Source organism: Ctenopharyngodon idella, chromosome 11 (assembly GCF_019924925.1).
Source record: "Ctenopharyngodon idella isolate HZGC_01 chromosome 11, HZGC01, whole genome shotgun sequence".
In the NCBI taxonomy this organism is placed as follows: domain Eukaryota; kingdom Metazoa; phylum Chordata; class Actinopteri; order Cypriniformes; family Xenocyprididae; genus Ctenopharyngodon; species Ctenopharyngodon idella.
Window position 1 is genome coordinate 25,655,583 of NC_067230.1, and position 129,744 is coordinate 25,785,326.

At 36.2% G+C, this 129,744-nt stretch overlaps 5 protein-coding genes across 11 annotated transcripts; 1 reads left to right on the forward strand and 4 right to left on the reverse strand.

Annotated features, from left to right (window-relative positions):
- Nucleotides 1-423: 423 nt before the first annotated feature.
- On the reverse strand, nt 424-23,254 carry pik3ca (phosphatidylinositol-4,5-bisphosphate 3-kinase, catalytic subunit alpha). 3 transcript variants are annotated; one of them, XM_051911998.1, is made up of 22 exons: nt 23,186-23,254; nt 22,005-22,276; nt 21,039-21,139; nt 18,171-18,592; nt 17,212-17,421; nt 15,493-15,743; nt 14,796-15,041; nt 14,495-14,580; nt 13,491-13,596; nt 11,910-12,062; nt 11,450-11,584; nt 10,302-10,426; nt 9,966-10,212; nt 9,768-9,871; nt 9,478-9,649; nt 8,953-9,059; nt 8,250-8,371; nt 8,077-8,155; nt 7,657-7,827; nt 7,448-7,565; nt 7,216-7,370; nt 424-4,969 (listed from the first exon to the last, which is right to left on the reverse strand). In XM_051911998.1, the coding sequence occupies exons 4-22, from the start codon at nt 18,520-18,522 to the stop codon at nt 4,699-4,701; spliced, it is 3,210 nt and encodes a 1,069-aa protein (XP_051767958.1). In that variant the 5' UTR covers nt 18,523-18,592; nt 21,039-21,139; nt 22,005-22,276; nt 23,186-23,254; the 3' UTR covers nt 424-4,698. The 3 variants fall into 3 exon arrangements, with proteins under 3 accessions (XP_051767958.1, XP_051767957.1, XP_051767960.1); XM_051911997.1 differs by lacking the exon at nt 23,186-23,254 and having other exon boundaries at nt 22,005-22,390; XM_051912000.1 differs by lacking the exons at nt 21,039-21,139; nt 23,186-23,254 and having other exon boundaries at nt 22,005-22,390.
- A 259-nt stretch (nt 23,255-23,513) lies between these two features.
- zmat3 (zinc finger, matrin-type 3) lies at nt 23,514-37,550 on the forward strand. The gene is made up of 6 exons (XM_051913306.1): nt 23,514-23,681; nt 28,247-28,602; nt 28,900-29,046; nt 30,782-30,948; nt 32,338-32,432; nt 34,683-37,550. Exons 1-6 carry the CDS (start codon nt 23,564-23,566, stop codon nt 34,889-34,891), a joined length of 1,092 nt encoding a protein of 363 aa, XP_051769266.1. The 5' UTR covers nt 23,514-23,563; the 3' UTR covers nt 34,892-37,550.
- A 5,821-nt stretch (nt 37,551-43,371) lies between these two features.
- pfkfb4a (6-phosphofructo-2-kinase/fructose-2,6-biphosphatase 4a) lies at nt 43,372-57,971 on the reverse strand. Of its 5 annotated transcripts, none has more exons than XM_051912745.1 (14): nt 57,814-57,971; nt 53,680-53,796; nt 53,431-53,527; nt 53,252-53,318; nt 52,395-52,469; nt 52,249-52,305; nt 52,044-52,165; nt 51,751-51,958; nt 50,409-50,555; nt 50,213-50,317; nt 48,386-48,515; nt 48,191-48,253; nt 48,035-48,099; nt 43,372-44,837 (listed from the first exon to the last, which is right to left on the reverse strand). In XM_051912745.1, the coding sequence occupies exons 1-14, from the start codon at nt 57,860-57,862 to the stop codon at nt 44,778-44,780; spliced, it is 1,362 nt and encodes a 453-aa protein (XP_051768705.1). In that variant the 5' UTR covers nt 57,863-57,971; the 3' UTR covers nt 43,372-44,777. The 5 variants fall into 5 exon arrangements, with proteins under 5 accessions (XP_051768705.1, XP_051768708.1, XP_051768704.1 ...); XM_051912748.1 differs by lacking the exon at nt 57,814-57,971 and adding an exon at nt 54,769-55,015; XM_051912744.1 differs by lacking the exon at nt 43,372-44,837 and adding an exon at nt 45,296-46,027.
- Nucleotides 57,972-61,443: 3,472 nt separating this feature from the next.
- mapkapk3 (MAPK activated protein kinase 3) lies at nt 61,444-76,943 on the reverse strand. The gene is made up of 10 exons (XM_051912797.1): nt 76,219-76,943; nt 67,301-67,440; nt 66,284-66,348; nt 64,609-64,688; nt 64,372-64,498; nt 64,156-64,231; nt 63,918-64,042; nt 63,599-63,684; nt 63,429-63,509; nt 61,444-62,093 (listed from the first exon to the last, which is right to left on the reverse strand). Exons 1-10 carry the CDS (start codon nt 76,516-76,518, stop codon nt 61,938-61,940), a joined length of 1,236 nt encoding a protein of 411 aa, XP_051768757.1. The 5' UTR covers nt 76,519-76,943; the 3' UTR covers nt 61,444-61,937.
- A 166-nt stretch (nt 76,944-77,109) lies between these two features.
- dnah1 (dynein, axonemal, heavy chain 1) lies at nt 77,110-115,035 on the reverse strand. The gene is made up of 76 exons (XM_051912798.1): nt 114,886-115,035; nt 114,331-114,403; nt 114,072-114,246; nt 113,021-113,153; nt 112,761-112,893; nt 112,426-112,584; nt 111,852-112,104; nt 110,900-111,057; nt 110,571-110,782; nt 110,193-110,491; nt 109,289-109,439; nt 108,893-109,083; nt 108,538-108,763; nt 108,333-108,452; nt 107,659-107,741; nt 107,425-107,566; nt 107,077-107,232; nt 106,724-106,922; nt 106,230-106,483; nt 105,375-105,587; nt 105,028-105,192; nt 104,820-104,941; nt 104,507-104,612; nt 104,155-104,334; nt 103,808-103,948; nt 103,514-103,677; nt 102,862-102,972; nt 102,459-102,753; nt 100,494-100,607; nt 100,246-100,395; nt 100,008-100,094; nt 99,703-99,889; nt 99,324-99,415; nt 99,058-99,212; nt 98,799-98,976; nt 98,496-98,690; nt 97,788-97,907; nt 97,538-97,696; nt 97,243-97,347; nt 96,972-97,112; nt 96,722-96,882; nt 96,447-96,604; nt 95,656-95,829; nt 95,024-95,202; nt 94,708-94,935; nt 94,251-94,447; nt 93,399-93,534; nt 92,710-92,918; nt 92,318-92,489; nt 92,053-92,244; nt 91,851-91,961; nt 91,565-91,750; nt 91,281-91,472; nt 89,005-89,172; nt 88,534-88,725; nt 88,187-88,318; nt 87,789-87,914; nt 87,506-87,625; nt 86,807-86,956; nt 86,483-86,643; nt 86,161-86,386; nt 85,833-86,028; nt 85,021-85,172; nt 84,415-84,611; nt 84,159-84,303; nt 83,711-83,869; nt 83,035-83,166; nt 82,741-82,911; nt 82,086-82,265; nt 81,661-81,837; nt 81,311-81,481; nt 80,795-80,925; nt 79,231-79,375; nt 78,817-79,023; nt 78,311-78,545; nt 77,110-78,153 (listed from the first exon to the last, which is right to left on the reverse strand). The coding sequence occupies exons 1-76, from the start codon at nt 115,018-115,020 to the stop codon at nt 78,032-78,034; spliced, it is 12,522 nt and encodes a 4,173-aa protein (XP_051768758.1). The 5' UTR covers nt 115,021-115,035; the 3' UTR covers nt 77,110-78,031.
- Nucleotides 115,036-129,744: the final 14,709 nt, after the last annotated feature.

The following is a 129,744-nucleotide window of genomic DNA, read 5'->3' on the forward strand; positions in this document are numbered from 1 at the left end:
TTAATTATATATTATTGCTATAATTTAACAAAGATTTTTCATTGTTATTAAAACAAAACCATTATCAAATCCTGAGACCACACTGGAAAATCAAGGTTTTAATGTCTAATTTAAACATGGAAAAGTTTTCAAATTATTTTTAAATATATTCTATGTAACTTTTTAAAATGTTTTAAAATATTGTTTAAAAGGTTTGTTTAATAAGTATTTGTAGGTCACTAATGAAATAAGTCATATGTGTGACAATGACTGTTGACTCACTGTCACCATCAGGTTTTTCACAAGCATTTGTCACATGATCTACACAAAGTTGGTCACAAAATGTTCTAGTCAAGCTACTGTTACTCTGAGAGTGTAAACTGTGAATGTTAATGCCATTCAGATACACAAACATATACATATGAAGTAAAACAGTAAGGAAAATTCTTGAAATACGTTTATTTGTACATAGTCACATAACACTCAAAATATTGAAGACAGACTGGATACAAAGCTACTTTTGAACTGAGGTGCACAATGAAACTGAATAGAAATGAAGATGAGGCTTTGTAACTGATGGCAGTTTATAGATGGTTTCTACTGAGTGCAGTCGTAGGCCAAAAATCCCTTACATCTACAAATAATCAAAAATACCAGGGCAAATTTTTCAGCTTTTATCTTTTTTCCATTTTTTTTCTTTTTTTTTTTTTAATCCCATGCAAGGAAGGAAGGAGGTAAAGAAAGTATTTGGCCCGCTATATATGATTTCATAATAGTGATAGTAAAGAAAATTATATCTTTATGACATCATAATTCAACACGTAAATAAGTAAAATGCAACAGCAATACCGAAAGAAATGTAACCAAAGCATTCTTTAAAAAAAAAAAAAAAAAAATGCTTTGACCTTCCATTAAATAGAATTCTCGATATCCTCCATCTGACAAACTTCACATAATAGCAAACAAACTTACATTTTATTTTCCTTTGAATTCAAATAGTAATTTTTCCTCTTTTTATTGGTGTAGTAGAGTTTCTAACAGTAAAGAGACTCCAGACCAAACCACTGAAACATTCACAATCGGTATTAAATTGCCTATGCAAGTAAACCTTCAGTGCTATGCAACATTGACGGCTTTGTTGTCGACACACAAAGACGATTCTGAGCGATGATTTTCAAGTACAACAACTGAAACTTATTAAACATTTTGTAACTTAACTCTTTTTTTTTTTTTTTCTCCTTATTTTCATTTGTCATACAAAAGAGTCCAGAATTTCTGCATCTCAATAGTTTGTTAGCAAGTCATTAAAATGAAAAAAAATTTTTAAGTTAGGTAAATTAGAAAGCAACTGATCACATTAGACATTTGTAAATGGGCTTTTTAGCGGGTCCGGCCCAAGAAGATCTGTAACCTGTACAGACAAAAACACACATAGTGAATAGAACCATGCAATAAATGGCTTTAAGAGAGCTAACATAAGGCTGCTTACCATAACTAAGCTTTAATGTAGCTGATCTCAGTTTCAGGCAGTAAATGAGCAGGTAGGGTTAAAAACACATGCAGGAGACTAAAGTGCCCCAATCGGGACCGAAGGCAAAGAGAGAAAGAACAAAGAACGAAAGAATACAAAGTGCAAGAACCACCTGCATACATCAGTCTGACGCCAAGTGTACATCTGTTCATTTGTTTACTGCATATAATAGTTACAACAACGTTTACAAAAAAATGTATAGCAAATGAATGCATAAGTGTGGAATACTACAATAGTAAGTACTCAGGACACCCTTTTAAACTTAAAAACAGTAGAAAAACGAACTGTCATTATAATTTGCATTGTTAAATGTTGCCCAGTATTTAAGCTGAATTTCAGCTTCGCAAAGAACCTCATCAGACTGTGGAAACGTGCACGTGTCACTTCCTTCAGTTGTTCCTACATCGAGCGATCAGATCTTCATCTGATCGTTTATATCTCAGGTGGTTATGAAAGTACTTTCATTGACTTTCCTTTTGAGGAAAATACATCATACATAAAACAGTGTGAGAGGAAAATAGTACTCAGGGGTTTCCTGCCTAGTAGCCATTTATCCATTTAAATAGCACGATTACACCTCATTTGTAATTGTACATTTTCACAGCTTTAAAGTAATGCAGAAACACAACAGGGGCTTGAATGAACTGACAAGAGCCGAGGAGGGAAAGAAAGCGAAAATGCGAATCTTAAAAGAACAGTCCACCCTAAAAAGAAAACTCATTTACTTGCACTCACGTCCTTCCAAAACTTTAAGACACAAAATATATTGTCAAAAATATCTGTTTTTCTTTGTCTACATAATAAAAGTCAATGAGGTCCAATGTTTGGACATTCTTCAAAAGATCTTCTTTTGTGTTCCTTGGAAAGAAAGTCATACAGGTTTGGAACGACATGAGGGTGAGTCATTTTTTTTGGGATGTGCTAACCCTTTAAACATGTTTGAATACGACCTGTTCTGGAATATCTCACATTTCGATACGTAGCTTAGAGGTTTGAGACGCCAAAGTGAAAGTGTTGTTGTGATCCAGAAAGCTGGTAAATCAACAGGAGAAGGGAGCAGCTCAAATGTAACACTGCCATTACGGCCCCAAGCAAGGCACTTAACCTGACTCAAGAGGCGCTCAGTTAATTAACCAAAGATAACTGCCTTTTTTCCCCTCTTCTCTAGTTTGCTCAGCCCTGTAATGTCACATCAGATAAATCCTGCACCATGAAACATTCACTGTACATTGTCTGCAGTAATGAAAAAGAAAACAATGAGGGGGAACAGAGTGCGTATATATACACATATATATGCATGTATGTATATAAATGTATTTGTAGTTATAATGCACTGTACTGTAGTGTCATCGGTAAACAATATATTACCAGCGTCATCCACTTGAAACATCTAAAAGCCATTTTACCATCTAAAAAAACATCCATTTCGTCCATAGAATCTTTCAATATGATGTGTAACTAACTACATAGCACCATCTTTCTTAATGCTTCTTGCACAAACTACAACCTGTTTCTGTAAAAAAAAAATTAATAAATAAAGTGTCAGGCTAACAGAAAAGGTCTTGCCAGCTTTAGTGTAGTGGAATAAAGTACCCAGAGATACGGCGAAAAGCTGTTTTGTTCCTTCGTAGCTGCTTAGCGTCAAAGCACCAACAAGCGTTTGCTTTCCTGTGGCATGCAAGGGCACATGGAGGAGATGAATATCCATTCATACTAAGTGAGTGTATTAAGGCTTCATATCTGCACGCTGCCAGGGCATCTAGTAGGACAAACGTTACTCTGCGCTGCTCAATCGCACAGAACAGCCAAGAAAAAACACAGAGAGCCGATAACCTGGATTCCTGTGATGTTTCGCACACTGGAACTGGAAAAACATCATTGATCTGTGAGTAAAAATGAAAATATATGTCCTGATCGGTAACCGATATATATCAGCAAGACTGATTAGTTTGCTAATATTTGGCCATTTTAAAAACATCAGTATTGACCGACAGCCTTGTTGAGGGAAATTAACTCAATATTCGGAGTAAATGTTGTGTAAAGTAAGGGAAATAATTAATCTGCATTGATTTGCTAACATATCACCGTCAGTACTGGCCATCGAAAAAACCCACATCGTAGTCCTAAAAATGAATACTTCCTTCCATGGAGGATCTGAACTGTTATTTGTAGTGCGTTACATGCATATTGAGAACACAAACCATGTTTTTACCAATGTCTCTAAAAAGTCTGTATAAGGACTCATGTAGTGCTACTGTGAGGCCAAAATGTGAGTTTGTAATAAAAATGAAATAAAAATATTCACGTCCAGTGCATAATAAGGTATTCAGGCTATCATTTTAGCTCGCTGTGCATATAAGGAAGAAAGGAGAACAAAACCTTATCATCCATCTATAGTAAAGGCCAGTGCGGCCAACTGAACTCAAAGGACAAGAGCGCAATTCGGAAATCAGCACCATCAGATTCGTACTGCTACTCCTCGGCTGTCTTTCGGGAGGGGTTAGTGTTGGTTTAGAGAGGAAAGGCCAGGTAGCAGACCAGAAAGTTTCATACCCTGTTTTTTTAGAGTGTTCTCAGAGGTTCCGTGCATATTAGAAGGCATTTGTAGTTTTAAACAGGAAGACATGAACATCCCCACAAAAGCTCCTGAAGAGTGCAGAACGTGATTTTTCCCGAAGGTTTGTTTTCTGTAGAAAAAAAAAAATTAAAAAAATAAAAAATAATATATATATATATATATATATATATATATATATATATTTTTTTTATATATATATATATATATATATATATATATATATATATATATATACTAATAATAATAATAATAATAATAAGTAGTATTGACTCTCCAGGAAAAGAGCAGCACAAGGGGGAAGAGGAAAAAAAAAAACAAAAAAAAACATTGGGACAAAACTACAGCTATAATGTAAAACCACTCTGGACAATGGTGGGCAAGAGACGCCTCGTTTGGGGGAAAAAAAAAAAAAAAATGAAAAAAATAAAATAAACAAGAAGAGGACAAAAAAAACTCTGTCCTTCCAGGTTGTTTTAGTGCTCTGAAGGTCATTTGTACATGAGGTTTGGGTGCCATGTTTCTCCATGGCATAAAGCAGGCAGTGCGTCCGACAAAAAGGGTCTCGTTTCTGCCTGTTATCGGGCCCCAAGTTCTGCCTGTGGGCATCGGCTCAGTTTTGGGCATGGTGTCGGATGGTGTGGAAGATCCAGTCCATCTTGGTGGTCCATCCACCATGGTGAGCGTCATTCATCTGCTTCATGAAATAGTCCAGGGCCTCCTGCTCGGTTTTGTCCAGCGCCAGGGTCTTGCGGATGTAAGCGATGTCATCAAAGGACTGCAGCTCTGGCATGCCTGAGCCCAGCATCATGGAGAAGAGGTTTATGAAAAGGTTGGCATGCTGTCTGATGGCCAAGTAAGCCTTGTAACACATCTCCTGGAACCTGCAGGGGGAGACAGTGAGACATTCAGCTTCTCTGCAGCATCTATGGAGAGTCCCAAAAACTAGTAATGGGTTAAATGCCTGAAATAAGGTCTGAGCAGAAAACTCATCAACTAACTAGTCCACTTATATAGCCTCGTGTTTATACTCATGCACTTGCGAACCATTCTAACTCAAACTTTTCAACTTGCAGATTTTAAATGAAGATGGAAAGAGTTGACGGAAGCTGAATTGTGGTGACATTGAAGTCATGCGTCTGTGGTATAGTTTGTTTATAGCCAAACTTCAGCTTCTTCTGCCGACTGTGCTTAGGGTTCAAAATTCATTAAAGTTGTATTAATTTGTGAAAATTATCTTGATGAACAAAACATGCAAGTCAAATTTTTGTTGGTCACAGAGCTTATTTTCTGCAATAATCCAAAAGCCAATGGAAAAATGCTATTTGCTTGTTGTCGAGGGAATCAGCTTGATGCTAACTTCTGAGTTGGCCTGTAAGGCCCAAAGTATACTTCAAGGGTCAGTGTACAGTGCGCGTGATGTGAATTTCGTCACCAGAAGAGTATGTGCATACTGTATGCGCAGGTCGCACATGCGCATTTATTTTGCAGTAATTAGTTTATCCACAAGAGGGCTTTTCACACTGCGCTTAACCCTGGGTTATCGTCACTCTAAACACCACTTTTAACCTCGGGTAGAGGAGCGTTTCACACTTGTATTTTAGATGCGGTGTTAGCACCACTTTTTACCTGGGGTTATGAAACCCTGCTCTGGAGCAGGGTTAGCACCACTTTTGCGGTGTTAACTCCGCATTGCGGTGCCAAACTTGTACAGTGTGAAACAATGCGGTGTTAGAATGTTACAACTAGATGCTTAGCTTTATCCCGGGGTTTAGGAATGTGCAGTTTGAAACGGCATCTTATGAATACCAAGGATTAACTGTTAACCCCGGGCATAGTATGAGCAGTGTGAAACGTGAATAAAGATAACCCAGGATTTTGTTTACCAGGGGTTTAGAATAACCCAGGGTTAAGTTTGAAAAGCCCTAAGGTGGCAACTGTGCCCAGGGGGTGTTGATTTACAAGGTAGTCTAAGAAAAACTGCATAAACAGATCAAAAGTGTGGTGAGAAATCGAGTCCCCCAGGAATCGAGTGATCCCATTGGTTCAACGGACTTTTAAAGGGATGTATTTTTAGCACCTGATTATAATTCCTGCAAAATCACATTATGATTTATATTGTTTAAAATGCATTATAATGACCATTAATGTCTTTTAAATGACATGGTTCATATACTAGTATATAACTGAAGTTATAGGTTGTGAAATAAAGCATTCCTCTTTCTTACTGTTTTTTAGTTTGCTTATGTACTGCATAGCATACATCTACCTGATTAGCCTGCTAGCTTAGCTTATATTATATTAGGTATGTTTTTTGCTTCCAATTTCTGTTTCCAATTTGTTTTATTATGCAATACATAGGCATTAATTTTATATTTCAAGCATGTTGTATGTATAATTAGTATAGACATCACGATTAACTTTTAAATAGGCATTACTGCCTGGGTCCTAAAGGAGACCTGATTCCTGGGGGGGGATTCAATTTCTCAATTTGTGGCAAGAGATTGCTTAAAACTATGCATGCGTCGAACCCCTTGTGTATGCGTGCAAGTCAAATGAAGTATACTTTGCAAGGCTGTGTATACCCGGGCCTTCTACCCGGGCACTCTATAGATAAAGCTAATACAATAAAGACAAAAAAAAAAAATCTATGCAAATTTGTGCTTTTTACAAAAAACAGTGTTTGGATGAAACATTTTTGAATGTGTACTCAAAGTCTGTCCTTCCACAAGAGACCATTTCCTCACTGGTTTAGTTTTCCTTAAGCAAGTGCAGACATCGATGTCTACTCCTCTGAGACACACTGATAGAGAGCAAATCCAGCTTTTTTGAAGCCTCCTTTGAGTCACGACTGAAGCAGAGATTTGTTAGAAAGCGGAAGTCTGGAGGAGAAGCAGGAAACTTGGCAGCCAGCTGGCTGTCAGAGTATTGTTGGAAAAGGAAAGGCTGCTGGGATGGAGGCCCGAGAGGCCCATTTTGAAAGACTCTATTGTTCGGCTCAATCTCTAATTGTTTCGGATAGTTAGCTGTCTGCCAATTACTATGTTAATGTTGAAACAACAAAGGATTTGTTTTGGTTAAGCTCACACTGGAAAACAATTAGCAATGCTTTCAACGTGAACATACGCACCTCTCAAACTCTCTGGTTTTAGTGCACTCTTGGGTTCCTCCTTTGCTGATCACAATTAGGAAGTCTTGAGTTAAGACGAACGGAACTCGTTCTCGCTTGTAGCCAAACTTCTTCTTCTTGTGGTCCAAAAAGTGACCAAAATCTATATGAAACAGCTGCAGGAACATAAGTAGAAGGTCAATATGAGAATACTGACTACGACTGAATGTTTCAGTGGCATTAAAGTTCACACCTGCCCGTCATCCTTCACCATGATGTTACTGTTGTGTCTGTCACCAATGCCCAGAATAAAAGTAGCCACACAATAGCCAGCGCAGGATCGTGTAAACAAGTCGATGGCCATGTCATACCTATAAATACAGATGATTTTGTTACTAGATCTTTGAACTGCCCACTGAAAAACATCTAATTTTGATTTTAAAATTAAAATTTGTTACTCACATCTCGCCCTTGTTTTTGTCCTTTAGCCACTGATGCAGCGTTGAACTGTTAAACTGCAGCGCCCCCTTCAGACCTCCTTTACACTGAATCTGCATGATGGTGTGAGAACTTCTCACCACCTCTATGAGACCCACGCAATCTCCAATAGACAAGCAGCCATAAGGGAGCATTCTATGATACGAAAAAAATAAGAGAAATAATATTTTTTGAAGTAAATTATACTTAAACTCACTCAAGGCTCAAGAATTATGGACAACTTAACATCAGTACCTGATTAACTACTAGTTATTTGGCAGATGCTTTTAACTAGTGTGACTTACAGTGCACTTATGAAGTCAAGGAAACAATGATGATGGCTCATGCATTACCCTTTTGGGGTTTAAACCTACAACAAGATCTTTAACCACTGCACCCACATACCTCAGATCCAGCCCCTGATTCTGCCAAATGTTCTCCATTATCCTGATGATCTGAAGTGTCAACATGTCTTGCCTCAAATCTAAAGAAAAGGTAGAAAAACTTGTCACTTTTGTTTCTTACCATAAAAAATAAGGGCATTCATACTAAAATAGTAGTATTAAAGATGATCTGACCATCCCCGTTCTTGAAGATGATCTCATTGTTTTGGAACAGAAGTTCGGACATGATGTCAGGATTTTCCCAGTTCAGCCAGAGCGGCCTCTTGGCAGAGGACATGATTCTGCAGTCTTCAAGTCTGCCATGCAAACAGAAAAACAAGTGACAAATCAAACATGCACTAGTGTTCAAAGTTTAACATCAAGACTGCATTTATTTGATCAAAAATACAGTAAAAACAGTAATATTGTGAAATATTATTAAAATTTATTATAACTCTTTCTATTTTAATACATGTTAAAATGTAATTTATTCCTGTGATGGCAAAGCTGAATTTTCAGCAGCCATTACTTCAATAGATGTTGAAAACAGATGTTACAATATTTTTGTGGAAACCACAAAACATTTTTAGGGGAATTCTTTTATGAATAGAAGGTAAAAAAAAAAAAACTGCATTTATTTCAAAATGAAATATTTTGTAACATTATGACTGTCACGTTTGATCAATTTAATGTGTTCTTGCTGAATTAAAAGCACTGATTTCTGAAAAACTGTAAGTGACCACACACTATTGAGTGGTGGTTTAAGTGGGAAACACATTAGCCCACATTAGCTCATGCTAGTGCACAATTGTGTCCTTTTACGTCTGCCTTCTGTGTCGTCCCTGCTAAGTGATAATACATTCTCTCAGCTGTAAATACGGCACAGTGTGGTACTCACCGTAGGTTACCCAGCTGGTGGGCAGGGTTGAGTGGAGAGGTGAAATTTTGGAGGGCATCCATGTAGTCCGGTCGCCTCATCTGCTCCACCAGGAACTTCATTTGCACCTAAAAAAACCAAAATAAATACAAAATATTCCTTTTTCGTACTGCCTGAAAAACCACCTCATGTGAGCGTAAAAACTTTGTGATACATGGGAGTTTTTAAATAATTAAATAATTCTGAGTATCACATTTGGGCCCCCATAATGAGGAGCTTCTCACATCATCAAACGTAATTTGAACTTAATTGACCAATAAACTTTAAGTTTAACTTCTTTACGTTAACAACATTGAGTGGGACGTTTTGGTAATTCAAGGTAATGCCTGAAAGCTATTGAGGATCACCTCACAGAGTTGATGGCGTATCCTCCGTAAATCTAATCTAACAGCTAAGGTTTCACTTGCAGTGTACGTAAAGACTCTCCTAATATAACCTCACATGCCTACTTTTAGGTGGGGTGAGAAGGTCAAAGGCTGAGTTTACCTTCTGAGTTTCATCCTTCTTCTCCTGTTTGAGAATGTCTGTGAGGTTGATGAGCTTCTCCATGGCTTCCACCTGTCTGCTCAGGTGCTTCAGGTACATGCCACATGCCCGACAGTACGACTCCAGCAGCAGACCAAACCGCTGACTCACGGTTTTATTGTGCATCTCTGACCTGCAACACCACAAGATATTATTGCAATTTAACTAGAACTTCAAAAACGTCACCATGATATTTAAGTCAGTGTGTGTAAAACCCTGACAGAAAGCAGAACAAAGAGGAAATCACTTACTTCAAATGCCAAAAGAAGAAGTGCCCAATCCTCTGGTTGGTAAGAGCTTTTTTCAGCAGAAATCGTACCAGTGGGTTATCAAGATACTGCTCATACTTCAGAACCTTAAACAAATGAAAAGTAAAAAATTAAAAAAAATTAACAAGTAAACATGAAAGGGCATTTATAATTAATAATAACCGAATATATCAGTCTTACCTGAACCAACTGAATGAGGTACTGTGAGAGTTTGTCATCAGTCAGATACTTCTCAAGGCATCGAACTGCGAAGTCTCGGATCATTGGATCAGGATAGTTACAGTCAAGCAACTCCATGGCTTGTTCCGGCTTTATTGCGGGCCAATCTTTAAGAAGGCAATACATCTGTGCAACTTCATCTCTGGAATTCCACTTCACCGCCAGCAGAATCTTGGGCAGGATTTCTGGTATATTTACACAATACTGCCTACAGAAGAAAACGCAAACACAGTTCTACATAAACGTTTCTGCCGACAGACACTAAAATGACTAGAGCTAATGGGGGCGTTAGACTACCTGTGCCTCCATAAGAAGTCTTTTTCCTGCTCAGTGATCTCAGAAAGCGGGTCCCTGTTGCCCAGCTGACGAAGTTGCTCTATATCTGCCTCCGTCATGGCGTGGTCTCGTGCCAGTCTGCTGCTCTGTAAATCGCAAGAAAATATTATTATTTAATAATCTGATTAATAAACATCAATCTTTTAGTCCATTTTTGCTGACTTTATTTTATATACACTACCGCTCAAGAGTTTGGGGTAAGTAAGACTTTTTTGGAAAGCAATGAATACTTTTATTCAGCAAAAAAACAATGAATTGATCAAAAGTGACAGTAAAACATTTATAATGTTACATAAAAATATACATGTTTCATATAAATACTGTTCTTTCTATTCATCAAAGAATCCTGAAAAAAAATGTATCATGGTTTCCACAAAAATATTAAGCAACAACACTGATAATAAGAAATGATTCTTGAGCACTAAACCAGCATATTAAAACGATTTCTGAAGGATCATGTGACACTGAAAACTGGAGTAATGATGAAATCACATGTATTTAAAATGTAAATTCCTGTGATGCAAATGTACCAATCACAGAAAATTACATTTTATCACACATTAAAATGGAATATTTTACAATATTATTGTTTTTGCTATATTTTTGATCAAATAAATGCAGACTTGGTGAGCTTAAGAGATTACTTTCAAAAATATTATAACTCTCAACCTGGTAGTATACTTTTAGTTTGAATAAGCTTCAATCACAGTTTAGAAAGTTTGAGAGCAATAATCTTTACAAGACAGACCTAAAATGACCTCTGCCATTGTTAAACAATGATGTTTGCTTCTGTAGAAGTCACACACACTTGATTTTTTCAACAAGAAAAACCTTGATAAAGTTCAAAGCCTTGATGAACCAGAGATGTTTTGAGGAAGAGAATGGGCATCCGGGACCCATGCTACTAAAAAAGTGTTACTACATCTATTACAAAATCAAATGAATGAACACTGTACTTTTTAATAATTGGAAACAATGACACTCGTGAGGTGACTACACAGAATGACAAGAGATGTTTCTCATGCTCCTCTGGCTTGTAAAGGGTATTAATAGCAGCAGTAAGTGTGTCACTATAATTAATTAAGTAGGATGTGTGTCTGTAAGCTCACCTGTCCAGACTGGCAGTAATTGTATCCCATCTCCCTGGATATTATCCAGTTAGCGTGATCCTCAATCGTGGCCATGTCAGGAAACTTAACGGGTGAGCTGAAATAGTCAAACTCCAACTCTAGACATGGGGTTTCCTAGAGCAAAAAAAAACAAAAAAAAACAACAAAGGCAAAAAACATTAACAAACCAAATAACTAAATAACACTTCACTAGGAACTTACACACTTTCAGCATCTATGCAGTTACAAATTTGTATTTTGTATTAAGTGTCAATACACATAAATTTTCTTGTAATAAAACAAAAAAACAAAACAAATGCATAATAAATAAACAGCTTTAGAACATATGCTCTTGATTAACCATGTCAACCTCTGATTAGACAACACAGAGCAATCGTATTAAACCTTATTAAAGCATAAAACGGCTCAGTGCTGAAAGAGGTTATGCAGGAGGAGAAACCTTGTTAGGGTTGGAGCCCGTGACCCCAATGGGGTTGAGAAGGTCTTCTAGGCCGTGTGGTACTGGCCACAGATTCAGTGCCATCTTTCCTGAGACCAGTGTGTGTGTGTAGTCGAACAGGTTGACGTTTCCCCAGGCCAGTGGACAATGCTCCTGTAGCAGATCATTTAACGGTTCATTTCAAAGACTTTTGAAGCAATCACCACTAAAACACTGTAAATAACCTGAACAGTGTTCTCACAAGGGTGAGGTAAGTTTTAATACAATGTTAATTTAGTATTTTTGTTTATTTTTAATGTATTTATATAATAATAATAATAATAATAATAATGAGTCGGCATTTTCAGTATTCCCGTTACTTCATAACATTAAGGTTGAACCACTGTAGTCATATGAGGGGCTTTCGCACCGAATAGTTCTAGGAACTCAGTTATAGGAACTAGCCACTAGGATAGTTCCCCGACAACTAATTTCTGCCCCAGGCCATGTTCCTGGTTGCATTCGCACCGACAATAGGAACTATGAAGCGGCCGACATTGGCGTCTTTAAGCACGGCATTGACAAACGCTAAAAAACGGTGAATGGGGGATGCCGTGATCGGAGCTGTGTTTGTTGTGTGTTGTGGGTTTCGTGATAACGGAGATGGAATGTAAATGCATAATTTACGCGACTGAAAGAGCAAAAGTAGGGCTAAGAGATATAATCTCCTATGACATCTTTCAGTATTGCACATCATCGAGGCTGAGAAAAGAACACAACCCTGCAGGAAAAAAAAGGTAAATGCCGTTATCACTGTCTTCCATGTTCGTGAAATAAATATGTTTACACGTTTTTTTAAAAATGCCAGGTGCCAGTGTTTGACCAATCAGTGTACACTTACGTCACTGATAGTTCCTATAATGCTGGTTTAGACCCTACTCTGAAGTAGGAGCTTTTTTAGTTTCCCCAAAAGGAGTTCCTAGAACTAAAATCGTTTCTAGTTCCTGCAGTGCGAACACGGCAAAATCTGGGTACTTTTGCCAATAGTTCTAGGAACTGTTCTAGGTTCCTTTGGTGTGAAAGCCCCTATGGACTATTTTAACGATGTCTTTACTACCTTTCTGGGACTTGAAAGGTGCAAAGACATTGCTGCCTATGTATGGTTCAGAAACAATTGGATTTCATATCTATTTGTGTTCCGAAGAAAAATGAAGGTCTTACGGGTTTTGGAACGACATGAGGGTGAGTAATTAATGACAGAAATTTCTCTTTTTTTTTTTTTTTCCTTCATTTAATTATTTGTGGGGGGATCTATTCTATTTAGCTTTAATTTATTTTTAGTTCAGTATGTTTTAGTAATTTTTGTACTTCAACTTAAACAAAAATGACAAATGTTGCCTAACTAGCTAAAATAAAAAAGTTTAAGTTCTTGTAAGTATATGTTTTCATCTAATATTTATATTTTATTTTATTTTATTTCAGCTTTATTTCAATTGACGAAAACTATTTAAATAATTTGTAATAGTTTTAGTTTACAATAACAACACTGTTATAACTATGTAATATGCACTACAAAAAAAACAAAACAAAAAAACAAGTCACCTCCTTTGCCCCCTTCCTTCCTTTCACAGAGCAGATGGAGAGACAGAGACGAGCCGCCCGGGGGATGTCAGGAATGTACATGTCATAAGTCAGCCACTCGTTCCACCTGGAGACAGAGAGAATCAGCACACAATAAATCTTTAAGATGTTTTCATTTGCATTTCAAATGTCTTACTGAAGTGAATCAATTTACAGTGCTACCCATTGACAGCATTGCCCTAGTGCTTGAGTTGGGTGGGTGGTGCAATGCCACTCACAAACTCTGTGGTGAACTTTGTATAAATGAGGGGGATATTTTGAAATTAGAGTTTCTTTAGAAAGAGACAGGATGGGCTTTTTATGTCACAGTTATTAACAAGAAAAATTACACATTTACATTTACACAATTAATTGCACTAGATGAAATGCCTTTTCTCCTTTGACATTTAAAGTCCACACATCACATCTGCATACTTTGGTTCTTACTACATTACAGATAAGTATGAAAGTCCGTTTCTGCCACGGAATTAAAAAAAAGCGACTTTTCATTTCACAACTCACAACTTTATTTCTCACAATTCTGAGTTTATATCTTGAGATTGAGTAACCATCTTGCAATTCTCTTTTTTCTCAGAATTGCAAATTTATAGGTGATTTTGTGCATTAACATTAATATAAAATGGAAAGTACCAAAAACAATTAAATCAACCATATATATATGAATTTCGTAACACACATAGACACTTTCGTCCATGAAATTAGGCTCCTGTTAAAACAGATATAAACTCAGAATTCAGAGAAAAAAGTCAGAATTGCAAAATGTTAACTCAAAATCGTGAGATATAAACTCGTAATTGTGAGATACAAAGCCAAAATTGCAAGATAAAAAGTAACAATTACCTTTTCATTTTATTTCGTGGCAGAAATGGGTTTTCATTGTATTTTTGTAGATATATTCACTCACAATCACTCAGTAATGAATCAGTTAAAGTATCAGTATCAGGGGACCAGTGTTTGTACAGTACCTTGGATTTGAACATGGGACACGCTGTGTGTTGACATTATCACACAACTGTTCTCCACCATGGTAGATCCCTGTCCGCACATAAATCTGAAACAAAAGGTAACAGCCTATCAGAAAACAGCCTCTTAGATCAAGAAAATGGCAGTGTAGAAAGGTCATGCAATTTTAAATACAAACACACAAACAGCTTACTGTTCTTTCACAAACAATGTAAAACTTCTGCTTTCTCTCTAAACACATCCCACATTTTGTACAATTAAACTGACATTCAGAATCCACAAAGACAGATTTCAGCTAAGCACCTTGTCAATGTCCCGAATATTCACATTAACGTATGTGGCGCAGAGGACACGTATCCTTAGAGTGCTGTTAATGGTCCAGAGGGATTTGGTGGAGGCCTCTCCGTTCATGTAAGGCGTGGCAGTGGAGATGCGACGGGCGTAGGAGGGCATGGTGAAGTTGTCCATAGGCAGCTGAGAGTAAAGACTGTCCTTGGACATAAGCATGAGGTTTGGCAACCGACCCAGCATAATGCAACTCCGTACATACTGAGAGAAAGAGAGAAATGGAGTGAGACTTCATACATAAAGCCACATAATCAGCACATCTCATGAGCCGTTAAGTCATCCAAAATGTGCAGAGCTATTTTTAGTGTCCTAAACACTAATTCTGGCAGGACTTTTTGTGGGATGATATAAAACTTCAAATGCAGCAGGATACAGAGACTACTCATTTGCTTTCTGTGTACTGACTGGTTTCGGGAAAATGAAAGCCTGGAACACATGATCAATGCCATAAACTTGAAAAATCTGACTAGAAATTTCAGATCAATGCCCAGTATAAAAGCACAAATCTTGTACAGAAAAAAACAAAGCAGCATGTGAACTAAAAACATTACATAAGGACTGCATTCATACACAGAATAAAAGATAACCGGTTATTCAAGAACATATGTATGAATTGTGAATTGTTTGTGTGATACCTAATGGGCTTAGATACCTTGTACTGACTGATGGGGTACTTTTCCAAAAGATACTCGTCACAGCCGCAGACTTTCAGGATGTATTTGCCCTGATATTCCTGCACGCACATCTTTAGCTGCTCAGCTGACAGCAGCATGCTCCTGGTTTTCTTCCTGATGGCTTCGGCGATCACCTGCTCAGGTACGCAGTCGTGATTGATTTTAAGCGTGTACTTTTGCTTGTCATTGTTGGGAGAGACGATCACCCAGATAACTACAATGATTTGACCTAGCACACAAAGAAAAAGATCAGAGCGTTAACAGAAACAGCACTATTAAATTGATTCCTTCAGGCATCAAGCATGTGAGAACAAACAATTAATCCCACATGGCAACTGTGTGTTAAACAAAAAGACTGGATGTAGCCGAATGAAGCTGTCAGGGAATGAATGTAATGGTTGTTGTGCATTTATTCCTCCAGGCTATAAGGAAACAGAGAGCAAAAGCATAAAAACAAACATCATATGCTTCATGACTACTACTATTACAACACAGGCCCATTCACATAAGAAAGAAAACAGCATTGCTGCAAATACAAAAATTCCAGGAATTAATTAATACTATGAAGATTACTACTGGCTTCAGGCTATAAAGACATAAAGAAACATTCCATGCTGTTTTTCAGCCTCTGATTAATGTGCCGCATCTGTGGTATGCTGTCGATTACCACAGCCAATAATGTTGACTGGAACGTCAGTGTGTATTAGCAAAACACAATGAAAGCGTAGCAGGCAGCTGGGCCGCACCATTAATAAATGTTTAAAACATGCAAATATCACATAGTTTAGAAAGTATGTGTTAAATAATGTGCTTGCATAAGACTAGTGTGGTCAAAAAAAAGAGCTGGACGGTATAACTAAAATAAATTCTTTATATAAAATAAATCATAATTTAAATAAAATATAAAAATCATCATTTTCAGTCATTTTAAGTAAACTAACTTAAGTTACTATTTGAATTTTTTACCCTCAGCATTTCCTCTAAAATTATTGAAAATAATATTTAATGATTTTTAACCATTAAACGGTTCAAAATAACTCAAGTTTAAATTAGGTGTTAAATTAAAATGTCTCTGACTTTTGACACTCACATACTTAAGTCATGACTTATGTACAACGTTATCGGCACTAAGAAAATAGAGAATTTTGTATATGTTTCATATTCTATATGATTATTCATGTGTCAACTCATGTTAGGACCACCTAAAAACCTAACCTCAGTTCATATCTGCCAAGTATAACAGGAAGGGATTGGGACATAGAACCAAAAAGTAGTGTTCTTCAGTTCTGCAAACTCTGCCCACAGAAATTACACTAGTAACGCATAAGCAGAAGTTCCTAGAAAAGTAGTCTAATTTCGAAAGGACTACTATAGAACAACATAGCTCAAGAAAGTCTTTCTCGGGAACTTAGAGAGGTCACATCTATAAATGCTTTTAAATCTGATGTTAAAAACTACTTCTTGTCTTTAGTCTTTGAGAAGGTAGGTTAGTATCTGTTGTTTTAGTAGGATATGTGTTGTTTTAGGCTGTGTCTTGTTTTTATGAAGTGTCTCTTGATTGTACAGCACTTGCCTGCAGGTGCAGTTGTAAAGTGCTTTATAAATAAAGTGAATACATGAAGAAAGACTTTATCTCCTGAAGAAAGTCCATAAACATGAAAATAACATAGAATATTCCTGTAAAAGAACAAACCTACCTTTGTCTAATTTGCCATATATATGCTTTGGAAGCTCTGGTGAAGACTCCACATTAGGAGGATAAACGTATAGTGCTCGACTGTGTGACCCACTGGCATCCCGCAGCTCTACTGAGTCTTTGCAGACATTAAGTATATTTCTCCTGAAGTCCTGCACCTCCGGATCCTTCACTAGATCAAACTCACACACTGGCATGCCGATGGCAAAACCTGAAACACATTTAAAAAACAAAAACAAAAAAAAAACAACAAGGTCAGGAGAGAAAAGAAATAAAACTTCTGAATCAAATGCACTACTGTTCAAAAGTTTATTAGGATCAGAAAGATTTATTAAAGTTTTTGAAAGAAGTCTCTTATGCTCAATAAGGCTGCATTTGTTTGATAAAAAAAACACAGTAAAACCCATAATATTTTGAAAATATAAATTATAATATTTTTTATAAATATAATTATATATGAAATTATAAAGTGTTCTATTTTAATATTTTTTAATGGCAAAGTCTTTAGTGTCACATGATCCTTCTGAAATCATTCTAATATGTGGATTTAATGTTCAAGAAACATTATTATTATCAATGTTGAAAACAGTTGTGCTGCTTAATATTTTTTTTGTGTGTGTGGAAACCATGATACTTTTTAGCAGGATTCTTTGATGAATAAAAAGTTAAAGTTTATTTGATAAAAGAATTTTTTTACTGTCACTTTTGTTCAATTTAATGTGTCCTTGCTGAATAAAAGTAGTAATTTTAAAAAATAAATAAATAAATATCTTAGTGATGAACCTTAGTTTGAATTATGGTACTGTATGTTTTTCAGATGTGAATTTTGAATATTCTGTGAACTGGAGACATTCATTTTTGGTTGTTGATGAAATTCTATTCTTGAAGTTGTTTGAAGTCATGCAAATATGCATATAGTAAATAAAGGAAAAATCAGCTCATGTGTGACTGACATCTTACCGATTTCTCTGTTGAGGATTTTTTCCTCTCTGTTTCCTACAGGTTCAATGACCTTTAGGAAGGGCTGGAATAGCCGAAGGTCGCAAAGTCTTCTCGTCTCATCGTAGAACTCCTCACGCTCTGCCTCTTGCGTTACGCTGACGAAAATATAGGAGGTCTCCTCCTGCAGCAGATGGTGGAGGGGATACTTCCTTGCCTCCTTAAACAGTTCATGTTTGATTGTGATGAGGGTAGCCTCCCGGAGGCACTCTAGTGTCAGGATCATGCCATTGGGCAGTAGACAGTCCACCAGAATCCTGGGGGGCATCAAATGGATGCCCCATAGCTCTCCCGAGGAGGGTCTTGGAGGCATGATTTGTAGTCCTCACAATCTTCAACAGGGAAAAAAAAAAAAAAAAAAAAATCACCAACCTCTTTTTCTCCTGAAAGGGAACATGACAAATAAAGAGGGTTATGGCAACATGTTTGACATCATCCTCTGTTTTCAATAACAATAAGATCAACGGATAAGACAAAATGTTCAGTATTGTAAACTACACCTAGATAAACAAGTCACAATGTCCCAGAACAAGCAAATTAGGTCTTAAGACTCCACGTCAGTAACAAACAGGAACACAGACAACAAACAAGCATAATTACCCTGGATGTAACAACAGTGATGCTTCTCATTAACCTGGTCTGAATTAAAGCATTATATACTGTAGGGCTGTGCGATTAATCGTAGTTGATTTTTCGTTTTCAATTTTGGCTTCCAACGATTATGAAAACAAGATAATCCACATAAAACGGTTATTGTGCCGCTGCCGCATTCCGTCCAGCGCACCACCCTTTCCTTCACAGCGGTGCGCTTTGGTTCCTTCCTATGCCAAATTTAACATCCAAATCAGTGGAATAAGTGAGTGTTGTAAAACACAGTCTTAAGGTTACTAAACTGCAAGATGTGCTGGATAGTAAACAGTATTATTAAAAGCGCATTAATCTGCGAAAGAGATACTGCTCCCTAGGCGGCTTTCTGTGCGCGTACTCTGAAATGGGGCGGAAAGTGCATAAGCAAAGTTTACTGTAGGCTTTGGATATGTGCCTAAACGGTCAAAGAGCCTACACACAAAAATGACGAAATGCCATTTTGCCGAGTATCCTCGTAAACACATTCAGTTATGTCTTAATTGAATGTAAACAGTTGAGTAAGAAAACACATGCGTAACAGTATGTTGGATCCATGCAGCTCTTAAAGTGACAGCAGCCTAATAAACCTGCTGCAGTCTGTCATTAATTTTAATCAAACAACAAAAGACAAAGATAAAATCAATCACTGCTCTTGAATGAATAACTTTTGTAGTTGTAATAAGGATTAGTCTATATTTAATGTATACAGCAGTGTTATTTTACATTTATTAAATTTATGTTCTAGGCTATTTTGTGCACTTTTGTTCTGTTGTATTTATTTGTTGCTTTTGTTTGTAATTCGCTTCTTTGTTTTGTATTGCTGACTCTTCTGTAACTGTTTTGAGGACCTTTTTTACTTACATTAGTTAACCTAATATTAGTTTTTGCTTAAGTATCGATAATTGTGAAATTTCATTATCTAAAATTACACATATCATGAAATAAGACACTGATCTGAGCCGGCGTTCGGACGTAAACACAGAAGCATTGCACTGCATTCACTACGTCAACTGCGTAGCAGACAGAGAAGAGAAAAAATTGTTAAATGAAGTCATTATTTTTGTTTTGTTTTTGCGCACAAAAAGTATTCTCGTCATTTCATAACATTAAGGTTGAACCACTGTAGTCACGTTGACTATTTTAACAATGTTTTTACTACTTCTCTGGACCTTGAATGTGGTAATTTCGTTGCTTTTTATGGGAAATAAAAAACCTCTCGGATTTCATCAAAAAAATCTTCATTTGTGTTCTGAAGATGAACGAAGGTCTTACGGGTTTGGAACGGCATGACATTCTAATGTCATGAAACCATGACATTAGAATGATTTCTGAAGCATCATGTGACACTGAGGACTGGAGTAATGATGCTGAAAATTCAGCTTTGAATCACAGGAATAAATGGAATTTTAAAATATATTAAAATAGTTCAAATAAATTTAAATGTTATAAAACATAGTTATAAATAATTATAAATGTTAAAATAGTTATGTTAAAGTGTAATGATATTTCTCAATATTACTTTTATAAAATAAATGCAGCCTTCGTGAGAATGATACTTTTCAAAACATTAAATCCCAAACTTCTGAGGTGTACCTAAAAGACACACACCCCCTTAACAAACACACTAATAAGAACTAATCCATGAGATCCGATAGTCATTTAATGCATCACTGACATCAGTCTTAATAAAAAAAACATGTTTACAGTAGTTCAGCACAACCCAACATCTGAGTCACTGAGCAATGACAGGAATGTATCACTCTGTGAGACAGGAGAGATATTTCCACTCAACATAGAGCCAAAAACATTTGGCACTTCATACTAAAGTGGATGACTTGTTTTTCCCTGCTAACGTGAGCCAACAAAAAAGAGAGCCGTATACCTCTCCTGGGTGTAAGGCTGCTGAAAGCGATTCACTAATCTGACAAACAGCATCTTTCACCATGTTAAGACACATGTGATGTGTTATTTTAAATTATTGGATTTTAAAACTAGGCCACGTCAGATCTTTTGTCCTGACTATCCTCTTCAGGTTCATTCATGTAAAACACCATGCAAATGTTTAACACAGTGCTTTGCGAATTGTGGTAAGTTGTAACCACTCCACCCTTTCACACTTTTTATTGCTAGCCATCTCTTCTCAGTAAACAAAAAGCAAGCGATGAATCAATATTTGCATAAGCTGGTGGTATTTGAGCTTACCTCAGTCTGATGTTAGGGCCACTTGTAAATGTAAATGTCCGTCATAGTTCAGACCTTTATCTGATCTGTTTGCTTTATAACTTCAGGTCCACTGAATTATACTGTAACAACAGCAAGGAGAACAGACATTCAGTGTCTAGCTGGAAGTGGAACATCTCGCTCAGTTTACCCAAAACAGCTAAACCAATGCCAACAGTACAAACCACAACAAACTTCTACAGCAGTGTTTAGAGTGACAGAGATGGGAAGATAATAAGATTAAGCGGGTTATCATTCTTGCATATGAATAGACTGATCCACAATGACACTTGCTAAAACGAACTGTTTATAGACAATAACTTAATGTTATACCCATGTTTATCAGATTTAACCACAGACTGGTTAAAACAAACAAACCTGAATCATGACAGAGCAGAAACATAAACTAATTTGACTTTAAACCGGCATAATACTACACCGCCAAACAAATGTATCAAATAAACAAGATGAATTTTATAATGAGCACGCATTTAAATACATTAAAAACAAGAAAGACATAATATTAAAGTAAAAGTATATTTTGAGGCTCGTATCTATGACATAATTAGCCAGATAGCCAAGCAGTAATCCCATACAAAACATACTAATTAAGCGGAAATTGACATATATTCTTATTAGAGAGTTGAAATACTCCAAAATTAAAATAATTCTTAGTTAGCGTGTAAATATGTTATTAAAGACTGATTAGCTTTGTCTTAAAAACAAGATATTGATTCCTTTAGCCACCTAGCCGCTAGGCTAATCCGCTACAGCTAACCCGATAACTTTCATATAAAATATGCAGTAATATCCCGCCAACGACGTTTTAACAGTCATCAGTCTAAAACAACACATCAAACTTTAAAAGACCACTAGCGTTGTTAATTGAGCAATAAAGGAATAAACACATATCTCACATTTGTGAGTATAGCTAATATGGGTATGTACCGGAGAGTTGTTGTGAGGTAATCCGCTGTTGGTTTTCAGTCGCTCGTTCAGGGCTATAAATCCAGCGCGGGGCTTTGCTGGGCCTCTATCCGCCTTGCTCTGACACGCACCGCCTCTCCATCATCACAGCAGCGGCGGCGGCGGATCGCGAGCAATGTTTTCACACGAATCATTCATCATCGATATAGAAAGACGAAATACATGTTGTCCAGTATCCAATGGATTGGATGAAAATCGTCAGAAAAGCTGTCACGGTGGAATAAGGGAGGATCCTGTGAATAAATAAGCACCAAAGTGGCCGGATAGGTAAGAGGGAGGGTGACTGCTAAGAGGGAGAGGGACAGAGAGAGAGCGAGGATGACAAACCCAATGAACTCTTTTTTCAATCGATGATCCCACTACAGTATGGGACAGCCATATGTTCAGCAAACACACCCAAAACAAGCGAAATAAAATGTGAATTGTTAATCGTGTCATAATATTTCTTATGCAATATTCACTGCAAATATATGCATTTAAAACTGCAGATATACCACGAAAATGTTTTTTATACAGAGGCACACAGGAATAATAAATGTTGAATGGTAATGGCAATGGAGAAACGTTAGTTTAAAATATTACATTATGAATAAATTCATAATTACGAATAAATTCTCTTCGTCTTTCTCTCTACAGTTTTCTCTATGTACTAATATAGCGCTGAATATATTTGCATAGGTCTGTAATAATATGTCGTTTGATTATTTATTTTATTAATTTAGGCGTAAAAATTCTGGGGGGGAAATATAGCGTACTCAGTATTTTTTTATTATTATAATCGACTCAATTAAAAGTCAGAGTATTTCTAAAACATACTTAAACGAAAGTATAGACGTTTCCACAATTAACTGTTAGAAGTATTTTAAAATTTAATTTTAATTTACTCAATGTCCCCCATTCTTTGTTGATTACTGCAAATTGTTAAATTTATAATATATAGTTTTACGGCATTTGCTACATCTTTAGCTTTGAATAGGCTAAAATTATTTAATGTTTAGTTTCAACGTCTAAATCAAATATTAAGGAGCAAAAAAATGCCTTTTAAATGCAATTAAGTACAATACAAGTATTCGGTTTCAATACTACTCGCGGAAAGTACAAAATACACCTAAATAATATATAATAGTAATGAAGTGCACTACCTCAAGTACTTCACACCCGTTTGTCAGGTCACAGCACAGGATCGCGCATCCTTCTCATTGCTCGTGCTGAATCGTCAATCAGATTCTCGCATCGATAGGAAATGGACTGTACCAACTCAGGTGAGGGAGAGGTTAACATAAATTACACAATATTTCCGCCAATTAGAATTATGTGTATGAATACAAACTTCCAATATATCTATTGGTAAAATGTAAATATCCCTCTATCTCGTGTATATAACGTTTTTTACGTATTTCTAGGGTTTTTGAAACCGTGTGCGATTGAAAACACCCCTCTGTTGGACGTTTGAAGCATGTGGCGCACGTCTGGCTGGGAGAAGTTGAGCAGCAGAGAGAGCTTGGAAGGATGCAGGGAAGATGGCGATGAATGTAAAGAACAGAGATGCTTTTTATTCAAGTGCTGACTATTGCAATATCTACAGCTCTCAGCCTGTAAACTATGGAGATTGCAGTCATTATTTCGCTCGGATGACAGGTAGGAAAAGACAAAAATGGTTTTCAATGCATTGCGTTATAAGTGATGCTCTGCATCATATTTGCCTTGCACTGCAATGGTTTAAAATAGGAGTTTATTAGGAACTGCTCGTTGTTTTTTTGAATAGTGGTAAGGTTTATTAGAAGAAAGGTTTTGATGTCAGCCTAACCACTGACAGATTGAGAATGCACATCCTTATCTGCATTGCTAAGGGATCATGGCATATCAAATGTTAATGGTACACTATGTACATGACTAACATATTTAACATCTCACTGAAATTTTGTATTCTATGCCACTCTATTTCCATTATATGAGGATATGTTAATTGAGCTCTGCATGGAATTTGTGTTTGTATTAGTCACAAAAATCATGTATGCAAGCTTTTTCAATATATTCTTTTACACACAGAGTGGACTAATTATTTATTTATTCCTTATATACTGTAGGAACTTGAGCAGATTTATTGTCACGCCTGAGATACTTAAGTCTGGATCACATATGAATCCAATGACTGCTGATATGGAGGGACAGACGAGATCAGTTATGATTTTTGGCTTATCACTGTTCAGCTCTAAACGTCTGAGAGTCCATAACATAAGTCCATGTCTTCACAAAACTCAAGGTTACTACTGTGGATTTTATTTAAGAAGACTCCTTGTCAGTCGTTTCATGCAGCATCTAATTGGCCAGACCATACGGTGCATAAAAATGCTTCATTTTTATTTATTGTATGTGATTGCACTCTGTTCTGTGCAAATCGTGGTTGAAGTGTGGTTCTTATTTATGGTGAGATGCCATACAGTTCTGATCAAATCCATACGCCCGAACAGAAGAATTAAATGTTTGATGATCTTAATAAACACTGAAAAAAATGTCCCTTAAGCACAGAGAGCAACCATGCATGAAATGCATTTATTCTGCTTTCAATAATTGATGCTGTCAAACAACAACTGTACAATGCACGAACAGCTTAGAAGTGTTTTGCAGCACTGAGTGGTGTAAAACAACCTGCAGCATCAAGTGATAGTACTGCTTTACCTTCTCATGTGCCCTGCATACCTTGCATTATAGATGCTCAACGGGAACAATCCTCTCTAAATCTAAAAATATTTGATCCCAGTCCTGATGAAAGAGCAGATGTTTGTCGCCATGCTCCAACTAAACTTTGCATTGCTGCTGAATAAACAGTGGATTTAATCTGGATGGAGAGAGCAGGTATGTGTCCCCGACCTTGAGTTGGGACTGTATTCTACTTAGACCTATTTCTGGGCTTGTATTCTCTGATGACCAAAAGATATCAGGTTTGTTTTCAGGTCAAAAGGAGAAGAATGTGAATTGGTAGGGCATTGTTAATTTTTGTAACATTGCAAATGATCATAGAATTTAAAGGGATCGTTTACCCCAAAATTTTGTCATCATTTACTCACCCTTATGTACCTGTATGAGTTTCTTTCTTCTGTTGGAAACAAAAGAAGATCATTTTGAAGACGTTTGGTAACCAGACAGTTTACGGTAGCCATTGACTTCTATAGTATTTTTTTCCTACTGTGGAAGTCAATGGCTACCGTCAATTGTTTGATCACCACCATTCTTTAAAATATCTTCTTTTGTGTTCAACAGAAGAAAGAAACTCATACAGGTTTAGAACAACTTGAGGGTGAGTAAATGATGGCAACATTTTCATTTTTGGGTAAACTATCCCTTTAAAGGGTAAGTGTGCAAAAGCTGTGCATGGGTTATTCACAGGTTATTCTTTCATAACCAAACTTTTGACTATCGGTGTAGCAAGTTGCAAGCTTTGCAACTTATCCATGCCAGGAACTTCGTCTTTGACAGGAAAATCTGCATGACCAACATGAAAAGCAACCAATCACAGTTAATGTCGGCATGCAATGGAAATTATGGTCGAATTTTCATTCCCTAATTAAAGTGAAATGGCTTCTCAAATGAGAACAAATATAGGACATGATTTGATTTTGTCCATTGGGAACTGATTGGATTGTTCTCATGTGAGTGACAGGTTAATAAATGCTGCAATATTTCATACAAAATTAAGAATTGTCCATTTTGATTTAAATGTTAACTTTATAGCACAATAGTACACTTGGGAAAAAAATAACAGTTTGTTTATTTGAGCAACCTGACTTTGACTCAACCAATTGAGGTAGTTTGGGGATAGGACTAGCTGTTTGATCAAAGAATTGGGGACAGGTGGAGCAGTTGAGAAAATTATTTGGAATTTTTTTATTGAAAATCAAAAATAAACATTAAAAATGAAAATAGAAATGTTAACAGCTCCATTTAAGGATATAAACATTGAGGTATTTAAGAGTTCCAAGAAGTGCCTTTCTAACTATCTAGGCGACCGGAAACAGAACCATTTGGTGCATTCTTATGTCTATTTTGGTCAGCTGAATCATTGTTGTCATGATCCCGTCAGAACTGATACACTAGAAATATCACACAGCCACAAAACAGCTGACTGTCCATCCCCCCACTCGCCCGGCCTCAGATCTTCTGAAGCGCAAACACTTGCTGAGTTCAGGAGGCAGGAGTCAGTCCTAATCACATCTACAGGAGGCCATACTGCAAATATTCACTCTTGCTACAGGAAGTGTGATAAACAAGACATGGCACTTACATACATCCGCTCTATTATTAGAATGGCTCATTTGCTGCACTAAAATGTATGTACAGGAGTCTTGTTATGTTATGTTTCATCAGATGTTTCTCCTAAAGATGTAGTATCATTTAGTTCCTGCTCGGTGAAATACCGTGGGCGAAATCTAGTCATTCCAATTGGAATCTCCGCAATATAAAGTTTCGCATGAGGGTGAAAAAGTTCCCAATGTAGATTTCCCCCATGTTCAAGTTAGTCATGCAAATTCGCCAGCTGCTTGTTTTGAGTGTGACTGCACTTAAGGATAAATATATAAGAATATAGAGGTATAGAATTAATGTGGACAGTATAGCGCTGATCATTTGGAGGATTTGATGGATAAATGTTTGAGTTCATATTGGAATATTTTGAAACATTTGAAACATTGAGATCTCTTTTGAAACACTAGAGGAGACATGTAAGAGTACTGGAGTTTTTTTCTCAGAAGAAACACCTTAGAAGCAGGAGACAAAAACCTTTTGTTTTCTCTACATTTAATCTCACTACTGTCTACAAGTTGAGATACTAGGAAGATCTCTTAAAAATAAACCTTTAACATCCATGGAAACTTTCCATTGCACAAAAGGTTCTTTAAAAGGTTCTTTAGATTATTAAAGTCTACGTGAACTTTATAATGAAGTTGTGACCGACTTTACATGATTATTGTGACGTATTTTAAAGTGAAATTGAATATTTAATGAGAAAAAATAGAGGGTGGGGCTTAACCTTAGCACACCTCTTTACCATCTCTAGCTCACAGCAGACTGACAGTCGGAGGGCAGTGGTTAAGGATGTTCTGGAAGTTCCCCATGCAGATTTCACTCGTATTCAATTCAAGTTGGTCACGCAAATTCACTGCGCTGACCAACTGAAAACTGTTTGGTTTGAAAGTGGCTTCAGTGCATGTGAACAGTGCTTCATACATGTCTATGCTATTGACAATGGACCTTTTTTTTGCTCATCAAATTCCACTAATGAAAGTGAAAGTGACATGTGAAGGTCAATACTCGGAATTTATCCTCTGCATTTAACCCATCCAGTTAGTGCACACACAATAGGAGTAGTGAGTAGTGAACACAAACGCTGCACACTGTGGACACACACACCTGGAGCAGTGGGCAGCCATTTTTGCTGTGGCGCCCGGGGAGCGATTGGGGGTTAGGTGCCTTGCTCAAGGGCACCTCAGTCATTTGTGACCACACATTAAGAAAAATATGGTAAAAGAAATGTTCACTGAAAGGTTCTTTGGGGTACCCAAAATGGTTTTTCTATGGGTCTTTTATTGGAACCTCAATTTTTAAAGGATTAGTTCACTTCAGAATTGAATTCAAATTTCCTGATAATTTACTCACCCCCATGTCATCCAAGATGTTTATGTCTCTCTTTCTTCAGTCAAAAATAAATTAAGGTTTTTGAGGAAAACATTCCAGGATTTTTCTCCATATAGTGGACTTCAACGAGTACCAACAGGTTGAAGGTACAAATTGCAGTTTCAGTGCAGCTTAAAAGGGTTCTGCACGATCCCAAATGCAGAATAAGAATCGTATCTAGCAAAACCATTGGTCATTTTCTAAAAAAATTAAACATTTATATACTTTAGTTTTTAGCCACAAATACTCGTCTTGCACTAGCTCTGTGATGCTCCACGCATTACGTAATCACGTTGGGAAGGTCACAGGTGACGTAGGCGGAAGTACCGAGCAAGTGTTTACAAAGCAAACGTGCAAAGACTAAGTCAAATGGCCTTTACAAAAAAACAAAACAAAGGTAAAACAAGGATGTTGGTCTCCTACGTGACCTTTCCAATGTGATTGGGGGTGAAATTTTAATTCTGAAGTGAACTAATCCTTTAAGAGTGTATATTCTCATTCTTACACCTACATTTTGTCATTTGGCTTTCCAGGTCCAGACCCGGTTCTGAAGCCGCCTCTTAGTTTGATGTGTCAGCAGCCGCCTCAGCCCTTCCAGGCCATGACCCCGACTCAGAACCTCAGACCTCCACCCGTGATGATGTCTCCGGACCCCTTGCAATTCCCGCACTGCACTCCTCTAGCCGTAAAGCCGCCCCCTCACCTCCAGATGCCGCCCAACCCACCCATCCCAGCACCTCCCGTCCTCAGTCCAAAGCCCCCTGAGGAAGATGGTCAGGCAGTGGGCGCTGACCAGGAAGCAACTCTGGAAGAGCTTTGCAAGCCTTTGTACTGTAAACTTTGTAACGTCACTCTCAACTCTGCCCAACAGGCTCAGGCACATTATCAGGTAATCTAAAACTCATGTTATGGTCCACGAGGAATGAAAATACGTATATAGAGATAAGAGAATATTAAATTAATTCACACACTGTGTTTATATCAACAAAATGGTTTTGGATTGCACAATGTCTGATGACACCAAAATAATGGTTAGCCTTGATTGTTTTACTGTATGTTCACAAATAAGGAGTTTTTACTTTCAGTTTTGGTTTCTTTCAGTGAGATGTTGTTCTTAAGATACTGATGACCAGTTTTAGTCTTAGCCGTGATAAAGCACGTAATCAATCCATTGTTTTGTCTACAGGGGAAAAACCACAGTAAGAAGCTGCGCAATTTTTATGCTGGTAGCCAGCAGCCACCTCCCATTAGAATACCAGAGGTAGTAGAGCCTGTTTCCCAGCAACCCTCAGCCACTCCACCCACAGATTCTGCAAATGTGACTGCCAACCAGGTGCTTATGACTCTTAGCTGGTGCATTCTGTCCGAACAAGTGTGTTTTTTCAGGCTGTCTGGGAACTGTCTAAGGCTGGACGATATATATTAACATTTTTTACAATTTATTTGCAATGATTTTGGTAGCTATGTAAAACGAAAGTACATTGTGAATGCCCGTCAATTGACTAGTTTTGTGATACTTCCTTGTCTTGCGAGAGCATTTAAATGTGTGATTTATGTGTAATTAGCTAACTTTTGGAATGCCCAACTGGGCTGGGCTAAACTTGGGAGAAGGGTATAGCTGCAGCCTGGAAATTTCCAAATGGGGGTGGGAACTCCAAAACGGGGCATGGCTTCCTCCCGTTGACAAACAGACACATGACACGCATGCGTGATTCAGCACAAACTCCCCCACAGCCGATTCTAAAGAATTAATTTGTCATGTCAAGGCTTTCACACTTAAATCTCAATGAGGGAGGGAGACCCGGAGCTTTAAGCTCAGAAAGATGAGAGTCCCCCCTCAGCCGCATCCGAACGCCACCGGCTACGAGTTCTACGGGTTCCCCCCACTCACGGAGCTATCGCCCCACCAAAGATGAATGGTTATATCTCAATAATATGGCTATATCTCAATAATAAATAAATATATATTTATTTATATAGGCATATGTATTTAAATTGCATGTTTTATAACTTTAACATATGCCTAAATTTTATGTAAGATTAATTCATTTTTCAATGAGAAATGGTGTTTAATTGACAAACTTTTTTTTTTAAATGTAATTCAACAACATTTGGCGAAGCGAAAGTGTTTACGTGTAGACACTCCGCACCTTCTTGGAGGCACTGCCCACTTTTGGAGTTCATGCCCCATTTTGGAGTTCTCCAGTCTGCAGCTATATCTACTTGAAATTTGGGGTGGAACTACCTTTTTGTCCGTCAAATGGCAGCAAGGGGGAAACTGTCAAACTGTCCATTTTAGTGAACTGATTCAACGATTCATTTGGTTATCTCATTTGTGGTCTGTTAGATTTTTTAATATTTTTAAAATAAGTCTCTTATACTCACCAAGACTTCATTTATTTGATCAAAAATACAGTCAAAACAGTAATACTGTGAAATATTATTACAATTTAAAATATTTTAATATATTTTAAAATGTAGTTTATTCCTGTAATCAAAGCTGAATTTTCAGCATCATTACTCCAGTCTTCAGTGTCACATGATCCTTCAGAAATCATACTAATATGCTGATTTGCTGCTCAAAAAAAAAAAAAAAAATTCTTGTTATTATCAATGTTGAAAACAGTTGTGCTGCTTTATATTTTTGTGGAAACTGTGATACTTGGATTCTTGATGAATAGAATGGAAACCTTTTGTAACATTATAAATGCCTTTACTGTCACTTTTGATCAATGTAATGTGTCCTTGCTGAATAAAATAATTGATTCATTTCTTTAAAAAATGTTATTGATCCCAAACTTTCCCAAACTTTCCCAAACTGATCTCAACATTTGAGATATATAAATCATCAAAAAGCTGAAAATGGTCAAGATATATATTCTGAAGCTTTATCGTCCAGCCTTATCTGTGAATATCTTTAAGTGCAGTTTGATCATGCGGTGTCACTCTGCAAGCATCTATTCACTAAGCTCAGCGTGATAGTAATCAGAGACGTCTCTGCCTTTCATCGCACACCTTTCATCGCTCTACTGTTTCTAAAAGCTCTCCTGTTATTGTCCCGTCTGCAGCCACTCTCTAAGGGCGCTAGCAGAGTCATACTGGCCACGGAAAATGACTACTGCAAGCTGTGTGACGCTTCCTTCAGCTCCCCTGCTGTGGCCCAGGCGCACTATCAGGGCAAAAACCACGCCAAAAGACTGCGGCTGGCTGAGGCGCAGCAGAGCGCCACGTCCTCGTAAGTCTGTCACACCCACACGCTCCCAGATAAAACAACCCTTAAACACGGAAAATCCTTCCATATTAGTGGGCGGTGTGTGTTTTTTTTTTTTTTTTTTTTTTTTACATTTTTTTACATTTTTTTAATTGAGATATCAGTTAATACAGTTCATCCTGCAAGATTAGACTCTGAGAGGTGATGTCAGATCCAAAACGGCAGGGTCATTGCCCCTTTTGTTGCTCCGATTGAGAGGGGTTTATGGGTAGTTGACATGAGAGTTAAAATATATCTAGGATCTTCATACACCCATATGATGGAAAGCAAAAAACATGTACACGTTATGCATCAGCTAGTAGGACGTTTTGCATGGAGGAAAAAAGTTTTTCCTGGTGGCTTTATCTTCAGGCTGTTTTGCATTGATAAGTGGGGCACTCATTTAAATGCTACTGTGGCCAAAGTTGGGCGGTCCTGATAACAAACCCAGGAAGATACATCCTGTTGCACTCCAAACGTCTGATTCTATCTGAGCAAACATGTTTATGACGACTAGTTACGATAGGTTTGAATCCTGTTATTCAAAACAAATTGAGTGATTTTGCTGATGATATAAAATTTTTAATTGGAGATCTTAAAGATTTAAATTTTAACTTTTTATTTGACTACTAAAATATTTTTATATTTTTTATTTGAGTGTGTTATTAAAATGAATATTATTTGAGATTATTATTATTAGGGCGTATTATTTTATGATATTTTTTGTCATTTTTAATAATTTCACGATCCGCTCTTGCCTTGTTACTTGCGAGAGTGTTTTAATATTGTTTCTGATTTAAATTTCAGTTAGTAAGAGTTAGTAAATTTGATTGATTTCTGTGAATCAGTTCAAACTGTCCGTTTGAATGAACTGATTCAAAATGAAATGATTCAACATTTCATCCCCATCATCACTAAAATGTTCACAGCAGACTTTGTGTAGCATTTTCCGTATATTAAAATGTTTTTGAAAACATTTTGTTGGTAAATAATGTTATTTTGCTTTGCAACAATATTGTTATATTGTATTTTTATATTTGTTGATATACATGAAAATGATTCTTCTTTGTGTTTAGTAAAATATCCAGTAATTTTGCGAACTATTATTACAATTTGTACTGTTATCTATTTTAATATATATTAAATGTGCCTTGATTGTTTTTGGTTTGAATTGTATTTCACTTAAGCACTTTGAAAACACTTTATATTCAGCTTAGAAACAATTGTTTGGTTGAAATGAAAGAAAATTTAAGATGTTTGATAGCAATTACATAAATATCAAGGTATATAAAATCATCAAAAGGCTGTATCAAGATATGACTTGCTCAACCATATTAAGTGATAAATCTGTTTTTCTTATAATGTGTTTTCTAGAGACTTGTCCGACGCTCAGAGACGGCCCCGAAAAGAAGGGTACGAGTATAGATTAATGAAGAACCGCAGGGCTTATATCAACACTGCCATGCCAGGTACTGTCTACACAGATTTACCTCAACAAATAGTTTAGGAGAGACAGATTTTTCTCATCATGTGATCTTGCCCAGAGACTGTCCCGTGGGTTCAGTTTTCTGCTCAGTGGTCTAAGCTGTGGTGCAAAACCTCCATTTGTGATCAGTGCTTTGGCAGCAGAGCGCTTGGCAGCTGCGCGTGTTAGTTTGCCAGCCTGTGCTAATGTAGCGCAATGCGCTAGTCTCGCTAAATGCAGGCTAGATGCCAATGCTTTGGTCTATGTAAGCCGATACTCCACCCCACGTCAACCCGGGCTCATGAACGTCACCCACACGATGGCAGATCTCAATCACACACATGCCCCCATTGCCCCATGGTCCTGTCCTCACATATGCACAAAAACACACGGCAGAGCATTCAATAGCCGCACTACCCCGGTTAAAGCAGTTAGATTTTGCATATGATTTAAACTTCCTAAATTCTACTAACTTAAATTCAAATTCTACAATTTGCATTCTGTTTACTTCAGTTTAAATTTAAGACAAATTCAGGGAGTGAACTGGAATTTAAAAAGCATTCTCAGTTCAATTCTGAATGGCACACAGCTGAGTATGCATGTATCTGAACTGTTCTAATATGCTGATTTGCTGCTTTAAGAAACATTTCTTATTATTATCAATGTTGTGCTGCTTTATATTTTTGTGGAGACTGTGATACATTATTTAGGATTCTTTGATTAATAGAAAGTTCAAAAGAACAGAATTTATTTTTAAAAGAAATCTTTTGTAACATCATAAATGTCTTAAAGGCACAATATGTAAGATTTTTGGTTTAAAATATCCAAAAACCACTAGAACAGTGTTATATATTTTGTTGACTTGTGTACCTACATTATCCCAAATGTTTCCAAGAATGTTTAAATCAGAGAAATAAGCAATTTTAACCAGGACACGGACCACACCTATCAATGACATCTTACCTGCGTTATAAATAAAACCTTCCTGTTTTATTTTGTAGAAACCATGGAAACACCAAAGACACTTTAATATATTACCCTATATGTTTTATTGGACAAGGGAACAACTGTTTGGATACATTTATAGACAGAAAACTAATCATTGTTATATAGCTCAACACATTTAGTCTTATTGTTTGAATCTCATTTTCTTGATTATATTATATGATATTCTAATATCGATCTAGCTTACTGCAGTGTGCAACAAGTGTCTCAGCAGCTGCCGAGCGAATGCACAGAGTAACATTATAAAATAATTTTCAGCTGTGAGGTGAAGACAACATCTCCCATGATTCCGCGCTCAATCTCGGCGTCATCAAGCTATGCCTTTGTTTTGAATGGGCGACCTCTAGTGGCAAAAAAATTACATATTGTGCCTTTAACTGTCACTTTTGATCAATTTAATGCTTTTTGTCTAAATAAAAGTGTTATTTTTTTTTCCAAAAAAAGCTTAAACTGCCTACCAAAATTTTTAAAAGTAGTATAAACCTGAAAATTTACACATAAACCCAAGTCAGAGCTTGGCTTTCCATTCCAGCATGTATTTCATCAGTGTTGGGGAAAGTTACTTTTAAATGTAATGCATTACAATATTGTGTTACTCCCTAAAAAAGTAACTAATTGCGTTACTTAGTTACTTTTTATGGAAAGTAATGCGTTACGTTACTTTCTCGTTACTTTTTCTCATCAGGATGGCTTGTTTGTTTGTTTGTTTTTATAACAACAAAAAAGTTCTATTTTTGGCAAATATAAAGGCCCATTCACAACAAAAGAGAAATGAATAAGCCTGCGGCTAAAGGAAATGCAAATTCACGCCTGTACACTAGAGGGCGCAGCTCAAACAAACCTTTCAGCTGTGCTGCCATTCTGGAATACAGAAGAATAGGACAGAAGAAGTAAAACAGTGAATGTATGCTCATATTTAGTCTAGATGTTCTCACAGAGCACACGCCTCTGCACTTACTCCCGATTTCTCTCAACATGGGGACAGGAGAGCTGTCAGTCAATAAATTGGAAATCAAAGTAACTTGCGTTACTTATTTGAAAAAGTAACTCAAATATTTTGCTGCAAATTCAAAAGTAATGCATTACTTTACTAGTTACTTGAAAAAGTAATCTGATTACATAACTTGAGTTACTTGTAATGCATTACCCCCAACACTGTATTTCATCATCTTATATATCTGCTTATTCATGTAGCCATTTATTTGAAATTTCATTTTATTCACATGACCTGTTTCCTGTGCTGTTTCAGGCCCTTACTACAACCCACGGCCGAGGCAGCGTATCCCACGAGACCTTGCGATGTGCGTCACACCCAGCGGCCAGTTCTACTGCTCAATGTGTAACTCGGGTGCCAGCGAGGAAGCCGAGTTTCGTCTTCACCTGGAGAGCAAGCAGCACAAAAGCCGAGTGTCCGAGCAACGTTACCGTAGTGAGATGGAGAATCTGGGATACACTTAAGAGGCATCCAATGCGTGATTCACAGATCCTGAAGAAATAATCTTGCAATTCTGCAAGTAGCCACTTTTGTTTTAAAATGGAAAATGGCATTTTTTATGTTTAATTTTTTCTAATCTAGAAGCAATTTATGAGCTTAAATTCGCACACACTGCAGAGCAAAAGTAGCTTTTGTGCCAGACTGAGAGGACCATTAATTGGTGGCATTGGAAGTTTGAGGAAGCTTTATTTAATAAGGGATATCTAAAGTTTGAAATGCTCATAATTATTATAATAATTATTATTTCTAATTAGCATGAAAGTAGTAAATTCTTATCCTAGATCACCTTATGAGCAAGTATACAAATACAGTATTAGTGTATACTGCAGCGTTGTGGATTAGACACTTTCAATATGGACTTATGTATAAGTCTATCATTTTTATTATAATTTATTTACTTCTAATTACTAAAATGACCTCCAACATTCTTTGGAGAGGTTCATCTAAAAAAAAAAAAAAAAAAACAGGTTGTTTTTTTTTTCTCAGCTATTTTTTGCGTGCAATTGATGCCTCAATAAGGGACAAATCTATCAGTTTCCTAAACAAACAGAAGTGGCAATCCTACTCACTCTGAGCCGTAGATTCACTGTGTTTCTTCAGGAGCTACAGAACGCACACGTTCAGTTTAGAGACTTGCATTACCAGGAGAATCCATACCGCGGGTCTCCGGCGTGCCTGCTGAATGTACTGTGAAAGCGATGACAATAGATCTACCCCCGTCTGGCTTTGCACACCACACGTTTACTAGATGTAGTGGGAGATTTTCAATCTAATAAGCATCATTTGGTCTGTTTTGGGGTGTACATCTGATACTGTTAACTAGCTTGCGTCCGTATGAAATTATTTGGGTGATTGTTGTTTATTTTCATCTTGGATTATCCCCAGGGAATCTCTCCCCACACTAAAGGAAGAAATGGAAAACATGGCTATTTTTAATAAGGTCTGTGCCGCCCATGCCCCTACCTCACAACCCTCTGACTTGTTAGTATTCAAGTTGGCCTACCAAAGCTTATCTGACAAAAATAATCAATGAACCCCTTAGCTTTATATCAGTATAAACTAAAATCTATTAGAATCTTTTGCTTCCAATATTTACTGAGGAAAACGAGGAGAAGTAGGAGCTGTTAAAGTTGCCATGAAATCGGAAGTAGCGATAGTCTTCTCTTCTCTATTGTGACGTATATCCGAGGGAAAATGGCTTCTTGAACAAGAAAAAAATGTTGGGTGGAACGTGATTTTGTCCATTGGGAATTGATTGGATGGTTGTGGTTTGCTATTGGTCAATTCTATGTGAGTGACAGGTTGCCCTGCCCTCACTCTAGTAAACACATCATTAGAGAAGAGAAGAGATGTTGCTGACGTTATTTAGATTAAAGATTATGAGGGCACATGAATTTAAAAAAAAAAAATTATGTGCACGGATAAATCATTTATTTATAATAAATACTGCATTCCATAAAAAATAAGAATTGTTCATTTTGATTTTATGGTGACTTTAAAAATTTTACATGCGTCATGTTTTTTGTTCATGGATGCATGATTTAATGCATAAACCGTCCCCTTTCCCTATTGTATCACTTAAAATGCTATACATATTTTATCAAAGACAATATTATAAACAGAAGAAGTGACCCAGTTTTACCTTTGCTGTCTGTTTTGTTCACTTTTCAGAGTTGCAGTCCATCGTCACTAAATGTTTGCGATTGTAATACTTCTCTGATTTAGTATTAGTTCTGCATGAAATTATTGCTGCTTGTACATATTAAGAGGATGATTTCACTGCAAGAAAAGGACCATTTCAGAACTGAATTGCACTTGCTAAGAGATGGAAAAGACTGTATTGAGATAAGAAGTTCATGACATGCTATAAATAATTACGCAGACATCATCTACATTCATTCAAATCAAATGTTTACAGTGGGAATCATCACAGGGGACTTATGGGAGAGAAATGGACTCAGTGGAGCCGTGAAGACATCTTAAATGTGCCTCGGAGTATAAAGCCTACTCTACTGTGATGTTGAACATTTCATGTTGTTCTGCTTTGAATATGTTTCCAGTAGAAGGGGCTTACAGTCCTTCATAATGAGTAATGTTTTGCGTATTCAAGTACTGAACATTTACGACAAGCTCTTTTTATATAAATGTGATTTGTTTCATATGTATATATTGATATAAAAATCACTTTGCATTTTAAACATGTTAAATGCTAATTTAACATGTTCATAGTGCAGATTAATCCATAATATGCACCACTGATCATCAATTTGATGATTTGATGGTAAAAATGATTTTGTGGTTTTGCAGTGCATAAACACAGCAGAAAGGCAACAGGAAATGGTTAGAAAGGGAATGGGATCAGAACATGTCGCAAGTTTGACTAGAACCTGCATTATCCATATGAGCACTACAGCTGTAAAACTATGCTGGTGTTCTCTACTGGCAGTCATTGTATTTTCTCCCAGAGGTTCACCAGAGGCAAGCCATATCCTGTTTTGTGTTTTGTGCGGTCAGGAAGTTGTGACCCTGGTCTGGAAACAGACCTTCCCAAAGGACCTCAGCAGGGACACTATAGGTTCTCCCCCAATGGAGAATCCCAACAGTCTTTTTCCTTCAAGCCAATCACGATTTATTCCCATCCATTAATACCTCTGTTTTAATTTGCACTGGTTTTTTTGTTGTTGTTGTTGTTGTTTATATTGAGTCGTATTAATGTTTTATAAAGGACTAGCAGACACATTTTATTTTGAGGTGCATCAAAATAAAATCTAGCTGTAGTGCCTTTTGAAGACATGTTCTTATACAGTATAATGGTTGCCTTTTCATGTCCATTACCGGTCTGAGTGCAATACAGATGATGTGATGATATTTATCTAACCTTTTCCTTTTTTCCCTCGAGATGTATTAAACAGTGGTTCAGTGTCTTGAATGTACAGTACAGATGAAAGAACATTTTAACTTTATTGTAAAGAGTCCTGGAACTCTTAATTTTGAACGCAATATAATGTATTAATAAAATATTTCATTAAAAAAATTCTTTCAGTACTTTGTCAGCATATTTTGTTTATACTCAGATCAAAAAGAAGAAATTAAGTTTTAATTTTTTTTTTTAAAGGGGTCCTTAATTATGATTACACTTTTTTAACTTTAGCTAGTGTGTAATGTTGCTGTTTGTGCATAAAAAACATCTGCAAAGTTACAACGCTCAAAGTTCAATGCAAAGGGAGATATTTTCTTTTACAGAAATCGCTTTTTAAGGACTACAAGGCGGCTGGTACAACAAGCTTCTTCCCAGGTAGGTGACATCACAAACCCCAAAATTTACATAAACCCTGCCCCTGGGAACACGCAACAAAGGGGGTAAGGCCATGTTGGACTGCTTTAGAGAAGAGGAAGAGTTGTAGTAAAGTGTTGTTTCCATGCCGTCATTTTACTCCGGACTGCTTCACAAACGAGGGTCAATTCAACACTGGATTTGCACAAAAGAAACATGACGGCACATGCTAGTCGATGAGCTGAATCAACTCCACAGCAACTACATAAATTTATCCACTAACCATTCAGAAACGTCCAGTTGCATTCTGAAAGTTGTAACTTCTTCCTGAGTCTCTCCATCAGTGTCCGACTCCGGTTTGAACAATGTAAGGTCGAACGCCGTTACTGACAATCCTCATTTTGGCTGCGTGAGATTCTCCAGCTTTGTTGTTGTTGAGCAACCGAAGCGTGAGCTGTTAAAGCTCCGCCCTCTTCTGGAAAGGGGGCCCGGGAGCAGCAGCTCATTTGCATTTAAAGGGACACACACAAAAATTGTGTGTTTTTGCTCACACCCAAATAGGGGCAAATTTTGACAAGCTATAATATATAATCTGTGGGGTATTCTGAGCTGAAACTTCACAGATGCATTCTGGGACACCAGAGACTTATATTACATCTTGTAAAAGGGGCATTATAGGTCCCCTTTAAAGTTTTTTCTTTTTCTTTCTCATGGAAATTTTAGCCATGCCCTGTCTTGATATGGGTCCATGAAACTGGCTTTTTTATAATAGATTTTCCAAGGCACTGTATTTATATTAATATCAAAGCCGATAAATGGCATCAAAACAAGAATGAAAATAAATGTGCAAATATTTAGATTATAAACTTGGCATTAATAATAATAACAACAATTATTATTATTATTAAAATATGTTTTATATATATTTTTTGTATTCATTGTACTTTTGAAAAGATTAAAGCATCTTCCATTGACTTCCATTGCTAGAATATTCAGCAACCAACAATGATGTTATTATAATATTTGCATACTGATTACAATTGGTCTCCTTTACTATATCTATTTGCATACAAAATTGTGATTTGCATTTTTTTTCTATTGTATCTATTTAACCATAAGACAGTGTAATGACGTGTGGCATTTCATTTATGCAGAACCAAAGCCATAAAACCTCACCTTACGAAACTATTGTTTTTGCTGCATTGTAACCAACTGGCATTTGAATTTTGAAATGCAAATGTAGATATGACTTATCATCAAACAAGCTCTCATAACATATCCTTCACTCCAATGGTTTGTTTCAATGCTACAAGGTTTCTGCCCTTCGGAGCGTTATGAATCAGCATATCGCGGATCGCATGTCAAACTGCTGAAATCACGTGACTTTGGCGCTCCGAACCGCTGATTCGACACGCTGATTCATAACGCTCCGAAGCTTAATGAAGCAGTGTTTTGAAATCGGCCATCACTATATAAGTCGTTATTTTGTTTTTTTGGCGCACCAAAAATATTCTCGTCGCTTTATAATATTAATATTGAACCACTGTACTCACATGAACTGATTTAAATATGTTTTTAGTACATTAATGGATCTTGAGAGAGGAAATGTCATTTCTGGCTATGGAGGCCTCACTGAGCCATCGGATTTCAACAAAAATATCTTAATTTGCGTTCCGAAGATTAATGAAGGTCTTACGGGTGTGAAAGGGCATGAGGGTGAGTAATAAATGACAGAATTTCCATTTTTGGGTGAACTAACCCTTTAAGCACTCTGTTGTTTGCTCACCCCACCCATAAGTCTGTGCATTGCAGTCACGTTGAAATGAGTGGGATGCATTGTACAGGGCCAAGTCAACTGACAAACTTGTGTCCTGTTTTTTTATGGACTGCATGGCTGAGGCCCTGCGGGATAAATGACAGCTGGAGCAGGGAACAGTAAGGCTGGGAATTCCAGTGGCATCAGCTGAGATGAACAGATGTGCTGGGCTTTGATTCTAATGAATGTGTTTTTTCTTCATGATCACTGTTATCAACTGTTAAAGCTGATGTGCATAATTTTTTAATGTAAAAATTATTTCTATTTAAGCTTAATATACATAAGCTCATTCTAACCTCATTCAATTCTTCAATCACATTTAATTCTTCATTCATTCCTCAATTACAAATAAAAATATCTTTTACAAACCTAGTTTAAAACATTTATATTAATCATCTTTATATTAATCAAAGAATCCTGAAAAGTATCAGTTTCCACAAATATATTAAGCAGAACAATGTTTTTAACATTGATAATAATCAGAAATGTTTCTTGAGCACATATATCAGCATATTAAAATGATTTTTTCTGAAGGATAATGTGACTGGAGTAATACATTTTAAAATATATTAAACAGTAAAATTGTAATAATATTTCACAATATTACTGTTATTACTTTCATTTTTGATTGAACAAATGCAGCCAAGTAAGACATGCAACAAAAGATGTTGATCCTGGAACAATATTCTTATCCGAAAACATTAGGTCCCTCATCCTGTCTGTTACTGTATCCATGATTTCCTAACCCATAGGAAACTGTGTGTTCTCTCTCATGCTCTGTTGACAGTCTACATCGAGAGGAAGCGAGCCGTCTGCTGTCATGGTGTGCAGTCGACGACTTGGAACTAAACATACAAACAATTGTGGAGATGGTTATTGATTTCAAGAAGGAGAACGCCCGTCTCCTTCCTTTACAAATCCAGTGTTCCATTATCAGCACAGAGGGAACAGGAATATCACAACAAGTATACAAAAAGGCCCACTTTGCTTTGAAATATGTGTCCTATTATAGCAAAGGTGTGTAGTAAATATTTGTATGTAGTAAGTACAAATATTTAAGCATACATTCATTCTACTTTAATCTGAAATACAAAAAAGACACATTTAAATTTTCTGTTTTACTGAACATTAAACTTGCAGCTAAAAGATTATTTGTATTCAAGTGATACATGTTAAAAAGATCATAATTAATGTCTACATAAGGCAGGGATTGTCAATCTTTTAGATGCCATGGACCCCCAATTATATATATATATATATATATATATATATATATATTAGAGATGCACCGATATATCGGCCAATAATCAAATCGGTATCAGCCGATAAAAGCAAATTTTCACACTATCGGCTATAGCCGATAGTCAGGGACCATATATCAAAAGAGGGCACAAAAATGCACTGAATTTGAGGTTTGTTTAAAGAAAACGCTAAGAAACCAGTTTGATGTTCAATATTAATAGTAATTATATGACAATAACATTCAGAAAGTTAAGAAATCTAAAATGAATCTTTAGAATTTAGTTAATGTGTATTAATATTAATTTGAGTAATGTGTTTGTTTATAACTGATACTAGTTACTCTGAAACAAGTGGATGAATCGGAGAGAATAAAGTTTTTATTTGCATTTCTTTCAAAATAATAATTAAAATATCATGATTAATTATATAAAACGGCCGAATCACAGCCGTGCTGATATACAGCCAATATCGCACAGCTACTCGTGTGATATTGCTTATATATATATATATATATATATACACACACACACACACACACACACACACATATATATATATATATATATATTTTTTTTTTTTTTTTTTTTTTTTTGTATTAAGACCAAATTTTATAATGTGAAAAAATATATTTTAAATATGTGTAAAGTATTATTTGGAAAATATTATGTTTCTACATTATTAAGGGTTTTACTTACTATATTACTGTACTATGTATTATTTATGTTTGTTTTAATATTTAATCATTTATATTATTTTCATTTAATATTTATTTATTTTAAAAACCTTTTATTTTTAATTTTTTCAATATTTTGTATTATTTATTTTAATAAACTTTTTAATTATTTTATTTTTTACACTGTTTTTCTCTAAACATTTCCTAGTACTCCCTTACTAAACCTCAAACACACACACCCCAAACAGCATGAGGCCAATAGAGTCACTTATTGCAGAAACATCTCTCATGAGATCAGTCTTAATAAGTCAACATGCTGTCACACAACAGCTTACTTTAAGTTCACTATACCCAACAACTGAGTCACTGAGCAATGACAGGAATGTATCTCTGTGAGAGACGAGAGATATTTTCTCTCAACACAGAGCCAAAAACATTTGGCACTTCATACTAAAATGTATGACTTGTTTTGTTCTGCAAACAGTAAACAACACGGTCCAAAACAAAAACAAAAAAACATATTTCTCTTGGGTGTTTGCTGGTTTAGTCAAGTAATATGCAAGGAGTTTGCAAACCATTATAACATCACTTCTGAATAAAATATATGCCTATTCTAGGTTTACAGATTTACAGTGCAACAGCATCTCTTCAAAACAGCCAAGTAACATAATCAAGGCATTTTGTAGAAAAGGAATATTTTACTCAAACACACACACACCAGCAACTGATCTCAGTCAAGATTCTGAGGCAATAGCGCCATCTAGTAACATTACTTTGCCATTATCACTGCCTGAACATTTAATAGAAATATTCTTTCTGTCTTTCAGGTGTGCTGTCTTTGTAAGTATGTGAAGCACGTGTTGTAGGGATTTCCCCCCAGTATAATTACTAGAAAAATATACGAATAATTAGGTATAAAGGATTAAACATTATAACCATAGCTACATGTAAACAATTAAGCAATATCACACATCTGTGATTTTTTCTATAGGCACGAGGCCCTGTTAAAATTTAGTTCTACAGCACTATTGCGAGTGTGTTGTTGATTGTTTGTTTGGGGTGTGTGTCTGTGATATACAAGTTCTTGAAATAAGTAATTAATATTGAGTAACTTACGTTGCCGCCAACTAAAATCGTTCCTTCCAAAGAAGCCAAAAGCAATTCGAAGATGAAAAACCGGTCTGGAACACCGAATAAAAGTGGAGCGAAAGAGATTCCCCTCCGCCGCTCAAAGCGTTCTGGAATTACTCCTCTCCAGATCCATTCCATGTTTTCTATTTTTTGTAGTCAAACACCCAGTGGTGTTTTTTGACTAAAAAAGGACTGTTATTATCCTTTGAGACGGAATATATAAGACAAAACATCCTTATCGGTCAAACACATGGCCTTGCTTTTTAAGGTTTTTACTGTATCAGTGTCATGAAAACATTACAACATATAAAATCACCACAAAAAGTTTATTCAAGGAGGAGATACAGTTCAAACACACACAAACACAGATTCAATGGCTCCAAAAAAAAATCCATGTAATTTGACATCAATTATTATTATTATTTATTTACCCATAATGCTGTTGTAGCTATACAATATTTGTCTCTTTGTTATCTCAAGTCAACATAGTGTAGCAATATGAAAAATTATTTGGATACACAGACATTCCATTCAATTAATTCAAATCTGTGATGTTTACTACTGATCCACATTACATCAAAACATATCTTTATATATTTAGTGTGATACTGGCACCAAATAATCATAATACAACCAATAATACTCCAGAAAATCTCATTTATATAGTCAAGATCTGTTTCAAATGTACAGTAATTATCATAGCACTCTTTGGATGTGGTTTGAGGCAACAATTCAGTGGATCTAAACTTGTTTTACTGAACTAAAAGAATTACAGAAAACATCAGACAGACTCAGATAAACTTAGTTTATCGTTTTGTACTATATTTTAATCCTTATATGGAAATTTATATTAATGAATCATTGCAGAACGTTTAATATCGTAAATACAAATACTAAGATTTTAATCTTGTTCCCAAATTTGTTAATGTAACAAACAGCTTGTTTTTTTTTCTTCTCACAAGCACTTCAATTTCTCAGAAACATGCAGTTAAAATATTCTGCACAATTACTCTGAATAAAATTTACAGGATATAAAAATACCTGCCTGAGCAACTGTCAGTGTTGATTTAAAACAACTAGCACTTGAATCAATAAGTCTGATTTAATTGTCAGATGAAAGCACATAAAAATAAGATAAATAAAGATGCTCTATCATTATAGGGAGTTTAACTTAATACAATTCTTTGACACAGTGAGTGTTTTTCTCTGATTTGTATGTACACACACACAAACAAAAAAATTTTTTGTCATCCATCTCTCAAAATAACAGAGAGATTACCTTTTTGATTTGACAAAATGAGAGCACAAATATTGGAGCAGCAGCAAAATAACATACCTGCATTTCCCATAGGTATAATCGACATATCTGTAAATATATGTATATTACATATACATATAAGCGCCATAGTATTTAAAGTAACATCCATCTGGAACACATATTTCCCAAACCCCATAAGTACAAATAAGTGCTCCCGGGCTCCGAGTATCTCATGCCATGTAAACTGATAATGGCTGTTTCAAAACATTGAGTGAGAAACCACATACTATATACAACCAGTAGATATCTTACACATCAACTGATTCCAGGTTTACAAGACAGACCAGAACTTCAACAGGAGTCTATCTGAAGGCAGGGTTGACCTTTTTAATTGTAATCCGAGGCTCAGATCAGAGACACAGGTGTAGTGATTGGTGCGAAGGCGTGGTTGTAGGTCAGAGGTGAGGCGGGACAGTCTGTAAAGCGTCCTCGGCAGTACGGTGCACATTAACGTTCTAGAAAAAGAACAGAAAATGATATTATATAGTTGATTTTTCAAAATCTACCTGTTGAAACTAAAGACTATAACTAAAGACTTTTTAACTGGTACTGGTAAACTTCAAAAATAGAGAAATATATATAAATAATTGTTTAAGCGTGTAATCACAGGGGTCAAGAGTCATGGGACAAAAAGTGAGGCGATATAAAACATTTGATATGATCAGCTCAATATCTCTATCCTTACACTGCCCTTTGACTTCAGGTCAAAGTCCACTGATATAAACCACATTTGCTGCCCTTTACCACTGTAATATGGTAAACCTCTGGTTTATCTGCCATGTTCATGTTATCATTTTATGGTAGTTTATTTGTAAGACATTTTGCAGTGTAGTGCAGTTTTGTGTCAGAAGCGGTTCTGTCTTTGTTCTTTAACGACAGACAGAATTGTGAGTGAATGTAAAGAGAGACAGGATTTCACTATTCAAATACATTTTATTAGCATCGCAAATAAACATTACAGTAGAGATTTTTCCTCCTTCTCAGTTACCAGAAGAGGACAGTTTCACATCATAACATTCCTTAGTGTTTCAAATAATTGCTATAAATTAGTATGTAAAATCTAAAACGATGTATCTAAAATGTCTTTCTTCCAAGAGAACACAATAAGGCTCTGCTAGCAACAAAACTTCACCATTCTTATATACACAATACACATTCCTAAATTATGAAGTGTTGAATAATTACTAATAAGACAATAATGTAAAATTAACCAGCCAAAACCCAACTTAATTTACAAATGCATTCATTTACATGTGCACAATAAATAAATTTCACAAGCTACTGGAGTGACTGGTGTTTTTTCATTGCAGCAGTTACATTCATGTGCAACTTCAGTGTGCATTTATGATAAAGTGCAGTTTAGTATTAACACGTCAATGAACAAAGAAACACAAATTGTATTCATTCTGTACATAATTATCTCAGAGTTCATCGCTTCCGAGTTGTAATTCCTAAGGCATTTACAGTGCTGTAAATATTGCCTCTGATTTTAGGAAATGCAGTAGATGCATTTTAAAATGTAAGAATGTCTACAATCCTAAAGAAAATGGGAATGGGACAATGGTGTGTGAGGAACAAGGAACTGTCAGTGATGATCTGGCACTGTTAACAAAGCCTCTTCCGCCTGCCGTGACACATCTACGTTCTGTTTGAAGCAAACACAGGGAATGACGTCACGTTAATAGAGGAGGTGAGTGGGTGGCGACGATGTATTAGAAGCGAGAAAAACTTGCATCAGTCCACACACATATCACGATGAAAACAAGACCAAATCAATGAGCTTTTGCTTATAACTCAAGACAAAAAACAAATAAACAAACAAAACAAAAAAACAGCAGTATAGAGTATAGAAGCTTGTTTCTGCCACGAAATACAAAAATAAAAAAGGTAAGCTTTTACCTCACAAATTGAACTTTTTCTCACAATTGCAGGTATATATCTCACAGTTCTGAGAAAAAAAAAAGGCAGAGGTGTGAGATAATTGCGAATAAAGTCAGAACTGTGAGTTATAAAGCCTAAATTGCAAGATATAAACTCAGAAAAAAAATCTGAATTTTGAGCTAACTTTTTTGTCGCAATAGCGAGTTTATATCTCATAATTCTGAGAGAAAAGTCAGAATTGTGGGATATAAACTAGCAAATTCTGAGAGAAAAAAATCTGAATTGTGAGATGTAAACTTGCAACTATGAGGAAAAAGTCATAAATTCTGAGATAATTGCGAAAATTGAGAACTGCGAGTTATAAAGTCAGAACAGCAAGACAAACTCACAAATCCGAGAGAAAAAAAAAAACAGAATTTTGAGCTAACTTTTTGTAAATTTATATCTCAGTTCTGAGAAAAAAGTCAGAATTCTGAGATAATTGTGAATAAAGTCAGAACTGTGAGTGAGAAAGTCTAAATTGCAAGATATAAACTCATAATTGCGAGAAAAAAATCTGAATTTTGTGCGAACTTTTTTGTCGCAATAGCGAGTTTATATCTCACAATTCTGAGAGAAAAGTCAGAATTGTAGGATACAAACTAGCAAATTCTGAGGGAAAAAAAATCAGAATTGTTAGATTTAAACTTGCAACTATGAGGAAAAAGTCATAAATTCTGAAATAATTGTGAATAAAGTCAGAACTGTGAGTTATAAAGTTTAAATTGCAAGATATAAGCTCAAAATTGCGTGGGGAAAAAAATCTGAGGTAATTCTGAGATAATTGTGAAAAAAAATAAAAAAATAAAAAAATAAAACTGAGAACTGCAAATTATAAAGTCAGAATTGCAAGATATTAACTCCACATTAACTCCAATTTGAATTTTGAGCTCCAATTTTTTCCCCATCGGAATTGTTTATATCTCAGTTCTGAGAAAAAAGTCAGAATTGTGAGATAATTGTAAATAAAGTGACAACTGCGAGTTATTAAGTCTAAATCGCAAAATATAAACTCAGAAAAAAATCTGGATTTTGAGCGAACGTTTTTGTCATAATTTTCTCTCACAATTCTGAGAAAAAAGTCAGAATTGCGGTATATAAACTAGCAAATTCTGAGTAAAAGTCAGAGTTGCAAGATATAAACTTACAACAATGAACTAATTGTGAAAAAGCTGAGAACCGTGAGTGATAAAGTCAGAACTGCAAGATATAAACTCACAATTGCGAGAGAGAAAAAAAAAAAAAAAAATCAGAATTGCGGGACATTAACTCAACTATGAGAAAAAAAAACTCAGAATTGTGAGTTTATATCTTGCAATTCTGACTTTTTTTTTTTTTTTTTTTTTTTTTTAGTATTGAGAGATATAAAATCTGAATTACAAGAAAAAAAAAAAAAATCAGAATTACCTTTTCTATATTTTATTTCATGGCAGAAAAAAACTTCCATAATAGAGAGAGAAGATGTGAACCCCCAAAATTGTGATACGTTTCATAAACTGGCATGCTACAGTACAACCTAATAACGTGTTTCATCCTGGGTAAATTCATCAATGAGCCCAACACCACATCTATCATGCAACGGCTGAAGCTCAGGGGACCACAAATCTTAATCACTTTATTATTCAGAAGAGCTCTCAAGCGTAACTACAGACTGACTGCACATTTTCCCTTAAGCCATAAAAGATGGAGAGGCTTTTTTAACCACCTAAGTGATTGCAATTATGAGTCTTACCGTCGGTCTGTCTCTGTGTGTATTCACAGCCTCTACTTTCAAACAGACTGACTCCACCTTACAACCTGAGGACCCAGAATGATTCACAATCAAGACCTGAAAAGCATTATTTAAAGAATAATGTCCAGGTTAGCTGAGAATGGGTTCCTGTCTTACCATAGGCCACTGGTGTTAACTTCAATACTGTGTGTAGAGGGCATTTCAGATAAGGCAGTTCCTCTGCAGGAGACGAAAAACACAGCAAACAAGTAGACTTTAGATGCATTTTACTCATCAGTGCAACTCTGTGCAAGTGAACTGTGATTTAACAAGAGGTAAGATCTTCATGAGTGGTGCCGTGGTGGTCATCACCTGCAGTCTTGTCCAGAAAGTAGGCCAGCAGGCATCTCATGACGGCTTGATGACAGATAACCAGAACATTTTCCTGCCGCTCCAACTCCATGATCACTGGTTCCAGACGCTGGACCAAGTCTTCATAGGACTGTGAGAAGAGATCTGGATTAGAACCCGGTTGCACTCATGATGTAATGATCACACACATGCAAACACATATGGCTGGACAGAATCGGGAGTTGACAGGAAGTCTTGCAGTGTGATGTGCTATACTCGACTCAAATTGTATTAACTTATAATATTAATTTAGATACTAAATGAAGTATTTGAACTTTTAAAAGTTAATTTGTCACACAGCAGAACTCTTGAAATGAACTGCAAAAAGGTGATTAAAAATGGTGAAACTTAAATATACATAATATATCATTATATAATAGAAACAAATAGAACAAAAAATAAAATAAAATTAGATGAAAATATTAGATGAAACACTTAAAAATATGAAATGAAAATTAGAAATGTTGCATTGACAACAAACTGAAATAAAGTTGAATGAATAATACTAAAATTACTAAATCTAAAACAAAAATAAAAATAAACTGAAGCTAAATAGAAATCCAAAAAACAAGATGACAAAAGCACATGAAAATAAAAAAAGCTACTTCAAAATATTAATAAATATTACAACAGTACATAAATAATCCTAAACACTAAATAACACTGATATATACAAGTATACACTTTTTAAAGATTCTATTATTACATTTATTGTATTCTTAAAAATATTTAAAGAAAAAAAAATGTGTTAATAGAATCTTTTTTATTTAAAAATATTTATATATATATTTATATATATATATATATAAATAAAAATTAATATATGTTAATATATATATTATATATATTAATGTAATTATATTAATATAATTATTTATAATATATACTTTTTTTTATTATATATTTTATATATATAAATATATATATAACTAAAATATCGGATACAATCTGATATAAATTCTTAAGATCAATCTCTTTATTAATCTATGCATTTTTCAATCGATGTGAGATGATAAAATCATTAAATCCACAAAAACTAATTATATTAAATAGCTTGAGAGGCCTATTATTAAACATGAATGTTTTGGTAATGCACAGTTAAAGAGTTCCCTATAGTTCAAATCATACATTCACAGAAACCTTTCTCATATCTAACAGCAAATAACATGCAACTGAAATATTTCAAACTCAGCAGATATTGAATGATGTGCAGTCCTTGTGTACAGCACTGAAATAAATGCACATGTAAACTTAAAACACATGTGACGAGGACCTTGCACTCAGTCTTTATCTAATAAAGTGAGAACAGTGTGGTGCTTTAACACTCTGAGTAAACAGGTTAGAGATATTGATCTAAATGAGAACTGCTTGCTCTGAAGAACAAACACTCACAACCTGGCAGATGAGAAGAGCAAATGGAAGCGTGTATGTGTGGGCTCGGGGTAATTGTGTGTGATGTGCTCAGTCAGAGAAATAACAGCTCATAAAAACACATGAAATAACGTTAGGCACTTTGAGAACAACGTCAATACAGCCTAAAAAAACAGACTTGTTTACTCCATTTGGGAGTATTTGGTCATGAGTAACAGAGAGCCTAGCAACCAGCAACATTTATTTGATGAGTGTTTTCGCCAAACTGACATAAAAGAGCAATACAAACACTGAATGATAAAATTGCTATCTTGCTATGATATATACGGTCATTAACCCCCTGTGATTCAAGTTAAAATGAAATGCACATGTACAAAATGCACTGATTACAAGAAAACAGATTTCATGTAAACTGACCTCTCCTTTGGGATAGCGATAACGATATTTGTCCTGGTCCCGTAATGCAAACTCCAGGGGATACTTCTGCTGGATCTCCTCATACATGAGCTCCTCACAAACACCCTAAACACACACACAGATTGAACAGTTAATGAACACAATATCCCGAAAATAAGGGCAAATATTGTTTAACATTTATAAACAAGATACTTACAGCATCTATCTCATTGAGAGATTTCCACTGTTCATATGGTACACCCACAGCTTCTGCTGTCTGTATGGTCCTCTTCATCTGACTCGTCCACACCTTCAAATCACGGATATTCTGCGACTGGATAAACTGGCCCAAAGCATCAGCAAACTGAGAGGGAATGTGAAAAAAACAGAGGTTTTAATTGAAACAGTCATTTTTTGAAAAGATTTAAGATACCTGAATTAATTGTTTAGCAACTGATTAATTAAAACAGAGAAGAGGACTTTGTCTTTCCACCAGTTTAACTTGTCCAAAAGCTTAAGTCACTTGTCTAAACCCATTTTTAACAGTATAACTGTTATTCCTTTAACAGGACTGATAATTACTTGCATGTTATGGCCAATAACTGATAAATGGATGATATTAAAATTCTATACTGTCAAGTAAAGTCACCTTTATTTTTATAGCACTTTATACAATGCAGATTGTTTATACAAAAGCAGCTTTACAGGCATAGACAGGAAAATAATAATTCAATGATGCAAACAATGAGTTCAATTCAGCTGTGAAGCAGCCCCAAAAAGACAGTAGTGTCATTGTTCAGCTGAGGTCAGTTTTGTCTAAATAAAAAATAAAAATCAACCATTTGAACTTAAAATTCACACTGTTGGTTTCTAGGTCTAGTGCATTTGAATATTAGGTTATTATAATGTCTAATGATTATTAATATATCCATTTATCTACACTACTGTTCAAAAGTTTGAGGTCAGTAAATTGTTTTTGAAAGAAGTCTCTTCCAACGCTGCATTTGTTTCATAAAAAATACAGTAAAAGCAGTAATATTGTGAAATATTATTACAATTTAAAATAGCAGTTTTTTATTTTAATATATTTTAAAATTTAATTTATTTCTGTGATGCAAAGCTGAATTTTCAGCATCATTACTCCAGTCTTCAGGTCACATGATCCTTTAGAAATCATTCTAATATACTGATTTGCTGCTCAAAAAACATTTCTTATTATTATCAATGTTGAAAACAGTTGTGCTGTTTAATATTTTTGTGGAAACCTTGATACATTTTTCTTCATTTTTCTCTTATTCTTTGATGAATTAAAAGATAAAAAAAATAGCATTTATCGGACATAGAAATCTTTTCTAACATTATAATTGATCGATTTAATGTATCCTTACTGAATCAAAGTATTCATTTCTTTAAAATAAAAAACTCACTGGCCCCAAACTTCTGAATGATATGTTTGTCCTGATTTCATCACTTTCACGTGGTATTTCAAGACCGTCAAGCCTCAAGCTATTTTTGTGCTCGTTAGCACAAAATGATGACAATGTAAATTTACAGCTTACCTGCTTTCCCCTTGCCGAAAGACCTGAATCTCCTCCGATACGACCTTTGACATTCAGATCACTCTCTCCATGCCGGCACAAGTAGATGGAGCGGGGTGTGATGTGTATGTTCATGAGGTAGTAAACTATTCGGCTCTGTATGTGGTCCTGGACCCGGTTCACCAGGTACCGCCGCCCCACATCAATGATCTTTATGAACGAAAGGTCCCTGAACACACCAAAAAAACAAAATGGTAAATTCATGGATTCAAGATAGACTGGATTCATTTCAACAGCACCAAAATGGCATTTACCTGTCCAGTTCCTCATCCAGTGGCTGATAGGAGTTTTCATAACATTTTATCCTCTTCATAAAGTCTGCGACAGCTTCTTCTGTGTTACAGTGTGTGTAGTCTGGACTGCCCAACTTCACTTGCTGAAAACCAAAACCACAATTTTAGCCCCAAAACAGTCAAAATCAGGGCAGATAAAGATATATTCTGCATTTCTGAGACTTACCACAATGTTCTCTGCAATAACATCAGGGTCTTCACACACAGATTCTACAAAGAAAACCTGAGTGATGTGAAAAGAGTGTTTTAAAACAGCTGAAGTGAGAAACGCATTAGATAAATATCGTAGATGAATTATCCCATAGCCAGCACCTTGAAACCATTCTGCTCTGCAAATCTGATGATCGTCTCTCTCCTTTCTCGTGTTGTGTTTGTGGCATCAAAGACCTGAATATTGTAAAGCAAAAAGGGTAAATGCATAAAACAAAAACAAAGAAATAATGTTCTAAAATTCATTCTAAATATAAAAGAATAGCAGTGTCCACACCACAACTATAACGATAATGGCACAAAGAAACTATACCATTGAAATCAATTGGATTTTTTTCCAGCTGATGAATGATAGTTATTGTTATAGTTATCTTTATAGTTATCGTTCTTGATGTGAACTGGTCTTTAGTATGGATAAAGGGCTTAACTTACAAAAATAGATGTACATAACTTGTACTTGAGCACAGTATTTATTAGGGCTGGTACAATACATCGATGCATCGCGAATCATGAAATGATTCTGGATCGATTCTGATATTTTCAGTATGTATCGTGATTCTCTCTCGAATCGATTCTGAGCTTTTCTTGAATCCAATTCCTTACACACCACTTGAAACTTCTATAAAATAATCATTCATACAGTTCGAAAAGGTTGAAGCGAATTACAGGGGTGTTTGCAGTGGGCTGTTTACATTAATCTTACGTCATAAATGCATTCTGAGGTGCAAATACATTCTCAGAATCAGCCAAATGCACGAGCGCTCTTCTTCATGAGCATGTGGTTAAAAAATAGCCTAGAGCGCCATCTGCTGTTAAAAATTAAGCTCAGAATCAATTTGCAATGCATTTAGAACATATCAGAAATCCACGAATCGCAATGCATCAATAGTATTGTCCCAGCCCTGGTATTTAGACTGAAATTCTCTATTCAATTCAGTGTCTTCAAATGTTTTCCTTACCGCCACCTGGCCACCTTCATCTGTGAGGAACTGCCGTACGTCATTGAGAGCTGCCAAAGCACACTGCCTAAAAAAACAAACAAGAAATCACATGAGCTTCAAAATATTCTTGGCATTTTTAAACCAGTGGTTTTAATTCATATTTTGAATAGTCACCATTGATAAAATCCATGTCTTACTTCCTGATTTTAAGCCCCTCTTCATTATCTGGCCTGAAGAACTCAAAGGATTTGTAGATCTTCACACATTCACGTCTGTACTGCCCAACGTTAAACTCTAGGGAAAGTAAAAACCAAGACAAACCAATTTAAGGATCAGCAAAGCCACTAATATTCAACACATCTGAAACAACAAACTCTTGGCCAGCATTTCAACAGCTGTCATTAACCATCATTTTATATGAGAATCACATTGCACGTGCTTTGTACCCTTTGTCGGAACATCAATCCAGTTGAGGTAGCGTGTCAGTTTCTTGGAGATGTAGGTCTTTCCTCTGGCTGGTAGACCCACAGTTACTATAAGTGTGGGGCAGTTGGTCATGCATACTGGAAGACAAAAAAACAGCAGCTCATAAAACACTTAGGAGATATGTTTAAAAATAATATTCTCCACACATACTACAGGTGAACTGTCTATCATCACACCATACGGTGTAAAGAACAGAAATGTTAAAATCTACGTGCAGTTTAGGTGATCTTTTTATTGCTTTAATAAAATCTGTGAGTTGTCATTGTAGAGCATAAGTCATTTCAGTATCTCCACATCAAACTGCATAATATCATATTGATGTCAACATAGTCCTGCAATCTAAAATGGGTCATAATTATATGTTGTCTTGGTCTGTACATTTTAAATGATATACTATTTTTTTTTTTAAATACACCAATATTGATATAAGTATAGCTTTTGAGGCAGTTCTTTAACAAATCAAGAACAGAGCAGTTTTACAAGAGCAATATGTAGCCGTTGAAATAATTTAGATCAGAGTATATCTGATAATTTAGAGATGAAAAAAATGTAACTTTATTTCCATGAATTTTAAGATTTTATTAATTTACATGACTTTCCCATGCGTAAATTTTTATTTTATTTTAAATTCCTTCATATTTCACATACGGGAAATAATGGCACTGTAATTATTTTATTCACAATTACTATTATTATTATTATTAGGTTATTATTATTATAATTAATATAGATTTATAGTTTATTTGAAAATGCATTTACTAGTGACCTACGGAGTATTATGTAACAATTTATATTGTTATTAATGAACGTTATACACAAATATACATAAATAACTTATAATCATTCATTTCAATACATATAATCAATCTTCTTAAAGCTTATTTATTGTTTAATTTAAAAAAAAAATGCAATCAAACAAAAAGCATGTAGATTTGTTTCACACACTGTTAAACTGTATCCCCATAGAAGTATTGCATCAGAAAGCCCCTTTAACCCTCATCCCGACTCCAGCATCAGTGTCCGGCTCACATCCTTTCATCCATACTTACCCTTTCTTTGACTAATATGTCTCTCTGGAAGGCCGTTTTTGGAGGATGGCACCCATATTTTCTTTAAGGGATTCTGTGTGAGCTCTCGAGTTAGACTATTACCGCATTGCTCCGTGTTGTTCTCTATTAAACTCATTATATTCGTCGTCTCAACGCACGAGCGTCCATTACCATTAGTGCGCACTAAAGACAGCTGTGAAGAATGTCATGAGACTGGTACAGAATGGACCTACCGTAACGGCACGAAAGGATGCGCACAAGAAACCTTACCGTAGTGCCAGGTGTATTTTTACATAGTGATTAAGCGTAGGACAAATAAAATGTTTCCTAAAATAGGTGGCTTACCGGTCTGCTCTGTATACGAGTCTAGATATTAATATTTATATTCTATTTTCATCTCAACTGTTATTAAAGTTCGTCTGCAGACCAGTGTTGCGTGATGGCGTGCTATCTGTTACTTTTCTCAGCGCTGTCCTTGATAGACTAGTCATCAGTCGTTTGTGGTTGGTTACTGGCCAAGGCATTGTTGCCACGTGTTTCCCTTTGTTTGTAATATACCATTATTCGGATTTTATTTAAATCATTATCATTTTTAGTTTACAATTTTCTCCAATTATTTAAATGCGTAGTTTTAAAGCTCTGTGGTTTTAATTGTGGGAGGCAAAATATATATAATGCAATCCAATGATTTAGAGTTGAACATAAACATTAACATTCCTCAAAAGCCTGTTGTATCATTTTTGATACATACATTTTAACATGATGTATGGATAATTAAGTAAACCTAAGTAGCTTCAATCCAGTAAATGTTCATCTTGTAAGAATAACGTTTATGTTGTTATTAATATTCAATATTTACTTTAAACAAATATTTAACGATTTCACAGCAAAAAGAAAGACACGTGTACCACTATAGGATTATACTAAATACATTTTACTTGCTAAAAAATTATAAGCTATCGTTCAGATTGTAAAACAGATTTTTCAGCCAAGTTTTGATCATGTTGATAATTTAGAGGTCCAGTACCGAGCGCCCCCGTGTGGTACTGGACATTTTTATTATTCTTTTTTATTATTTGAATGTTTCAGTGTTCATTTACAAAATTAATAAACATGTTTGAGATTTACATTTATAAATTAAATTAAATTAAATGCACAATAAAAAACGTTCAAACAGTACTGGTTTACACTGATCATGGACATTTTCAATGGCCTTTCCAGGTTGGTGGCAAGTTGTTACTTGGAAAGTCCGATTTTACTAGATGTGCTCGTAAAACCTGTTTTCCCAGTTAAATTAGGATATAAAGAGGATGCTTGTAATAAACACAGTTACATTAAATACAAAAGAATGTAAATTAGGTCAAAGTTCACCTTCAAAATTAGCAGTGTGAAAGATCATAGACACAGCTTAAACTTAAAACATCAAATCACTACACTCCAAAATGGCAGCCAATTACAATAATATATATTTTAAGGCTAAAAAAAAGGTCAGAATCTTCTTTTTCTTACATTTTGGAAGTTGACGTAAAGTCAAAGACACACAATTTAACCACTAGATGGCAAGAAAGAGACATTTTCATGGCTACGCACCCTATGGATTGTGGGTAGGGGATTTGACTTGAGCTGTGAGCATAGCTTGATAATAACAGTCATTTGTGAGAAATAGCATGTATTTATATCAGTGCACAATGTCTTGGCACTGAAATTGGTTAACGGATCATCTAAGGTAGAAAAACAATGAGGCTACACAATGTTAGACTGCTTTTTTCAGCAAACACATCAATAGATCAGCTTAAGTTAAAGGACAGTTTCATATTTGCAAAATATTCTACTTAACAACACATATGCATATTAGTAACAGCTTTTTCTCCTGGTACCATAAACATTTCCTCATGAAATGGGAATGATTTGCAACAGATCCTTCAACTGAGACCAAGCTGTTCTGAATAAGGAACTAGCAAACCACAAAAACTCTACAATCATACATTCACTTCCAATTCTAGATTTCATTATACAATAGAGTATACTGTCAAACTATGAATCATATTTTCTAGTTAGTAAATCAGACACATACATCAGCATTCATATTTCCAAGGAAGACTAGATCTAGTGTGGCTAAACAAGCAAAAGTGGGTGTGGAATAAGTCATTCTGCAAACAACAAATCATAAATTATCCATATCATATCATAACCATATCTCCCAAAAACTGCTTATCTTGTCTCCTACTGGTATACCACATATGATAAACTGTCATAGCTTGAAATCCCTGATACCATGTGCTTCCATTGGCTTCTTATGTGTGCTTGTTTGGAATCTGACTGTCATTCCCATCACAATGGATTCAGTGATACTTCATGTATACAAACCTACAACCATTTAATTACAAACCCAAATTGTTATGCATTACTGCACCAACCTCCTCATTTCCCTGTCATTTGAACAAATCTGGAAGAAATACAACAGCAGCATTTGCTAATAACCTTAATTATAAAATCCTGCTGATTTTTGTCATCTCTCTAGGTCATAGTATTTTATTTTTTACAACCGGACAAGCTGCAGTTTACCTCCATGTCAGTCATCTAGCAAACATGGCCATGATTTGACCTCAACTCCTCCACAATCCTTGCACAGTATGAATGACATGCCCAACAAAAAAATTAAAAAAAAAAAAAACACTACTGAGAACTGACACAATACGCTTTACAACCTAAATGAAATCGACCTTAGTTGCACATAAAACCTCACTGCAATTCAGTGCATGCAGCACATGACCTAAACACTATGTGCTTATCTTCATTCATACAATGCATTACACAGAACACAGCGTCAGTTTATTTTTAGACCTCATGCATCTATAACCATAGGATATGTGAGTATATTAATAATAGGCCATATATATTATTACTGCTCAAATAAATGGATCGTGGACTCTTAAGTCTAACGCACACGCGCCTACGTGACAGAGTCTTGTTTACTTCTTCCTTTTCGCGTATACAATACCAGCTGCTTCCGCCAGAAAACAGCCATAACCTCATGTTCCTTACCCCCTTTATCCAGAATCTGCGTGTTTTTAGACCGGCTGGCACCCCTCATTGTCCGCGTTTTGTGTGTTAGTGCTTTATTTTGATGCTGGAGCCTTGAGGTATAAAGGAGAAGTATGTGAAAACACGAGCGCACACGCCCACTGATTGACAAGTGGAGCAGCCAATCGCTGCGAAGCAGAGGCGAGCGGACACACCCACCATTCATTAGAAAGAATCGGGGGAAAGTTTGTGTTGATACTGTTGCGCAGTGTTATGCAATGTTTTTATATATTACACAGGAATGTATAAATAAAATAAGTGTACTCCATTCTTTGTTTGCATGTATAAATAAAAAGGATTGTATTTTTAAACACGCCCAAAAACTATTTCATCTTAAATGACAGCAGTCTAGTTTTTTAATTAAACTATATAACTATAATATAGTAAATATAGTTTACTATATATAAATTATATAATATTATATAAAAAAAAAGACTATAGGTTTTTGGGACCTATATAATGTTATATTAAAGTACTAAAAATAATATATATTCTGACACTATCATATGTGATTTTGGGGGGTTAAACTATCTATCTATCTATCTATCTATCTATCTATCTATCTGTCTATATACTTGAATATCTAGAAGTACAGTATAAGATGTTCTGGTATATGTGCTTTTGGGATGGATGGATGGATAGACAGATTATAAGGAATTACACCATTTAAATGTGGAGAATCAATTAAAATCTAATTCAATAAGGCCTACATTTGCCTACTAATACAGGAGAGGTGTTTTAATTTCAAGCTGTCTCTCAGGAGATGTCTCGGCTATATTAGGAACATCTTGACCTGCTGGACGCTGCAGTGATTCTGCATTCAAAAACATTTTTAGCCTGTACAGTTGGAACATGCCAGTCACGTAGCGACATGTACCGTAAAGCCACAGTAAAAACAGATTGAGCTGTGGACACGGGCCAAGTCGGGACACAGGTCACACAGGTCTGTGCTTGATGATAATATCTGTTCATATGGAAAATATAAATAGATAAACAAAGTTGAAATGGTTTGAACTTGACTTGCATTTTGTATGAGTCAATGTTTTTGTTGCTTGATAAATCCAGTGCTTTATGGTAAGCTGTAAAAAAGGTAAAAGTGTGACACTACGGCTACGTTCAGACCGGAACAAAGCAGGTCATGAAATCGTGATGAGGGCACGAAATTAAGAAGGGTCCCTAGGAACAGGATGTAAATGTGACCTGGTGCACGCAAGCACACACACACACACTCAAACACGTCAATATATAAGCTTGTGATGTTTCCATCAGAAACAGTGTCAATGAAACAGCATATCAGGGCTATCTGAAAAAATATTTACAATGTCACAGAGTGGGGAAAACGGTATACAATATGAAAACAAGACAGTAGGGAAGGCTGAAAATAAATACACAACTCGTGACAACAGATCCTGACCTTTACGTGTCTGTCCGGAACATTCTTTATAAAGGCCATAGTGATTAGTGACCCTCTGCCTCACAAGTCTTACCCCTATTCCTGGCTCTCACGGCATAGATGTGCTCTTGAGCAAGACACCCAGGCACTGCTTTGTTCTGTATGTCAGTTAATTCCATAATATATAAGAAATGAGATACAGTCAAGAAACTAAAAGAACTTACCTCTCATGTAAACACATTGATCTGAATATCATTGTTAATTGGTGTTTTATGCAAAACAAAGAGATTTTGGGGTTATAACAGTTTGATTATATTGGTATGTTTTATTTACACAAATGTAGATTTGTTCAAACGAGTTTTGTGGCATTAAAAAATTTGTTTAATATTTTATTTCAATCCTTAAAGGGTTAGTTCACCCAAAAATGAAAATTCTGACATTAATTACTCACCCTCATGTTATTCTACTTCGTTCATCTTCAGAACACAAATTAAGATATATTTAAGATGTCCAGAAAGCTACTAAAGACATATTTAAAACAGGTCATGTTACGACAGTGATTGAACCTTAATGTTATAAAGTGATGAGAATACTTTTTGTGCGCCAAAAAAAAAAAAAAAAACAAAAAAACGACTTTATTCAACAATATCTAGTGGGCGATTTCAAAACACTGCTTCATGAAGCTTCGAAGCTTTACGAATCTTTTGTTTCGAATCAGTGATTCGGAGCTTGTATCAAACTACCAAAGTCACGCCCCCCAGTGGTGAACCACTGAAATTTCGAAACACTTATGACGTAACGAAGCCTCGTTTACTGAAATCACGTGACTTTGGCAGTTTGATACATGCTCCGAACCACTGATTCGAAACAAAAGATTCATGAAGCAGTGTTTTGAAATCGGCCATCACTAGATATTGTTGAATAAAGTCGTTATTTTGTTTTTTTTTTGCCACACAAAAAGTATTCTTGTTGCCTTGATAACATTAAGGTTGAACCACTGTAGTCACATGAACTGTTATAAATATGTCTTTAGTAGCTTTCTGGGCTTCTGAAAGTGTTAATTATCTTGCTGTCAATGGAGACCTCACTGAGCCATCGGATTTTATCAAAATCATCTTAATTTGTGTTCTGAAGGTCTTACGGGTGTGGAACGACATGAGGGTGAGTAATAAATGACAGAATTTTCATTTTTGGGTGAACTAACCCTTTAAGTTAATGACATTAACTATGAACACTATCATTTGACATCCAGATAGTGTCCAAATACCCGTTTGTCTTAATTTTTAGCATTATATCAACTGTTTAATCATTTATCAAATTTGTTTTGAGAAATGTTATGCTTGAAAAGTGTACTTACGCTATTTCTTTAAAATAAGTATCACTTGTTTTGATATTTTGTTATCTAATGCAATAGGATTCATATATTTTGAGTGTGGACTGAGTATGAAAATATTTAATAAGGTCACTGTATGTTGCAAGAATAGTTTGTAATAATTGTTCATGATTGTGAGGCGCTTGTTCCTCAAAGATCAGGTGAGCATTTGTCTCAGAGGAGCGCTGGCAGAAACTAGGGGAAAGGTCAATGTTAAGTGGTCGTTTAAATATGTTCACTAGAAAGTGGCCCGTTATCAGCCAGACTAATGCTGGCTTTGCACCAAAACGCTGTGTGATGCATGCTATTTATAAACAGTGCCTCACCACAAAGAAAGCAGGTCATTTAGTACAGGCTGCTTTCAAGTGACGCATTTTCTGTCAATAAAACATTTTTTAAAAGTTAGAACGGGAAAAAATTCCTTCTCAGAATCTACTCAGTTTTATAGTAAGAATAAACACAAACAGCGTAAGTATCTTTGGGAAATCCCAATATTTTATAATAATGAGCTTAATAGGTAATTATATGTCTGGCTATTGTAAATTCTGGCAAGCAAAATATTAAACAGTTAAATGTTTGAGATGGTGGGAGGAGAGATCAAGTATTCGGATGTCATCTTCTCGAACACTGTGACTGGTCCAGTAAGGAATGGAGACTGCAGACAATGTTCTTTGGGCCTGATCTGAGGTCAGTGTTTTTAGTTACTTATGCAGACATGGGGTAGTCATGGGGTAGTTTGGGTTCAGGAAGTGACTCACTGCACCAAAAAGTACCACATCTCGCAACACAAGCAATATTATGAAACATTTCCAGTATGGACATACAATTCCTCTGATTTTTTTTATTTGCAATAAACTGGGCCAATAGCAAAAGCCCAAAACAACAACAAATGAAGTCTCTGGAGTGAACTGCATGATAGAACTGAGACACATAGAGACACATCTTATACAAATACACACATATAACATACACAGTGCGAGAGGTGCGTATCAAGTAATAGATCAGTACACAAAAAGACACATATAAAGTTAATGAACACTCACATAAAGTACACACACACAGAGATGAAGGATTTTAAAGCAACTTTTTCAGTCCTTCACTGCTGGTGGTAGAAACAAGGACTTCCTCTGTGTACATGTGCATTCCTCTGTTTATCATTGAAATCCTTTTCTTGCCTTTTCCCTTGAGCCATCCATCTTCTGTTCTTCTTTGGAGAGCCCATCTATCTCCCTCTGCTTTCATTCTTGTTCTTGACTGCTTTTGTCTGATCTTGCACTTTCCATCATGTCATTGATCTGTCTATTCTCCATCTCCAGTCCCTCACTGGCTACTGCATCCGCTTCCTCCACTCTTCTCACCTGTCGCCGCCTTCTTGCGTCTCTTGATCAGCAAGGGGTTACTGGAGGCATCTAAATCTTTAATCTTCACCTGCTCGTAATCTACACGCATGGTGGCCAATGCACTGGTTAACTCTTCCTGCAAACCAAGAGAAAGAAAGAAGAAAAATTAGAAAAGAAATGTAAATAGTATAACATACTGAACTTAAAGGTGCAGTAAGCAATTTCTGAGAAATGCTGTTGAAAGTGGATCGGACCGAGCAGCACAACAAACTTGTAGCCAGTCAGCAGTGGGGGCGTGTACTCATGTGAGTAACATTGGTTTTGAGTGTGTGCTGCTGGTGACTAACAACAAACTCTTGCTTGTATAGTCATGTACTGTATGTTAATTTTTTGTTCTTCCTTGTCGTTTGTTATTCTTCGCTTTATTTTTGCGAAGCTTTATTTTGCTTCGCTTCAATTATGATAAAGAGACATTCATTTTTGCATTGTGTTAGTGCATTTTTGGGGTGGAGCAATGAAGGGATTGGGCTGATTTCAAATATCAACAGTGTTCAACAGCATTTCTCAGAAATCGCTTACTGCACCTTTCACTTTTGATTACATACATACAGTCAAACCAAAAATTATTCAGACACTAGATATAATTTTTAATATTTTTTTACTAGTGGGTGCAGGACACTATAGTTCATTTATGTAAGTGAGGATATCAAAATAAAGTAAACTGTGACATATTATACCCAAAAATTCTTCATAAAGTGGACTACCAGTAAAATGCATAAATATTTGAGACCAATATTTGAGACACTTTGACCTGATCATGTTTTGCTTAAGTGTTATCTGACATAATTAAGATTATTTTTTTCCTGACACAGTTTAACTCTGAGATCTTGTCATATTTTATTACCATTTTTTTAAACTATAGTGAATAAACTGTAATAATGAATGAAATGTTCAAGGTGTCTGAATGAATTTTGGTTTGACTGTAGCTGTTTTATTGTTTTAGGTATATATATATATATATATATATATATATATATATATATATTCAGCATCATTACTCCAGTGTTCAGTGTCACGTGATCCTTCAGAAATATATAATTATTATTATATATTTTTCAACTGCATGCATTAATTACATTATTTTTTATGTTTTTATTAAATATTCAATTCAAATTCCATGAGTATATGTTTCTAATGCACTAGTTTTTTTTTTTTTTTTGCAATGCCAAAAAAGCTGCTGTGATTGAAATGAACTGGGTAGAGTTGTTTTAATTCTGTTATGTGGCTCCCCCCTTGAGGGTAGGGATGGTATTACAGATAATAATGCCCTCACAGATTGTTACCAATCTTCAGTTTCAGATATCTCTTTTATAAATAAGAAAATATAATGAAAAAGATACTGAAATGGTATTTGATATTATTCTAAACAAATACTGTAAGTCTCTCAATGGCCAGTGAATCCTCGGCTCACCTTGACCTCGTCCCACATCTCGCTGTCCTCCGTGAGCACTCGTGTGGTGTGGAGCGGCGTTTGGGGAACCACCATGGATTGCTGAAAGAAACATCTCAATGTTGGAATCCTGGTGTAGATGCAGTGAAATAATATACAAGGAAACACATAAAATCAGCAGAAATACTCACATTGATCCAGGGGTGGTTCATGAATTGTTCAATGGTCAATCTTTCACTGGGGTCAGTCTTCAATAGTTGGTGAATCAACTGTTTGGCTGGTGGAGATTATATTATTATATATCAGTAAGAAGAACATGACTGTTTTAGTTCCACATCATATAGATCAGTGTTTTTATTTATTTTATATTTTAATATTTTATTGTGTAACATAACCAAATGATTACATGTAGTTATTGGAAAAACAAAACAGAAGCGACACTGCCCTCTGGTGGTTAACAGCCAACCTGAAGTCTGACTGGGTGCAAAATACACATAAAATGCATCTTACCCTCCTCAGACACATCAGCCCACTCTGGGTTGGGAAACTCATATTGGCCCATGCGGATACGCCGCTTCATACCCGGTGAAATGGCCTGTCCTGTGTTTGAGTAGAACGGTGGAAACCCACACAACCTTCATGTAACAAAAAGGAACAAAGTAGTTTCAGATATTTTAATAGAAGCTATAAAAAGTACAGCACAGTCTTTAACACTTAAGTTAACACCAAGCAGAATAGTTATACTTACAGGATGTACATGATCACACCCAGAGACCACATATCACATGATTTGTCGTATTTCTCAGGTCCTAAAACCTCCGGGGCTAGAGAAAAGATCTTACGATTACTTTAGCCGACCAAGTGTTATTCTTCACTATCCATTTACTATAACTCTGTCTCTCTCTGTTTAAAGAGAGGTGAAGAATATACCTTTCACGAAAAGAGTGGCATTCATCTTACTGACCTACATAATATGGCGTGTAGCAGGGCGTCTGTAACATGTTATGCAGTGAAGTCTCTTTAGCAAAGCCAAAATCTGTTAGTTTGAGAACTCCAATGTCTTCTTTACTAGTGTAGAGCAGGTTCTCTGGCTGAGGAGGGCAAAGGGAAGCTCATAATATTGTGAACATATATAGATCCTTAATCCCAGTTTCCTCATATATAATTCCTTAATATATAATATAAACAGTTAATGTGTTACCTTGATGTCTCTGTGTGCGATGTTCATGTTGTGCAGATACTGGATGGCTGTGCCGATGTCTCTCATGATCCCAGAGGCCTCTGCAGGTACAATACAGAGGTAATGCAATGTGATACCAGTGCCATTTCACGATTATAAGTGTAAGAGACCAGGAGACTTCAATTATCTCCACTATTAATTTCCTGCCTCAAAATATAAACTATATATAAACTAACTAACCCATGGAAGTTATATGGGAAATAAACCCCTTCATCATTACCATAATCATATTCATAGTTAACTAACAGACCTACTAACTAAAAGAAAGTATTATATATTATTTATATATTTTATTTAAATATTTATGTTCATAATTTATATTTAGAAATCACATGGAAAGTTTATTGCCTTATTTATAGTTAACTAACTAATTAACAACTAACGGAAATTACATAGTAAATTAATCTCATCATAATAATGATCATAATGTTAAATTCTGTCATTAATTACTCACCCTCATGTCATTCCAAACCCGTAATTATATTTAATAATTTTATTGTGTAAATATAGAGATAAATTATGTTTTTTTGAGCAAAGAAAGCACTTGTGTTGCTTCATAAAATCGAGGTTAAACCACTGGTGTCACATGGATTACTTTAATGATGACTTTCCTATCGTTCTGGACAGAAAGAATCCTCTCGGATTTCATCAAAAATATCTTCATTTGTGTTCTGAAGATGAACGAAGGTCTTATGGGTTTTTAACGACATGAGGGTGAGTAATGAATGACAGAAATTTCATTTTTGGGTGAAATAACCCTTTAATCATATGCATAGCTAGCAACTAACTAACCATCTAATATAAATAATATGGGAAATTAACCTCATCATAATTATAACCATAATTAAGTTAATATTTAACTAACTAATTAACTAACCAACTAACTAACCAATGGAAAGTATATAGGAAATTATCCTTTTCAAATTTATTGTTAACTAACAATATCAACTAAATGAAAATTACATGGGAAATTAACTTCCTCACCATTTTCATAGTTAACCAACCACCTAACTAACAGAAAATATATAGGAAATTATTCTCTTCATTTTTATTGTTAACTAACAAACTAAACAACTAAATAGAAATTGGAAAATTTACTTACTCTCAATATTCATAGTTAACCAACTAACTCTACTCTTAAACTTCATTATCACCATGTAAAAATTGGTGGCAATAGAAATTATGGTTTAGACTTGCTATGTGAATGTGTGAGTGTGTGAGTAGGTGTGTGTGTGTGGTGTGTGTGTGTGTGCGTGTGTGTGTGATCCTGGTAAACCCCACATTATGAGGAAGAAATGTCCCCACAATGATAGCGATACCAGTTATTTTTGACTGTGGGGAAATTTTGTCCCCATTTTTAGTCCCCATGAGGAAAACAGCTTCTAAATCACACTAAATTATATTTTTTGAAAATAAAAAAATGCAGAAATTTTCTGTGATGGGTAGGTTTAGGTTTAGGGGATAGAAGTTTGTACAGTATAAAAACCATAATGTCTATTAAATGTCCCCATAAAACATGAAAACCCAACGTGTGTGTGGCATTGTGCATATACATTTGTATGCTACGTGTGTGTGTGTGTGTGTGTGTGTGTGTGTGTGTGTGTGTGCTATAAAAACAAACAGGCACATAACCCACCTCGCTCAGTGAAGGCCTGGTCTCCTCTGGCCTGAATTCTGCTGAAGAGCTCTCCCCCCTCCATACTGACACACACACACACACACACACACTTTCTAATTATACAGCTTAATGCACAAATTCACAATAACAATAAGCTGAGTTCTTTTCCCAGCTGAGCATGTGAAAAAGCAACAACTTATAGGAATGATGTGAATCATATTATTGCCAAAATGTCTAAAAACAAGAGGGAGAGAGGAAATGAGCTCCAATTAAGGAATGGAACGTTTGTTTCTGTGAATCTCGAACTATGACAGTCCCTCTCTGCTCCTCTGAGTGATGCACTTGCACATGCAGTGAGAGGAGAGCGCTCTCACTCACTCAAGATAAATCCACTTAACACAGCACTCAAAGCCACCATTTGATTAAACACAGCATCAAATCCAAATCAAGGTTTTGTGGTTTTGAGTCCATGTCTGTTAGCTTTGAGGTTGTCTATGGGAAAGCTGGCAGAATTCACTTTTAAAATTTAGAATTTACAGTCTGTCTTTCTGTTTAATTAGAACATTTATAGAATGACAGTGTCCCCTAATACCACATGCAACAAGCAAGTACTATTATTAAGACTACTGGCTATTTTTTTTTTTTTTTTTTTTTTAAAAAGGGATGAGCTCTTAATGTTTTTATGGGTTGATTTATTTTATGGTGTTTTTAAAGTCTTGTGGTTGCTCTTACTAAAACAGTTCAGTTCAAATGGACGAGAATAAAATGGAAAATCCAGTGAGGTAGCCTACTATAAGTGAAAAGAAGAACTGAAACCTTCATTCAGAACAATACTGTGACACAAGATCACAAGATATCATTGGGCACAAAAAAAAAAAAAAAAACAGTAATGTGTTCTGTTTTTTTTCCCTGTCATGTCTTTAAAAAAAATGAAATGTCACTAGTTAAGGACCTTGACTGACTGCATAAAAAGAACTGCTATTTCTGGCAGCCGAGCATGATGGAAAATTATGTTTTACCACTGACAGGACTCACCATTCCATAATTATGAGAAGACACTTTTTCCCACGATACATGTTTTCATAGATGGTGAGGATCCGAACTATATGTGGCCCTCCGGATACTCGCCAGTGCAGTTCCACTTCTCTCTGGGCTTTGGGACACTCATATAGAATCTAAAGAAACAAGAAAAAGGATGCAGACTGTCACTCTTTTATATTTTATATATATATATAAAAAAAAACATACACTACTGTTCAAGTTTGGGTCTGTACAATTATTTATTTTTTTTTTTTTAAGAAATTAATGATTTTATTTCACAAAGATGCACTAAATTGGTCAAAAGTGACAGTAAAGACATTTATAATGTTATAAAATTTTAAATAAATGCTGTTCTTTTAAGCTTTCCATCCATCAAAAAAACCTGAAAAAAGTCAAAATCAAAAATGTTAAGCCGCACAACTGTTTTCAACATTGATAATAATAATAAGAAATGTTTCTTGATCAGCAAACCAGCATTAGAATGATTTCTGAAGGATCATGTGACACTGAAGACTGGAGTAATGATGCTGAAAATTCAGCTTTGATTCACAGGAATAAATTACATTTTAATATATGTTAAATTAGAAAACAGTTATTTTAAATTGCAATAATATTTTACAATATTTAAATTGTTACTATATTTCTGAACAAACTTTGGAACGGTAGTGCTATACGTTTATATTTATTTAAATATTTAATAATTTTTAAATAAATTTTAATAAAAAAAATAAATAAATGTTAAATCATATTCCAAATCATATAATGTTGTAATAATATAATATAATAATATTTATCATATAAATACTGTTTAATGTAGTATTTAAATATAATTTTTTTATAAGATTATTTATAAAATATTTTATACATAACATTTTTTAAAATTGCTTTGTTGACAGCATATGTAGCTCTTTTTTATCTGTGGTAATCGAAAGCATGTTACAGATACTGTCAAAGAAGCTTAAACTGTTTCCTGCAATATCGCTTTATTAAAAGTCCACCATTTTTCAGACGCTTGCTGCTCATTAAAGAAGAACAGTTATGCAATAGCTCGTTTCATATAAAAGAAAAGAACATTTCTATTCATTTTATGCAATTTACCACACAGAGTCAGTACAGAAAGTCCTTAATTGGTCTTTCTTTGTGTTCGTCCCTGCACATGCATGCACAGTAACAGAGTGAGACCTTGACATTGCACATGCATCCCATCAGAGTGTATTTTGGGGGCCTGAAAGCTTCTGCTGCAGTAACACCCAGTGTATGGGTCCCTTTTAAAATGCCCATTTTAAGGAACATGATGTCTATGATCAATTAATACTGACTGTAGTAGATTCATAAACTGTTTGCTGTTGTCATAGCAGCTATTTACAACAAGATATAGCTTATAAGCACACAGGATGTCTTTAAAGGGAGAGTTCAGTTAACTCCAAAATTAAAATGTTGTCATCATTTCAAACCATTATGACTTCCTTTCTTCCATGGAACACAGAAGAAGATAGTCTGAAGAATCTTTTAAAAGTTTTTTCCATTAAATGAAAGTCAGTCATTGACTTTCACTCACTGTATGAACAAAAGAGAAAAAAAAAAGATTTTTTTTTTTAAATCTTCTTTTTTGTTTATTACTCTCATTGGTGTTAATTCTGTCATATTAAAAACTATTTTTGACCTGAAATAAAACCAATTAAGGCAGATGTCACCACATGAAACAATTACTAGCACAGAAATGTGCTATATCCATTTACACATTTTAAAAAGTTCAGCGATTGTTTACATGCAAGTACACAGAAATGGGGATCTGGTATTAATTTCTATCAATTAAAGCCCAAAAGCTGTTTGAACCACTTGCAGAGGTGTGAACTGCATGCAATTTGATTTGACTCCCGCCCACATTGTCTCTGCAGTTGATAAACTAAAAGTTCACAGTGTGTGTATATATGTGTGTGGGTGAAAAAGAGGCGCATTGCGTTTGCTTTCCGACTAACAGCAGCCGAAAGACAATTTGAGTCATTTAACAGAGATGCACGTGGGAAGGAGTTTCAAGGGCAGTGTTGTAAATGACTGACTGGAGTAACCTTTATAGTTCACTCTTGATTCACAGACATACCAGGAACCAAGGAACCACCTACAAAAAAAAAAAAAAATCTACGCTGTAAAATCACAGGGGAACAGACGTCAGGAAACTCCTTTTACAACAATAACACAGAACAGAAGCTGTGGTTTGAAGAAATCCACGAGTGTATCAGATAACACACATGCATTAAATCACATGTGCTCTGGTTTTGCTACATAAGTTTTATGGGTAATCTAGTAAAAGGATTAATTTCTAAAGGGAGATGGCATCTATTGCTTTAAATTAGAGCACTGTCTAGGGCTAACAAACTTGTAAACTTACAAAGAACACGTGAGTTTTCTATTTTTATTATTCTTTACACCTATTAGAATATAATGGCTAAGTATTAAACTAGACACTGCATAGTAACACCTTGGTGACCATTTAGAACATACTAGGAACTGCACAGCAACGCCCTGGCAACCACCCTGAACATCCTACACTCTAAAAAATGCTGGGTTAAAAACAACCCAAGTTGGGTTGAAAATGGAAAAACCCAGCAATTGGGTTGTTTTAGCCCAGCAGTTGGGTTAAATGTTTGCCCAACCTGCTGGGTAGTTTAATTTAACTCAACGATTGTTTAAAAATTACTGTATTGCTTGCTTAAAATGAACCCAAAGTATGTTGGAAATTAAAATGTATTAATATGTTTAATAAATGAACATTTATTAATAAGTTTAATGAATAATAATTAAACAATAAACATTTATTAAATTGCTTATTAATAAATGTTCACCTTTTGATCATTATTGTTGCCTCTAGTAATTATGTGTCCGATTTTGGGTTCATTTTAAGCCATATACTAATTTTTAAACAATAGTTGGGTTAAATAAAACTGCCCAGCACGTTGGACAAACATTTAACCTAACCGCTGGGTTAAAACAACCCAATCACTGGGTTTGTCAATTTTCAATCCAACTTGGGTTGTTTTTAACCCAGCATTTTTTAGAGTATAGGAACTGCATAGCAACGCCCTGGGAACTGCCCAGAACACCATAGGAACTGCATAGCAACACCTTGGAAACCACTCAGAACACCTTAGGAACTGCATAGTAACTACCCATGAAACTGCATAGCAACACCTTGGCAACTACCTAGAACACCCAAGGAAGTTCATATTCAACAACCCAGAACAGCCTAGGACATGCATAGCAATGCCTTAGTATCAGCCCAAACACCCTGGAACCTGTATAACAACACCTTGGCAACTACCCAGAACACCCTAGGAAGTGCATATTCAACCACCCAGAACAGCCTAGGACCTGCATAGCAACTCCCTGTCAACAGTCCATAAAACCCTAGGAACTGCTTAACAGCATCTCGGCAACTACCCAGAACACCCTAGGAAGTGCATATTCAACCACCTAGAACACACTAGGACATGCAAAGCAATGTCTCAGTATCAGCCCAGAACACCCTATGACCTGCATAGCAACGCCCTGGCAACAGTCCAAAACATCCTAGGAACTGCATAGAAATACCATGGCAACCACTCAGAACATCTTAGAAACTGCATAACAAACACCTAGAACACTCTAAGAACTGCAAATCAGCCATCCAGAACACCCTAGAAACTACATAGCAGCGCCTTAGCAACCACTCAGAACACCTTAGAAACTGCATGGCAACTACCCAGAACAGCAATGAAACTGCATGGTAACACCTTGGCAACTGCCTAGAACACCCCAGGAAGTGCATATTTAACCACCCAGAACCACCTAGGACATGCATAGCAATGCCTTAGTATCAGCCCAGAACACCCTAGGACCTGCATAGCAACACCCTGGCAACAGCCCAAAACACCCTAGGACCTGCATAGCAATGCACCCTGGCAACTGCCCAGAACACCCAAGAAACTGCATATTAATGCCCTGGCAACCCCATTCAAACACCTTAGGAACTGCATGGCAACACCCTAGCAACCACTCAAAAAACCTTAGCATGCAGCAGCCTTGCACAGGCACGCACACGGCTCACGTTTCTTTGGTTTCGTTTACATCACTTTGAGCCAGGTTTTTCAGTTATATTACAAGCTACAATGGTCTGAAATGAAGGCCAGTAATAATATGTATAATAATGCGAAATTGTATTTAGCATGAAAGCAATCGGTTTGCTCAACTTAGACAGTATATGCAACAGGCAGTTCATCAGCACGTCTCCAGAGATTGATAGCAGAATGAATGATAGCTATATTGACTGTTTAACTTTATGACTCCATTTAATTTCCTGAATCTACAGCCTCAGGATTTAATAGTCTCAGCAGTAAAATTAACTGGGAGACGAGTCTATATACTTCCTCCTGGTTTCTGTTTAGTAAATAACAAGTTACATTCGTTTAAGTGAGTCATTCATTTGAATGAAATGGATGGATGTTGTTTGCAGATACCATCTAATGACACATACTGTTTATATTTAGTTGTTTATTTATACGTCGAAATGACTTTTGTTGGTGTAGTCTAAATTGATGCAGTTATTTTAAAAAATATTTTCAGTAAAATTTACCTTATGAAGCTTATTTCATTTTTTACAGTTAGTGTAAAATATTTATAATGGTGAATGTAGCCAGAAGGGTTCTGTGACCACAGTTTCCTTAAAGAAAACCTTACACAACTGAAAACAGAGTGGGGAATTACACCTTCTAGAAACCACATTTCAGTTTCACCTCAGAAACATTTACAAACGCGTGGGTGTTTTGTCATTTTGGTCTGTTTTGTCATTTGAAGCGTCTCAACTAGATTTATTTGAGGTTAACTTAATCGTAACCATCTCACACTTGGTTCTTGATCAAACAGAGCATGAGTGTTTATATTACTTTCCATGTTCGTCCAAGTCACATTTTATGATAACACATGAAACATGACACTCTGATCTGTCTAAAATAAGACCCTTGTAAAAGACACCACAGCATTACACAGCAGTCTTCTTTTAGCTGCTTTATAAAAACTATTCTTATCTCATACTGTTTATTGGGTCTGTTGTAAAAATCACTGAATACTATTGATACAGAGTTTGAGTTTAATTCATAGCCCAGATTTCCCTTATGCAAACTCTTATAAACAGCATAAAACTGACCCTCCTAAATAATGAACTTCTACAGACACATTGGACACTCTTGCAAATTCGTCATACAGCTCTGTCACACTCTGTCTTCTCTGTTTCACCCTTGGGGGAAACAAATTTCATCCCCCTCGCATACAAAACATAAAGCGCCTTCCAGATGAACCTTGCGGCACACTATGAAATATGCCAGGATTGAACAAAGGCTGAATCCTGAACAATGGCTGGACCCTGAATGTAGAATCAGTGCGGAAAGATGAACTCAAACACTGAACAGCGAGAGTGGCAGTGCCAGGGCTGTAATATGAACCAGTCGAGCATACGGTAGATGGCTGCACAATGGGAACGGTGAAAGGCCATTGAACAGGGCTCACACATCTTTTCTTTGCCATTTTACCGCCACGGTAATTTATTAGATTATGTATGAAATATAACTTAGGAAATGAAAAAGGTTCTGATTTTGTCTTATTGACTATATATATATATATGAAAACGAAACAAAACATGAACATAATTACTATATATATATATATATATATACACACACACAAACAGAATGATGTTATATATTAATATTACTTTTGTTTATTCATATTTATTTATATTACTCCTTACTTACCTGTACGTTATTTTAATATAATTTGTATCTAATATAATTATTGAATACATTGTCTTATATATTAGATATATAAAACATATATACAATTTAAATAAATTATTATTATAATATTAATAATATATATATATATATATATATATATAAAAAATAAATAATAATAATAATAATTATATATATATAAATAATATATATACAATTTAAATAATAATATATAAATAATAATTAATAATATATAATTAAATAATGAAAATAAAATTTAAAAAATAATAAAATTAATAAAAGTCTGAAGTAAAAACAAGTTATGTTATACTATTTAGATATATAGAATATATATGCAATTCAAATAAATTATTATTAATAAATAAATGTGTATTAATAATAACAATTATAATAACAATTGTGTGTGTGTGTGTGTGTGTATATATATATATATAAATAAAATTATTAATAAAACTGTTGAATAAAAAACAAGTTATATTAGATATATAAAACATGCAATTTAAATAAATTATATATATATATATTAATATTACTTTTGTTTATTTATATTCATTATATATATTATAATGAATATATATAATATATAATATATATTAATATATATAATTATTAATAATAAACTATTGAATAAAAAACAAGTTATATTAGATATATACAACTATTACTATTATTATTATTAATAATTGTATATATATAAATATATATATATATATATATATATATATATATATACACACATATACATTACTAAGATATATATGAATATTACTTTTGTTTATTTATATTCATTATATATATATTATAATGAATATATATAATATATAATATATATATTCATTTTCAACAATTCAACGATTCATCAATTATTTGACTGTATGTTATGTAATTACATGAATAACAGAGGTGGATGTTATTATATTTGCCTGTCCTGAGAAGAAGTTGACCTTTAAAGCTAAGATTGTTTCCTCTTCTAAACGTTTTTAAAAGGAGCACAGCAAAAAGTCAGGGATCAAGAACCACCACTTTTACTGGACTATATATGCAAGGTGGTTTCCAATATAGAGACTGCAGTGTAATAAATAGATCTCAGGGGTTCGATCAGGCTGTAAGATATCTTTTCCTTGTTGGCCGCCATTCAAGTCCAATATGGGAAATCAAGAGTGAATTAAATGAATTAAAGGATGGCTTCTGTCCAGCTAAACAGAGTGGATTAAACAGCACCTATACACTAACATTCATTACACTTAGCCGTCAACATGCTGCTTAATTAAAAGCCTGCCAAGATGGACAGCTCTGCCCTATTCCTGTTTGCCCTGTGATTAAAATCAGAGAGGATATTGGGCAATAAATTACTCCTGAATGACTCACGAGATCAGGTCAATTTGATTTGCATTGTGTCCCAGCACAATGAGATTCTTTTAGGATAGCACACTATCTTACAACACAACCCTCTGGACAATAAGCATCAAAAGCGGCTTATTTACATTTTGCAGTGTCATTAGCATAATAATGAGCAATGTCTCTATCACTCTCGAGAGATATTTGGGATAATATGCCAATTGTGCGTAAGTGAGAACCGGTGAGTCTCTGGTCACCGTGATCACATTGGCTCTGTGTGATATTCAGCTCCTGACTTTAACCATTATGAGAGACACTGAACATCTATTTCAGGTCAGCTGCTGTTTAAACCAAGTTAGATATCTTCCACTAAGTTGTAAAGCACTATGAGAACAGGTGCAGTCCAGACTTGCCAAACCAGACGGCCAGGAAAACAACAAGGGGCAGAGAAGTTTATAAGTTCTTTTGACTAATTGCTTCCCAAATTAAAAAAAGTGAGATGATAAATCATTACCTGAAGTTTTGGTACACTCTGCATCTCTTTAAGCTCCTCCCACAAATTTCCCCAAAGTATTATTTAAAATAAATATTATTTTATTAAAATATAATTTATATTTATAATTAGTATCTATTTAAATAATATAATTAGTGCTGTCAAACGATTAATCGCATCCAAAATAAAAGTTTGTTTACATAAGAGTGTGTACTGTGTATTTATTATGTAAATACATACACATGCATGTATATATTTAACAAAAATATATTATATTTATATATAAATATATAATGAACATGTATAAATGTCAATATTTCTTAAATAAATACATGTATGTGTGTGTTTGTGTGTTTATATATACATAACAAACAGTGCACACTCTTATATTATGTAAACACAAACTTATTTCGGATGCGATTAATCGCTTGACAGCACTAAATCAATATTAATTTATTATATTCAGGTTTAAAATTAGTATTTTTATAAATAAAATACATCTTACTAGAACTTAGTAAATAAAAATTGCACTATTCCTCTGCTTTCTTCTCATCACTGTGTGCATATTGAGTTCCTAGATCCAGCTGGATTATACTGGACAGTAAATCCATGTCCATGATGCCACGTGGGTGACAAGTTTCCATTGCACTGCCTGAATGCTGTGTGTCACACCTCGTCTCCTTAAAGAGCCAAGTCAGATCCGGTAACCCTTTAACCGGTGGCCTCCAGTTTCCAAGAACCTGAACACTGTTTGTAACCCCGGCTAGTGACCCTTTACACGAGGCATGGTGACATGACCTACGCTCCTACATATAGGCCTAGAGACACTTAATACAAGTAAATGAACTGCTTTCTGTGGCATCAGGTGCTAGAACTCATAGTGAAGACATAATGATTTACTCTTTTGGCTACTGAGACTAAACTAGCTCAAGGAAAATCTACAGTCCCTTACTTGTATTTGAAACTGTGGTTTTTCAAAGCTGTCATATATAGCATGAAGAGCCACAGGTAAAGAATTAATGTTTTCAAGACTTTACATTAAGCAATATTTGAACCTAAAATCACTTTATATTCATATAAACTATGGTCTAACCCATAAATTTAATATTGCAAAAAGAAGTTGTAAACTACCCATTGTGCTTGGTTTGAGGCATGATGGTTTTGAAACAAAACAACAATTATTACATCAGAACAGGGTTTATTATGCTAGCTGTATGTATTAGCTATACGGGCTGAGTCAACTCTCCTATTAAAAATCCAGACATCTGGTTCCCCATTACAACATGTGTGTAATTTACCTTCAGCGCGCACTTTTGTCCGGTTTTCTTATTGTAGCACTCCACCACTTTGCCGTTGACACCCAGACCCAACACTTGACTGGAGACTTTGTAGTCATCAGTCACGGCATGACGCTTGATTTCCAGTTTGGGATAGACGGGTAGAGGGAACTGAGTGGAGTCGGTGTCTGCGGGCTCGTTCTCTGGGTGAGGAGACGCGGCGCTCTCGCTCGCTTCTGTCTTCTCGCTCTGCGCTTCGGGCTTTGGCTCGGGCTCAGACGAGTCCGCGTTGTCCGTTTGAGACTTTCCATTCTGGAGCATCTTTCAGCGTGCAGATGTAATTAAGGTATTAGAGACTCAACGTCGCTCAAGAGGGTATTTTAAAATCCACAGATAAACTATCCGCGCAGGTCCCGCTGTCAGTGAGTGACGCTGTTCCGAAAATACACTGCTGATGAATTCCTGTGATGACTTATGGTTACAGAATTACTGCACATTTCCCAGAATTAAGTCGCTTATATTCAGATACATGTAAGTAAAATGCCGGTTCCAACATTTCAAGTTGAAGATTATCATAAATAAAGTTACAAATTAAAAGTTAAGAGGTAACAAATAATTGAATGAATTCAAAAACAGTGTTATCTAATCATAAAAGTCATATTCACGTTCAGTTAAAAAGGTCCCAGTTAAAAAGTGTGAAATGAAAAAGAAAGTGTCTTTGTCCTGCGAAGTTCCCGTCATTGACTGTAAAACCGCTGTGTCTGTGTCTGTGTGTGTGCGTTCACATGGGGTCAGTGTCTGTTGCGGAAGCGCGAGCTCCTGAACCGCTAGTCTCTTAAAGGAGCCGCGCACATTTCTTGACCAGAGAAAATATTCCAGTGTTATGCCGAATTCTGGCCCCCGCCAAATTATTACCTCCCTAGTATTCATAGGTTATGTGTTGGGGAGGGGTTAGGATTAGGAAATCAGGTAGCCCCCCGCCCCCCAAACCAACCCCAAAAACATTACCTCATCAGGTCCATTACAGTCATCCACAAAAGTTATTCGTATCTCACAGAAAGAAGCACAGACTGCAAACATTTGAAATAACCAAACAAAACCAACCAAACACACTTTCTTTCCAAGTGTGTTGTCGCGAGACGCTCTTTCACTGATATACCTGATGATCAGTAGCGGTTCACTAAATGAAATAATTTAATAAATACCTGTTTACAATAAGCACTTAACTGAAGAGCACGAGATTGGCGAGTGCACAGGACAAAGTTTGAGCGCGCACATGTATATTTGAGAGTTTTGTGCGAGAGTGAAGGAGACTTGTGCTCGCACATTACATGGATGTGCTCTACACATTTGTCATTACAATAATCACAGTTTTAGGTCATGTAAACATAACAGAGTGTTCATTTATGTCACTGTCGAATGTTATTGTTAACTAAAACAAAAATTACTGAAATTATCATTCATTCAAATAATGCTGAAATAAAACAAATTATAAATATTAGATGAAAAACTTACATTTAATACATTTAGAAACGTAGCCTTGACAACTAACTAAAACTGACACTAAAATAAATAGAAAGATTAAGAAAAACTAACTGAAAATTGAAAACATAAAAATAAAAGCTAATTCAAAATATTAATAAATACTATTATAGTGTAAATAGTGGTTTAAAATGTTAATTTCCAGAGACATCTTGAATATAATATATTCCAGTGCAAAAAAACGATAAATAAGAAAATGATTGTGCATTTTTTTGTCATTCTGTATTTTCCCATATTGCTTCAAGCTGTTTTGTGTTTGTGTTTATGAATGAAAATGTGTGTGAGTGAGAGTCTAGTAGTCTAGAGCACAGATCAACGCCACACCCTGTTTGATCCAGTGCCCCTGGGTATGATCTGTGGGCAGCTCAACTGCAGTTACATAGTTGGTTGAGTGCCCGGTGGTAGAGAGAGTTCCTGTGGGAAAAAAAAAAAAAAACTTTTCAGATCTCTGTGGTAAAACACAAACCAAATTCCCACATAAATCACAATGACTCCACAGGATGTATAATAATGAAACATAAACAAAAGATTGTGGCAAGTTTCACAAAGTAATGCTATTCAAATTGTTTACCAGCACGAGTAAGCGTTTTGTAGATAGGACACACGTAGATTCCAGATAGAGGGGGTTTGCGGTTGGGAATGGGTACCATCCAGATAACAGCCATCTCTGTGTAGAGCTCTTTGGGACGGGATTCAGCAAGCTGGCCAATCTCTGCATCCCAACGTGCCCCTTCCAGAAACAGACCGTGGATGAAGCACCCGATGTCGGGCCTCTCAGTCAGCTCTGCTACTGTTTCCTTCATAACCTAAAAGAGAGTTCAACGAAAGGAAATCAAACAAAAAGAACGATCAAGACGTATGGTTCTTATAAAAATATACACACCATGCTGTTTAGATATGCAAGAGAATGTTCTATTCCAATGTTTGACCTTCTCAGGTATACTGTACTTCTCTTAATGGTCTATCAAATATCAAGCTTGCTTTGAGAGCTTAATATGGAAACATAGTTAAGGCTTCAAATTGCATTACACAGAATTTAATGCAAGAAGGCCTTGCTGTTGAAAGCAGATTATGCACCTTAAAGTCAAATGCAATGGTGTCAATGGAAACCACAGAGCCACGGGCAAAGTTCTGCAGGGTTCCTGTGAGAAAAGCCTGGGGGAAGAAGAACCCACTGATCCAGAATACAGCAGGAATGCCATCTGAGATCCAGTTCTGCAAAAAGCTTATCCGCTGGACTAGATCTGACACCCAGGAGGCCAACGGCTTAAGAGACGGATATGCCTGGGAAAATATCAAAAGAAGAATTTTATGCTAGCTGTGTCCTATTAAAATATTTCAAATAAGTCCTAAGCCTAAATAATCATAGCACTAACTCTGATTTCAGTTACATGCACAAGAGCGTTTGCATAGTCTGTACATAGCAACAAAAACAATCATTCCACAAATTCTGTGTATGTCTTGCATGGTTAACATTTGGGAGATTCTTGCCTTGGCCTTCCATATTTCTGGAACAGCATTGATGAACAGACTGTTAGACATCAGCTCCAGTTCAGATGACATAACCACCAAACCCTTCAAAGCCTTCACCAGATCACTGAGACTCTGGGAAATCACTGATAGCAACTTGTTATATCTGTGAGATTGATGGAGAGGTGCATTTTTAGCCTTCTTAGTGACAAAGTGGATTGTTTTCAAAATACACAGCCGTTCAAAAATGTTTTTGAAAGAAGTCTCATTCATTTGATTAAAGATACAGAAAAAAGTAGTACTGTAAAATATTATTACAATTTAAAATAACTTTTTTCTATTTTGATACATTTAAATACAGTAAAAATACAGCACAGTAAAAACAAACGTTATTAAAATGTAAAATAACTTTTCTATGAATATACTGTAAAATGTAATTTATTCCTGTGATGCAGAGCTGAATTTTCAGCATCATTACTCCAGTCTTCAGTGTCACATGATCCTTCAGAAATCATTCTAATATGCTGATTTGCTGCTCAAGAAACATTTCTTATTATTATCATTAGGGCTTGACATTAACATCCGCCAACCAGCCAAAAGCGTGTGGATTTCAGCAATGGCATGTAACGCAGTCGCTCCTACCAGCCACTTTGGCAGGTTGAATTGTATATATAATATATACATTTTTTAATTGTAGTCTTTTAAAAAGGCATCTGAAATAATAAACAACACTAAAGTGCAATGTTGTGTTGTCAAAAATATTGATTTTTTGATACATATTGATACTGAAATATCTGAAATGCTTCCAATACTCATTTTTTGCAGAATAAACGCACGATACCAGCTGCGCTTTCTTGCACTCTCATCTCTCCGACAGCGAGTTGATACACAAACCCGCGTCCAATTAGTCACTCGTTTTATTTACTTCTTTTTCACTGCTTATTAGGCTTAAACAGTCAAATACACACAAAATAATGTCAAAATTGGTGAGTATTCACGTAAACATAGTCAATTATGTTTTAAGTGAACGTAAACAGTTGAGAAAGAAAACGCATGTCTAACAGTATAATGGATCCGTGAGCCAGATCTTAAAGTGACAGCAGGCTAATATACATGCTCCTAAATTATGAGTTAATATTAAAAATATCTATATGGCAGTTTTTCCCCATGGTATCGATGTCAAAATTGTGGCCAGTGAAAATGGTGAGTAGCTAGTAACTTTGAAAAACCACTAACCACAGTGGCTGGGGAGCAAAAAAAGTTAATGTCAAGCCCTGATTATCAATGTTGAAAACAGTTGCTGCTTAATATTTTTGTGGAAACTGTGATACATTTTTTTCAGGATTTTTTGATGAATAGAATGTTCAAAAGAACAGCATTTATTTGAAATGTATATTTTTTGTAACATTATAAATATGTCTTTACTGTCACTTTTGATTAATTTACTGCATCCTTGCTGAATAAAAGTATTAATTTCTTAAAAAAAAAAAAAATCACACTGAACCCAAACTTTTGTACGGCAGTGTATATTTACAGGTCATTGTATATCATTTATACATTAATTATGCACATTTTAAAAACTTACCTTATAACCTCCTGAACTAGGACAGTGTTCATAGATTCTTCATACATCACTGGGTATTTATTCATGACCTCCTGCACATTAATGAGGTTAGGAATCTTCTCCACAATCCCCTCCACTATTTCCTCTATTATCTTAATGTGTAGAAGAGAAAAGAAAGTGTGCATCAAACCTAAATAGCATATGCATTTTATATTATCATTTTATACCACAGGTTGTAAGAAAAATCCATAATTGCAGTGTTAACACCGCAGTTGCTGCGTTAATCGCCACACTGCTTTACATTTAAAAACACATGGATACTTTTAAAAAGAAAATGCATTGTTTTTAAAATGCTTAATAAAACATTACTTCTTTCAAAACAATTTTACTGACCCCAAACATTTGAACAGTAGTGTACACACACACACACACATACATATATATATATATATATATATATATATATATATATATATTTATTTATTTTTATTTTTTTAAATTGTTATAAAATTTACACAAATGCATATAGACACATACCTCCTCTCTGGACTTGCCTCCGCTAGCTGCTACTCTGGGCTGGAGCTTCACTAAAGTTCCCAGCAGTGCAAATGTCTCATTTTGTGCAAAGCTGATGTTGGCGTTGTCATGGAGGCCAAAGATCTCTGGTGAGTCATTTATTGGTAGACCACGAAAGTATGTCAAATAACCCTGCACAAAAAAAAAAAAAAAAAAAAAATTGATGTACTGCATAACTTTAAGCACAACAGAATACAAGACTGTGCTGAACTGTGAGCCAGTGGAGGGAGAAGCTCCTTTTACACTGATCTGAGATCCGCTTTATTGTTTTTAAATAATACTTTAGGTTGAGTTTACATTAAGTTCTGGACCTTGACATTATTCTCAGTGCTGATTTGTCTGTATTCTCCAGAAGGAGAGTAAATGTGTTCAAGGCCCAAAACAGCAGGGCAGTAGAAATCCTCCAGGATGTTTAGGATGCAACGGCGATCCCAGTTGTCCGTCACACGACCCCCATAGTTTATTTCCCCCGCAGTATACTTTAGAACCTGAACAGAGAGGGAGAAAGAGATAAATGAAACCAGGATTTGTGAGAGTGGCTTCCTTTTATACATAATAAAAATATAAACACTACCTAATACATGTTTAGATGTTCTGTAACTGCTTAAAATGGCTCATGTTAGTTACCCAATATATGCCTAATCAGCTATGAAAGTGTGCAAAGGAAGAAAAATACTCTGCAGAGAGACATGAAACTGTGTATGGGGGTGGGTAGCAAGAGAACGTCTGGTTTTGCCTTGTATGGGATGTCCTGATACTCATCCAGGAACATTTTCAGCTGGCTTATGCAGATGTGCAGGTCCCCATCCGTAAACTCATATGGAATGTTAAATCCTAGTGGGCCGAATTTCCTGCGCTCAATGGCATTTCCATGGAAAAGGCACAGAGACAGGAGGAGAGCCTTAAACTCGGCTGCCTGCCAAAATAAAGAAAGACAGAGAGAGAGAGAGAGAGAGAGAGAGAGAGAGACAGAGTAAATAAATCCATTTAATAATAAATATAAATAATAATACATTTATTGTATTATATATTTACATATATGTATACTTTTGTGAACTACTGTACAAAAATTTGGGGTCAGAAGGATGCATTAAACAGATCAAAAGGGAAAGTAAACGATTACTATTTTAAGTGAATGCTCTTCTTTTGAGCGTTCTATTTATCAAAGAATCCTGAAATTTTTTTTCAAAATATTACTCTGTTTACTGTTTATTTTTGATCAAATAAATACAGCCTTTGTGACCAAAAGACTTCTTTCAAAAACATTTTAAAAATCTTCCAGACCCCAAACTTTTCAAACGGTACATTTGCTATAATCACAATTAAATATGATATTGTATTTATCTCAAGTTGGGTTTTTCTGAAAACGTGTGCTTCTTTTCAACAGGAACCTTAGTGCATGAAGTGATGAAGTCATCGGTGAGGCTGGTGTAGGTCCTCAGAAGATTGGCTTTAATGCCTCGTGGTGGTTCTATTGTCATCTTGGAGCCATTCTGCAGAATGGACACTGGGAACTTGTTGCTGGGCAGACTAGTGAGCCAAAGACGGAAGTCCCAATTGACCTATGGTACAAACAGATTTTTAAATATATTTAAAAAGTCTTACTTTTGAAAATCCAATAAATATAATAAAGTTCTTGACAAACAGTTTATAAAAACTGAAATAGCTAGTCAGGTGTGTCAAACTTTGTCAGAATCGATGTTCTCAATGAGCCTCTCTAGAGATGGCATCCAGCTGGGAGCGAGGTGGCAGTTCTGAAAGAAGACCCATTTTCCTTTCTCCATGGCATCGTGCATCATGGCCTCAGCACTGGGGCCCTGACATACAACAAATGCTTTTAGCCTAATATAGTCAATATACTCAAATATACACAGATACAGTGTCTTAGTCCTTGTTTTGCTGAACACACTTCATGAAAATACATATAAAAGCCCTTAAAAGGCTATTAAAATGTATGCAATGTAGACAAGTACTGCCTTTGCTCTAAAGACATAAACCTCAAGTTTACATTGTTAAGATATCAGCGTAATGTTGAATATATAAGTAAACCAGTTGGTGTGAGACTGTAGGTCAGGTATGTCACAGTTCTTATAGGCGGCACAGAACATTGCAGCAATTCAGAAACTTTAAATAGGAACATAATTAGCACTAGGGTGGGAAGTCATCTTTTATTAGTGTTCGTCTACTGCAAAAAATGTATGGAGAGTATCTTAGGCTCAAGGTCTCAAAGGTGTAGACACTTTGAACTGACTAAAATGGCATGTAGGACATATTAAAGACAATCTAGTCAGAAGCTACAACTGTGATATCAGTTTGTGCATATGTTTCTTTATTTCTGGAAGTTCTACTGTATGTTCTGACCTGGCCTTGCCCAAGGGAGATGGCGTTCATCTTTTTTGAAAACCTCATGACCTCTGCAAACTTATAGAGGTCAGCAGCGGGGTCGGTACCAGGAGAAAGCACAAAAATGAGAGGGGTGGAGGGAGACGACTCTTTAAACACCACAGACAGGTCCGATGTCTGAGAGGCAAGAGAAACATGGTGAAATGAGTGAAATGACAAATAATGACCAAAACAGTGAGTCATAGAGAAACACATTATTTGTATGACTCAAAAATATGCAAATACCTGCTAAAGGGTGAATTAAAATTTGTGTCTTTAACCTCTGTTTATTTAACATTCTAATGTGAAGTTCTTACATAAGCAGTGTGTTGTTTCACTGTTCCATCAATATCAAAATGCTATTAGATAACTTATGTTATTATCTGATTATATGAGTGAGGTGTATATGGAGCATATGTATGGGTACCTGGGGTTCGATGAAACTCTGACCCAGCTGTGAAGCCACAAAGTCCTGCAGGCCGTGAGTAAGCCGGTCAGCTCTCAGACAGCGCAGAACCAGCAGCTTCTGAAACGAGTCTAAGTCGCTTTCCAACTCACCTGGAAGAGGCTCCCTGTTCACATACATACAAATATGCGTATAAACTGAGAATCTAAACCTGTCACGCACAATGACAATACCATTTACAACTTTTAATAGGGCCTGCATGTGTGTTTGTGGCTACCTGTGTGGCTGGCTGCTGTCAAATATACTCTTGAAGGCTGATTCATGTTTGGAGAAACTCTCTGGCAGGTTACTGAAAGTGGGCAGGGCGCTCAGTGCCAATATGTCCTGCCAGGCTCTCATGGACAGCCAGTTTGGAGCAGGATTAGGAGCCTGCTGCTGGGGCCGGCCCCCAGATAACATGTATCGCCACTCAGCCTGTACACACAAGGACATTTATATATAAATGTGTCACTCACATCCAGATATAAGTCCCTAAGATTTCTCTTTACTTTATTATTTCTTCATCATTACAAACATTGATATGACAACACAGTGTTGACTGTACATTTGCCTCTGTCGCAGCACAATCAAATAAGGCTCTTGGATTTATAGTAGAATAAACATTAGCATTATTAACAGCAGCTTGAGTGATAAAGATCAAAAGAAAATGGAGACAGAATTCACTTAATGAACTTTTTTAAATGTCCTTGTGCGGTCTCTGATAATCTCTGATAAATATTTTCAGTAAATATTTGCCGAATGGAAAATAAAAAGGTTGAGATAGAGATGAAAGAGAGAGGAAGAGAGAGAGCCTTTTAATCCTGTTTTTTTAAATCTCGCTAACCATATCAATCTTGCCGTCATTCATCAGGATTCTGGCACACAGGAGGAAGGCAAACATCAGCTTGTGTTTCTCAAAAAGGCTACGACAGACATTACTGTACAAGCTGAAGGTGAAGAACTCAATAATGTTGAAAATACGCTTCTTCACTGTCTCTGTGGGGAGAGAAGCCAAGACAGTTAGTTAAACAGTTAGTTAATATATAAAAGAATTTATATCTTCTATTAACTATTACTGTAAAATTCTATAAGATGTCTAAAACATGGGGGCTAGGGCCCATTAGAGGGCCTCAAGATGACTTAAAATAAGACAAAACAAGCATTAAAATGAGCTAACATGACTAAAAAAAAAAAAAAAAAAATCAAGATATTTCTTATTTTAATTCAAGAAAAACAAAGGTTCTCATGGTCATGGAAAACCTGGAGACACCCTAATTTTAAAAGTGTAATTACTAAACCTGGAAATGTCATGAAACTTTATAACCCTAAACGTAACCCTAACCATAACTCTATAGTAAGTAAATGTAGTTAATTAATATTACTTATTAGAGTAAGTACAATGTAACTACATCACCTTAAAATAAAGTTACTGAAATTCTAAAAAATATATATATTTTTAAACAAATCCTTAAACTTAATACTTATCTAGTAAATTACGAACAACTGGAAAAGTTATGTGGCCTTTAAATATTGTTGTGGTCAATAGGGGGGCCTAGGAGTCAAAAAGGTCAAGAACCAATGGCTTAAAAAAACTGTAAGAAAATTTGGCAGGTTCTTCAGTGCATAGGGCCAAAAACGGGAGGTCATGTTCTTTACCTGCTCGCTTTGAGTTGGCAATGCCACCCATGAAAATACCCAGGAACCACTCAAGAGAGTATTGGTACATGGGGTCCACGTTTGACAGATCTGACACGCAGAAGAAGAGAATCTGGGCTCTGACAGCAACTGGGACATATTCCAGACGTGTGGCATCAATGTCCCTCTCAGTCGCCTCAGCTGCAGTCACTTTAGCCTAGTGGATTGGAAATTTGAAATATCACTTATTAATTTGGTATTAGATACTTTTACAGTAGATGCAAAATTAAATAGAAGGCACATTTAGCCTTTCAAGCAAGGAAGACACAAGCATTTTTATCAGACATACCTGAATTTCTTCTGCTTTGACTTTGGAGGCCGCAAGCACTCTTATCAGTTCCTCGTCATCAATAGGGTTTCCCTCTGAAGAGCTTAGTCGGAACAGGATCTGATCTTCTATCTCCTTTAATTCCTGTTTCATTTGTGCGTTACTCACAATGAGTTGGTTCTTCGCCCCTTCCAGATTGGGTCTTTCTTCAGCTACGAGACACCCTAGTAGCTGATCCTCTAGCCCACTGCATTAACACACACAAAAACATGAAATTCAGGATCTACCTCACAAGCTAGAAGCCTTCATTATGTTTATGACTGAAGAAATGTTACAGCAGCACCTGGGTGAGAGGGTGAAATTAATGAGAGTGACTTTAGTAGAGGTCTCAGGTGAGTAATGTGGGTTGGGCAACTTAGTGGTAATGTACATCTTGAAGTCGTCATGATAGCGAATGACACTGTCTCCGAGCTTAAGAACTGTGTTGCCTTCATGGGTATATGTCTGAGGAGCATACACACAAGAAAATCAGTTTACACTGAAGGCAGCTAAGAAATACCTAAACAAAGAGTTGATTTAAATATTGATTAAATGTTGTTCATGTGGTAGCTATAGCAGCTTTTGAGCTTTATTTTATGATTTATTCACACAAAACAGTGATGTGTACCTGTCGTAGGAGCAAAGGGTCCAGTGCAGGGTCTAGATCCTCCCCGACATTCTCCAGCAGGCAAGGCTTCCCAAAGCGGATAGCATTTTCTAAACTACGCAGGAAGGCCTGATCACTTAACTTTATCACATCCAATCTGTTATCACGCTCCTGAGGAAACCGAACAAAACAAAGACCATGAGAAAACACTGAAAAAAATTACATTGGAGGTACAAGTTACATTGGGGTAAATGACATATACAACAATTTAAATGTTTGGGAAAGTTTTTTTTAAAGAAATTAATATTTTTACTCAGCAAGAATGCATTAAACTGATCAAAAGTGAAAGTAAAGATATTTATGTTATAAAAAATTTCTATTTCAAATAAATGTGTTTTTTCTAACTTTCTATTCATCAAAGAATACTAAAAAAATCAGTTTCCACAAAAATATTAAGTAGCACAACTGTTTTCAACATCAAATCAGCAAATTAGAATGATTTCTGAAGGATCATGTGACAGAAGTCTGGAGTAATGGCTGTAGTAATACATTTTAAAATATATTCAAATAGAAAGCAGCTATTTTAAATTGTAATTATATTTCACAATATTACTGTTTTTACTGACCCAAAAACTTTGAATGCCAGTGCATATTTCAGCTAGTTAAAATATTAATATTAGGTAAAATATTAGGTAAAAAATATTTTAGTATAATTCTTACCATGTTCTTAATCCATTTGTTGGCCTGTCCCTGCGGATCGATGAACAGAGGCCAGCGCTGAGAGTACTGAGCGATTACTCCATTCTCCACAGAGAGACTATCCTTGGGCAGGCCTGCAATCTACACAAAATGAAACACAAAAATATATAAATAAATGTACTAAACATAATATAACAGCATTTAACCTTTTAGTATATAGGTTTTATGTCCATGCACAGCACGTAAGTACATGTACAATGTTGTACAATAAGTACAATGTTGTACATATGTGTTGGGCTCTAACCTGCCAGGAGCGGATCTTGACTTTGTCTCCTAGTGTGCTGATCAGGTTGGGCTGTTCTGTGTGAGGAACTGTCAGCTCTTTAAACCCCCTAAGCCACTCCTCAGCCATAGCTGAACGATACTCTCCCTGCAAAAATCATACAAGTTTTCATCCACTCTCTATGGCTGAATCTCACAATAAGATGTCGAAGATGCAGTTTTTTCTGCATTATGGTAATGAGAGGATTATAGAATACAGAAGAGAAAATAGAATTTCCTATTTATTTCTTTTGATTTTGGGTTGAAATATGACCTGGACATGTTCTTAACAGTTTTTGTAATCAAACACCCTCATAATTAACTTTAAACATTCAAACATCATTCTACCCAGCATGTATTTTCTCTACCCCACAAACTCACAGTGAAGGGTCCGAGGTAAGCTATGTATCCTGCAGCAAGCAGCACATCTCCTGCCACGTTATTCACCATGTACTCCAGCTGCTGTACTGTCTCTCTCCATCGCACCTTCTCATCAGCCAGACCACCAATCAGCTGCCACACACAACAACATCCTGTGTCTGAACCTCCATGTGCTCAATATAAACTTCGACAAAACATATTTAATAGTCATATATTATATTCAGAAAAACAGAAGACAGGTACTGCTGCAAATCAGACTGCTTTGTTAAAGAGGCAAGTTTGACAGGCCAATGTTACAGTGAGTTGAATGGAAAATTAGACAGGTGAGATGGTTTTTCTCCACTCACCTTATCTGCACGGATCAATCTGTTCTCACACAGCTGACATTTGGCGTCTAGCTCATCTCTCTTGCTCAGGCATTCATGATACTTAGCCTGCAAGGTGGCAATGCCCTTCTCTACAGCTGCTAGCTTCTCCTTAGCCTCATTCAGAATCTGCTGTGTTACAGCCAGATCCTCCTGAGCTTCCTGCAAGGCTTGCTGTTCACATACACACAAAGAAACATTAAATATTAAAATTAAATTATTAAAATAAGACTTAGTTTTGGTTTGTTCACAACAACAACAACATTTTGGAGGCATTAGGCTGAAATGAACAGCTTTAGGCAGAAAAGTGCTAAAAAAAAAATACATACAACAAAGACAGATTGTCCAGAACAGACACAGGAATATAAAATCAAATATACACAAATCAAGCATCTGCATTTGAGGAGATCTTGGCTAAACAATGGATTTAGCAGAAAGGAATCAAGTTCCTACCCGTTTGGGCTCTACAGCTCTGGACACAAAATGGTACAAATGCATCGCTCGCACCCACTGACAGATGGAAGTACAGGCTTTGGACACCTTGGCGATTGAGTCAGGCTGGAACTCTGGGTTGTCAATGTAAGGCTGCACTTGTTTGATCACCGAGTCTGGGATGTTGTCCTGTGGGAAGAAGATAAGAGCTTGGTAATGGATATTATTTACTTTGGGCTAAAATGTTATAATTAATTATTCTAATGCCATAACTGCCATAACTTTGTGCTGAAAAAAAAAAAAGCAAATACACTACCATTCAAATACGGAGCCCCGCACATGACATGCAAGAAAAAAAATTCAATCGTGCGCACGATTTACTATTTCGTTCCCTCGATTTATAAATCATGCGCATGATTTCTAAATCAAGGGAACGAAATAGTAAATCGTGCGCACGTTTTAGTAAATCGAGGGAACGAAATAGTAAATTGTGCGCACGTTTTAGTAAATCGTGGGAACGAATTAGTAAATCGTGCGCACGATTTAGTAAATCGAGGGAACGAATTAGTAACTCATGCACGTTTTAGTAAATTATTAGTAAATCGTGTGCATAATTTAGCCTACTATTTTTTTCCTGCATGTCATGTCCAGGGCTCCGTATTCAAATGTTTGAGGTCAGTAAGATTTTTAAATGTTTTTGAAAGAAGTATCTCATGTTCACCAACGCCGCATTTATTTGATAAAAAAAACAGTAAAAAAAAATGTTATTACAATTTAAATTTTAATATTAGTACAGTGTTTTCTATTTTAATATATATTAAAATGTAATTTATTCCTGTGATGGCAAAGCTGAATGTTTAGCAGCTCCAGTCTCCAGTGTCACATGATCCTTCAGAAATCATTCTAATATTCTGAATTGGCACTTAAAGGTCCCATGGCATGAAAATTTCACTTTATGAGGTTTTTTAACATTAACATGAGTTCCCCTAGCCTGCCTATGGTCCCCCAGTGGCTAGAAAAGGCGATAGGTGTAAACCGAGCCCTGGGTATCCTGCTTTGCCTTTGAGAAAATGAAAGCTCAGATGGCCCAATCTGGAATCTTCCCTATATGTCGTCATACAGGGAAAAGTTACCTCCCCTTTCTCTGCTTTGCCCGCCCATGAGAAAATGAGCTACTACCGTGCGAGACGAGCGCAATATTTTTTTTTTCTCGAGAGACATCATGGCTTGCAAACGAGCGAAGCATGGCAGTTGCTCAGTGTTTGGATGTACAAATGAACACCAAAGTATTTTTTTAGTTCCTTCATCCGAGCATGGTAGCACATTTTCCACAACGGCACCTATCCAAAAAGGTAGATGTAATAATGGCAGAGGTCTGACTAATATAGTGGCGCTGGTTAGTGTCTATAGCTTATCATTTATATATATATATATATATATATATATATATAAAATATTTGCTATCTGTATACACGATAGTAAATCAGAGCAACATGAAAAGCCAACAACGTAGGCTAGTATTAGCTACATGATAATAACTGTAACAGCATACATAAACAAACCAACTAAAGTACCGTATCCAGACACAATATTTTAAACTAACCATTCAGAGACGTCCTGCTGTAGCCGCTGAGTTGCAACTTCTTCTCCATCCGGATCAGATTCTGGGTCAAACTGAAAAGCTTGAATGACTGTGTGTCTACGAGCCATTGCGATACATCCACTGTCAACATTAGCGCATGGTACCGTGGCCGCAAGCTGGTTAAGGCCACACACCCACCCTCCACCTTGCCCCGCCTCTCTCCTGCTCATTAGCATTTAAAGCTACAGACACAGAAATGGCATGTCCTAAGGAAAGCTCATTGTGGGACTGGCTCGTAGTGGCTGAAATTCTGCACCAAGGCTGAATTTCGAGAAAGAGACTTCAGATACAGTACTAGGGACCACTTAGGCCTATATAAAAGCTTCCAAAAAGCAGCATGTCATGGGACCTTTAAGAAGCATTTCTTCTTATTATTAATGTTGAAAACTGTGCTGCTTAATATTTTCATGGAACTAATTTTCTTTTATAAAATTAAAAAGAACAGAATTTATTTGAAATAGAAATAATACATTTTCTGAATATTTTTTTTCTTAAAAACTTCTCTGACCCCAACTTTTGAACGGTATTGTATGTACTTCAAAATACCAACAACAACAACAACAACAACAAAAAATCAACATCTCTCAATAGTGACATAGCAAATGATAAACAAAGGGGACACTCTTATAGAACTCATACAAAATCTTCAACTTGCCTTGTCATACTTGAACAGACCCTCCAGAAACCTTCCTGGATCTTGCAGAAGGCCCTTTCCTGCATCCCAGTAGTCATCAACCTTCTCTCCGAGCTTCTTTCCTGCAACTTTCTTAGGTTTGATACCCTTCAGGATGCAGACAGCTTCTATAACCAGCTTCACTCCTTGAGGAGGCCTCTGCAGAGCCCTCACCTGTATTTCAAACACAGTTTCCTTGTGAGATGGCATGATCTAAACATTTGCTGTATATGGACAAATGTTAACAGAAAATATGATGTTTGCACCTCAATGACATCATTCTTTTTCAGGGACTGCAGGCTAGCAAGGGCGGCGTCCAGGGCAGGAAGTGCTTCATTCAGATCTTTCTGAGCATCATCAGCAATGGCCTGCGCCACACGAGCCTTTTCAGTGGCTTTAGCCTCCTCAGCCTGCACCGCTACACGGGTCTCCTCAGCTACCACTGTATCTTCCTACACAAACACATTCCACAGGCAACACAATTCAAGATTTAATTTTAAGTCCTCTATGTTTGCATTCATACATTTTTTTTTTGTTGATCATTTTATTCACTTTTATTTTCTCCATAGTGACCACAGTGTCCTTGGCAGCCTCCTCCAGCTGAGGCCGCATCATCTCCAACTCTTCCTGCATCTTGGCCACATCCTCTGCTGTACTCAACAACTACACACACACACACAATCATAAAACACTTTTGTAAATTATGTACAGTAGAATGCACAGTAAAGAAAAGAATTGATGTCTCCCAAATCACCTTGTCCAGGCCAGTTTTCATTCGCTGCCGAGCGCTGTGTAGCTCCTGCTTCTTCTGGCCAATAAGAGATGAGAATATGCTGAGGAGCTCCAGGTAACTCTTAGGAGTGACATAGTTGTGGCGGGAAAGTTCAGCCAGGTACTGCTCACACTTCCTGGACACCATTTGATGAATCTCAACACACATTAGTGCCTGTACAGAGAGACAGCACTCTGTTACACCCTGCATACATTTACACACACATATATCACACACTTTTTCTTACCAGGCTTTGGATGGTCGTAGGACTGGCCTCTAGTTCTGGAAGCTCATTTAGGAAGGATGTTGCTACAGACTGTAGTGCCTCCTGTGGCCAGGCACTGAACCAGTCAATGGTGCAGCAGTTAACCAGTGAGGGGAACTGCCTAAGGCGAGCCCGGAACACTTCCCCTACTGGACTGTAGATGGAGACAGAGAACAGAGGTCCTGAGCCTCAGTTTCCAAATGTATATGTTTCAAGCTATATCTCAGTGCTGAAATTTAATGGGAAATCTTTCTAACAACAAAATTTACACTGCACTAATCTTAGACTAGAATTTTGAATTTTGCATGCAATAGTTTTGTACAGAGTATTTGTAGCAATGAAATATAAATAGATGTATTGATATAATGATAAACCTCATGCAGAGAACAGTGTGGATGTTACTGCGGACTCTCTTGATGTAGGCAGCCATGAGGTTTGCTTTGGTGGGCTGCTGGCCCATGTCCTGAACCACAGGTTTCATGGCAATCAGGATGCGCTCCTGCTCCTCCGAAGTGTAAAGATTGGGCACGTCGCCTGAGTTCAGGATGTTATTCACATCCTCCAGGAAAGATTCGCTCTTAATCTGAAAACCAGAAGGGAAGACACAAAAACTGTATGTTAAAGACTTGACAGCATGTTGTGTGTGTTTGCCAATGGTGAAAAAGAGTTTTTTTTGTTGTTTTTTTTTAGGAGTATTTTTTGATAGACTGGAAAGTCCATTAGCCTAAAATCCGAGAACTTCATTACACCGTTACACACACATGTTGAGTATCAATTGAGGCTTGAGGCTTGCTTTTACTACTGTACTATTAGGAATGTGCAAAATGAGATTTTCAAGTTAGTACTTTGTCTGGTCAACTAATCTTAAGGGAGCCATGTATTATATATATATATATATATATATATAAAACTTTTTTCTATTTTAATATATAATATTTATAGAGCAAAGCTAAATTTTCATTACTCCATTGTTCAGTGTTGCATGATCCCTCAGAAATTATTCTAATATGCTGATTAATATGCTTTAATACAGCTTTAGTGAGTTTATAATCTGTGATCGCACCTGTGTATCTACAAACAGGAAGGTGATTTGCACATTCTGCAGACCAGCCTTTAGCATGATGCTCTTGATGTCCTCTCTCCACTCAATCAGGCCATAGTTCTTGGACAGTTCAATCTGGAAACACTCATACTCAGCCCTGACAATATAAGGACATTCACAATGAGAAGAGTAGGTTAACAATAAAGCCATACTGTAGATGAGGTCTTTAATTTGGTGTATCACTTATGGCCAGTTTCCAAATGGACGTATGAATGAATGAATGTTCAATATGTTTTTTTATGGAACTTTAATGAGGTGGGAGTATCTCTTGTCACTGATGGTGGGATATAATGGCTGGAGACTCACTGTAATCATTTCTTTGTGGGTGGTATAAAGACATTTTCAAGTCAATGATTAAAAGTATTACTGAAGTTTAAGATATGGGCTGGCAGTAGAGAATATAGTGACTAACATATGTTGCCCCTTTAAACACATTCGAGCAATAACTTTGAAAAAAAGTCTTTATACACAAACAACTCATGTGTGTATAAAATTCTGCATTTGTATTAAATACACAGTTTATTCAATGCGTTCAGATAATTTGTATTGATATTGAATGTTGCTCGCATATGTGTTCCAGGCTTGACATGACACAATTCTTTTCAGTTCTACATGGGTGGCAAAGCAAAAAGATTACAGGCAAAGATCACTTTGACAAAAATATTGATGTGGAAATTGTTAAAGTTTAAACAGTTTCAAATCAGCGGGCCAGTATGACTTCTGGTTTTGATAAAATAAAGTATTCAACTGACTCTCATTAGTAATGCTAATTATACTTTTAGGGTTCAGCACAATAAACGGTTCAGCTCTCACATATATGTGGCAAGCCTGGTAAGGGACTGGCGTCCGCTGCCACCAACCCCTAACAGCAAAGCATTCCCCTGGGGCTGGCGCAGGATACGGCTGATACGACACACATGCTGTATGGCGTCCATGAACAGCACCAGCTTCATCTTAGAGGTGCTGGTCTGGTTATAATCATCCATATACTCCTCCATCACACGGACCAGCTGTAGGATAAGAAGCAAAACTTCAAAGGGACCATATGATTTTTAAATAAATAATTTTATGCAAAATACTTGACACAATAAATATCAAAGCAAGCTAAATAATAAATAGGCTAAATTTGAAGAACTTCAGGAGAAAATGTGACTGGTGGTTGCACATGCAAAATTTTTAAGTCTGATCAGTTTGAAGTATCATTCATTTCTGTAGCAAGCGCCACTAATATGTAACCGAATAAATGCAAAGCAATATACGCCCCATTTACCTTTTCTTTATCTTCAATAATCTGGTAGATCTTAACAGACCCAGGGAGCATGAAGTCTCCATACAAGACTGGCTGGTACGGGACCACCTCCTCAATCTTGCACCCAAACTCCTGTATGTGAGTGTTGAGAAGCTGGTCAAACCACTTCCTGTCCTCATCACTGACTAGTCGATCCTGGAACACCCTGCAGTTCTCATGATACCAAAGCTGCAATAGCTGAATTTTATTCTGTGTAAACAAAGAAAAAACAAAAGATTTTATGAAGATAAATAAAACATGAAATATCTGAAGAACTGAGGTTTGTCAATGGTGGTACCTCTATTTTACCAGCCTCTGCCATCAGGACGCCCTGAAAGACTTTCGAGAGGTCCCTCAGGTTGAATGTATAGTGAGATTTAGCAGGTGTGGGTAGGAGAGCAGAGGTGATAGTGGAGTATACCCTGATGGTAGCATCCACTAGTGACTCACTGAACGGTTTTATTTCTGGATTTTTCTCTAGAAATCAAGGATACAAAATGAGCACATGTGAGAAAGTGTGACATATACATGTCAATATAAGCTCAATGTTGACATTAAACTTTTACTGATTCCAAAAAGTACACTGGTAACTTATATTTCCATATCGAACTTATATTTGTTACTCTTTTGTAAGTTCCTTTAGATAAGAGCATATGATAAATGCATAAATGTAAATATTTGTAAATATCAGTAAAAAATTTGACATTTAGTCATAACATTTCTTTCTCTTGCTTCTCCCTGTCTATCTTTTTGTCTCTCTCCCTGTATCAAGCTTACTGCCTGGGTCCTTTTTACTCATATTTCCATCTATAAACAAAAAAAGAAAAAATCCATTTAAAATGCTACCAAAGCTTCTGACAGGTGTTTCCTTTTGAAACCCACATTAAAATACATTTATATCTAGATGCCTGCATGATGACTGTCACTCACCCATCCAGTTCCCCAGGATGGTGGAGAAGATCTTCCTCTTGCTGGTGTCCTCCATCTCAGTGAATGACAGGAAGTTGAAGTGGCGTGTGAAGCGTTGAGTGATGGGGTTCCTGGCCCCTCCGGGGGGACCCATGGCACATGCAAAGTTTATGTCAACAAGGTTTTTAAATGTGCCTGGTAAACACAGAAGACAAATTAGAGTCTGTATATAGTTATGTGTGCGTATGTTTGTATACTACCTTTCAAAGTTTAAGATTTTTTTATGTTATTGAAAGAAGACTTGTGCTCATTCATTTGATCAAAAATACAGTAAGAAACAGTAAAATGCAGTACTGTGAAATATTATTACAATTTAAAACAACTGTTTTTTTTTTATTTATTTTAAAATGTAATTTATTCCTGTAATAGCAAAGCTGAATTTTCAGCATTATTACTCCAGTCTTCACAGTCACATGATCCTTCAGAAATTATTCTAATATGTTGATTCAGTGCTTAAAAACTTTTTTTTTTCATTATCAATGTTGAAAACAGTTCTGCTGCTTAATATTTATGTGGAAACCATGCTACCTTTTTTTTCAAGATTAGAAGAAAGTTCAAAAGAACATTTATTTTTAATAGAAATCTGTTGTAACATTATACATTTCTTTACTTTCACTTTCAATTAATTTAATGCATCCTTGCTGAATAAAAGTATTAATTTCTGTACAAAAATAACTTAACGACTCCAAACTTTCAAATGGTAATGTATGTATGAATGTGCATAGAAGATTTGCATTCTTTATAAAACGCACCTATCTGTTTCCTGTCATACCAGCCTCCGTGATCCATCCACTGGCGCAGCAGTTCAATGGGAGGCTGGGCTCCATATGTTTCCAGCATGGGCATGTTCAAATCATCAATGAAGAAGATGAAATATTTTCCCAGAGGAGGCCCAAACACACCCTTACGCCTGCAAGTAAGATATATAAATTCAAAATTTAATGATCAAAACAATACACTGTATGTGCAGCGAATTAGTAGTTAAATTCAATAATAGACTGATGAGAGGAAGAGAGAGAGGAAGAACCTCCTGTCGAGTTTGCTGTCGATATAGTCTTGAGTCTGGTTGGCGGAGGTGCGAGCAGAGAACATAAGGAAGTGAGTTATGTATTCAGCAGGCATGTTCTTGAGGAGCTTGTCTGATATGGTCAGGGTCTTTCCTGTGCCAGTGGGCCCAATGCACAAGACCTGTCAAATCAGAGAAGGAAACAAGCTTAGCAGCACATATGCACGGCATTAAGTTGACTGTATGTTAAGTGAGACTCAGAACTACCTACAGGCTTCTTATTAGAAAGCAGCATGTCTATCAGGAAGGACATGCGAACAGTGTCAACTGTGGGCACAATGATGTCTGAGTAGCTAGTTTCTGGGGTGATGACCACTTCCTTGGCATATTTCATCCAACTGACCCACTGTATCTGAAGCATTTGAATAATCAAATGAATGTATGTTTATTCTATCATTTAAAAATGATTTCTATTAAACAAAAGCATCTCTGAAAAATGTTTTGTAAAGTTAATTCCAATGTTCCAGAAAACATTCTCTCACCTTTCTCTCTTTATCCTCCTCCTCCTCCTCATCAAAACGACTTATCCCTGCATCATCTAAATGGTAATCGTACACTAGTCCCTCCTCAGGGAAACACAGTTGGACCTGAAAAATCACACAAATGAGGTTTGCAAAATGCAGTGTGCAGCTTTGCACTCTGAATAAATAAACTTACATAAGAGCAATAAAAAAATAATGATTTGAACCCTCTCAGGCACTTCTGTTTAATTATCTACAGCATGTAAATCATTGCTGGTAGCACTGAGCTTCACGATAAATTTATGCCGCTATTGACCTTTTCTTCAGTCATCTTGCCCCTGAGCCAGGCACTGAAGCGTTGGCAGCTGTTAGCATCTCCTGTAGCTCCAACACTCCATACGAGTGCAAAGATAAACCAGGGCTCAATCAGCTCTTGCAGCCGAGACAGTTTCTCCTGGGAAAGAGGCTTCTTACCCTGACCATAGACACACACACACACAAAAAATCAGTGTAACCATGAATAAATTAACAAGCATAACCACTGTAATACTAAAAAGTGCTCTGACCTCTCGTGGGATGAAGGGCTCAAAGAAACAGTCCAGTAGTTTGAGCAGAGAGCAGGTGAGATTGCTGTCCATGGAGGTGATCACCTCCTTTACTGATTCTCTGATAAATTTGATAGAGTCCTGAGGAAACACATAACAACGCCTCAAAATCCTGATAGACAATGAACTACATAGCTTACACTATATTCACTTCATATAAACAGATTAGGGGTGTGATGGTGAGGAAATTTTCCCACCGGTTAATCGCTGTGTTACAACAACTGTAATACCGGTATCACCTAGGGGCGCTAAAAGCGAAAGTAAAATGCTCACAGCCGCACAGGCATTCATAACGGTGCGGAGCAGAGCAAGCATTTTCAATTAATTCCTTTGGAAGTTGAGCTTCCATAGGAATGAACTGAAAATGCTTGCTCTGCTCTGTAGTAAAAAAAATGATTTTTACTACTATAAAAAATCAAAACGACGGTGGGGGGCGGTGCCACGATGGGCAAGTGATGTAACCAGAGTTACACTGCTGACACCGACTATCACAGCAAGCCTACTGACTAATGATGTTAAAGTTCATATGAAAGATGCGCAAATAATTCTAATTAAGACTTGGAAAAATCTGTACTAGGAGGAGTCAATAAATTAAGTACTGTTTAATGTTCTCTTTTCTTTTAATTCAATTTAAAGCATTTAATAAAAAAACACTGTAAGACCAATCACCTGCAAAAACCTTGTGAAGAGAGAGTTGAGCTGATCTGTGTAGGGCTGAAACATGTCAGGGATGGTACGGAGCCAACACTCTGTGAATGGAGTCAGACCCAGAATACTGGGCTCAAGATACACCATGCCACACCGAGAAACCGTGGCAGGAGATGCCACGGCCAAATCTTGCACTTCAAACATCATTGTCATCACCTGAGGGCGAAAACGTTGTCAGAAATAAACAGAAAATGTTTGTATAATTACACAAATGAGGTAGAACATGGAAAGCCACAAAGTGGCCAATAGCAGAAATTCTCATACATCAGAAAGTTTGATGATCTCTCCAGAACTCAGACACAGTTTCTTGTTGTCGTCCAGAACCGTGTTCATGTTCTCGATCCACACAGCATCCACAGGCCCATCAAACATGTACCACTTCTTCTCTTGGTCCATGGAGGCAGCTCCATCCCGAATGAGACAAGACAGTATACCATCTGTCCTGTAATCAAATAGTGTGTGTTACTTTTAACAACCTGTACAGTATTGTTAATACAATACTGTAAATCTAGTGTGCACTTACCACTCATGAGTAAGCTGGTCAAATTCTCCATAAAGCTGTCCCATAGTGATGGACTTTGGGTTGAGTACATAGGTGTGTACAGCCTCATACTCTCCTCCACTAACTGATGGCTGGCCTTTCAGGGCAGTCATGGCTGCTCCCAGCACTTCATAACACTACAAGTATGTGAGAGTGCATATAAGAAAAACTAATTCCAAAATTAGAATTTGGAATTTTTGTTGCAGCTTGTTCATTTGTGCACTGGTTTGTGTATTAGCAAAGCTTACCTTAGTTTTCCCAGAGCCTGATGGTCCTACCAACATTAGACCGTGTCTGACTACAGTGGTCTCATACAACTGAATACACTTGGTTATATAGCCTGCAGGACAAGAAAAACATTTATACACCAGCATGTTCTGACATGTTCATTCAAACCACTACAGAAGTAATATTTTGTACTTAGATTATAGAGCAACAATTAATTTTAATTTCCTAACTAACCAATTTAGCATGTAAAATGACTTTGAAAATGCATGAGATTTTTCAAATTATATCATTAGAGCAAACAGACCTCAAAACATACAAAACATACATTTACAGCTAATGTAAATATCACATGAGGTTATTTTGCAAAGGAAAGATGGCTCGTTCTTGTTTTCTTCTCACCATTCACATCTTTAAGGCACTTGTTTGCACAGACGTTCCTTATAGACTCCTCTAGGGTACCATAGTCAATTGGCTCTTCACGGATCTTGGGAAAGAGATCAGACACAATGCCATTGAAGAGCTTGAGGTCGTCCTGAAGAAACTTTGGTACATTGACATCCCTGATGGCACGCAGACATATCAGCTCCTGCATAAATCATGCAATCAGTTTAGCCGCAGACAGTTGTATAATTATGATGCTTCAATAAAGGATCAAACTGCAGAAAAAAAGCTCAACAACTTTTAAAAGAATACTGCCAAAACACCTCGTTCATGTCAGGATTTTCCCTCTTCAAGTTTCCAGCTGCAGAGATCACAGTTTTCACAGCTCTCATCCCAAAATCATAATGATCCTAATAAACATGCAACAAAGTGATTTTCAAGCAAATGAAGCCTTCTTTATACTTTTCTTTCTTGACAGTTTCTGTTAGATTCCCCCAAAACAGTTATAGTACCAATAGAATTACTGTAAAACTGGTAACACCCATGATATAAAAGTCAGACCTGTGAGCTTAGCTGTTCTGAGGACAATTTGAAGGTGCTAGTGATTTTTTTGGACAAGACTTTGGCATCGCTGAAACCGAATGAGTAAAGAGAGATCTCTGCTATCATGGCATAATCAGGGATCATCATAGCCACGGGACGGAAGAGGGCCTGAGGAACACATACAGTATAGTGTCAATCAGTTTTTTTGTGTATATTGAAATATGTTTTATTTTGAAGGTTTAGATTGCTGTTGGCGAGCCCTGTACCTTTAAATTATCCGGTAGCTCAGCACGTCCAGCATAGCCAGGGTTCATAGTAATAAAGACAGCACAGGATGGAACAAGAGGGATTTCCATGCCTTCAAATACAAATGTCTTGACCTGAAGACAAAAAACATGTTGTCAGGGGTTTCCACACCTTTTGACTAATGAATTTTCATGGCCTTTCTAGTCTTTTGTACTGGATACTGGATAAGGATTTTTAAAAATATTTTACTAGAGCAGGGGTCCAAACTACGCCCCGGAGATGAATTTCAAACAGCCCGCAGCTTGTCTATTAAAATATACTATATGTGGCCTGCCATGCATAATTTACAAATCGTGCAGTTTCACAATGTCAACACAAGGGGGAAGTACTAGATCTTAGGCCAGGGAAACGTGCCAAAAGCGGAACAAAACAGTGCTACTTGTGCGCACTGCGTGACTCACGAGTCAGTGGCTGTGTCCGAAATCGCCCCCTATACCCTTAAATAGGGCCCTATTTGAGGGGACAGCCATTTGTAGTGGTGTCCGAAACCATAGTGGACGATGTTGAGTGCACTCATTCAATCCCACAATGCACTGCAATAACAATGTACAACCGATGCATGCTCAACGGCTAGAGAATACCCATAATGCACCGTGAGAGTCGCGTGCTGAATGAATTCCCGCGTTTTGCCAGGAGATGGCGCCCGCAGCTGAATCAATCGTCCATTCATTTTTCAGACCGCGCTGGTCCAGTATAATATCATCCAGGTATAATTTCCTTTTTAATTGATCATTAAATAATTTAATTAAAGTTTGTACATGCTAGTTTTCATGGCAGAGTTTAACATAAATATTCATTACTACTGGAGCTGCCAGTTTTCTACATTTCAAAGGATTATTAAATAGCAAGCACAAACTATGCGAGATCGGCAGCCCTTCCGGCGCACTCAGTGTCCGAATTCACTCACTCGTTTCATTCACTTCTTCAAGTGGACTATATTAGTGGAGTAATGTAGGGAATAGTGAATGAGGGTATAGGGGGCGATTTCGAACACAGCAAGTGTCTCGATCACACGACCACTAAACAGACAGTGAGAAGTGTTCGAGTTCGGCGTAGAGGTCTCAGGTACAAGCTGCAAATCTCTGTGATTTAATTCAGTTTAAAGCCAGTTGAAACAGTGCTGACTTTATCAACAACACTAACATGCAAATCAGGAGAAACATTGAGCCAATCCAGTTAGAATACTTTTCAACCAACAATTCAACAACCTTTATCATGGATTCACTCTGGTAACACTAACTGTAACTGTGGTATTTTGTCAGAAATGTAGGTTAATATCTCATTTTATTTTATTTTAAATGTAAACATTTATTAAATGAGTAATAAAGGCCAAATTACAGACTATTTTTTGTCATAAACTTGCAGTTTTGTGCATTCGTATTTATATTAAATGTGTTATAGACTAAACACCATAAAGCCATTCTATATATATATATATATCTTTTTTTTACCATGTAGTGAGGTACCATGTGTGGTTTTACCTGCGGTGATTCTAATTAGTACTTCTTAATTTAAATAAGAATAGAGTTCTAACTCAGTAATATTTAAATTTCACCCTTTAAAAACGAGGTTGTTAAAGGTTTTAGAGATATTGTTTATGTATTAAATTTACCTCAGTGTCTTATCTCAAGCAACTCTACTGTCAGCTCAAGCTTTTGTCAAATCTGTCATGTTTTCAAGAAACAAAACATGAAATATATATGTATATATATATATATACATATAATTGAGAAGGAACCAGCCCCCAGATGTGTCCACAACATCGAATCTGGCCCCATTTTAAAAAAGTTTGGACACCCCTGTACTAGAGACTACTCTCATAATTTATGAGAGTTATATACACGCCTTCTGTCCCTAAAATGCATATACGACAGTGCTTTGATAGTAAATTGAGGCTGTATGCTCTTGTGTGTGCTTTTACTCACTCTTTGCTGCTGGGCTTTTTGGATGGTTGTGATCTGTTGAGCCACAACTGATAAAACCTCCACGTCAATTCGATTGAATTCATCAAAGCAGGCCCAGGCCCCTGAACTAGCCAAACCTTTGAGGAACTTGCCCATGGCTATGAAGTCCAGCTGATCAGAGCAGTTAAAAACTACAGTCTGGATGGCCAGAGCTTTGCCCAGGTCTTTAGTGGTCTCCGTCTTTCCAGTACCCGCAGGGCCCGCCGGGGCGCCTCCAAACTTTAAGTGAAGCGCACCAGTCAGGGTGAGATAGCATCTGTGTGGTAGACAGTGTATATCATTTATTTCTAACAAATAAGGTATCATTTAAAAGACTTTCCTTTGAAAACCACATATAAATGAAGTTCAATTTTCTAAATGTCACCTGTCTGTCAGTGGCGTGATAACGAGTCGTCCTGAGTTACCAAGGTATTCATAACCATACAAGAACTCAGCATTTACTGCTCTGATGTACAGGTCATCACGCCAGTAATATCTATGAACACACAAACACGTTTAAACTCAAATGTCTATAAGTTAATACTTTTATTCAGCTAGGATGCATTAAGTTAATGTTACAAAATATTTCTGTTTAAAATTAGGGTTGTCAAAAATACCGACTTCGATACCAAGTCGGTACTGAAATGTTAAAAATGTGACGACAGCAGCATTTCCCCTAGCATTTTGAGTGCTGTTGAGCGGATTCTTAAACAACTCTGATTGGCCATTGTGCTCACGCACTCAACAGATATGTCTGTGATTTGCTACAATGATCAACATGTTTTTGAAGTGCTGATCATTGTAGCCGATCACAGACATATCTGTTGAGCACGTGAACACAATGGCTAATCAGAAGTGTTTAAGAATCCGCTCAACAGCGCTCAAAATGCTAGGGGGAAATGCTGGTATCGTCACATTTTTTCAATTTCAGTACCGATGTCGGTACTTTTGACAACCCTGTTTAAAATACATGATTTTCTTCTGAACTTTCTATTCATCAAAAATTCTGAAAAAAATGAATGATCCTTAATCCTAACCTCAGTTGGCTGATCCACTCAAAGTCATTGACACTGGATACTTCCTCCTCAACGAGCTTAGCAGCCACATCTTTAGCATGCACTTCAATCACAATGAGTGCCGAGAGTATCGCTCGCTGCATCTTTGACAGGCGACCCCGCACCAACTGAACCAAATCTCCCAACTGTTTGTGAATATACAAAAACTTTTATTTAGATCCAATGTTTCCTTAATGGAACCTAAAAAAATGCAGTGTACAGGGAAATAATCACCAGGAATGTTTAATTGTTTGCACTGATGTAAACAATCTGTACCTGCATCTGTAGCTGTGGATAAAGCCGATCTGCCAGATCTCCCTTATCCAGAGACTCTGACACCTCTTGGGTCCAAAATGTTTGACACCCAGCGATCACCACCTGACCAGGCCAGGACAACACCCACTCTGTGCGAGGATGCTGCAGAAAGACGAACAAAGAGATTTGACTCTTTATATCAGAACAATCAAAACCACCATTGACAAAATTAGCTACTTACAGTATAATGATAATTCAAATAGTATTTAGAACAACAAAATCGAGTGCACTGTGGATGTATAGAGTGATTTATACATATTAAGGGTGGCATTCATAAAAAAAACAAAGAACACAACAGCTACACTAACCTCAACATAGGCTTGCAGCGAGCGACTGATGTTGTCTCTTACACTGGCCTTCATGGAGTTCTCCACTTCCCGCAACCAGTTCTCCACATTCCCAGAAGGAGACACAGGAACGGACAAATGGACTTCTTCTCCCTCAGCAGAGTACATGTGTGTGATCTGCAGATCTGACTGGAACTTGAGCTGCATATAGTACAACAGATTTCATAATCTATATAATTCATAATAATAATTGAATCATTAAATTACTACATAAACCAAAATGATTCTGATATTTTCTGCCATGCTGATTAATTGAATTTCTAATATGGTAAACATAGTAAATCTGATCTGTTTTATGTAAAAGAGGACTCACCCGGGCGACGTTCTCAAAGCATTTGCGAAGATGTGGCTGCACTGCTGTTGGATCTTTAGTTTGAGATAAAATCTCCAGCAACTCATCATCTGATAAAAAATAAAATCTAAAACCAGAAAATGAAGAGAGTTATTAAATAATTCCTTATACAATTATAGTGATCCTGCAGAGGTGAATTTAAATTGAAAGTGCAAAGAAATTAAATGCTATATTAAAATATGAAATGTTAAACGCCAAATTATTGTTTAATGGAATTGCCCTGGGCCTTTCCTACGGTTCATGAAAAAAAAACATAAAAACTGATCATTTTAACCTAGGGAAGGCGCTTCGTTTGGTCTCCAGGTATTCACTCAGTCCTTTCTGCACAAGCTCCAGTAAATTGTTACAGTACTTGAGATTGGCCAATAGACGAGGGTCAGGACACACCTCAATCACCTGGACCCATAAAGACAACCACATTTCAATTTTTTAATGAACCACTGACAAATCTACTAGAGTATGAGAAAATAATCTATGTTCACCTGACTGTTATCATGGGCAGCCTTCATGATCTTTCTCCAAGTGCGCTCCATGGTCCGGTACCTACTCCCTTCCACAGGCAGCTGGCGGCTGATGTCATCAGAGCTGAAAATGGGCTCCATGTACAGCCACGACCGCTGACAGATAAGCCACTCTTCTAATACATCCTACCAGCAGAGGGCCACAGAGATACAGAGTCTTTTGGGAAAAGTACTTAATAAGACTCTTCAAGAACATATCTTAAGGAAGAAATTAATTTAGTTATTGTTTTTGCAAAAACACCTACAAGCAACTCAACATTTCACCTTGCAGATTTCAAAATCATACCTACAGGATAACATTGGCTTACCTGTGTCATTTTCAATTTACTTTCCCATTTGCTGATTCTCTCCTCAAAGGGTTTTTTATATGGGGAGAAGGCCATGCTCTGGGTCATGACAATGTGGTCATCTAGGAGCTGAGATGCTTCGTCTGGGCTGTTCAAGATGTAAGTGCCCGTCTCCTTATATGGCATCACCTCAAACCTCACTGTTGACCATTCCTTCTCCATCTTATTTAGAGCCTAAAGCAGATGTATGAGAGTAAAAATACTATAATATGACTGTGGAAATGTCCTGTTATACAATTCAGAAAAAATATCAACAAGATGAAAGCCCCTGTTATATATGTGAAAAGCCCCTGTGATATATTCCACTATTGTTAATTTGTATTTTTTTTTTAAATAATTTATCATTTATCAAAATTTAGTAAGTGTAAGAAAAGATTTAGGTATCTCATAAAATATGAATTTAGTGCCAGTCAGATTAGTTTAGACTATAATTTTCTGATATCTGATATCACCCGCAACTGTACAGAACCCCCTAGCTATTCCCAAAATGTATTTTAGCAGCATGTTTACCATGCCTTGAATTCTTTACATATACTTTTGTATTTGATGTTTATTTAAAAGGTATAATTAAGAGCCATCATTGCTCAAATAAAGAATTTATTACTATGTGTTGGTTAAATTTAAAGGAGGTAAGATGAGCTTTTAATAAAACGTGGCTGTGCAAGCAGTAAAAATGCAATTTCTAGTCTGGTTTATAATCAATGAATTTATCCTTTAAGTATTTGGTATAAATGGATAACACAATGTGTTTTTATGTGCCTCATAAAGGTAAAATGGACCTGAAAAACAACTCCAAGAGACAAATATTACACTCACTTGCTCGATAGCATATTCTTTTCCAGCCTCCTGAGCTACTTGGCTGATTTCCTCCACATGCTTTTGCAGGCCCATCTTCAGACAACAGGAAAAGGTGAGGTTCGCTTTAGATACCAAATTAATATTGATACGTTCAGAAAGAAGATCCCAGTGGCGGTTCCGCATGCCAGGATTCCTCAGGCCCTGTATCAGAGGAATGGATGGACGGAACTCTTCAATCTTAGTCCGGATTTCGGATGCCACCGCTTGACAGGCTGAATGGAGTCAAGCATAAAAAGCTGTTTTTAACAGAATGATATGAATAGATGTGTGTATATAAAAAATGTATTAAAACATAGAATTTCCATCAACTTTTATATTTATGAGAATTTCGTCTTCACTTATCTCATGCTTGACATCAATTATGACAAAATTATGCTAAAAACATAAAATTTTTGTTTGTATCCTCTCAGCTCAGCTTTGTTTGTATCCTCCCAAACTTACTTCCTACTTACCAGGTAAGTCTTTAAACTGCTTGACACACTGGTGCATAGCCTTGTAAGCATCAGTGACATCACGCTCCAACTGTTCAGGGTTGATGGCTGACAGCGGGTCGTTGAGCCAGCTTTCATGCCAACGTAGCCAATTAGATGCCGTCTTCCACAGGTCATGAAATGGCTGAAACTCTCGGTTCAGCGTCTGTAACTCTGTGTACTAGACCACGATCATAAATTAGAAACAAAATATTTTTCATTTCAAAAATGCAATTTATTATATAGGAAAAGTACGGTTTAATTAATGTCACAAAATAATAAAACAATGAATCATTAGTCTGTAGATTAAAAGGGGAAAATTAGAGTTAACCTACATTAGAGACTGGTTTGCCAAAGAGTCGTTCACGATTGTTGTAAATCTGTGCCATTTCCTGACATTCTTTCAGCTGCTTGCCCACTCTCCGCACCTGATTTGCCACCTCGTGTGCTCGCCCCAGGTTTGTGTAACCAGAAAATCCAGCGACCACCCTCTGAAAATTAACAGAGGTGACTTAATTTCAATGCCCAGAGTGACCATTTAATAAATTTTCACAATAAAACATCACATCCCTGGACTTGGACTATAGTATGATTTAATTCAGTAACTGATTAACATTTTGCCAAGTAAAACAGGAAGTAAGTTCCTACTGATAATGCATTTAATAATAATCAGTGAGTCTGACCTGCAGAAAGCTCAAGCGTTCCAGGAGGTTGTTTTGGTCAATGTCCTGGATCTTAAGGAAGCGTTCTTCATCCTCAACATGTTGGGCTTTCACTGTTTCCATCTGGTTTAGGACCTTACGGGGCCAGGCCATTGCTGTCCACCTACACAACATTTAGTATTTAGGAGCTCGGCTACAAAAAAGGACTGGGTTAAAACAGTATTTCACTCAATGGCGAGGCAATGCTAGACTCACTTCTCATTGAAATCCTCATCGGAGAGACTGTAGAAGAATTCATCCATTAGATCATAATCAGACATAGCTTTGGATAAAAGCTCCTGCAGGAGGCCATTTGCAGGGAAAGACAGAGAAAAGTCATTCAGAAACTGCAATAACCACAACAATCCAATGAGACTTTAAAATGTCGTCTAAATTAGGCAGACATGGCCAATGGGTAGTACATGTGCTCTGATATGCCACATGATAGTGCCATTTTCTGTCATTATTCAACTGTCCTTTCCAATTAAAGGCAAAAAACATAAAAAAACTAGATTTTATATTTTCTGAAGAGGGGTGTTGGAGTTGAAACTGCCAGGGTGTTGCTATGCAGTTGCTAAGAAGTTCTTAGTGATTTTTAGCACATATCTATGTCATTGTTTGGATGTTCTGGGTGGTTGCTAAGGTGTTGCTAGGGAGTTCTTAGTTTTTAGGTGATTGATTACTATACAAAGTCAATAGACCAACCTCCAAGTCACTATTATATTCAGGTCTCTAGATGCGGCTTGAGTACTTCAATAAAAGTGTATGGGATTTTTTTTTGTGCCCATTTTAATGAGCTATCGCAAATAATATAATTTAGTTCAGACTTTGTAAGCGGCAATCTAAAATTATACATGTTATGTTGTGCAATGATAAACCAGTGACTGTACCTCATGCACTTTGAGCTGCTCAGGGACTAGTTTCATCCATTCTCTCTGCTCTATGAGCTCCTCAATGCAGCTGGGCTTCTCAAACAGCTTTTTGCTGATGGCTTTACACTCCTTACATGCCTGAAACATACGCACAATATTATGTATCAGCTTTTTATTCAGACTTGATTAAACATGCTTCTAGTCCAAATGAACACTGACTCACATCCTGCATCTGTTGATGTAACCTCAGGGCAAGTCTGTCCAGCAATGCTTTGGCGAGGGCTTTCTGTTTCTTTACCAGGGTTTGCCGAATGGCCCCCACGCTGACCGCAAAGGGTCCGATGATGATGGCAGAGGGGATGGATTGTTCTAAAAGTCTCATTTCCCTCAGGTGCTCCAGAACTTCCTGCTTCACCTCCTGAGGGGTCTGGTTCTTCTGACTGTGCAACCTTAAAGACACAAAAATATAAGCAGAAGGACAATCCTTGGTGTGTGGGGTATTACAGTTTACAGCATACAGTATGTACATTCTTCACAATCATCAGTATATAAAAAACTAGCAAATATTAGAGATTTACTCTAAAAAAGTGTTGATATCAGAGTTGTAGAGCTCCAGGTGGCATTCATATTCACGGGCGTAGGCTCTAAGAGGTATAATGGCCTGGTTCAGGGCCACACTGATGCTCTCCCTGAGATTCTTGACTTCAGGTTCCCACAAGCCCACTGACCATACCATATCTTCAACAATGAACAAGTTCGTCAATACAAACTGAGAGAATGGGAAAGAACAAAACAGAACAAAAGCTTCAAATATATAATTTTAATAATATAATAAGTATTGTAATTTTTATTAAAAAACAAGAAAATAAAGTAATTTTGATAAACACAACCTCTTTATGTTCTAATCTATGATCATTTATTCAGTAAAAGTTTTTCATAAAACGTATTTATGTGTCAGAAATCAGATAGGGAACCTTGTCTACTCGTGGTATGTTGTATGTGGACAGGATTCCTTTATCAAACAGGTTGATAACGGAGGTCTCAAAGCTCTCTAGAGGAGTGCTGTAATGAACCCCTGTCTGGTTGAGCACCAAATCCACTGAGAAGAGAGGTTTCTTTTTTGGCCTGCATAAAATCATGTTGGAATGTGGATATGTTACATACAATATAAAAACAGTGCCACTCATATTGTCTCATTTAGATCAGTGTCGCTTTTTTGAATCCAAGGCCCCCTTTGTCCAAGACAGTATTCGAAGGCCCCCCTATCTAAGATTATATGTATTGTAACTCTTTATCTTAAGTGTTTATATATATATAAACTATATATATATTTTAAAAGATTATATTAAAGGGGTCCTTGATTATGATTTCACTTTCTTGCTGTTTGAGCATAAACAACATCTGCAAAGTTACGACGCTGGTCTCTCCATCAGTGTCCGACTCCAGTTTAGACAATGTAAAGTTGAACACCGTTACTGACAATAGTCATTTTGGCTGCGTGACATTTTCCAGCTTTGTTGTTGTTGAGCAACTGAAGTGTGAGCTGTTAAAGCTCCGCCCTCTACTGAAAAGGGCTCATTTGCATTTAAAGGGACACGCACAAAATGTACGCACATTCTGGGAACACCAGAAACTACATCTTGTGAAAAGGGGCATAATAGGTCAACTTTAATATAAATAAATTTAAAATATTGTTATGACTGATTGGGGGCCCCTCGAAGTTTGTAGAGGCCTCCTAGTGGATCCTGGTCTCCTGGTTGATAACCACTGATTTAGATTTTCCATTTATACAAAAGAAATTCAATATAAAGCTATATCAAACATAATCATATAAACATATTTAACAAATAGTAACTAGGATAATGAGAAATCACATACTTGTATGGGCTGCTTATGAGATCAGGGCCCCAGGTCAGATCTTTGGGGCAGTGTAGGACACTGTGGCAAGCATCGAGTATAAACTTAGCCAAACTGGCCAGGGAGTCCTGCACCAGGAACCTGAGTGAGTCATGCTGAAAGCTGTGAATCAGCGCCATCAGGCGACACAGTTTGGACATGCGGTAAACATTCCAGCGGGAAATAGTGAGAATGTACCAGTCACGTTTCTCATTTTGCAGATTAGACGTAATCGCATTACATATAGCCGCCAGCCATGACTCTCGTAGAAACAAATGGACCTGTAGGAAGACAGAAAGAGTTTGATGACACAGAGGAACATTTGTATGTGTACATGTTTGCAGGTGGCAGTTTGTTTACCTGTGCATGCTTCTGAGACTGTGCCGACTCAAAGTCCTCCAAGCGAAGTGACTTTGCAAAGCTTACATGAAACAGGCTCATTTCTGCCACCCTGTTGCACTCTTCTCTCACTTTGGACAGCACAGCAATCACTTCAGGCCTAGTGAGCAGAGTATTAAAGATAAAAGCTCTACGGTTCTTCTCAAAGGGATAGTCAGGGACTGAAACCAAGCCTAGGAGGAGGGGAGACGGGAAATTGTTGGTGGGCATCAACAACAACAAATCATCATCATTAAATCTCGCACAGTCTGAAAGTAGTCTCTTCTCTATTCTGATGTCCATCTCTCTACCTCTCTCGGGAACTCTCTCAGGTTCTTTTTGAGGCAGTGTGATATAGGAAAGCTCTTCTGGGTTGTCCTGTACCACCTTATCAAAGACCATCCGGTTCATAGTGCGAATGTAATCCAGATGAAGCTCGTTCTTCAGTCGCTCCTCACAATCCTGTAGACTGTATAGACAAATGTGTTTTTGTCAAACAAAAAACAAACTAATACTATCTGTGACAATTATGTGCAGCAGACATCAGTAACTATATGGTGTGTGTGTTCTGGAACTGTACATCTGGTGTTAATGGAAGGTGCAGATGTTTTTTATAGGAAGGTCTTAATATTTTATTTTTAATGATCATACTTGGGTACAATGGAATTCATATGCATACAGTATTTGGCTTTTTTTACATTACTGTACACCAGTGCCAGAGATTAACTTCTTGTTAAAGAGGCAATAACATAGTATCTGCAGACCCACTATATCCATATTTTATACAAAACCCATAACTATTCTAGCACAAAAACAAAAAATCTAAAAAAATACACTACTATTCAAAAGTTTGAGATCTTGAAAGAAGTTTCTTATGCTCACAAAGGCTGCATTTATTTGAGCACACAGAGTAAAAACAGTAATATTAATATTTTAAAATATAATTTATTTCTGTGATGACAAAGCCAAATTTTCAGCAGCCATTACTCCAGTTTTCAGTGTCACATGGTCCTTCAGAAATCATTTTAATGTGCTGATTTGGTAACATTATCAATGTTGAAAACAGCTTAATACTTTTGTGAAAGTCACAAAAAGTTCAAAAGAACAGCATTTATTTAAAATAGATTTTGATGAAACAATGTCTAAATGTAAAAAGTCTTTACTGTCACCTTTGACCAATTTAAAATATCCTTGCCGAATAAAAATTATCAAAAAAAAAAAAAAATACTGACCCCAAACTTTTGTTAATATTTTCATTCTCACCGTTTAAGATGGAGGCCTGGTGTGGAGAGTGCATATTTTCTCATGCGTTCTAAACTGGCGGGGTCAAGAGTGGGGGTGCCACTCCAGACTGGCATACAGTCAATTGAAAGATGGTACAAGATTAAGGCCTCTGTCTCCTGTCTCAAGTTCTGTGCAAACTGGACTCTCTGGGCAAAGACACGTGGGTCCTCTGCACAAAACAGCAGCCTGATCCTGGGAACCCAATACTGCCCTTCTTGCAGTGACAAAACCCCTGGAAAAGAAAGGAAGTGTGGAATAGAAACAATGGTTTAAGAAAGTTTCACTATATCACAGAGTTAAACATGAAACCAAAACATTTTGTGGCTTGCAGTTGATGTCTTTTAGGTTTGATGCTATTTATATGACATAAAAGTCCCTATAGCCAGGATATAAATGTTTATTTACTTTCTTTCTCTTCTGGGATAAGCCTGTTTCACATCACAACTTTCTTATTTCAATAGGAAAAATGTCAGCATAGGAAAAAAGTGCTTGTCAAACTGTTTCATGAGGTTTTTTAAAATAAGCAAGCTTTATGAATGGCTTTTGTACATGCCTTCGCTCTGTCCTCCATTCAAAATAGGTTTTCCCTCAGAATCACGAACCCATCCATTACAGTCTGCTTTATGCACCAAGTACTGCTTCTTCTCCTGGCTGTATTGTAGTACGCCAACCAACTGCCAAGAATACTCCAAAGCCGGGCTCTTTGGATCCACTACACGTCAAACACATGAGGAACAGACATTTAATTTTTCCCATATGTGTCCATATTGCTCCCACTGGATGGGCTATAATATGAATTTATTTTCAGGAGGAACAACAAGACAAATGATGGGATCCATTCGACTGCAATATGTCAGGTATTTTCAGAGCATTTAGACAGCACCGTACCAGGTGGGATGCTGTCTTTTGTCGGCAGCAGGGCTTTGGCAGGAACAGGTTTGCGGTTGCTGGAGCCCTGCTCATAACCTAAAGCCAGCCATTCCTCTGGAGTACGGCAGTCAAACTCCTCATTGTCTAATATCTGGTGTTACACAAAGAAATTTAATAAACACAAGTATGCAGCCAATTACTAGCCATGAGCAAACTTTGACATTAAAATTCACTTCAAGAATACTTCATGAAATCAATATACAAGCAACATGCATGACCTCCAGAGGCAGGTAGTTTGAAACAGGCTGGGAGGGGTTTTCTGTCTGGTTTCTGGGCATCAGCTGGTTGGAGTCAATGCCTTGCTCAGTCAAAAGCTTACTGATATCTAACTTCTGATACTCCCTCCTACGTCTGAGAATTAAAACAGACACCAACATTAATGCATACTACATGAAAAATCTAGAAAAATGCCTTATAAGAAAATAAGGCATTATATATAAATAAAATTAAAAAAAATAACTACTCTAACTATTTACTATCAACCAATAACCAAATTGGCACACAAGCAAACAAAACTATCCTTGAAATTAAACACTGATATATATTATTACGAATTATATTAATATAATACAAAATTTAAAAATATGATAATATATATTATAAAGATTTTTAATGTTTTTAAAAAAAGTCACCAAGGTTGCGTTTATTTAATTAATAATACAGTAAAACAATAATATTGTTAAATATCATTACAATTTAAAATAATTTTCTACTTTAATATATTTTAAAATGCAGTTTATTCCTGTGATGCAAAGCTAAATTTTCAGCATCATTACTCCAGTCTTCAGTGTCACATGATCCCTCAGAAATCATTCTAATATGCTGATTTCCTGCTCAAGAAACATTTCTTATTATTATCAACGCACAGATGTGCTGCTTAATATTTTTGTGGAAACCATGATACATTTTTCATGATTCTTTAATGAAGAGAAGTTCAAAAAAACAGCATTTATTTGAAATAGAAATCTTTGTAACATTATAAATGTCTTTACTGTCAATTTTGATCAATTTAATACTTCCTTTCTGAATAATCTCAACAACCAATGATTTACAGCAGAACACACTTTGGTTACCCTTTTTGACAGAGACAATTTTTCTTAACCTTTCATAATTTGATTCATGGTTTTTAAGAGGATAAAGCATGTCAAGCATCCTGTCCATGCTGGCATCTAATTTAGTTAGCTTCTACCAAAAACAGACCTGCGGCTCATTTTTGGGTTGTGACCCACCAGTTGAGAACCACTGGTGATATTTGTCTGAACTGCTCACCTCTCAATCTCGATCTTGCGGGGCACATGTCCTGGGGGGCAAGTATAAGGTAGCTGAACTTTAGGAGTGTAACTTCCAGAAGGAAAGTCTGTCTCGTGCTGGAGTTGTGTTGATGGTTCATGCCAGTCCTTCTCCAGAACACTGTGCAGGTCAGGAGGCGTTTTCAACACAGCTACTACAGTCAAAAACATAGAAAATACAATGAGTACAGTTAGTTTTAGCATTTGTGTTTTGACTTGATTATAGGTTTATTTCTTACTTTTGCTGGAGTTGGATTCATATCCCGCCCGGCACAGTAAACTCTGCTGGGTCACTGGACCTTGCGTATATGTCTAAAAACAACAGCGTGAGTTTTGGTAATCATCTTTTACAAAACAAGGAAGGTATATTTTTATGTTTATATATGTGTGTGTGTAGGACCCCATAACTTCTGTGATGTGGAAAACGCAGGCAGAATAGTGAAATTCAGTGAAAAAAAAAAAAAAAATGAATATTATATATAAAACACAGAATATGGGGGGAAAAAATTAATTTGGGAAAAATAAAATGGAATTTAGGGAAAATATCAGATTTCAGGGACCTATTATTGTTACATTTTAATACATTATTAAATTGTTTAAGTTTTATTCAACTGATTAGACATGTTTTTTGATTATTAAAATTTAATTAAACAATTCAAATGGAATCCAGAAAAAAAAAACAGAAAACACAGAGTTTTGGAAATAATAAAATGAAATGTAAAAATAAAACAGATTTCATTAATTTCCTGAGGATGACAGAAAGAAGCAGTAAAAGAAGAGAAAGAGTGTTTTACCTGTTGCAAACCTTTGCCCGATTTAGTAATGAGATCGGAGTAGACGCCCCTCAGAGGGGACAGGTTGCCCCTGTGACCCTCTCTAGGCTTGTTTGGAGGGTGAGGGCGAAACATGCCAGATCCATAATTGTCCATAATTTCTTATCCAATCCGTCTGGGGGGAAAAAAATGACAAAAGCAGAATGTATAACGAAGCACTGTTACAAAATATCTAACACTGTATTTCAATAAAATATGACAATAGCGAGAAGTACGGTCGAGTTAAATACCTCATTTACATTTAAACAAAATCCGTTAAAAGCACAATTTTAAATCTACCTCACTTCAAATCACAACCGCTGACAGGCACGCGTAAAAATACAAAGTACAAAGGTACAAAGTTATAAATATATAAAAAGTGCAAACCTTAGGTAAAATAAATAAGTTGCAGTCATTACTTCGTGTATATTTGCAGCCGTCCTCGGTGGTTAAAGTATTTTGACTGTTATTTAGTGACGCGGTTGCTAGGCCAACGCCGTTCACACGGAGCTTGTTGTAGATTCCGGTGCACTAGACAAAAATGGCTGAACGCTTTACAATCAGTTACTGTGGAGAGCAAAACAAACACTGAGTGCTATGCAAAATGTTTTCTAGTCTGCAGTTTTAAAAAGAATATATATAGCCTAGATTGTTCAGGTTAAGCATTTTAATAATAAATAAATAAAATAATGAGACAATGTATTATTTAATTGTAAAATGATACGTGTAGATATTAGGTATTAATTAAATAATTAAAATTAAAATTTAGCCAGTGCCTGCGGCAATTATAAAACACTTATTTAGAAGCAATTCTTAGTTCATTTCTTTGCTTTTCTGTTCTGTATTTCATAATATTCTATTCCTTAGAGGTTTAATTGAAAAAAATAATAATATTTTAGGTGTTGAAACTTAACCCCTCAGGTAAAAATGCCTCTGAAAATCAACTATAGGATAAACTATTTATTTATTTATTTATTAATTTCTGACATTGTTCATAAGTAGCCCTCTGTATTTTCTTTCATCACATGATACTGTATATGAAATTACATAATGTGTAAGTATAAAGTATGACTGCAATGGTCTCAGTCAGTGACAGCCTCTCATGAGAGTTTTAGAAATTATGTTGAAACTCTGACATTTTTTTGTACTGCAATAGTTAATGGCAATAATCATGACCTAATTCATTGGAATGGGCGTCCCAGAGTGATCTCAACCTATCCGTTCTCTTTTCATCTCATCCTGTGTAATTGTACTCTATATAGTCCCGAATGACCCACAGGGATCCTCACACTCCTGGGTCAAAAGGTCACCGAATCCCGCCCCGTTTGCCAGCGGAGATCATAAGCAACACACACCTTCACCCCTGCTGGCCCTGCATATCATCCTGAGCATGCTCACTGTAGCGTGTATGAATTACTTCATGTGCTTGAACTCATGTGTCATTCCCAGAAGGTGTCTTGCAAACCCAAAGACAGGGTTGGGCAAGGTCAGAGGTCAAGTGCATGTGTGAAATTCAAAATGAGGAGTCAGAGATGCCTTTTGACTTTGCAGGGGATCTAACTGCCATCATTGTAAAAAGGACTAAAAAGGACATGACAGACTGACAGATCATTAAGGAGATTCATCAGATCATTAAGTCAACAGGTCAAAAAGTTAATGGCAGCAGAGGAAAGACTTGCCAATTAACAACACAAGAGTGATACTTTGCCACAAGCTACTAATGCCTGCTCAGTTTACTCCCCTCAAATGAGGCAGTTAGTGTAAGGGTTGCCAATTTCAGCAGAGGAAAATAAGGGACACTCCCCATCTCTTTATATCACATATGATATGTTAAATAGCTGCTGTTTTGTTGTATTGTGTCTTGATTTGTTTTATGACTATCATTCAACTGTACGATGTTCTTGAGTGTTTTGAAAGGCGCCTTTAAATAAATGTATTATTATTATTATTATTATTATATGCCATAACAGATGTAAATAAACTATTTATTTTCTTTATGTTTCACAATTTAAAAAAGCATACATTTTATTATGACTAACAATTAATTGTGATTAATCACATTTAACATAACAAGTTTACATATATATATATATATACACATACATTGTATATTTACAAACTTTTATTTTAGATGTGATTAATCACGCTTAATCGATTTGACAGCACTAACATATGTGTGTGTATGTGTATATCTACGAGGGCCACACATGACATGCAGGAAAAAAATAGTAGGCTAAATCGTGCACACAGTTTAGCAAATCGAGGGGACGAAATAGTAAATTGTGCGCACGATTGAGCAAATCGAGGGATCAAATTAGTAAATTGTGTGCACGATTTAGCAAATCGAGGGAACGTAATAGTAGCCTAAATCATGTGCACAATTTAGCAAATTGAAGGAATGAAATAGTAAATCGTGTGCACGATTTAGCAAATCGAAGGAACAAATTAGTAAATCGTGCGTACGATTTAGCAAATCGAGGGAACGAAATAGTAAATCATGCATACGATTTAGCAAATTGAGGGAACGAAATAGTAAATCATGCGTACGATTTAGCAAATCGAGGGAACGAAATAGTAAATCATGCATACGATTTAGCAAATCGAGGGAACGAAATAGTAAATCATGCGTACGATTTAGCAAATCGAGGGAACGAAATAGTAAATCATGCGTACGATTTAGCAAATCGAGGGAACGAAATAGTAAATCATGCGTACGATTTAGCAAATCGAGGGAACGAAATAGTAAATCATACGTACGATTTAGCAAATTGAGGGAACGAAATAGTAAATCATGCGTACGATTTAGTAAATCATGCAACGATTTAGCAAATCAAGGGAACGAAATAGTAAATCGTGCACACGATTTAGTAAATCGAGGGAGCGAAATAGTAAATCATGCGTACGATTTAGTAAATCGAGGGAACGAAATAGTAAATCATGCATACGATTTAGCAAATTGAGGTAACGAAATAGTAAATCTTGCGCACGATTTAGCAAATCGAGGGAACGAAATAGTAAATCATGCGTACGATTTAGTAAATCATGCAACGATTTAGCAAATCGAGGGAACGAAATAGTAGCCTAAATCATGCATACGATTTAGCAAATCGAGGGAACGAAATAGTAAATCATGCCTACGATTTAGCAAATCGAGGGAACGAAATAGTAAATCATGCATACGATTTAGCAAATTGAGGTAACGAAATAGTAAATCTTGTGCACAATTTAGCAAATCGAGGGAACGAAATAGTAAATTATGCACACGATTTAGTAAATCGAGGGAACGAAATAGTAAATCATACGTACGATTTAGCAAATTGAGGGAACGAAATAGTAAATCTTGCGCACGATTTAGCAAATCGAGGGAACGAAATAGTAAATCATGCGAACGATTTAGTAAATCATGCAACGATTTAGCAAATCCAGGGAACGAAATAGTAAATCATGCGTATGATTTAGCAAATGGAGGGAACGAAATAGTAAATCATGCATACGATTTAGCAAATTGAGGTAACGAAATAGTAAATCTTGTGCACAATTTAGCATATCGAGGGAACGAAATAGAAAATTATGCACACGATTTAGTAAATCGAGGGAACGAAATAGTAAATCATACGTACGATTTAGCAAATCGAGGGAACGAAATAGTAAATCATGGGTACGATTTAGTAAATCATGCGTACGATTTAGCAAATCGAGGGAACGAAATAGTAAATCATGCATACGATTTAGCAAATTGAGGTAAGGAAATAGTAAATCTTGTGCACAATTTAGCATATCGAGGGAACGAAATAGAAAATTATGCACACGATTTAGTAAATCGAGGGAACGAAATAGTAAATCATACGTACGATTTAGCAAATTGAGGGAACGAAATAGTAAATCGTGCACACGATTTAGTAAATCGAGGGAGCGAAATAGTAAATCATGCGTACGATTTAGTAAATCGAGGGAACGAAATAGTAAATCATGCAACGATTTAGTAAATCGAGGGAACGAAATAGTAAATCATGCACACGATTTAGCAAATCGAGGGAGCGAAATAGTAAATCATGCGTACGATTTAGCAAATCGAGGGAACGAAATAGTAAATCATGCAACGATTTAGTAAATCGAGGGAACGAAATAGTAAATCATGCACACGATTTAGCAAATTGAGGGAACGAAATAATAAATCATGCGTACGATTTAGTAAATCATGCAACGATTTAACAAATCAAGGGAACGAAATAGTAAATCGTGCACACGATTTAGTAAATCGAGGGAACGAAATAGTAAATCATGCAACGATTTAGTAAATCGAGGGAACGAAATAGTAAATCATGCACACGATTTAGCAAATCGAGGGAGCGAAATAGTAAATCATGCATACGATTTAGCAAATCGAGGGAACGAAATAGTAAAACATGCACACGATTTAACAATTACATTTTTTGTTTAATTCTGTTATTAAAATTTATTTTATTCTTTTTCATCTTTGACCTGTTATTTTATTTTCCAAAAATATACATATGCATATATATATATACATAATATATTTAGTCACATGTTTGCAGAACTTCTAAACACATTTCTGTCAAATGGCTTGCAGTAAATCATACTACCCTCACAAAATTGTGTCCTTCCCTCTAGCTTCTTAACTGTGCAGTTGCGTCATGAGACATCGACCCTCAGTGTATCCCAAGGGCAGATGCAGCAGACACATCTTGTCAGTAGATCCAAACACCTGCCAGCAATTAATGAGTAATAGCTTTGGCTTACAACATTACAGGGTTGTTTGAACTAGACAGATGAGATTTCAGATGAGATCTCTAGTGCATTGGGTCTTCAAAACAGAAAAGTTCTCATTTTGTGATCTAGAATCAGGGCAGATTTGTCCCCCAAGTGATTGAGGTCATTGATAAACTTCAGATGAAAGACATTTCTGATAAAATGATGCACATCTGGGACTTTCAAATGTCAACATAGCAGAAACTACACCAGTATCAAGAAGAAAAGCTGACTTTCAAAGTAAGGCCAGAAAACATAAGGCTGAACTTTTTATGCTCTACATTCAATTCACACCTACTAGGATTGTTTAGCCTACCATGCTGAATAATACATAATTGTACAATATTTAAGGGAAAAAATGTCTGTATTAAATCCATATAGGACACAGACCTTGTATATATTAGTGTCTTACATCCAAACGGCTGAGAATGCCATTTATTGTATTTTATTCAGTTTTGTATGGAAGCCCATTTGCACATAAGGAAATCACACAAAAACATGCTTTGGGAAATCATAATTATGAGCTGAATTTGTTTAATTTCAATTTCAATTTCAAACACTTTATTTGTCCCCGAAGGGCAATTTACAAGTTCACGCACAGTAACAAACAATATACGTCAAAAACACAACACATTAAATAAATAAAACAATATGCACAGCATATATATATTCTACAACAAGCGAACATCTAAAAAGCAAGTCCAAACCCTATAAAAATAAAAAACAAAGAAATTAATAATTATGTAATCAAGACATGGTAAGCCTGGGGGTCAGAAATAGTGTCATAATTATGAATTTTTATCTCATAATTTTGACTTTTTGTTCTAATTTCAACTTTTCATGTCATAATGACTTTTTATCTTATATTGTCAATGTTTTTTATGATTTTTTTGTCAAATTAATTTTATCTTAGTTGTTTTTATGTCATAATTATGACTTGGTGTGCCATAATTTAGACTTTTTATCTCATAATTATGACTTAGTACCTCATAATTTCGACTTTTTATGCCATAATTATGATTTTTTTTCTTATGTGGCAGAAATTGGCTTCCATACTTTTGCATTGTGTCGTTACTGTTAAAAATTACAAAGGAAAAAAACAAATCACAAAATAAAATACATCAAACAACAAAACATTGGGCTAGCAATGCCAAAGTTATGGGTTCCATTCAGAGGGCATGTATGAGATGCATGTATGAATGCATGAGATGATAAAAAAGTATGTCTGAAATACAATGTAAGTTGATTTGGACAAAAACAACTGTCGAATGTGTACACTTAAATGAGGGTCCTAATGTTTTTTGTATTACACGGATGCTACACTTGACACTTACTTTCATCTGCTGACTTTTTGATTGTACTGTTCATTGAATCAGTCCGTGCAATTGTGGAACTTGCACATAAACGTCCTCCTCTTCCAGTCATTCTGTCCTTTTACACCCCTCATCTGCCCTTTATTCCACAGGCGGTTGTGGGTGTCACGCCTGCTTGAGTGTGACTCCTATTTTGCAGTAATGAAAGCAACATGTGCTTCTAACTTTAGCTGCTCATGATACCCAGATGTTGGTTTTGGAGAGCAGCAGAGGTGGGCCCCCAGCTTCCCAGTGTCACATTGCTAAACAGTCATGGAAGAATATGAAGCTTCTATAAGTCTGATCTGTGTTTTTAAACCGCTGGACTCTGTTTTATCTCAGTTAGCAAGCACATCAAAGATTGCAAAAAGCATTTGGACTGTACTTGGTATAGAATGTATTTGTTCCACAGTAGAATATGTGGAACAGCTGATGTAATGTAAAACACACACACACACGTCTACCAGAACAAAACACAGACTAGCTTTAGCAGATAATGTTCCATTTTGCCATTAGCTAACTGGTTAAATATGATGTCTAATATAGTTTTAAAATGTAAGTTCAACAGCCCTACAGCAGTGTATGACCGTCATCTGTTCTATTTAATGGGTGAAATGTATACACCATCAGGTCAGTGAGTGTCACCTTGACACTCAAGTCTGTGTGTTTTACGAGAGAATAAAAAAGAGCTGTGGCCTGAAATTATGCTTTTGGCCAGACCAGACAGGCTTAGTGGCTTTAATGGTGACCCGCATGACCTTTAAATGGCCAGTAGGGGTCAGGTGAGATCACGGGTGGATACCTGGAGCACATGCGGTCATAAAAAATCGGTGGTGATGAGATTAGACCAGCTTTTGATTCTTGATGGACACCTGGTCACAATTCAGGGATCACAGTTATTTAAGTATTGTACTTATACATGTATTTAAAAAAAAAAAAAAAAAAAAATTGAAAGATAAACTAGACTTACATTGAAGAAAGGACCCAAACCCAGAATATCATATAGATTTGGAGGTGGGTACTCTTTTAAATAAAAAATTAAAATGTAATATTCAAGAAAAAAATATATTATAATAATTATTGTAATAAACAAATTATAATAAAATTATAATATTATATATTCTATAATTTAACATTTTAATTAAATAAATCAAATAAAAATATAAAATAACTTGCTGATTCTTTGATTTATAATAATATTTATTATAACAAAAATATACTAAAATTACTTTAAATTATAATGAAAATATACTATTAAATATTCTATAATTAAACAATTAAAATGTAATAAATCAAAAATAGATATAAAATAATTTGCTGATTCTTTGATGTATAATAAAAATAATAAAATATGTATTATAATATTTATCATAATAAAAATATACTAAAAGTATAATTTTAAATTATACTAAAATTGTGATTTTAAATATTCTATAATTTAAAAATTAAAATTTAATGAATCAAATAAAAATATAAAATAACTGGCTGATTCTTTGATGAATATTACAAATTCTATAATTAAAAAATATAATGTAATAAATCAAAAATATAAAATAACTTGCTTATTCTTTGACTGCTTTTATTATAATAAAAAGTATAATTAAATTATAATATTAAATATATAATTTTAAAATTAAAATGAAATAAATCAAATAAAAATACTAACTTGCTGCAGTACACATGTATAAAGCATGAAGGGCTTACATTATTAATTAATATCACTCCAACCCACCATGACCCCTTTCTTTTTAAAGCGCCCCATGGAGTGCTGTGAAATGTATACTTCACTGTTGCACATTTTCCCAATACAGCTCATGTTATGTCCAGTCCAGACCTTTCATATATATTAATATCTTGCAGAGACAATCCAGAAAAGTAGTTGCCTGCTGTAGTAGCTCGGTTATACAGCTTGAAAATTGCTAAATCTCTCGGTAAGCACTTGTCTTATTTACTTACTGAACCCCTATGAAGGATCTGTGCGTGTTTATACAGACCTCCATATGTGTGGGAAGCTTTACTCTGCTCGAATAAAATGTGGTTTCAGCTGCGTCAGTGCAGCAGGGCACTACCAACTAGGCACAAACCTCTTCAATCAAAACCACCCCTCTTAAAATTCCTCTCATTCCTGCTTCTTAAGACCTAATAATGTTGAAATTAAATGGATTTGGAACGCTGGCACATGTGCGAGTATTTATGTGCGACGAATCTCGTCATTCACAAACATATACTTGCGTGCTCTCTCATTCACATGTAAACATTGACATGAGCTACTGCATGGAAAGGTTATCTATGCACAATAGACTCCAACATTATAGCTACCCTGGAGAAATGCACGCATGCATGTAATCACACAATTGCTTTGGCAATCTTCCTACATGTTCCACAGGGGCTCCGGACTGTCATAGCTGTTCATCTGGCCTCTATCAGCGCCCAGCCTGACAACTTAATCTCAGTCATTCATTCTCACAGATCAAAGCAACACACTGCAATTTAAACCTATTACCCACGTATAAAGACATTCGCATGTTGTGACCCTCTCTCACACACATACACAAACACACGCACAAATGTTTGCATACAGACATGCAAAAGACCACCACAAGCCCACAACCACAGTGAGATGCATATACAAAAAGGCACATGCATACAAAGATTTTTGTTTCTCCAATTTGACTTCACGCACTAGTATTAATAGGCTACTTTATATATCACATTTATGACTTTTTATCTAATAATTTCGACTTTTTATCTCATAATTTGGACACGTTATAATTTCAACTTTTATGTCATAATTATGATTTACCAAAGTATAAAGATATTTTTTATGTGGCGGAAATGGGCTTCCGTAGTTTTGGCAACAACTGTCAAAATGTTAAAGGTGCAGTAAGAGATTTCTGAGAAACGCTGTTGATATTTGAAACAGCAAAACAAACACGCCCCTGCCCAAAAGGATCCCACCTCAATCTTGATAGCTCCGCCCCCAAATGCACACTATGCAACACAGGCACCTCCCCCCTTCATGAGTGGACACGCCCCTTACTGCTGATTGGCTACAAGTGTGTTTTGGTGCTCCGTCTGATCCGCTTTCAACAGTGGTTCTCAGAATTCGCACCTTTAAAAATTGCAAAGGAAAAAACTAATTATAAAAGGATGTGAAATAAATCAAAACTAAAATAGATCTAAATTTTATATCAAATAAAATTCAATAACAAAACTACACACAATAAAATTTGGTGTAAAGAAATTTTCACTCAAAAATTGTTAGTAAATTTCTCATCAATCAGCAAGTAATACATTAAAACATGAAATTTTGATGTAGAAAGAGTGAAATAGTATTTTATTGTAAAACGTACTACATTGATCTTTGTTTTATTCATAACTTCGAAAAATCATTTTTACAGTGTAGCAATGCTAAGTTTGTGGGTTCAGTTTGACTTTACACACATTTACTTAGGCTACATGGGTTTAAAAAAAACACAACCAATATGACACAAAGCAGATTTTGTCTATTAAAATTTCTCATTCAACCTCACTGAATACAAATGTGGGACACACACAGATGTTCTGATGTGCCTAATTTCAAACATCCCTCATTACAAAAAGTGTGTTTTCCATTATACAGTACCAGTGCTGGAGAAACAATCATCTAAAGTGCTTGAACATACTTTGATGCCAAAATCTCTTAGCAATCTTGGATCTGATGGTCGGATGATTGAAATTGCTGTAATGAATATGGTTTGTTTGTTAACATCTGTCATTTATGGCAGGGTTGCCACGCTTACATTAACATACTCTGGGAAAAAACTATCTATGATTCACCTTTGACCTTTATACTGACATATGCAATACACACATTCACCTTAACTTCATTCTGTCCTGTAACTCATTATTATTCATTACACCTCCATCCACCCCCTGGACTGCAGAGATCCAGGGGGCTTCCATCTGAATTTGTACCCTGCCACCAAGCCTTGTGGGGCGGCCTCGAACGTCTCCATCCACCCCGTGGACCACGGAGATCCAGGGAATTTCCATCTGAATTTTTACCCCGCCACCAAGCCTTGTGGGGTGGCCACGACCGTCTCCATCCACCCCCTGGACCACGGAGATCCAGGGAGCCCGAGAGATCCATCGCATGCCCACCTATAGTGGGCTTCGTGGGGAGTGCAACCAACCTCTCCCCAAGGCCGTGATGGCCTCATGTTGTCACCAAAGCACGGGGAAAAACCCTCCAGGAGGGCGGCAAGATCTGACTTTGACTGGCATGATCATTCATTACCTAAAACAATAACAAAAAACACATTTATACAATAAACCTTCTCTATTATCATGGCAGAGATTTTTCACTTGCTTCGTTTGCTTTTATAGAACGTAGGTCTAACGGCCTACTGTTTACCAATCATAAACTGAGCAACACCTTCCTCATTAAAAATACATAAGCTTCGTGTGGCAACAGAAACTTGTAGCCTACGCGCTGTACTTGATGCAGCATTTACATGGGGCGTCGGCATGCTTGACGGAGGGCATGTCTGAAGCTTGTGTTGACGCGACCGTTATAGTGATAACAGCCAATCACATTACTTTCCAGTGTTGCATGAATGCAATTGGTTAGCGACTGCTCTAGAGTGTTTGCATAAGGCGATCTGATTGGCTGATGCCTGCGTTGGCACTTGAAAAGTTGAGAAATCTTCAACTTCCGCTGCGAGCAACGCGAGTGAAGCGACGCGATGGAACTCGAAATTCAGTCTGGCAACGCATGACGTCACCCATTCAAAGTAAACAAGAAGCATTAACGCTGCATTCACACGGGGCGTCGACGTTAACGCTTCTCATTTACTTACTATACTTACTTTTTTACTTTTACTTCTCATTTACAGAAATACAATATACGAAGGTATGTGAAATCTCGGAACCTGAACACCCAGTATTAATGCTGCCTTCACGTGCTCTCGGAATTATCGTAAATACGAGTTTCCTAGGTATAAAATTGCACATGAACGCCCTCTCATGTCGAAACTTAAATGCGATAAGCTCGTAATCACGACTTCAGAAGTGGGAATTATCAAATATCCTATAGCACGTGAAGGCAGCATAATTCTCAACAAGGTAAAACTGATCAGTGTGAAACCAGGATTTAGAATGACATGGGATTAACAATTTAAAATGTGAAAACATCCATGTTTGGTTCCAAGAAAGTGGGCAAAATCTTCCAATGAGTTTTGTGCAGTGTTGCTTGCTGCAGAGAAATATTTTAGTCTTGTTGGACAATACAGCACTGTTTTGTACAAATATTTTAATGAGCTGCTGAAAAGCTTTACTGAATGCAGGCTGGTTAAATCCAGTTATTTTCCTTACATTTTAAATGAACCGCAGTTACCATCAACTCAATTAACTTTTGCATTTTAGCTGAAACAAGCATGAAAGTATGTACATTCTTTAAAAAAAAAAAAAAATCACCTCATAAACAGATTTTCCTTTGTTTCTTTAAATGTGGACTACTTAGTTACAACTACAAATCAGGCTAAACAGGCAGCAATTACAGTTACGTTAAAAATGAGCTTAAACAAGAATCTCTGTGCGTATGTATGTATGTATGTATGTATGTATGTGTATAAACAAACTATTCAGTTCTATTCAATCTAACAGTTTTCTTTCTTTCATAACATCTGAACAGGAATGCCAACTATGGGTCATCTGTTTTATTTCTAGGTGGAAATGGCTGTTTCTAATTCCAGGCATAGACCACCTCTTCCTGTTTTTGGCATGCACTCAGCCAGTCGATATAAGGTGTGCTACACTGATAGCCTAAGGGTCATCCAGTAGACCAGACATCCCCGACACGCTTACAAAATGCAACCTAGACACTGAAGTTGCTGTATTATCCCCAATTTGTAATGGCCACAAAAAAGACCATGGGAACAGCCAGAGGAACCCCACACAGTTAAACATTTGAATTATGCAATGACATCTGGTTATATTTGACCATGCATGAAGTCAGCAACAACAGCAAAAAAGATATTAGAATGAGGTTTCTCTGTCTGCACAATATATATTATGTATTAACACGCTGCTGACAAACATAAGAGACAAAAACATAAAGTTGAATGTTTTCAGCTGTAATTTTCTCCTCCATTAAACTATAAGACTTAAAACACTCGTTTAAAGACAGACTCACACAATTACTATGATGTCAAATTATGCTTTGATTCTGTCAAAAAAGTTGACAGCCCTTAAATCATACCTCTTAAAAGAGCAGATTCATCCACTTTTCACATCTGGAAGTAATAAATATTAATGGCTCACAGCTAATTCACCATCAATAGGATTAACGTGATCCCCAATAAAGATAGTTATTGCTCAGGCAGCCTGCAGGGCGGCAGAAAGGCCCACAACCGGAATGATGTGAGGTTTGGAGATGAAGGTCTGCTCTCTGAGCTTTTTTATGACCTGGAGGACAGCCAGCCGCTGTAGTGACTGTCAGGAAGGGGAATGAAAGCATGAAGAGATATATGTAGGATATGAGAATGGGGGAGGAAAATTAATAAAGAGCAGATATATAGAAATGAAAGACGTCAAATTCAGAAAGCAAGAACTAATGCGCAGTGAGCGTACAGGCATAGGCTGACACTGTTTAAACTACACTAGCAGTCAAGACCCTATTACTCATTCTGTATTATTAAAAACACAAATAAAGAGAAAAATTTAATGTAAAAACATTTAAAAAAAAGTACTTTTTTTTTTTGTTCAAAATTAACAAAATTAAAATTAGTCAATACATCATCAGTCCTTCTTCCAAAATGTGTTTTTGTCTTTCTTTGATTCACTATGGTAAGCCTATTATAAGTGTTTATATTTTAATCCTGCCGGGATGGTTTTCGCGGGAAATTGCGTACATACGTCACTCACCAGTGCGTGTCTCGCCATATCCGTAAATGGAGAAAAGTTTCTCCAGCTACTTTGTGTATGGTGTGGGATATAGGTTAGGTGTCACAATGAGCGAGAAAGTTTGACATGGAACAGCTAAGGGGGCGGTCACACTGCACTTTTCGTTCCATTGACTTCCATTCAAATGCATACGAATGCGTCAGACCGGAAACGCAAGCTTGTGTTTCGCTGCATTCCAAAGTTTTTTGAACTCTGACCTGCGAATTCGCATCATGTGAAGACCTGCGACCAGTAGAAGATCGATTCGTCACGACATGGCCTCTTGGCTGAATAAGAAGAATGATATTTTTTTGCAGTAAAGTCGAGTAGGTTGTATATTTTTACATTTTGAATGTATTACTATAGGTTATATGTTGAATTCATGTTTATAAAAAAAAAAAGAAAAAAAAAAAAGACGCTGTAGACCGTGACGTCATATCACGACCGTTGTAGCATCCGATGAAATTTTGCACGTACAAAGTCTAGTAGTGTGACCACGGCTTTAAATCTTGAACCTCCGGAGAATCGCCCGTTTAAAAAAAATGCCGAACAGAGCTTGTAATAAATAATCTAATAAAAATCTAATTTAATAAAAAAATAAGAATATAATAAAAAATAAGAATCTAGGGTCATATTCATCCGCACAGTCACGCAGAGCTGAAGCACAACCAAAACATTGTTCTTCCGCAAAATGCATGCAATTTTGTTTTGTAACCGCTAGAGGGTACATTTAGTGAACATTTAAATTAAATTCTTTGCTTATTCTTTTTTTCTCATTTATATGTCTTTCTCATTTTTATTCAGTACTAAAATGCTTGCAATGTTTATTTGTATGTTAGATAGTTGCATATTGCTTTGAATATATCTGAGTTCAGTCAACATACTGTCATAATGCAAAAATTTCTGCAGAGAACCAACCATTTTTGTCTTCCAATTGATCCATTCTGCAACAACTCAATATGGTGTATGGGGAAAGAATTTAATTTCAGTTACATTTTAACAGATTTGGTGTTTATGTGTGTGGGATTCATTCATTCATTCATTCAAAGTAAACAGCTGAAGGTATAAAGGCCTAGTTATGTTCAAAAGAAGCATAGATGCGAGAGGACTTGCTGGAACTTTGCACATATTGTAAACAGCTTTTACGTGACTACAATAAATCTTTGCCTTGTAATGCTCTACCATGAAACCAAAGACTTCATTTGAGTGTATTTTGTGTCAATGCATGTGGCTTTGAAATACATTCCCCCCCATTAGCACAATACATTCCCTTTTCAGCTGGAATGACTCTTTATTTATCAACTTATGAATTAATATGCCCATTAACATCTGATGTAGCCTATATGTTGAGGAAAACATAATAAAATCATTGTCTTTATTTCAAATAATTAGTGAACAACAGTTTTATCGGTTTTCACAACAAAGATGAAGAAAATTTAATGTAGGTTTAATGAGTTTTTATTTTTGTCTTTTTATGTATGAATACAAAGTGAACCCAACATCTGTTTTAATATAAACTGGGCGAGAAACAGTTGGCAAAGTGACACATTCAGCCATGATGACTTCACTAAAGGGATTTTTGTCCATTGTGCATGGTGAAACTCTTGAAAGGAAAGGTTAACTGATATTTTACATTTTGACTATAACTCCATGAATATTTAATGGAAGAATATAGAATTTGTTACTAGACTGTGCTATCTGATTATGTCAAAGGCTGAAGGTTATCCTGATCTTTAACCAAGTTCATTTCCATTGGGTTTGCATCTAAACACTCAAAGCTCAAACTCCGAGACTG

What these genes read in the sequence shown, in the direction of transcription:
- dnah1 (XM_051912798.1), bottom strand. Translation starts at nt 115,020, where the DNA reads ATGGACAATTATGGATCTGGCATGTTTCGCCCTCACCCTCCAAACAAG. An exon ending in AGTCTCAGAAGCATGCACAG is followed by an intron (nt 110,492 to 110,570) that starts GTAAACAAACTG and finishes GTCTTCCTACAG; the next exon opens with GTCCATTTGTTTCTACGAGA. An exon ending in TACATCAACAGATGCAGGAT is followed by an intron (nt 108,453 to 108,537) that starts GTGAGTCAGTGT and finishes CGTATGTTTCAG; the next exon opens with GCATGTAAGGAGTGTAAAGC.
- pik3ca (XM_051911998.1), bottom strand. Translation starts at nt 18,522, where the DNA reads ATGCCTCCAAGACCCTCCTCGGGAGAGCTATGGGGCATCCATTTGATG. An exon ending in GTCCCATGTTCAAATCCAAG is followed by an intron (nt 13,597 to 14,494) that starts GTACTGTACAAA and finishes CTCTGTCTCCAG; the next exon opens with GTGGAACGAGTGGCTGACTT. An exon ending in GAAGGAAGGGGGCAAAGGAG is followed by an intron (nt 12,063 to 13,490) that starts GTGACTTGTTTT and finishes GATCTGCTACAG; the next exon opens with GAGCATTGTCCACTGGCCTG.
- mapkapk3 (XM_051912797.1), bottom strand. Translation starts at nt 76,518, where the DNA reads ATGCTCCAGAATGGAAAGTCTCAAACGGACAACGCGGACTCGTCTGAG. An exon ending in CCAGGCCTTCACTGAGCGAG is followed by an intron (nt 64,689 to 66,283) that starts GTGGGTTATGTG and finishes TTGTACCTGCAG; the next exon opens with AGGCCTCTGGGATCATGAGA. An exon ending in AGATGTGGGACGAGGTCAAG is followed by an intron (nt 62,094 to 63,428) that starts GTGAGCCGAGGA and finishes CTTGGTTTGCAG; the next exon opens with GAAGAGTTAACCAGTGCATT.
- pfkfb4a (XM_051912748.1), bottom strand. Translation starts at nt 54,904, where the DNA reads ATGAGTTTAATAGAGAACAACACGGAGCAATGCGGTAATAGTCTAACT. An exon ending in CTGGATGAGGAACTGGACAG is followed by an intron (nt 51,959 to 52,043) that starts GTAAATGCCATT and finishes TGGTGTGTTCAG; the next exon opens with GGACCTTTCGTTCATAAAGA. An exon ending in CTCTCAATGAGATAGATGCT is followed by an intron (nt 50,318 to 50,408) that starts GTAAGTATCTTG and finishes GTGTGTGTTTAG; the next exon opens with GGTGTTTGTGAGGAGCTCAT.
- zmat3 (XM_051913306.1), top strand. Translation starts at nt 23,564, where the DNA reads ATGGCGATGAATGTAAAGAACAGAGATGCTTTTTATTCAAGTGCTGAC. An exon ending in TTATTTCGCTCGGATGACAG is followed by an intron (nt 23,682 to 28,246) that starts GTAGGAAAAGAC and finishes TTGGCTTTCCAG; the next exon opens with GTCCAGACCCGGTTCTGAAG. An exon ending in CAGCAGAGCGCCACGTCCTC is followed by an intron (nt 30,949 to 32,337) that starts GTAAGTCTGTCA and finishes TGTGTTTTCTAG; the next exon opens with AGACTTGTCCGACGCTCAGA.